General features: G+C 45.2%; 1 protein-coding gene across 1 annotated transcript; it reads right to left on the bottom strand.

The window, feature by feature from the left end:
* Positions 1 to 23,619: 23,619 nt before the first annotated feature.
* Positions 23,620 to 78,576, bottom strand: Arpin (actin related protein 2/3 complex inhibitor). The gene is made up of 10 exons (XM_051206631.1): positions 78,446 to 78,576; positions 76,022 to 76,097; positions 73,573 to 73,705; positions 72,241 to 72,447; positions 71,485 to 71,648; positions 61,286 to 61,377; positions 60,426 to 60,537; positions 54,921 to 54,992; positions 26,951 to 27,058; positions 23,620 to 25,098 (listed from the first exon to the last, which is right to left on the bottom strand). The coding sequence occupies exons 1-10, from the start codon at positions 78,535 to 78,537 to the stop codon at positions 24,970 to 24,972; spliced, it is 1,185 nt and encodes a 394-aa protein (XP_051062588.1). The 5' UTR covers positions 78,538 to 78,576; the 3' UTR covers positions 23,620 to 24,969.
* Between the last annotated feature and the right edge of the window lie 65,603 nt (positions 78,577 to 144,179).

The raw sequence follows: 144,179 nt of genomic DNA on the forward strand, positions 1-144,179 counted from the left end.
GAGGCATGTATATGCAAATAACCACACACACATATTTCTGCATTGTGAAAAACCCACCGTAATCCCCTCATCAAAGTAAAAAAACCAAAACAAAATTGCAGAACGGTGGAAAATTACATCTCATAAAACAGTGCAGGGGGGATTCCTCTGATAAATAAAGAGCTTCCATAGATCATTACAAAAAGAAAAAGCCAACCATGATTCAACTTAGAGGTAGAATATCAAAGAACATGAAGTCTCAGTTAATGGAAAGAGAAAGTCCAATTGACCCATGGAGATCTGATGAGAGGCTCAATAATTCCCCCTCCCTTGTATAAATTGTTTGACATCTATTTATTTATCATGTATGGTGTGTGTATGATATTTTATTTTGTTTTGTTTTTTCTTTCTTTCTTTCTGTGTGTGTGTGTGTGTGTGTGTGTGTGTGTGTGTGTGTGTGTGTGTGTGTGTGTGTGTTTCGAGACATGGTTTCTCTGTATTGCTTTGGAGACTGTCCTGGAACTAGCTCTGTAGACCAGGCTGGCCTCAAACTCACAGAGATCCGCCTGCCTCTGCCTCTGCTGGGACTAAAGGCGTGCGCCACCAATGCCTGGCTCTTCTACCACTTTTATGTGGGTCCCAAGAACTGAACTGGGATCACTAAGCTTATATAGATTGCACTTTTAGCCATCTTGTCCTTTCTCACTAGTTTTGTTGTTGTTTTCATTTGATTTGGTTTTGGGGTTAGGGTTTTGTTTGTTTGAGACACAAGGTCTCAAATTGCCCAGGCTGGCCTAGAATTCCTGGAACTCACTATGTAGCTAAAGGCTAGCCTTGAATTCTTAATTTTCTTGCCTCTTCCTGCCAAGTACTGTGACTCTAGGCATATGCCATCATACCTGATAAGATATTTGATAACTCTTAATAAAGTAGTTGAAAACTTTAACTACAAGTTTTGTTGTTTCTTTGTTTTTGTTCCTAGGGATGAAGTCTAGTGGTAAAATACACAGCACACAGGGTCTCAAAATCCAGAGAGGAGAAGAAGCAAGAGATGGGGGGGGGTGGGAAAGCATGGGTAGAGGTTTTTGGTTTTTGGTTTTGTTTTTTGTATGTTTGTTTTTGTTTTGTTTTTTGAGACAGGGTTTCTTTTTAGCTTTGGAGCCTATCCTGGAACTTGCTCTGTAGACCAAGCTGACACAGGTATCTGCCTGCCTCTGCCTCCCAAGTGTTGGGACTAAAGGTTGCACCACTGCTACCCAGGATGGTCTATTTTTGAACTAGGTTATATGTCCTTTGCCTGTAATCCTATCAAAGGCAGTATGATCTCTACTTCAAGGTCAGCCTGATCTACATTGGAAAATATTGTCTCAAAACATACATGAAGGAAGAAGTCACATACAGAGAAGGCTGAGTGCAGGTGGCTTATCTATTTACTGTGTTGTATTATATATAATGTGTGTGTTTGTGTGTGCGTATACACACATGTGCACATGAGTATTTTGGTCTGATTTGGATTGCTGCATCGGTGGAGAGGCTTATCTGGATGTAAAAACTTTTCAATAATCTCATTCTATAGCTCAGGCTGGCTTGCAACTATATAGCTCAGGATGACCGTGAACTCATACTGATCTTCCTGCCTCAGCATCAAGAGAGCCAGGATCACAGATTTGTGCCACTACACCCAGCCATACCATTTTAAAGGGGAAAAAGCACAGAGAGCCGTATTTTTCATATGTGTGCATGAGAGCTGGAAAGATGCAGGAGAAACTGATAACACGAGGTGTTTCCCAGGGAAAACAGTGAAGGAGACAAGAGGTTTTTCCCATTCATCCTTTTGTTTTATCTGTCAGTATGTATGTATATAAAACATTAATTTGTATGGGGTCACACAAGCGATGGTGTGTGTGTGAGGGGGGGTCAGAAGACAACTTGCAAGAATCTGTTCTCTCTTCCATCACGTGGTACCACGGGTTGAACTCGGGTAGCTGGCCTTAGCAGCAGGGGCTTTCTCCACTCAACTATCTCACCAGCCCCATCCTTGTTGAACCACATAAATGAGCACAGTTTCTACTCAAATGGAAATTAATTAAATCAAATGTTAAGGTATATAAGAAGACCAGAAGGGCAGCAATGTAGAGTTCAAGGCTTTTTTTTTTTTTTTTTTTTTTTTTTTTTTTCCTTTTGACATAGGATCTCCTGTAGTTCAGGTTGATCTCAAATTTGCTAAGTAGTCAAGAATGATCTTGAATTCCTGATCCTCCTGCCTCTATCTTCCAAATGCTGGGATTACAGGTGTGTACACACTCAGTTTACAGGGTGCTGGGGATGGAACGCAGGGTCCTGTGCATTCTAGGAAAGCAGTCTACTAACTGAGTTACATCCCCAGCTCAAATTCAAGTTATGGATGAGATTGAGAAACCAGGATGCACAACATGACAGGATTTAACATAGGCGAACCTAAATGCTCAGCAATTGAGGGTTTGAGGGTTTAGTTAAATAAAATATAGCACCTTCATTTAAAAATAATAGATCATGTATTAAAGGATTTTTTTTTTTTTGCTTTGCTATTAATTGTAGAGTGGAATGACCTTTTTAAGTTTAAGTTTTATTTTAAAAACTCAGAAACCACAAAAAGGAAAGTCTAAGTAGCTAGAAGCAAAAATTTCTCCTTTGCAAAAATCATCACAGGTGCTGGACATGGTGATGTGGCATGGGGAACTCCTGTAATCCCAATACTGTAGAGGCCGAGGCAGGAGGATTACCTTAAATTCAAGGTCCAAATAAGCTACACGGCATAAGCTGCCTCAAATGGGAGAAGCAGATCTTACTTAGTTGGTAGAATGTTTGCCTAGCAACAGGAAGGCCTGTCCTCCACCACCACCAAGTGTAATGGCACACACCTATAAAACCCAAAACTTGGAAGGTAGAGGCAGGATCAGAATTTCAAGGTCATCTTTGTCTATACAACAAGTTTGAAACTCTTCTAAGATCTCTCAGACCCCATCTCAATAAAGAAAGGAAGGAAGAAAGAAAGAAAGAAAGAAAGAAAGAAAGAAGGACTGGAGAGATGGCTCAGAGGTTAAGAGCACTGACTGTCCTTCCAAAGGTCCTGAGTTCAATTCCCAGCAACCACATGGTGGCTCACAACCATCTATAATGAGATATGGTGTCCTCTTCTGGCCGGCTGGCATACATGTAGACAGAACACTGTATACATAATAAATAAATCTTAAAAAAAAAAGGAAGGAAGGAAGAAAGAGAGAAAGAAAGGAAGGAAGAAAGAGGAAGAAAGAAAGGAAGGAAGAAAGAAAGTAGCCAGGTGGTGGTGATACACACCTTTAGTCCAAGAGGAGGCAGAGATAGGCAGATCTCTGTGAGTTCGAGACTAGACTGGTGGACAGAGTGAGTTCCATGACAGCCTCCAAAGCCACAGAGAAACCCTGTCTCGAAAAACCAAAAAAAAAAAAAAGTAGAGTATCCAGGACAGCCAGGACTGTACACAGAGAAACCCTGTCTTGAAAACCAAACATATAAAAATATACAGTAAAGAGAGAGGGGACAGGAGAGGTCGTTCAGCACTGAACATCACTAGTTGCTGTTCCAAAGAACCTGGGTTCTGTTTCCAGCACCCACACAGCTAAAGAAATCCAGTGCCTTGTTCTGGTACTGCACACATGGGGGACACAGACAAGTAAATCAGCCATACAGATGAAACAGATGACAGGTAAATTAATAAAACTTCAAAGAAAGGAAGAAAAAGAACACAAAACATCATAAAATAATGTCAAAAGGAATAGTTTGTTGGTGTGAAGGAGAGCTAGTCTCTCAGGGATGGCTGTGGAAACTCAGAGAGGGGTGTGTTCAAGTGTTCTCCAAACCCTTCTTTTTAAAGGAGTCCCAGCACTTGGGAGTCAGAGGCAGGGGAATACCTGAGTGTGAGGTCAGCCTGGTCTACAAAGCAAGTTCCAGAACAGCCAGGCTACACAGAGAAATCCTGTCTCATTAAACCAAAATTTTATTTTTAGTTATGTGACTGAGTGTTTGTCTGTGAATGTAAGTGCAGAGTGCAGGTGCCTTTAGTGGCAAGAAGAGGGCACTGGGCCCTGGAGCCGGAGTTAAAAGTGGTGTGAGCAGCCACAGACAGTGCTTGGATTGAGACTCACAGCCTCTCACAGCCTCTGCACGAGCTGGACACTCTCAACCACTGGGCCACTGCTCCAGCCCAGCAGTGCTGCTCTTTTTGTGTTTGTTTGTTTGTTTGTTTTTTCAAGACAGAGATTCCCTGTATTGCTTTGGACTTTGTCCTGGAACTCTGTAAACCGGGCTGGCCTCAAACTCATAGAGATCTACCTGCCTCTGCCTCCCGAGTGCTAAGATTAAAGGCGTGCGCCACCAACGTCCAGCTCAGCCCTGCTGTTCTTAAACAGTAAGTTTTGAAGTGCTGCGTCTCAGAGACAAATGGCATGTGACTGATGTCACACCAGGTAATATTTGCAGCTGAACCCAGGAGGTAAGCATAGAGTAGAAGCTTAGCTTGTCTGAGGCTCTGGGTTCAATCCCTAGCACCCCTGCCCCCAATAACCAACACACACGTAAACACAGCAAGGCTGATATCAACAGTGTTCAAAAGGCCTCCCAAGGTGTTTGAAAAACACACATGATTAAAAACTGGACAAAGGAATAGAGCCTAAAGTTCTCAGAAAAGGAAACGAAAAAGTCAGTGGACACAAGCTAAGACGCCCAGCCTTGATTACATTCAGGAAACTGCATCAAAAACAATGAGGTTCTCGGCCTGTGATCTTGGTAATTGTTTAGACTTAATTCCTAACACCTAGAGTTGGCCAGGGTGTGGCACATTCACACACCCCGAAGGGACTTGTCCTTGTTCCATCGACAGAAAAACTGCAAGATGCACAAAAACTTAAATGCATAGATTTTGTGACCCAGTGACCCTGTTTGGAGAATTTATGCTAAAAACATCGGGTGGGAGGAGCCAAGACAAACAGACAGGCAGGATGAGACTCATTACCAGGGTTCCTCCTTACAAATATCTCTATGACCTGCTCACTCCTACTGCTGTGACCAAAACACTTGACAAAAACAGCTCAAGGAAGGAGGGTTCCTTTCCACTCTGGGTCAGGGGATCTAATGCCCTTTTCTGACCTCCGTGGGTACCAGCATGAGTATGGGAAACAGACATGACTGCAAGCAAAACACTCACACACATAAAATAAAATATTTAGAAGTCAGTAAGTTCCAGTGTAAGTTCATGTGATATATCTTCACACACAAAAATAACATTTCCCAACTAGCATGGTAATGCAGATCTGTAATCCCAGCACTTGAGCTGGAGGCAGAGTCAGGCAGATCTCTGAATTTAAGGCCAGCCTGGTCTATATAATGAATTCCAAGACATCCAGGGCTACATAGAGAGACCTTGTCTCAAAACACCAACAAAACAAAATAATTGCTTCCTGGGGACACTAACTTGTGCCTAGCCATGAGTACCGAGAAAACAGAAATGAAACTTGGCAAAATGTCACTCCACTTCACCTCTGAGGGTTAGCTTGATGCAAGGAAGTCATTAGAGGACCCACACACTCAGAGGAATTCTTTGAAATGTAGGAACAAACATGCTAGTTTTGAAGCAATCCTCCACCACTACCCATACCGTAAAGATATTACTTTAAAAAGGAAGGACTGTGGTAAGCGCAGGGTGGAGCCTGTGCTCAACCCCCAGCATGGAAAGGGAAAGGGAGGAGAAACCCCTGGGGGAAGGAGATGATTATGTCCAGGGTAGGGCATTGCCAGTCTGAAAGGATGCCTTATGTGGGGCCCCTTAGCGCTACTTTGATCCTGGGTACCATATCCCTATGCCAATGGTAGGACTGTTGGGAGGGAGAAATCCTGGGACCCTTCAGGGTCACCAGGGCAACAACTGCAGGAATAACAACCTTGAGGTGCAGGACCCAGTGAGGTAAAAGAACCAAGTTTCACACAATTGTCACAACAGCAGGTAAGGCCCCTCACTGTGACCAGCAGATGGTCCACAGGTCAGCAGGTAGGGGACCTAAATTCCTATGACCAGATGGTCAGAGGGAGAAGGGTGTCTGGATGGATACAGCTTGGCCTGCATAGCCATCCTGTAGCCTTCTTAGTCATGGGCAACATCTTTTCCACCCCATCACTTTCTCATTGCTGCTGCAAAAGCATTGTTAGGAGAGAAGGGCTTATCTGGCTGTTTTAAGGATGAGGTCCATGAGGCAGCAGCTATGTGACATAGCTGGTTACATAGTGTCTGTGATCAGGAAGGGGAAGGGGATGCGGGCAGCGAGGAGGAAGGGGGCCGGGAGCTCACCTTCTCCTTTTTATTCAGTCCAGGACCCCAGACCAAGGGATGTTGCTGCCCACAGTTAAGGTGGTCTTCTCACTTCAGATAAACCTTTCTGGAAACACCCCACAGGCACGTCCACCATGTCACCTGACCCTATAAGATACAGAGTCTTTAAAATAGTCAGAGGAGAGTTTTGTGCCCAACACTGAGCAATGGCGCCCTGTCTCTGTCCACTGATGTCCTTTGAGGAAGCCCACTGGCAATGTGCCTCCCTTGTCTCCCTAAGGTAGACAAAGCATATGCACATGCCTCCTCCATATTTGGCGTGCTGGAACCTCCTGTTTCCCCCTCTGGTGGTTGCTCTCTGAAACCTGGGTTTGTCCCCCTCTTTCCTCCATCTTGCCTTCCTGCATTGGCATCTTCCCCCACTCTGAAACAGTGCCATCACAGAGAATCCAACACACACAAAGGCAGGAATCACTGCCTGGTGGGCAGTGAGGCTCAAGAGTTCAGAGTTGGTGACCTAGGCTTTATCCCTAGGGGTTACCAAATCCCTGATGACTTCCAAACAAGTCCAGAACAACCTGGACGGGTCAGCTCTGCACCTTGCAGAGCAGCAGGCTGGGTGATGGGAAGGGCAGGAGCTCCACAGACAGACAGCTGTGCACAGTGACGGGGGATTAGGAAGGGACAGTTTGGGAGTAGTTTCATGAGGCCTGGTGAGAGGGACAGGGAGGAAACCTGGGAATGAGGGTAGAGGCGGGCACCAGGGCATTGCTGAGCTGGGTGGACAGAGTTGGGTAAGTGCTCCCTGAGCTAGCTTTTAAAAATAATTTTTATTTTCAAGAATTTGTTATGGTTTTTATTATAAAATTAATTGAAAACACAGCTTTTGGGAGAAAGAAACAAAACAAAAAGACAGGGAGGAACATTTGAATCAAACTTTCTCCAGAGAGACAGCACGTAGAAAAGGTCTGTTGCTAGCCGCAACTGTGGAGGGGGCAGGATGGACCTGGAGTCCAGTGGCAGATGAGGAATCCCCAAGAGGATGGGGTGGGGAGCGGCCCCAGGGCAGCCAGGCAGGAAGACTGAACCCTGCATACCTTGGCAGATCCCCTGAGTATCCGACTAAAGCACTGGCTGAGGACCTCATGCAAGATCTCCATAGGGTATGAGCTTGGCTGCAACCAGTGTCTGATAGTCACAAGGTGGGAAAGTGGCTTTGCATGGTTACTTTTCATCCATAGCCTCAGGGTTCTTCCTCTGCAAAATGGGACAGTCCTAGCTGAAACCCTCAAAGTGTGACATCTCTCTGGATCTTGTCCCAAATGCAATGTCTGTCTTTGATCAGACAGACAGGGCATGTACATCCAAGACATCTGTCCCTTTTAGGAGCAGGTCAAGTGTCATTAAAGTATTCCTACAGTGACTGTCCAGGATGAAGTGTTGGCTCTCCACTTAAGGGTCACAAGATCCTCCCAAGAGCACCACAGTTTGCCAGAGGCCTGCAGATCTCTGGAGTGTCTCAAGTCCACAGTGGGTATTACTGCCTGCCTGTGTCACCTACACAGAGGCCAAATCACCATCCTAAGGCTGTGAATCTTAGCTCTATGTCATCCATCACATGTCAAGAACGAAACCCAGAAATCAAGTGACTTGCCTGAGGTCACTGAGGAGGGGCAGGATGCTGATCTCAACACCACAAAGATAATTCTAATAATCACATTTCCTGTACCCCATGCCATGTTGCCATGGACCTCACAGGTATGATTTCAGTCTCTCTTGATGCCGTAGCAGGACCAGGCTGCAAAATCCCTGGGTGGGGAAGAAGGTAACCCAGCCTCCACATTCCCACTCGTCCCCTGAAAGCTGTGTGTGTGTGTGTGTGTGTGTGTGTGTGTGTGTGTGTGTGTGTGTGTGTGTGGTTTAATGGTTTGTTGCACCCCATTTCCGATTCTTCATAATTTGTTTCTCTCTTTTTTGGCAGTTTTTCTCTGGCTTGAATTCTATGTAGCCCAGGCCAGTCTTGAACTCACAATTTACCTATGTCTGTTTGTCGAGTGCACAGATCACAGGCCAGTGCCACCACACCCAGCCCTTTATATTTTTGAACCAGAGGAGTCATATTTTCATTTTGATTTGGGCCCTGCAAGTCCTATTGCTGGTCTGAGATGAGGGCTGCTCCCTTAAACATTTAATACCCACATGAACAGCACTGAGGACAGAGAGGACAATGAGTTCCACAGAAATGAAGATCCAGGGCAAGGAAGCTCTGGATGTCACCCAGGGACCTGGAGAGAGTTTGGGGGGCAGTATTTGTAACACAGAAATCTTGGCTCTAGGATGAGAACGTTAAAAATAGATGTCTAAGCTAGGTGTGGTGGCATATACATTTAATCCCAGCACTCAGGAGCAGAGGCAGGCAGATCTCTGAGTTCAAGGCCAGTGAGTTCCACAGAGAAACCCTATCTCAAGAACAAAACAATAATAACAAAAGCAAAAAATAAACCAAAGTAACAAATTCAAGACCATCCTTTGCTATACAAGGGCAGCTTGGACTACAGGAGGCCTAGTCTCAGACAAAACAGTGGGAGTTCAGCAACCTACTTCTGAGGTATGAAAATAGGCTGAGACAGGGTCTGAGGCATTCTCCAAAGGGCCCAGTCAGCAGGGCAGAGCCCTTAGGACATGAGTGACCCAAGAAGGCTGGCAGTGACCGTGACTCTTCAAACATATTTCTTCCTAGAGGTGACAGAACCCATTCCAGGAATCCACAGCTCAGGAGTTTCCCTGAGCAGTTCCCTGGCCACCCCTCCTATAGCCCAGGGGCATCCTAGAACCTTGTCTGTCCTGAAACTGCCTCACCAGAAGGTGTCTGTGACACCCATTGCTGTGACAGCATTTCCTGAGAAAATAACTTTGGGAGGAGAGATTTATCATGTGCACAGTTTCAGAGGGCTCAGTCCATGGTGGGGTGGGGTGCTGGGCAGTTCACACCCTAGTGATTAGGAAACAGAGGCAATGCTTGAGGTGGTGGCTTTCTCCTTTTTATTCTATCAGAGCCTCTGTCCCCACACTTAGGACAAGTCTCCCCTCCTCTGCTAATCCTCTCCACACACAGAAATGTGCTTTATGAATCCCCCAGATGCTTCTTAACCCAATGGCTCTGCCTATCAAGGTTTCCCAGGGCCCTTCCTGGAGGGCCTTCCCTCCAGTCACATCCTACCCAGTCTCTCCCCCAGCTCATCTGCAGTCTTTGTTTTGGCCTGCCCAGCAGCGTGCCCAACCAGTCTTGCCTCTCTGTCCTGGCTGGCAGAGGAATCCCTGCAGCATGCCCTTTAAACATTCCCAGGGATTGGGTTCCTGGTCTTTGATGACAGATTACCACGCACGGTCAAAGTCTGTGACCTAGGGGTTAGCAGGATGAGAGGTTTCTTGTAGAGGTGTCCCAGGAACCATTTGTCTTAAGGGAAGTTCCAGTTTCTAGATCTCCAATCTCTCCCGTTGGGATTATGTGGCTTCCCTGTTTGTCCTGTAAGGACAATTGTCATTGGATTTAAGGTTCTTTTTCCAAGTAAAATTAAGAGCAGGAAGTAGACATAGCTTTTCGGTGTTGCATGTTAGCTCACTGCTCTCGGCCTTGCCCTGGGACTGTCCTAGGCCCGCTCAGCTTCCTCCCTCTCACACTGTAGCTCACCTGGAGCATAGTCCCTGCCCCTCATCGAAGTCTCCCTTGCCTTTAGCACCAGGAAGAACAAATCACCAGATGCCTTTCCTCCTGTGGAGGCCCCACCCTCCTGGAACCTGGGAGACTTGCTCCAGCCTGTCTCCCCGACATGACATGCCCTCCCACTCTACCTCAGTAGCCCGAGGCCTTTGTGGGACTCTCCCCACAGCCCACAGGCTCTCTCTCCACCTTCTCCCCACAGCCACTCTCAGGCCGCTGAGCTGCCTCTCCCTACTCAGTTTTCATGGCCACACCTCTCCAACAACCAGAGCACCCTTTCCCGTCCCCTCTTGCCATCATGAGTGTCCCACCCCTTCTTTGGGCTCTTCGGTTCCTGGATACCATCCCCCATTTCCAGTCATGGCCGGGAAAGTCCTACCCAGTGGGACCTCCAAGTGTATATTCAGATGGACCTCACTATCCTGCCTCTGAGCTAGCTGCCATTAATTCTTGTCCTTGATTGGGGGCCCTGCCACCAGCTGCAAGCTCTTGGTCTTCCTGTTTCCCAGTCAACCTTGGCTGTGCCCAGTACTGTACCAGCAAACCCAGTGCCTATCTGTTCTTAAGGGAGGCCTCAGTCGCCCTTCATGGCCTCTCACACTTCCTAGGGGTCCCCGTGCCCTCAGAACTTCTGTCCCACCTCCAGCTGGGTGGGCCTTACAGAGCCTTTCTCCACAACTATCAACCTCAACCTGCAGAGCCGCACCTGGGCCAGCCACACCCCGGGCACAGCTTCTCATGCCTCATTACCCGCCTCAGTGTGGCTACTTCCCTTTGAATCCCAGGCAGTCCTCTTCCCTGATAAAAGGGATGGCTGGTGGGCACTCTGGACTTTCATCCAGTCCCTTCCAGGGCAGGAAAGAAGACAGCCTGCTTGGCACAGAGCCTGGCACTTGACCAGATTCGAGGATAGCAGGGTTGGGACATGGTTAGCTGTGTAGGGCCTCACAAGGATGTCTTTTGGTTGCTGTGTTCCAGAGTGTCATGCTTTGCACGAGACAAGTCCCCCAGGAGCTTTTGTGATTGACCACTCAGTTCAGCTGGTGCTGCTCTTCGGGAGGCTCTGGAACTTAGGGGATGGGTGTGGGTCCTAGGTAGTGTTGGTGTGTTGTACCTGATTCCAGTTCATTCTGTTCTCTGCTCCCCTAATATAACAAGACCGGGAGCTCCACCACACTCACCTCTGGAACTGGGCATGGCTTCTCCACTGGCATAGACCTAAACTTCCAGCAATAATAAATCTTCCCTCACTTAAGTTACTTCTTTGGGGAATTTTTGTCAGAAATAAAACAGAAAAGGGACATGGAGTGCTCCTTCAGAACCTTTAGGAGGCCTGGCCCCGGAGACTGCCCCAGGTTACTGCAGAAAAGGCCCTCGTGCACTTGGCCTGGGGGCTGGGGCATGAGCTTCCCCGTGCATCCTATTCATATACACAACACTTGGCCTCCAGAACACAGGAAGTGGAGCCACAGGCCTGCTGACGGATGAAGCTCACCTCAGGACAGGGTTCGGTCCTATTGAACCCTGTGTAAATATCGGTGCCTCAGTCTCCTCACTTTAGCTAATAATAGCACTTTACCTCACAGGGTGTGGTGAGGAGTGGTATGCGGACTCAGTGCGCACTAGCCATTTAGGATGACGACAGACAGCCTCCGGCTCTGCTTGTGACTCTCAGCTCCACACTTGAGCTTTCCACACCCTCTCCCCACAGCCGCTCAGGGGACTTCGGGCCCAGGGGTCAGTGATGGCAAGGAGTGGGAGTGGCTGTAGCTTTAACGTTTGCCGATTTCCATAGTGTAGGAGATCCCACCTGATGAGGTGTCCCACAGCTGCAGGAGATGGAAGCAAGGGCCAGGGTCACCACCCTGCACAGTCCCTCTGTGCAGATCCGCAGGCCCCGCAACCCCAGGAAGCGTCAGTAAGAGGCAAGTGGGGCACAATGGTGATGGTCTATGGGCTTTTAATATTCTCTCCGAGCCAGGCGCTGGTCCCAGCACTCGGGAGGCAGAGGCAGGCGGACCTCTGTGAGTTCCAGGCCCACCTGGTCTACAGAGCAAATTCCAGGACAGGCTCCAAAGCTACACAGAGAGAAACCCTGTCTCAAAAAACAAAGCAAAACAAAAAATATTCTCATCTCCTTTTGGAAAAAAGATCTACTTTTATTTTAATTACATGCATATGTGGGGTAGGGTATGTGAGGGCAGATGTCCTCTGAGTTCAGAAGGCAATGTCATAGTCCCATGAACTGGACACATAGTTGTGCCTGCCAGAGTGGATGCTGGGAACTGAACTTAGGTCCTCTGCAAGAGCAGCATACATTCTTAACCACAGGCATTTCCCCAGCCTCTATCTTTGCCTGTTTATAGGGGCTTCTAGAATTGGAACTAGGGCCTCAAATGGGCTAATCATGTGCTCTGCCCTATACCTCAGCCCACTTTTATTATCTATCTATCTATCTATCTATCTATCTATCTATCTACCTATCTATCTATCTATCTTATCTACCTATTACTCATATGTAGCTGAGGCATACCTGTTACCAGAATGGAACCCGGGGCTTTTTGTATGCTAGGCAAGTATCTACCAGTTAAGCTGCATCTCCAAGCTCCTCCCCACCATTGCTTTTAGCAAATGTTAGTTAGCTTGTTTCTTTGAAGATGTATTTTATTTTTAATTACGTATGTATGTGTGAGCATGTGTTCTTGCAGATGAATTCAGAAGGGGTGTCAAGTCCCCTGGAACTGGAATTACAGGTGACTTAGAGCTTTCCAGCCCCTGCTTTCAATAAACTTTAGCTGTAAGCATAGCCAGTTTAATTTTTCACAATGACTGAGCTGGACAAGTAACATGTGAAATGGTGGAAATTTAACAAATGACTGCCCAAGCTCGTGCAAACTGCTCCCAGTGCCTTTCTATGGTGCTGGGTCCTCCCTTCTCAAAAAGGCCCTGGCCACTCTGGTAACTCTAGGGACCTACTATGCCCTATGAACACACACAGCAACATCTCCATGCCCCCCCCCTTCCCAGCCCATCCCACTCCTTTGGAATGCTAAGCATATGCAGAGGCTGTTTCTGGAATGCCCTCTGTCACCTGGGGACCCCAGGGCTGCCAGTCAAATTCCATTACAAAGCTGGAGCACAGGTTTGAACCCCAGCACTTGTGAGTTTAGATTTGACTCAAACAAACAGAACTCCCCCCCTAGCTGTAGGCTGAGGCTGTTAGGCCACGGTTGTATCCAACAGAGAAAACCGCTTGGATATGGGTTCAAGGCAATAGAAAATCTGTATTAGCTGTACATCGAATTCACGAGGTGTTGGGGATCCCAGTGTAGCCCCGAGCCTTTCTGAGAGTGACCTTTTAAGCACAAGAACCATGCCCTGGGTTGACACACTTCAGTTAAGAACAGTTATCTGGAAGCAGAGCTACAGAATCAAAAGGCGGGGTGAGTGCATCTAGAAACTTTCCTGTAACTGTGGACTTTGATGGATTAGGTCTTTGTTTTTGTTTTTTGGCAGTGGTACTATCTACACGCTGAGTTTTACAGCCTGAATGGCATGCCCATCATGGCGTCTGTTGAGCTAAGGTCTGGGGCCCTGCTACACAGTTACAAACAGCCCCAGTTCTTGGATTTTCTTTCTTGTTCACATTCCATGCAGTTGGCTACAGTTTTGTGCCACATCACCTGTTGTCCAGGACCCAGGTTGAAGGAACAACCCTTATCTGGGGAACAGCCCATTGCCTAGCAGAAGTGATCCTTGTTGCATCATGCTATGACCTTGAAGGTGTCTCCTGAGAACTGGCACACCTCATTTACATACACTTGTCACTAGTGAAAGCTGTCACCAAAGCAGTGGCCTATCACTGCCAAAACACTGGTTGGGGTAGGATCTGAACAGCAATAATGCTTCCTTCAGCTGCCTTACCATCCTCACGGTTACTACTTAACCTTCCTTAAGTTAAGAGAGACCACACTGTTTCTCACCAGCTGGACTACCTACATCCATCTGGGGCCATGTCCTATCCTGTACACCCACTCCATGGCGATATCTTCCCTCACCCTTCCTCGGACCCCTAGTGTAATGTAGAATGATAGTAGCACACCTTGGAGCCACTGGAGGTGGATCCCTCTCTCCTGTTTCCACTTTGCAGGACTTAAGTTACCATATGGTGGGGCATCTAGGCTTTGCTGAGCCCCATTAAGGAACAGCTTCTTGCTTCTTGCTCCTTCTTGGTCAGAAGAATCGCACCTGAGTTCTACCTACAGCCCGGGCATTCTAAGCTACCCAAAACATGACATGCTGTCATCTACTGTAAGAGTTAATCCAGCTGGGCCTGTCAATCACCCGGGCAGGACTGCATCTTCCAGGGAAGCTGGTGAAGACAGACCAGGGAGAGAAAGAACTAGTCATCCCCTTAATGAGATCATACACTGGCCCTTCCAGAAGCCCCTCCCTGGGGACAGCAGTGCAGGACTTACTTCCTGTGCCCTCCCCACAGCACTGTGGAGTCCTGACTCAGAAAGGAGTAAGCCTCCCTCCTGCAGCCCGCTTTCTTGCTTTTTCTTTCAGATATGGGACCAGAAGCTAGAGTGTGCTCTCCCTGGCACCCTGGGCTCCTTTACCCTTTTTCCAAAGCCGCACCCCAACTCCTTTCACAGCACATGTCTACCTGCTCAGCACCATCGAAAAGGTCTGGATTTTGCTTTACCTTTCCTCCTCCAGGCAGCTGCCAAGATTTACAACCTGCCTTGCCCGGTGGTTCTCTTCCAAACTCTAATAAATTCGTTCTCAAGCTTCCTTCCTAGACTGTTTTGAAATTCTTTGATTAACAAGACTAAGAACCCAAAAAGGTTAACAGTTTCTTTGTTAAGCACTAGGCACCCGGGTCCATGGCCTCGAGCAGCAGCCTCCCTTCAGCCATCCATGTTCTGCCTGGGCACTGCCGTCACCACACCCTCACGGGTCTTCCGTCGACTTCCTTCCCAGGACCCCAGATCCCCCACAACTCTCTTAGCCTCCTCTTACTCTGTTTCTGGTCTCAGGGTGCACCCTTGTCTTGTGCTCCCATACTGCCTGACTCTAAGCAGGCCCCTGTTACCTGCTGGTCACCAAGCTCATGCCTGCCTTTCCCTCAGCTTCCCTCCATACCACGATGCTTTCCCAGTCCCACCGGTTCTAGCCCTTCAGTGCACTACAAGTCTGCTTCTTGCTGTCTGTCCACACTGTCCCACTCAGCCCTGACCGGGGGCCCCATGAATGTTCTCCTAGTTGAGCTCTGAGATATTCTCCTTTCTCTTTTCATCCCATCTCCAGCATTTGGGAGGCAGGGGAGGGGGGTGGAGCAGGGGTTTGAAGCCAGCTAGGGCTGCAGGGTGAGGCCCACTGTCCTTATTGGGGACCTTAGTCTGTGCTGGCTGCTAATTGCCTGCGAAGACCAGGAGCTGAGGACTTTACCCCCAGGGTAGCAATGTGGGGGACAGGACCTGTGAGAGAGCACTGTGCACTCAGGACTGGTGTGATTGTAGAGGCAATGTCTTCCTTCTAGAGTCTGGTGGCACCTCCACCTTCGGCCCCTCCATGGGACATGTAACACAAAGGACTTCCCTGACTCCAGAAAAGGGGGGAGTGTGTTTGCTTGTTTGCATTAGACAGGGAGGGTCTGTTCTAGCGCATGGTTCAGGGGTACACTCCTTCATGGTGGGGGATTTTGGAAGAGGGCAAGGACTTGTCCTCGGTGGGACAGCTCACATCAGAGGCAGGAGGCTGCTTGCTCCTATTTCGGTGGGCCAGAAAGCTAAGAAAGGGTGTTCCAAGTTCCTGTTCTTTACAAATGACTCAGTCTGATATTCCTCTCTAGCTACACAAAGGGACTGAGGTGACCACTGAGTTCTGTCCTGCCTCTGGCTCCAGGCCTTGTGCTTTGCTCCTAGTTCAGCCTCAGGCACATCCTGGAGGGACTGGCTAAGGCCCTCAAGGGGCCCCTCAAGGGCTTCTCCGGGGAGGTCTCTCTTCCTATCCCAGAACAGAACCCTCCAGGCTCTGAGCTCAGAGCCTCTGTATTCAAGGCACCTGAGAATACAGGTGTCTTCCCCAGACTCCTGAAATGGTGTGGTGGGACAATGGCCGTAATGATGCTGAAGTCACTGGCTACCATTTCTTCAGCTCATGCCTCTTGCAGATGATTTCCCACCCACAAAGCTGTATATTTTGAGACAGGGTTTTATGCAGGCCAGGCTGGCCTCAAATTTGGAGCAATGCTCCTGGCCCAGTCTTCTGAGTGCAGTGCAATGTAGAAATCACTACCATGCCTGGTTGTTGCTCGACACCCCCCACACCAAAAGTATAGCATACCTTCAACAAAAGACACATTATTTCATTTTATGTGTATCAGTGTTTTGCCTGCATGTGTGTCCATGTGAAGGTGTCAGAAATCATGGAACTAGAGTGACAGACAGTTGTGAGCTATCATGTGGGTGCTGAGAATTGAACCTGGGTCCTCTGGTGCTCTTAACCACTGAACCATCTCTCCAGCCCCCCAAAAAGACAAATTCTAAGTGGAGAACATGCTTCAGAACATGTGCACCCATGTGAACAGGAGCAAGTGAACAGGATAGAGAGGAGAAAGAGATCTGCCCTGTAGGGGCCTCACTGTGCCTGGCTGACTCACCCTACTCTTCCTGACTTCTGGTTCCAGAGATTCATCTTTCCTGTCTTAAGGTTGAAATAAATGAAGCTTTGCCTTGGGCAAAGCTGATTCTGCCTTTCCCACGAGCCTGCCTGCCTGAGCACCTGCTTTTTGGGCTCCATGAAACAAGGTACCGTGGTTAGCTGTGGCTTGTTCCCTTGTGGATGGATACTGTGGTGTCCTAGTTCGCTTTAATTGTCAACTTGACACAGCTTAGAGTCATCTCAGATGCCAGCCTCAACTGAGAAATTACCTAGCTCTATGAACATGTTTGTTTGTTTTTTGTTTTGTTTTTGATGTGTGTGTGTCTTAGTTGCCAATTGGAAAGGGAGGGCCAGTCCACTGTGGGTGACACCATCCCTAGGCAGGTGGTCCTGGGCTGTATAAGAAAGCTAGCTAAACCAGATGGTGATGATGGGACACACCTTTAATCCCAGCACGCAAGAGGCAAAAGCATTCGGATCTCTGAGTTCAAAGCCAACCTGGTCTATAGCCAGAATTACACAGAGAAACACGGGGGGGGGGGGGGGGGGACACACGACAGCAACAGAAAAGAAATCTAGCTAATCGTGAGTCTGTGAGCAGCCGGCAGGCAAGCAGCACTCCTCCATGGTTTCTGCTTCTGATTTGCCTTAACCTCCCTCGACAACAGTCTGTGACCTAGAAGTGTAAGTCAAATAAATCCTTTCTTCTCCTAAGTTGCTTTTGGCCAGAGTATTGCCACAGCAACAGAAGAAGAAAAGAAAAAGAAAAAGAAAAAAAAAAAAAAAAAAAAAGAAGAAGAAAAAAGAAAAAGAAAAACCAAAAAACCAAAAGTAGAACACTATGCTGTGCCCCAGGCTTTGAAGAGCATGTGTAATGCTCTTGTCATTCTGCCCACATCTTCTGAACACACATGAACTAGTGTGGCCTCCCTGAGCCATGGAGTCGGCACACACACTGCAGTGGGCTCTGTCCCTGAGCCTGAGCGTGAGCACTCTGGATGAGTGCTGGATCCCACCTTCTGCAGGCATGTGATGGCCATCCCTGTTCTTCCACACTGGGCAGCCCCCACCTTGTGTGCTCTGAACAGGCCTCCCTCAACTTCCTGGCCACCAGGCTCCACCCTTCAATAAAGGGTGCCTGCTGGGATTCTGCCTCTGTCTATGGGCCTTACGTCCAGTGTTGGCAATGCTAGCATTGAGTCTCAGAGTTTCAAAACAGACAGGGCTATACAGACAGACCCTATCTCAAAAGCAAAATAAAACCCCCAAATCCCAAGACTGACTAAAATGAACAATGTCTAATGCTGTTCCTGGTTTGAGTCTTCCGTTTGTCTGTGCTGAGGAAACTAACTGAGGCCAGGGAGATGCTTTGTTCCCATTTTTCAGATGAGGAAATAAGCACACAGGTTAGGGACGCTACCCAAGTCACAGGGCTACTCAGACATATCTATGTTCTGTTTTTTTTTTTTTTTTTTTTTTTGGTCTGTTTGTTTGTTGTTTTGAGACAGGGTTCTCTGTGTAACAGTTCTGGATGTGCTGGATCTCACTTTATAGACCAGCCCGGCCTTGAACTCACAGAGATCTGCCTGCCTCTGCCTCTGCCTCAGCCTCTGGAGCACTGGAATTAAAAGTGTGCACAACCACCACCTGGCATTTTAAAGACTTTAGATGTGGTCCTTGAATTAAAAAAAGAAATAAAAAAGGAGGACATGACTGTTCCTAGGTATGATGGAGGAGGTTTATTGAAGATATGAGGGAGAGCACAGCCAGAGACAGGGACATCATGTCCACAGTGGACATGACCAGTAGACTGGGTGAGGCCTTGTGAGGACAGAGGGGAGGGGAGAAGTGGGAGCCAAGAGGACAGGAGGCAAAGAGGCCAAGGAACCAGTTTAGCCAAAATGGCTGAGCTGTGTAGGGATCAGAGACTGAGGGAGAAGCCCAGCCCCTGGGCTGGAGTTCATGGTAGAGGGCAGGATATGTCAGCCAGCATAACCTTATAATAGGTAGGGACTGAGGGAAACTAGGAGAATGTGGGCAGCAGGTCTGCTTTGATATGTTAAATAGGCACCCCAGTTAGCCATTGCCCTAGGCCTGAGACCTAACAAGTGTGTGCACGTGCGTGCGTGCATGCATGTGCGCGCGCGCGTGTGTGTGTGTGTGTGTGTATGTGCATGCATGTGTGTGTGTGTTATAGAGCCCCCCTCCATTGTGTATGCTTGTATACACCCTCATATCCTGTGTGTTTGGGGGCTCACTGAGGCCTGAAGAGGTTGTTGGATCCCCTGGAGCTAGAGTTACAGATGGTTGTGAGCTGCCTGTTTTGGGTGCTGGGAACCCAACTTGGATCCTCTGGAAGAGCAGCAAGTGCTCTAAACCACTGAACCATCTCTTAAAAACGTGCTGTGTTTACATCATTACTATTAGGCTTTCCTTTCAATTGTGTTACATTCATCACATTTAAATAGCCACCAGGTAATGTAGTAGGTCCCAGGGAAAGGCAGGCTCAAAGAGTAGAAAAACACAAATAGAGCTAGGATAAATGTCCCCCAAGGACCTGATTCAAACAGGAGGTGGATGCTACCTCAGGACCGATGTAGAGGTGGGGCTAACCAAACCTTCAATCCTTAAAGATCTGGAAAAGCTGGTTTCAAAGTTGTCAGCTCAAACACTATGCTTTGGTGTGGAAATCATTGCTGAAACAGGAAACAGGTTGCACCACAGGCCCAATGTTGCTGTCTCTGGCCTGCAGCTACCTCTGGCCAGGGAGTGTGGCTCAGACGGCCTGCAGCCAGAACCAGGTGAGAGTTGTCGAATGCCCAGTGCCCAGCACTGGAGGCTGGAGAAGGGTGGGACTGCTTTCATAGTGGGAAAATGCCCTGGCATTGTAGCGATTGATCTCATGACCCCAACTGCAAAGGTCCACTGTGGGATGACACTTGTCCCTCTTGGGCAAGAGGCAAGCTAACCAAGGAAGCCACAGGAGCAACCACAGGGCTTTCTTTGTTTCTTCCAGAACAGCAGAGACTGAGGTGCAGCCCCAGGAGCAGAGACCCATGTGTCCCCACACCCATCTGTCACCTTGAAGAGGCATCAAGGTCAGTCTACTACCCATTGTCTCTTGTCCCCCAAATCAGTGTACCTCCACTGCGATGGGGGTCTTAACTCATGAAGGTTGGTAAGTCAGATGGTGTAAAAACACACACAGAAACTCCTTTAGCTGTGGATCAAGCCAGGTCTAGGAATGTGCAGGACAATCATCTGGGCAGGCTGGGCAGAGGCAGCAAACACAGCCCCATCCATTCCACAGCTCCATGTGGATCACTGTGATGCTATAGTGAGCTACCCAGCATAGGCCATTCGGTTACATTTTCAACTGAGGCCATTTCCAAATGGTGATGGTGTTATGGGAGCAAAACCCTGTTCTAAATCGGGGAGCATCTGGACCTTGAGTCTCTCAGTCTGAGGGACTTGGGGACTCATGTTTTTGTTTTTTGTTTTTTTGTTTTTTTGTTTTTTTTTTTTTGAGACAGGGTTTCTCTGTGGTTTTGGAGCCTGTCCTGGAACCCACTCTGTAGACCAGGCTGGTCTTGAAATCACAGAAATCCTCCTGCCTCTGCCTCCCTAGTGCTGGGATCAAAGGTGTGTGCCACCACAGCCCAGCAGAACTCATGTTTGACAACTGTAACTGTAACTCCTTTTCAGTATTTTAGCTGTACTTTTCTCTCAGGAGCTTGCAAAAACTGTTCTGTGTCATGCAGAAGACAACCTCCAGCCTGCCCCCAAATGCTCCCAGGATGCCAGTCTTATGGCATAACTGGCAAAAATACAAACTCTGGTCTTGAAAAGGCCTAAAGGTTATTTATCAAAGAAAGTAGGGGAGTCCTTATATGACCCCACTCTAATTGGGCCTAAACAACTCCATACATGTCAGTCTCATGTTCACTCATTCGCCAGCAGGCACCCCCCCCCCCCCCAGGCAACTCCAACTTAACATGCCTGCATCTCAATACAGGGCCTTCCCACCCCCTCTTCTCTGTCCTATGAGTACAGGTCCAGAGAGGCTGTACAGATGAGGTTCTGCTATCCTGGGCCAGCCACTCACTACCATTCTTTACTGAACAGTTTGGACAGGGCTGGTGAGGGCAGTGGGGTTACAGCACTAGATAGGAGGCTGACCCCTGCCCTCGAGGGCTTACAGACAACTTAATGTGATACCACAGTGCCTTGAGGAATAGTAAGGCTTCGAGGGCTTACAGACAACTTAACGTGATACCACAGTGCCTTGAGGAATAGTAAGGCTGCTGTTTTCACAGTGTGTGTATGTGTGTGCACGGGCATGTGCAGAGGACTCTGCACCTCTGGAGGACAGCAGGACTGTACTGGGCTGAGGTTAGCTAAAGCTATGCCTCAGCTTTGAATGTGAAGAGGAAGGATGCTTGTTCCTTACTCCGTTAAATTGCAAACACTTGCTGTCAGGAGGGACAGTGCTCAACGGCTGGGATAGGCTAAGTCTTTTGCTGGTTTTTTAATGTGAACTGCATGGGGCCTGAGAAACGGCTCAGCAGTTAAGATCACTTGCTGCTCTTCTAGAGGACCCTAAGTTTGGTTCCCAGAACTCTCATGTCAGGCAGTTTATAACCAATTAACTCCAGCTCCAAGAGATCCAAAGCCTTCTGGTCTCTGAGGACACCTCACCTCCCATATAAAAATACTGAACTACGTGAATATATTTCCAATTTGGAAAGAACTCTGGAAAGGATTAATCATTTGCAACAAGCTTTTTCCTCAACAGCCACTTCTGCCAGAAGGTGCAGGTGAAGAACACTCCAGAGCTTCCGAGAGGCAAATAGCTCCCACAGCGAGCTGTCTCACTCTGGGTGGTCAGCACACAGACATTCAGGATGTTTGCAGAGAGCCCATACTCTTCTGGGTGGGTCTCAATACTCCATCCTGACTGTTGTAAAGGTGGGCAAAACCCTACTCTGTAGCATTACTTTCATGTACCTATCCCTGGGTCCCCTTTGAAAAGACATGGACAGATAACAGATGGCCATGCTAAGCAAAGCCTCCACAGGCTAGGCCACAGATTAAGCCAGGGACCTGGTTTGAGCCATTTCTCCTAGTTTCTTTGCTGAAGCTGAGGTCACAGAGAAAATGGCTAGGCTGGCTCTGTAGATGAGGGAGGAGGGCTGGCTCTGTAGATGAGGGAGGAGGGCTGGCTCTGTAGATGAGGGAGGAGGGCTGGTTCTGTAGTGATGAGGGAGGAGGGCTGGCTCTGAATGTGGCAGAGCATGAATACTCAAGGGCTGAGAGACTCATGATTTCCTCAAGGTAACCTATATGGGGCAATGGTCAGGCTTGGGGGAAGGTCATCTGTCCAGCACCTTGAACAGCGGGCATGTCCCTGGTGGGCAGGCACCAGTCTGGCCTCCACAGCTCCAGGTTGCCATTCAGATTGTCATGTTCCAGGGAAGCTCCAAGACAGTGACACACAGCGAGCTTCTCTCAGTTTAGGATCAAGCTTGACCCTCATCGGGCACTCACAGACAATAGGCAGTGGGAGGGTTCCAGTTTTTAACTTGTGGCAGTGAGAAAACCCAGGATCCCAAAGCAAACACAAATTCGGCCCCTGGTTGCATAACTGAGAGGGGACACTCCTCTCCAAAAAGACCAGGACTTTCTCTAACTACTCACGGGGAAAGTGCACAGAGCAATTGTGGAGGTGAGGCAGGAGGACTGAGGACTCAAAACACAAAGGGGAAAGGGAGGTAGAGCTGGATCTCAGACTACAGCTTTGTTGACAGCAGACAAACTTGCTGCAAGTCATTAACAACTAATTAATCAATCCCTCCAGCTCCACTAGAAGAATTGAGTTTTCCAATCCCAAAGCAACACTCTAAGGGGGGTGGTGCAAGCCACTGTCTGGTGCTTGCTTTTGCAATCTACAGTGCCAGGCCATAAATTTGGACAACAAAGTAGTTTCTAGCATGCAAACACCTGAAATACAAACTACCCAGGAAGCCCAGTACTTCCTGCTCAATGGTACCTTCAGCCAATAGCAAACACTTCAGAACACTGTGACCCCCAACTGGACAGTCTGGGTTGCCTCATCTCGGGCAGTTAATGGAGGGACACAGAGGACCTCCAGTTCTTAGGCTGGCTACTTTAAAAATCAAGCCTCTTCTATTAGTTTTAGAGTGGCTTAATCCCTTTGAGACTCAGTTTCCCTGTCTGTCATCTATAAAAGAGAGGGTTGTAAAACTGGGAGAAGCCATCTACAGTAGTAAGGAGAAACAAGGACTTTGGAGCCAGGCAGGGCATGTTTCAGACTTTAGCTCTGCATGACCTAGAAGCAATTTACCTGTCTCAAGTCTGCTTCATTTGGCAACAAAATGTGCTTAGGAATATCTGTGGCTGGGATGGAGAGATGGCTCCAGTTCAGAGCATTGCTGCTCTTGCTAGAACCTGAGTTAGATGCCCAGCACCCATGTTTTGGGTGGCTTCTCAACCTCCTGTAACTCCAGCTCCAGGGAATTCTACACCTTCCTCTGGCCTCGGAGGGTACACAGAACCTCCTCTGGCCTCATATACACAAAAGCACAGCACAAGTAAAACTTTTGTTTTATTTGTTGTTGTTGTTTTCCAGGCAGGGTTCCTCTACGTAACAGCTGTCCTGGAACTTGCTTTGTAGACCAGGCTGGCCTCCAACTCAGAGATCTGCCATCCTCTACCTCCCAAGTACTGGCACCACCACCACCACCCGTTAAAATAAATCTTAAAAAGATAACATGTCTGTGGCAAGGACTGTTAAAGGATCATGCTCATGTCACCCTACAACAGATGCAAAAAAACAAACAAACAAAAAACTAAAAAAAAAAAAAAAAAAAAAAAAACACTGGTTTTCTTCATATCCAGTCATTGTAAAAGGGGCAATAAAATAAAAATAAAATGCTTCAAGAGGATGGCATTAGTGATTTGGTCTCAGATCTTGTCCTCTAGCAAACTGCCCATTACTGCGGTTCCAACAGAGGACTGAAAAGATGGGAACAAGACAATGTGGGCAGCAATGGGCAAAGTGCAAGAAACCCCACTGGAAAATGAGAAAGGCTGGGTCTTGACACAAGCTTCTAGGACCTTCAGCAGCATCACAAGGCTGTGGGAAATGGACTCGGGCCCTGGCCAGCAGGAGGGAAGGTGCCCCATGAATGTGACTCAGTCCCTCACCACACCATGCCTGACATCCAGCTGACAGCATGGAAAAGAGGGCATGCTCCCAGCAGCCGTGTTAGCTCTAAATCAGTGACAAAAAGAAGACTCAGCACAGGTTAACGTTTACAGGTTTCCAAAGCTATGGGAGAACATCGTCCAAAGGAGCCCAGTGTGCTCACTGCAGGATACAGACTGGAGAATACTATGACACTATGGCTAGCATGCTACAGGCTCAGCCCACATAGCACCCAGTTCAGGCTCTCAGTTCTAGAATCTGAGACTGGGTTTCTCAGTGGGTTTCTGAGCAAGGGGAAATGATTCATCACTCACAACACAGCCTCTGAACCTTCTGCTTCCAGGAGGACAACATATTTTAAACTTGGGAAGAGTCATAACTCTGGGAAGATCCAGCCTTGATATTCTATAGACACCGGTCTCATCTGGAACAGGGTTTTGGGGTATGTGTGGGTGTGGGTGGGTGCCCTCCCTATTGGCTGGGGTAGTGACATGCACCCAAAGCATGCTTTAAATTGTGTCTAGCACATAGATGCTTGTGGCATCAAAACTGGGAACATGCCAGTGGGGAAAATGTGCTCTGCAGCAACTGCTGACCAAAAGGCTTGGTTATGCAAAGGGGTTCTAGGAGTACAGGCCCTAGCAGAGCCACCATACACCCTGCCACTCCACACACCTGTCATCTGAAAGGCTGGCCCTTCTCCCTGGTCTCTTGCCCACTGAGTGATATAGGATCTCAGAAGCCCTGGGTGCTAGGGAGGAAGTCAGATGTGTTCAGTTCCAGTGGTGGGGCCCTGGGGAGCAGGTGGCTTGTTCCACAGTCCCCAACCCCAAGGGTAGCTGTGTGTGGGAGGCTTAGTGCGCTGATGTCCACCACAGCCATGTGTATCAGAGAGCAGCAGGATGGCCAAGCAGCGTGCACCCAACTCCCTTCCCACTCTGTGAAAGTGTCCCAAGGTGCGACTCTAGGGGCTCAACAGGGTTCCGGTGGTTGCTCATCTGAAGGACCCCAGTTCAGCCCAGTCCTCCACCTTCACACAAACTGGGACAGGTTGGGAACTTTGATGTTGAGATCGCCGATGTTGATGTTCCTCGGGATCTCAGGAAGGTTCATGCTCTTCACAGCAGACACAGCCCTCGCAGGGGCTGCTGAAAGGCCGCCCTGGGGGAAGGGGAGGACAGAGTCAGTCACTTTCCCAGTGTCATCTGCTTGAATCTCAAACCAGATGAGAGAGATCTAATGAATTCCAAACAGCACACACGGGAGTTTTCATCTTCTTTTGTCCTCAAAGGTGGCCAACAAAGCCCTATTTAGATGGCTGGAGCCTTTGTTCCCATCTCACTACATGGTCTGCAAAGAGGGCTGTGTCTTGTGCAGTTTTGTAGCTGCAGCATCTAACAGTGCTCATGGCCCATGGTAGATGCTCAATAAACGGTTGCTGAGGAACTCTGATACGGTTTATCCAAGTCTTAAGCATTGAGGATACTCCATTTATAGAGCAAAACAAAACAAAACCCTTTCCTCGAGAGTCCACCATACACACCTTTAATTCCAGGACCTGGGAGGCAGAGGCAGAGGCGGGCGGATCTCTGTGAGTTCCAGGACAGCCAGAACTGTTACACAGAGAAATCCTGTTTCAAAAAATAAAACAAAACAAAGTCCACCTTACAGGAAAATTCTTTAAAGGAAACAGAACATCAGATTTAGGACAACTTAGCTGAGCTGGGAAAGGACTGGCTTGGAGTGTCATGTGGCAGCAAGCTGGAATGCACTGACAGGGACTGGGAAAGCTGCAGCAGCCGCCCCCTCCACCAGGCTCACCCTGGGAGCAGAGAGGAAGGAGTGACAAAGACTTCAGAAACTCATCGTCCCTAACCCACAGCTCTCAGGACACCCATTCCCTCTCCACCCTCCCCCTGCATGGTTGTCTCTGTGGTTTCCAGACCTGACTCACTCACTATGCCTGGAAGCACTCACTTCCCAGCCGACACTCCTCGGGAAACTCTAGCAGCCAGAGCTGTGGCTAGAAAAGCTTCTCCAACAGGATCAGCAGTCCTCACGGGAAGAAATCCTGGTTTATAAGGCAGGCTCCATTACACAAAACAAAGAAACCCTCAAAGACAGATAGAGATGTCACTGTTCCACTATTTCTGCAGCTATGAATGGTATGCCTCTAGTCCTGCTCACTGTAGGGCTGAGGAAGGTTAAGACCACAGTGGGACAGGCCCGGCTTCACCATGAGCTCCTCCCCTCCATCAAGCCTGTTGCCACATGAAGATAGAATGGGTATGGTATTTTTGTTGTTGTTGTTTTTCAAGACAGGTTTTCTCTCTGTGTAGCTCTGGCTATGCAGACCGGGCTGGCCTTTGAACTCAGAGATTTGCCTGCCTCTGCCTTTGCCTCCCCAGTGCTGGGACTAAAAGTGTGCACTATCACCTCCCGGCTGGGTATGGTATTTTCAAATCAAATTATTGTATTTTTTGTAGAAGCCTCACGGAAAATAAGGAATCTTGAATTGAATTCCTAGCATGAGATATGGTTTCTGAGAGAACAGATACATACAAATGTGTGCTATCACCATATTCTAGAAGCTGTTTGCTCTTTCTGCCACCTGCCTATCCTTTAAGCCTGGCATCTCAAGTTGCCCTACCTGTTTAATGTTTATACTAGCCTTCAAGTTAGTGTAGACAAATCAATAAAGACAGTGAGAACCACCTCCTAAGGACCCAGAGAAACATAAGGCCCACAAACCATAGAAGCACACACAGCACACACAAGCCACATGAGCCCGCATAGCATCCACACGCTCATATAATATACACAAACCTATATAGTACACACAAGTTCACATAAGCCCACACAGTATACACACATCCACACAGCACACACAAGCTCATATAAGCCCACAGAGCATACACAAGCTACACATGCTACACAAGCTACACAAGCCCATGTTCCTCCTCTGCTCAGTGCTCTCTGCACAGCCAGGGCATGAGTACAACTTCTTCCTTACCTCTGACTTCTCCAACCTGTTCTGAGCTTCAATTTGAGCCACGATTTCATTCATGTTTGTTTCCAGCACCATCCCACCCATCACCACCTCCTGAAGGATGTAGTGCACCTAAAAGAGAGGCAACAAGAAGACTCAGCACAGCACAGTGGCTCCTTTGGTGGCGGCAGCAGAGGGGCCAGACAGGCCACATTCGGATCCATGCTGGTGGCCAGGTCAGAGGGGCAGCAGAAGTCGGCTCACCAGAATGCAAGGCACTGAGATGGGCAAATCTCACAAGGCCCTGAGGGCTTTGGCTCCAGAATGTCTCTTGTTACTGCCATGCCTTTACATGCTAGATGCCAGAGAAAATGGCAGCAGCAAAAATGCATTATCTTGTGGAAATATCGACTGAACATTTTTATCTGGGGATTACTACGAAGATGATTTCCTCTTAATATGTTTAATTTAAGTTATGATTTTATACAGTGATAGTGTTAGTTTAAATAGGATTTTTAACAAATGTAGTAAGGGATGACAGAGGTTAGTTTAGTGGGAACATTAATATAGGTAAAAGTAGGATATGGTGTTGCCCCCATCCCTGATAAGGCAGAGGCTACAGAAGATAGAAAACAAGAAAAAGAAAGGATCATGCAGCTAAGTCTTGAGAGTTTTACTTGAGGGTTTATATAGACTGCGGCTTAGGTTAATGATTAAGGAAAACAGTTGAGTCCCAGGAGTTAGCTCAACTTCTTTGTGGGTTTGGTGCATCATAGGTAAAAGGAAGATTTAAACAATTGACTTCATGTAACTAAAAACCAAAGAATTAGATGGTTAGTTAAGATAATTAGACATGATTCTAATATAAAAAGTAAAACAAATAACCCGTTTTTCTGGCAATTATAAAAACCTATGTAAACAGTTATGGACTCCTGATCTATAAGAAGTCTAAAAGATAAGTTAATTGTATGTGAATTCTTGGGGAAATTTTTTTCACTGTAATATGTAAAATGTTTAAATTATGTAAGGGAGATAGATGGGAAATGTGTTTTTTTACTTGTATTCATTATAATCATTCACTTAAAAATAGACTGTAAACATAATTGTGATTTTTACAGTGCTGAAAGGTTTTGCTGGGGTAGATAGGTTGTAAGGGAAAAAAATAAAGACAACAAGAAGGGAAACACCAGGGTAGAAGAACAGAACAGAAAAGGAATAGAGTAGAACAAGCAACAGAAAGAATAATAAAACGAAGAGCTATGCTTTGGCCCTCAGAGAAGTCCTCATGTGTCTGTTTATCTGTCCAGTAGTTTGCCTGCTCTGCATCTCCTCTTCAGACCTGCTGAAGGCTTGCCATTCACCAGCACCCTAGGTGAGATCCTGACACGTTGGAGGGAGGGAGGGAGGGAGTGTGTGTGTGTGTGTGTGTGTGTGTGTGTGTGTGTGTGTGTGTGTGTGTGTACACATGTGGGTCTTTTTCACCAGCCCCAGAGAGTTAAGTTTTACTCTCTCAGATAGAAAAGTCAATCGTGTGATCAGTCCCTGACTCCATGGCTCCCTTCAATCCCTGAGCTATTGAAGCGTGGTCCTTATGGCAGCAGATCCATAACTCAGCCACCTCACTAGTAAGACCACAAGGTGTCTCTATGGCTTTGGGGTCTTTTATTATCAATGGCGAGGGGTGGGGGTGGGGATGGGGGTTGGTATCCTCGAAACAATGAGGTGGTAGCAGAGGCTGCACTCAGGTCGTGTTTAAATTTTAGCCCTGCTGTTGTTAGAGCTAAGTGGTCTTTGGCAAATTCTATTCTCAAAGCTTCAGCTTCCTTCCAAAACTACAGGAGTAAATATCTGGGTAAGATAACTAGATGGAAAACTAGACATAAAATGCCTTGGCTGGTGCCTGTTATATACTGGGTTCTATACAAGAAGAGATGCTTTCCTAACACCCAATTGACTGTCATCATACTGTCTGGCATTAAGTAGGTCCAGCTTTGAGACCAAATCCCGCTCAGTGGTTCTCTAAGCAAAGTTAAATTTTGATGTACAGCTGGAGCAGAGGCGATCCAACCACTACACAGGATGACAGGAGAGTTGCCAGAGAAAGTCCTGGGTGGATGAAGGCAGATATGTTCGATGGGGCCTACAGGGTGGTACTTCACATTCCTTTGTGATACTGAGGCTTGAACCTAGGGCCTTGTGCAAATGTTTTTCCCAGTCCCCCCTTCAACTTTAACATTAATGTTTGACTCATGTATCTCAGACTGACCTTGAACTTGCTATGTAGACCTTGAACTTCTGATCTTCCTGGTGCTATCTCCCAAGCAGTAGGATTACAGGTATGTGCCACCATAACTGGTATACAGCCATGGGAACACAACCCACAGCTATGTGCATGCTAGATAAGCATAGTTGACCAATATCCCTAGGGCTTATCTTTTTGAGAAATATTCTTGTTAAATGGCTTAGGACAGCCCTATACTCAAAATCCTCCTGTCTCATTTTTCAACTGGCTGGGATTATAGGCCGGTCCCACCAGATCCAACCTGGCACTTCAAATTCCAAACCAAATCATAACAAGACTTGTAATTATTTTTTGTCAAAGCAGGAATGTAGGAAGTACTACCTTCTGTTGTCAAGAAAGTGTAGAACTTTTGGAGGCCCCACAGGAGGCCAGAAAAGGCCCTGAGAAAAGCAATTTAGCTACAGGATGGAACTGCAGCTTTGTATAAGAAATTTATATAAATTATATAAGAAGTTTATATAAGAGGGAGACTAAAGACAAGGCTAAGAAGGTAACTTGGATTTGAAGCAAGGTATCTTAGCCTTGAGATGATGTGTATGTGTGTGTGTGGGTGGGTAGGTAGGTAGGCTGGCATCCAGAAAACTGGAGCGATCCTCTCATCTCTACCCTCCAGTGCTGGGGTTGCAGGTCATGTGACCTGAACTCATGTCCTCATGTCTGCATGTTTGCACAGTAAGTGCTGTTGCCAACTGAGCAATCTCTCCAGCCCCTGAGACAATCTTTTGTTGAGCTTTCCTGGGTACTATAGCATGTTTCTGGTGTCTCATGCGCTGCAGCTCCCCTCCAGCTAGGATGTCCTCAGACATTTCTAAAAATCTCCCATGGGACAGAGTCATAGTTTAGATCACTGACCTCCAGTCCAGTCTCAAGTGTCAACTTATTCTTTGATACCAAGAAGTTGAAAAAAAAATCTGCATGCTTTCATGCATTTGATACAAGAAGTTCCCTGTGTCCAGAAAGAAGGCACTAACACATGTAACTGGGATTTGTCCTTTTGTAACATAATGGAGGAACCCTTTAAATGTAACCATTTATTCCGTTTTTTTGTTTGTTTTTGTTTTTTTGAGACAGGGTTTCTCTGTGTAGCTTTGGAGGCCGTCCTGGAACTCGCTCTGCCTCTGCCTCTGCCTCTGCCTCTGCCTCTGCCTCTGCCTCTGCCTCTGCCTCTGCCTCTGCCTCTGCCTCTGCCTCTGCCTCTGCCTCTGCCTCTGCCTCCCGAGTGCTGGGATTAAAGGAGTGTGCCACCGACACCTGGCTTTATTAAGTTTTAATAACCACTTCTCTGCTTTCTCCCTCTCTTTCCTAAATTCTATACAATATACATTACCCATATTATACACTAATATATATCTACATGAAAATAAAATTTAATAGTAAAAATTTCATATTTAAGCAACTTATAACATGTTAAGCAAGACTGGTTTTCATACTATTCCTTGGGGGAACTCCATTGCTTATACTTCCCTATCAAATAGTCCACTGGGTGTATTAACTGTGTGGGAGTTCCTCAAAAAGCAAAAATAGAACTACTGTATGACTCAACAACTCAATTTCTGGGTATATACCAAAGGGGGGGGGGGAGGAACAACTAAAAGCGGAGACTCAAGAAACATTTATACACCCATGCTCATATCTGCAATAGTCACAGTGGGCAAAAAAATAGAAGCAAACCAAGTGGCCACTCTCAAATGATGGATAAACAAAATGTGGAATTCCATAGGACAGACTAGTATTCTGCTTTAAAAAGGGAGGGAATTCTGATACATGCATACATCCATGCAACATGGGTAAACCCTGAAGGCACTGTGTTAAGTAAACTAAATCAGACACAGACACACACACACACACACACACACACCATACTACAAGATGGGTGCAGTGGTGCACACCTTTAATTCCAGCACTCAGGAGGCAGAGGCAGGTGGGTTTTAGAATTCAAGGCTAGCTTGGTCTACAGAGCGAGTTTCAGGACAGTCAGAGCTACAGAGGAACCCTTCCTCAAAAAACCAAACCTAAACAAAACAAAACAAAACAAAAACAAACAACAACAACAAAAAAAACCCAAGCAAACAAAACAAACAAAAAGACATACTATATAGACACAGAAAGCAGAATGGTGGGGTTGGGAGCAGGGCAGGTGGGTTTCGTGTGGCAGTGTACACAGAGGTGGATAAAGGTCTCTGAAGATGGATAGTAGTAATGGCTGAACACTGATGTAACAGACTCGATGGTTCTGACTTGCAAAATTAACAGTGGTAAAGGCTGGTAAACCTTAAACCTTAAAAAAGAGAGACCTGGGGCTGGAGAGATGGCTCAGTAGTTAAGAGCACTGGCTGCTCTTCCAGAGAACCCAGGTTCAGTTCCCAGCAACCACATGCAGCTCACAACTGTCTGTAACTCCAGCTCCAGGGGATCTGACACCTTCACACCAGCGCACATAAAGTAAACATTAAACAAATTATTTACAAAAGAGAGAGAGAGAGAGAGAGACCTGTTTTAGAGTACTCTTAGTGCTTCCTTCTTTTTATTTAGCCCACCTCTTCTTCACTGGTACAAAGCAATACTTTTGTTGAATATCAACCATGTGCCAAGTGCTTCATAGAACTTACTTTAATTTTACAATACTTGTCTGAGTTAATTATGATGGTTAGTTTTGAATGTCAACTTGCCACAACTTAGAAGTGCCTGGGAAGAGAGTCTGTCTTTATTGGATTGGTCTATGAGCATGTCTGTGGTGGACCGTAGATTGTCCTCTATGGGCAGCACCCACAGTCTAGGCAGTGGCCCTGAACTACACTGGACAGGAGGAAGGTAGATGAGAGCAAGCGGGCAACCTGGGTGGACTTGTTCTCTCTGCTCTTGACTGTGAATGTGACTGATGTACCAGGTGCTTGAGCTCCTGCCACTGTGACTCCATTGTGTGACACTGAAACCATAAGTCAAATAACCCTTTTCCTCTCCTAGGCTACTTCTTGCCAGGATGTTTTACCACAGTAACAGAAATGAAGCTAGAATAGCTCCATCATTTCATATTTGAGAAGATGCAGATGGAGGTCTGCAGCACCAGCAGCCAACGGTTCCAGAACCAGGTATTGAATGCGGGTTGGGCTGACTCCAGCCTGTATCTGTCACCACATTCACTCATGACCCCAATGTACATGACATCACCTAAGGCTTGCTGTTGGTGTGACAGCCCCAGTAGGAACTCTTCAATGCTTCACCCCAAACCCCAGAACAATGTACACTCGGAGCAACATGCTAAATGGGTAAAAGGCCTTCTCCTATCTGAGCAGCTTATTCCCTGGACTTAGAAGACAGATGTGGCTGTGCAGGCTTTATGGACAAGGTACAGCAAAAGGCCTAATTTATAACGTGATGGGGATCAGAAAATAAAACAAAAGTTTAGAACTTCTAATTTGAACATCATAAAGATAGAATTCTCAAAATCCATTCAAGTGTTTTAAATACAAAAAGGAGAAATGTAATTGCAAACCCATCTTCAACAAAATTGGGAGAAAACACAAATTCTAGCCCCTCCCCCCCAAAAGTCACAAAGATATCAAGAGCAGGGATGGCAGGCAAGGCTCCCTTAGCTTCCTAGAAGGAAAAGAAGAAAAGATGTGACAAAGGGGGGGGGGGGAGCTAGTGAGCTCAGAAAGGCCTGCAAAAATACACTTCCTGGAGGCAAAGCACTCCCCTCCCCCCAGACACCAAACTAATTTTTTTGCTGGGAGGGCAGAAACCTTCTTGGGCCTAGAGTTGGGGCCACATCAATCAATCAATCAATCAATCAATCAATCAATAAGATACACAAGTCCACTGTATGTGCCTCACAGATGTGGTCCCCGTGGTAGCAGAGAAGAACGTCCTTGCACTGGGGAAATTCATGGATGCCTAGCTTTATTAGCTGCCTAGAAATAAGGGTAAATGAACTCAAAGAACTCTCTAACTTGGGGACAATTCAAAGCCGAGCTTGGAATTCCTAACAATAGCTAGCACCTGAAAAGCAAACCCACTCAAAAATGACTATAAAAAGCCACCTACTCAGGAGCTAAATAAAGACATAATGAAGAAAATTAGGAAACAAGAAAACCAAAATACTAGAAATTTGATGCTAGGGAGCAGCCAAAATTACAACAAAGCACTCTGAAAAATATCAGAGAAGAAAAGCGAGGGCAGATGAGATAGCTCAGTGGTATAACACTTGCCTAGCAGGCACCAGGCCCTAGATTTGATCCCCAGTACTGCAAAGCAGGAATGCAGGAGATTATGGCAGAGCAGGGTGATAAGAAGATGGGAAAATGTTTCATAGTAGAAATCAGGGGCAAAGTAGAAGGAAAAAGAAATGACAGGACTCACAGTAAAAACAGAAGACACAAAACTAGAGACAGAACTAAAAGCAACAAAGGACAAAAGAGAAGAAATAAGAGAAAAGTGAATGAAACAAAAGGAAGCGAGGGGTTGAGATGCAAACTGGGAGAGTCCTCCAGTGGCATGCATGTAATCCTCGGTCCCATCCCCAGCACTACACATCCAGGTGTGATGGTTCACACTATAATTCCAGCATTTGGGAGATAGAAGCAGGAGGATCAGAAGTTCAAGGTCAACCTCAGCTATAGGGAGTTTGAAGCCAGTCTCCAAAACAAAAACAAAATCAACGGTTAGTGCTAACAGGAAACAGTAATATTCTCAGGGACACAATGTACAACTCAAGGATTTAATGCCCAATTTATCATTCTTGAGTTTTCCTTGAAGAATCTAGAATACATGTGATAATCAAGAAGTGATTCAGAAATACTATGACATACAGAAAAGATCAGTCGTGAGTGGGAAGACAAAGACTAAAAAGGTCAGCATCAGGGTTCCAGGTTTCAACAATGAAAACAAGCAATGAAGGGGAGGCAGAGGCAGATGAACTCTGTGAGTTCAAGGTCAGCCTGGTCTACAAAAGAGTTCCAGGACAGCCAGGGCTGTTACACAGAGAAACCCTGTCTCGAAAAAACAAAACAAAACAGACAAACAAAAAAGAAAAAATAAAACAAGCAATGACCAGGAAGAAAAGTAGGGAAGAGAGACCCAGTGATCACCTGAACTTAAAAGCTGATAATCCGAAGACAGCATGTTCAAACTCTCAAATTTCCTAGTAAGAATTTTTTACTGATTTTCCCCCCACAAAGTCAAACAAACCTGCTATCATTTGCTATAAATAAATCTCTGAGAGCCACCAGTTAAGGCCAAGAAGATCTCTTTCACATTATTAGTTCTAGGCCACCAGTTTATAAAACTCACCCAGAAGGCATCATCTATTACGTCGTTGCTCTAAAAGAGAAGTTTCCAGGTAGGTGACGGTAATCCTGGCACCCAGAGTAGGAGTCAGGAAGATCATGAGTCCTAGAGACCAGCCTAGGCCTCAAAAGCCAAAATTCACTGGTGTGCTGTTCATCAGGAGTGGGAGAATAAGGGAGGATAATGAAAGGTGGAAATGATCAAAGTATATTGCAAATATGTATCAAATTGTGAAATAAGGCACTCCTTACATCCCCCCCGCAAAAGGGGAAATTCCAACACCTATGGTATGACAGTAAGTAGATAATCTTTCTTGATTTCTTTGTTTTATTTTTGAAATACGGTCTCTATGTAGACCTAGGTGTCCTAGAACTCTCTATAAAAACCAGACTAGCCTTGAACTCAAGAGATCCACCTATGGCTGCCTCCTAAGTGCTGGAATTAAAGCCACTATCGCCCGGCTCAGTTTAATTTTTACACAATGATTCTCTGTTCTCACTTTTTGGCTTGCTGTAAATATCTGATTACATTCTGTAATTATAATATTCATGAAAACATCACAAGCACTCTTTGCTTGGCACATGGCTCTGTGGATGTAAGTAAGCAAATGATGAGCGAACAGCAGCTCATGGTAACCCTGCAAGCCAGTCAGGAATTCTGCATAAAAGGCAGTAAAACTTATCGGACTGGATAAAGAGTGAGCTGAGATAGCTGGAGGCTGCCAAACAAAGGTGTGGAAAGCATGCGGCCAAGAAATGAAACTGAACCCCAGCACCTGCGGCACTAAAGGCATGGTCAGAGCACAAAGGGTTCTGTTAGAGGGCGCCAGCAGAAATCTAGGTGAATACCGGAGAACCCTGAGAGTTAAAATACTGCCCCATGGAAGGAGGGTGAGGAAAGGAGGGCTGACACCCAAGGCATGTAGGCGACACTCCAAATAATGGGACTACTGAGTCTGCTGTGAGAAGCTACACCCACACAGCCTCATCAACATGACTGCCCAAACATAAGCTAAACAAGAAAGACACCAATGAGGGCTGAAGAAATGGCTCAGTGGTTATGAGCACTGGTTATTCTTCCAGAGGTCCTGAGTTCAATTCCCAGCAACCACATGGTGGCTCACAACCATCTGTAATGAGATCTGGTACCCACTTCCAGCCTGCAGGCACATTTACAGACAGAACATTGTACTCAATCCCAGCACTTGGGGGCAGAGGCAGGTGGATCTCTGTGCGGGAAGAGCACACTGATTGGTTGTCCAGTGCCCAATGGTCAGCCCTGAAAACATGAATGCAAGTAACATTATACAGACTGAGCAGGTTATATTTACATATATGTATATTCCAGTATATATATATATATATATATATATATATATATGTATATATATATATATATATATATATGCATATAATAATACTTAATGAAAGAAGAGGCCATGAATTTGAAGAGAAAAGCAGAGGCAAAGGTTAAGAGCTTGACACCTAGCTGAACAGTGTGTACTGAACAAACACAAACTATTCTATTAGCTATTCTATTAGCTATTATTCTATTAGCTATTCTATTAGTTCAATAACACAAACTATTCTATTAGCTATTCTATTAGCTCAATAACCATCTATCATAATGACACTGGCAAATGTAATTGCTTACTGGAATTTAAATAAATGCTATTTGATTCCCAAGTTCTTGACCAATTCGATGGTACTCTGACCTAGAAATAATCACAAGAAGGGGAAGAGTTTATCTGAACATAAAGGTTTAAGACAGCTCCAAGGTTCCAACAGAACAATCTGATATAAAAAGGAGGTGAGAGATGCATCTGAAGTCTTAGGAGTCTGCAGAGTGAGGTAGCAGCTGGGGTTTCCTGAGATTGATTTGCACAAATCAATGATGTAAAAAAAATGGTGTTTACAGTTCTGTACCACTTAAAAATTTTCCCCCAATAACCAAAAGTAGGAGTGATTTCAGCTAAATGCCAATGCTACCTATACTGACCTGTTTTATCATGTCTCTGTTCTGTCCACCATCCTAACTAGCACTCAGATATCTGCATCCCTTCAGTTTTTCCTTTCTAAAAAGCCTCTACATGCTTCTCTTGGAGCACCCACCTCTACATCTGGATGAACTGAACATCCAATATTTTCTTTTTCTATTTTTGCTGTCAGGTTTTAATTTATTTATTTATTTATTTGTTGGTCTTTTAAGGAGACAAGGTTTTTCTGTGTAGACATGGCCATCCTGGAACTTGCTCTGGAGATCCGCCTGCCTCTGCCTGGGATTAAAGGTGTGTGCTACCACTACTCAGCCCAATATTTTCTTACAGGAATACTATCTAGTGTATGCTGAGGGTACCAACAGTGCTTAGGGATAATGCCGGGCCTTCAAAGGTTCTATGGCCATATAAAACTTGACTGGCAGCTGTACTATAGATATACACAGAAGAAAAATAAGACTGGAAGGCATCAGAAATGTTGAATGACTTGAGAGTTGCAGAGTGTTTCACAGAGCATGTGCTCAGCATGCTCAAGGGTCCGCACTGATCCTCAGCACAAAAGAAAGAGGACTGTCCAACCTTCTGTGATTGCCCGACAGAAAGAAAGCACTCTCTCAAATGGGAGCTAGGGTTTGTAGAGCTGACCATTGCTGAGATTTGCTAATTCCCACACCTCGATGCCTTAAAGTCATTCTTCATGGTGATCCTGCTAAGTACTGCTATAAAAATTAGAAACATTCTTCCAGGTTTGGGGTTCTGACTACCTAGGGTTGGGGCACCTAAGTCAAGGAAGTGAAGGACCTCTGCTGGTAGAGTCAAGATCTTCTCTGTGACCTGAATGGGTGTCTACTGAGATACTTAAGTCAGTGTACTGTTGTGTTGTTCTTTGCATGTCTCTTGTATACCTTGATCCTTTGAGGTTCTGTGTTAAATCTCCTGTGGGTGTCCTGAGCAACATGCTTATGAGGTGTTGGCTCATAATTGCTGGTGTAATGAAAGAAAGATTCCACCTCTGTACTAAAGTCGGGATTTCAAGACATAGCTTGTTGATCTGGCATATTCTCCAAATTTGGCTCTCTGAAACTGTACTTTAGATAAAACAGATTAAAACAAGCCTGCTAGCTTCTCAAGAAGACCATCATGAATACAATTGGAAGGCCACTAATGCTACTTCAAAGATACAGAAACCAGGCTTTGGAATTGCTGAGGGTGGAGACAAGGCAGTTTCAATAGCCCTTCCCAAGTACACAGCGTGCCAAGACTTTCAAGAGTCCCATCCCTGGTTACATTTCTCAATCGAGTCAAAGAGCATTCTGCCCTTAACCCTCTATCAACAGTCACTGCCATTGGAAGCAGAATACCTGGGAGGTGGAAGGGAGAAAGCAAAGTACTGAAGTCAGGCTTATCCTCTAGGGACCCAGTCTCTAAACTTTAACTTGGCATGCCCTAAAAGCTGAAGTCTCATACCTTCTCCAATGCACGCAGAAAGAAAAGCTCAAGAAGTCAGCTTCAATCCCTAATGCCACCCACATTGTGGTGCCTCAGAACACCCCCATAGCACTGACTCCACAATACAATGCAACTCTCAGTAGAGATGGCAAGACCCCCATCCTGGAGGCTTCTTGGGCAGGGAGGGCAGACACCATTGTCTGGAACACTATCAGACACTAATAGCCACACTATACCCTTAGCTTACTGACAGGCACAGAAACCTCTAGACTGGAATAATTCCTTACAGGACAAAATCTTAGAAAAGACAGGAGTGCACACCCTCCTGCCTGACCATAAGACAGAATCAATAAAATTCTAACCAAATATAAAAGAACATGGTCACTCTGCTTATGTTGGAAAACCAGGGCATCAACTTCACAACACCCATGCTTTAAAAAGGAATTCCTAATCACTTACAAACTAAACTTACAAGTTCACTACATAAAAAGACAAGTATAGATAACACTTCTATCCCCTCTTGGCTTAGACTGCTTCAGTAATTTCTATGAAAGGTCTTCAGAGAATAAGCAGGAAGAGAGTCTTGGGGAGGGAAAGGGTCTGCTAGAGGGACTGTTCTGAGAGAACCAGGGGGAGTGGTCTCAGTACAGACTAAATCACCTTGGCTTAGGGTCAGTTTCTAGTTCTCATATTTTCTGTATTAGGAAGAAACAGAAAGCAAAGAAGGCACAAACATACCCTAGAGCCCCGGAAGCATAGCTCTTTCTCTCTGACTACTCTCAATCTGAAGCTGAGTGTTTCACCAGCATCTCAAGACATACAGAGCACTGCTGTTCTCAGGGCCTGTGAATTGCCCTATGTCTCTGTGCCAAAAAGAGTGATACTCAGATCTGACCACCGTTCATGGCTTACACCCTGGCTCTTCTCAGATGGTTTCTTCAGTGGTAGTGACTGCTGATATAGAGTTAGAGGCAGACTTTTCTTTGACATGACTGAGAAGTGAACCAGGGATGAAGGTCCTGGCATGCTGTGTCCTTGGGAAGAGCTTGTCTCCACTCTCAACATGGGGATTTCCCCAATGCACACCATGGAGGGCACAGAGAGGAACCAGGAATACTTGGTCCAGTGAGGACTAGGGAGATAAAACAATGCAGAACTAATTTATTTTATTTTATGTGCATTGGTGTGAGAGTGTTGGGTCTCTTGGAGCTGGAGTTATAGGTAGTTATGAGCTGCCATATGCGTGCTAGAAATTGAATGTAGGTCATCTGGAAGAGCAGCCAGTGCTCTTAACCACTGAGCCATCTCTCCAGCCCTGAGAGCTAACTTCTGAAGATATATTACAAAGTCCAATGACTCTAAACTAGCATGTTTTATTTAGCACCCCCACCCTCATCCCAATTAAGATCAATTGATGCATTACACTATAATGTTGAGATGCCTTTAGAAACTCAGATAAACAACTGTTTGGTCCTAAGCACCCAGCCTAAGCACGAAGGTGATGTGTTATGCTCAAAACATCCACTCAGTTTCACTATATTTTCAAATATGTTTAACATCACATAATGTTAAGAGCTGGGAGGAAGAGCGATAAGATGTGGACCATGTCCTCAAGTGCTTGGAATCAAGAAAGATAAAACGTGTACAGAATTAACTATAATAAAAAGAAGATTGCGATAAGAACCATGACCCATAGAGAATGCTATGTCAGCTCAGGGAGGGGGGCCTGAAACCAAGTGTCCTTGCCAAGGAGGGGTGGGGTGGCAAATCACCTAGTAACTGGATTTTCTTCATGTTCTAGGAATTCTGTAATGAAAGGATCACCACTCACTGGCTTCATGATTTATGCTCTTTGAGTACTTATATATGAATTAGCAAACTATGTTCATGCTCCTTATTTCTTCCTTTCTTAAAAAAAAAAAAAAAAAAAAAAAAAAACCAACTTTGAGCTAGGGTTCTCTAGATTTTTGTTTTGTTTTGTTTTTTTTAGGTCAGGATATCAGATAAAGGACCTTGCGTATAATAGCAAATGCTCTACCTCTGAGCCTCACCCCTGATTTATCTCTTTAAAAATGTCTTGTAGGGCTAAGAAGATGGCTTAGTGATTAAGAGTGCTTACTGGATTCTGAATCCCTGTACTGACATGACAATCAAGGCACACATAATACACAGACACACAGCCACACACTCAATGCACATACTTTATGTGGATATACACGCACATAAATAAATAAATCTTTAATTTTTTAAAAGCTGGAGCTGGAGCTCAATGGTAGAGTGCTTGCCTAGCATGTGTGAGCTCTTCAACTCCATCCCTCAATCCCTAGGACAGAAGAAAACAAAGGAAGTGAGGAAGAACGGGAGGCAGGAAGAGAGACTAGCATGCTTAAGTCAGGTGTAGTGGTGCACACCTGTGATACGAGGAGTACTTGGGAGGATGAGGTAAAAGGAATGCTGAAAGTTCAAGGCCAGCCTGGGAAAAAAGAAAGGCAAAAGTTCTAACAGGACTTTTTCTTTCTAGTCTATCATTTCATTTCCCCTCATCTACCTGCTTGCATTACTGGCCTCAAATGTCACATGGTATTAAGCATAGTAGACAATCCAGACCATGTCTTCTTCCTTTTTATATTAAGTTATTTATTTCTATTTTATGTGCATTGGTATTTTACCAGCCCCAGACCTTGTCTTCTTTATTTTTATGCTGCCCCTAGACAAGCGTGGGCTAACAGTCCTTCTTTCCCTATATTTAGGGTACTAAAGCAAGAGCCAACACTATATCTAGGTAGTATGACACGGATACAAGTGTAGGCTCAGAAGCAAATGCCAGGCTGCAAATTCTGACTCTGCTACTTATTACCTGAGTGACCTTGGAGAGGATGTACTCCTCTCTAAGCCCATTTCTTCACTCATAAATGGGAAGACCCAGAATCTTAGACCTTAGACCTGTCTGGCCTAAGGATAAAAAGGATGATGCACTATTTACATGACACACCTGGTCACGATGGCTGACACAGCAAATACCAAATGGAGGCTGGTTAGTTATTTAGTGGCTGTCCTCAAAACCGTCTTGATCAGCTCTTCCTCTACACCAGAATCCAATTTTCATCTCCTTCATCTCAGAGAAGAGAGGCACTCAGTACTGTCCCCAAGCTGCCTAACAGAATTAACTGTCAGAAACTAACTATAAGAGAACTGTCTGCTCTCAAGCAGAGCTAACTGTCAACACTTCTCCACTGCATGAGCTACACTACATACATCAGTTTCTTTTCCCTGCCCTACCTGTGTCCTTTGGAGAAACGGCAATGGGAAAGCCTTGTCCTCTACCCTTGGATTCTAGCACCCTTCCCATCAGAATTAAGACAGTACAGTCAGGTAATGAAGCACTTTTCATTTGGCCATCACAGAGATCCCAAATGCTGGACCACAAAGCTGTCTTCAGGAAGTGTCCTCCATCCCCATAGTTCCTGTTCCTTCTAAAGCATTGCCAGAAAAGCCCAGGGTTTTGATCAACTGTTAGCCTTTTCCATGCCAGGACACTGACATACAAGGCAATAATATCCCTGAAGATAAGACACACAGACAGTTCAGTGTCACTGAGCACAGGGCTGACAGCAAGAAATGACAAGAGGTGATGCTGGGTAAGAAGGTAGGAGAGACGATGACAGCGATGGCATGTGATTACTGAGGGGCTTCGGATTTACCTTTTGGGTAGTCAGTAGTCCCTAAGTATTTTCTACACTCAGGAAAACTCACTTGCTTAATCACTCAGGTCATTTAACATTAAGGTTTCCAGAAAAATGGAGGGAAAGGAGAGGAAAGAAAGCAGTATACCTGTCTTCTTGCAAGAGTCCCAGTCACTTAGATGGGCGCAGACAGTTGACACTTTTAGGAAGAGGAGTTTAGACAGAGTTAAGGGCATAGAGTGGAAGCAGAGGGCTCACAGGAAGGATGTAAAAAGAAGGCAAATTCAGCACCAATGGAGCTGAGAATTACTAAGTCCAATCCCCAATAAGTAAAGGAGTGAAGTACTGTACTTACCAGATCCATAACCATACCGGCTTCATGTGTGACCAAAAAGGGAAATGTTACAAATTCAACTATGACATAACTCAGATTATAAGACAAATCCCAATTTGAGATGGTAAATCATAACTATTCCCTAAAATTGTGAACTACAGAATTGATGAGGCCTGTCAAAGCACTCACCGGGCCCATGAAAGGTCCTGTGCTCTATTCCCCAGCAAAGAGAGAGAGAGAGAGAGAGAGAGAGAGAGAGAGAGAGAGAGAGAGAGAGAGAGAGAGAGAGAGAGGAGATGCCCCACACGGATGAAATATGGCATTCTGCTTTATAACTGAGGAAAACTGAAGCAACAAAGTACTCTTTCAGATGGCTGTCTGAGCTTCAGAGTAAGAATCTGGTGAAGCTGGAGGCCCACAGAGACTCTTCCTACAGGAAACATAGGGTCCTACTGAGCCCATCCAGTTAACTCTGACTTCAAGGTTTTGATGACACACAGGTCATAACATAGGCACAGTCTAATCAGAATCTGGGGTTTGGGGTTTTTTTCTTTCACTCTCTCCTTTTCACAGGGTTTCTGTGTAGCCCTGGCTTGTCCTAGAACTCTCTGTAGACCAGGCTGGCCTTGAATCGATGGAGATCTGCCTGCCTCTGCCTCCTGACTGCTGGGAGAAAAGGCATGCACAACCACTGCCCAGCAGAATTTGGTTTTTAAAAGCTGTCCACTAGGTAGGTGTAGTGGTTGTCTTTTACTCTAGGGTCAGCTGTAAAGACATGGAGACAGGGTTCTATAATGCCACCCTCAGCAGCTTGAGGAATTCACTTAATCTCTTAAGGACCTGGACTCAGTTCAAAATGGGATTTGTGAGCCAGGCGTTGGTGGCACATGCCTTTAGTCCTAGCACTTGGGAGGCAGAGGCAAGCAGATATCTGTGAGTTAGAGACCAGCCTGATCTACAAGAGTTAGTTCCAGGACAGGCTCCAAAACCACAGAGAAACCTTGTCTTGAAAAAACTAATCCCATTTTGTGGCTTCAATCTTGAAAACAAGCTGTACAGTGAGCAAATGTAAATGTACTATGCTGTTTTCAACTGGCATGGAACTACTTTCAGACTCAACATGTGTCCTGAAGTACACACTGGACCATTCCCTTTACTGGGTGCACAATGGCGTGGCTCCCAGAGGCTGGGAAGTTAGTCATAATTTCTAGGCTACAGAAGGGATACTCTGTAGACAATTGATCATTTTGCCTGGCTTCACACTCAGACTTTGCCTTTTAGCAGCAGAGTGTGACTTAACTGTTTACTATGGTAGACAGTAAAGGAGAGGGGGAAGGGGAAGGAGAAGGGAGAGAGTGAGGAATGGAAGGAGGGAGACACAGGCACAGACAGACAGACAGACAATCAGACACACACACACACACACACACACAAACATCAGACATTATGTATATACAGTGATATCCTTTAAAGTTAGTCTCTACATTTATCCAGCTTCTTTTTGCAGAGGCCATAACCCTCACCAGTTTCTTCTGTAACCATGACTTACAATGATCCCCATCCTCTCCCTACATCTCCTACCCCTCACCTTATTCCTTCCTACTTTCTCACTTTGGTCCAGCCATAAAATTATTTGCCTGCTTTTTATTTAGGCATCAAGTTCCTTTTACATGTTGGGATGCTCTACTCCAGAGTCACATATATCTCTTCTCTTCTCTTCTCTTCCTTCTGTTCAAATGCTATCTTATCAGACACTTTCTTCAACTACCCCATATAAAATATCAGGGCAGTCCACCTAATCCTTACCTTTCTGTATTGTGCCCTCTCTCTACAGTCATCACTAGTTAAGATATACTGCATTTTATCTCCCCCATCATAGACAGGAATACTTTCTTAATTCTCTAGCTCTAGAACAGTAGGTAAATGAATTTCACAGTAATTGCAAAGTCACTATGTGCCAATGTGTAACTGGAAATATGTGAACAAGACAGTCTGATCACTGCTTTCACAATACTATCCAGCGGAGGAAATGAGGTGAATAAGGAGTTGCTATGTTCTAAGCACTTTATATATATATAATTCTCACAGCCAGTATCAAGGACAATGGCAAGAGCCACAGAGTTCCTAGGTGACAGAGCTAGGATTCATGTCCAGCCACGCAGGCTTGAGTCTGTTCTTAACCATATCAATAGCAGAAACATACTGTGCCAGCTGCAGCTGTTGGGGGAACCACACAGGCAGCCTGCTTCAGTCTGTAAGTGGGAGGAGTCAGCAGAGGCTTTGTGGAGACCTTGAGAAGTCAGGACATTTGGTCTGGAGCTGCACAGAGCTGGATGGAGGCTGTTTTGGACATGGTGAGTATGCAGTGCAGTGAGCTTGAGTGGTAACTGAGGACTCCCTCTCAGAAGGTTAAGTAAATTATGGGACTCGAGATTGCCTGAGAGTATCTGGCAGAAAAGATAAGAGGACCCATTTAAAAGGTAAAAAGCAGGCAGTGGAGCACGCCTTTAATGCCAGCACTTGGGAGGCAGAGGAGGATAGATCTCTGTGAGTTCGAGGCCAGCCTGGTCTACAAAGCTACACAGAGAAACCCTGTCTTGAAAAATCAAAAGACTATAAATAAATAAATAAATAAATAAATAAATAAATAAATGGTTAAAAGCCAGCCAGGTTAATCCCAGCACTCAGGAAGCGGAGACAGGAGGCCAGCCTATCTTACATACACCTTATCTCAAAAAACAAGAACAAAAAAAGTAAAAAGCCCAAAAAGGACTTGGGCAATGGTGGTGCACACCTTTAATCCCAGCACTTGGGAGGCAGAGGCAAGTGGATCTCTGAGTTCAAGGCCAGCTTGGTCTACAGAGTGAGCTCCAGGACAGCTAGGGCTACACAGAGAAACCCTGTCTAGAAAAACAAAAGAAAACACCCAGAAAGCTAAAGAAAATTACCAGAAAGGCAGAAAAAGTCCAGGTCAGTGTGTCCTGGAAGCTGAGAACAAAGAGTCCTTTAAGGCACAGAGGACAAAGCTTCACGGTCTCATCACTGTCCATATCTCCAAACATTCCAACTAGTCTGAGCACACACTCTCACTCCAACCCAACCTCCCTACCCTCCTGCCCTCCAGTCAGCACCCCATCCTCTGGTTAGGAAGTACTGCTCCCTACCAGAAGGCCCTTGTAAAGTGGCCCAGGGCACCACTGCCTATTAGCAAAAGGGGTCAAGGACACTAAGACTAGTGATTAAAATACAGTCTCAAAATGTCTCCAGCTCTTGGTGCAGCTGGAGTGTGTGCAAAGCTTCCCACTGCCACCAGAGCCTGAGCCTTTGTGTAGCCTAAGCTGGATTCAAACTTGCAACCCTCTCCTGCCTGTCTTTTGAATGCTGGGATCACAGGCACCACCACCATGCTCAGCTTGTTCCTACTCTTTTGTTTCTAGTTCTGAAAGAAAACTAAGAGAAATACACATTTCCACACACATAATAGTCATATTTTAAAGTTCTTGAATTCTGTGCAGAAGAACATACATTTAGTAAGTTTCAGGTACTTTTAACCTAAGCCCCAGCTTCCTCATCTGCTATTGAAGACTATCACCACACCTATGGAAGATAAAGAGAAATGAAGTCTATAGCATAATCTCTGGAACTGGGCCCCTGCTCATCAACACAAATTTCCTTCTGACTCCCTCTCGTTCAGTGACTTCAGACAGTCTCACAGTTCACCTCAAATTGTGGGAATCTTCTCACCAGCCCTTTGACCCAAGGCAAGTCACTCCCAGAGGGAGTGGCCAGGGTCACTATACTCATGAAGGGCGCTGCCGATTATGCTTCCCTATGTAGAACCCCTGACTTTCAGCTAACAGCTGAGGTAGGTTGCCATCTGTCCTGCCCACAGCATTTCAGAGCCTAGCCTCAGAAACAGGTATATCTTCAACATCTCAATCTTTTCTGTACTTATGGTCAATATTTCTAAGTGTTTACAACAGGGTACTATATTATTCCACACAAATCATGTACATGACTTTTGGTTGTGTGAACTCCAATATAGCTAGTATGTGTGTTTGATGAAAGTGGTGGTACTGTACAAAAAGCAGTGCACAGTGGGCACCCTCATAGCAATAGTGCCAAGTTAACTGAGACTGGTATGAAGTTCCCACAAGTGAAGCCTACTCTAGGACCAAGCAGTGGCTTTGGGTAACTCATCCTTCCAGCTGAACCACAGACTTCTAGAGGGTAGAGAATTAGTGTAAAAGGCAAACTTGTCTTTATTTTCATATCTCTGTGTCTCTATACTTAGGAATTCTTTTAGTAAATGCTTGATAAACCCTTTTTATCTGAAAATCAGGAGAAAAAAGAAGACAAGACAGACAGACAATGAAAAATTAAACTTCCCAACTGCTCTCTGTAGGCACTAGTTCTTCCCTAAGTTCAGAAGTCCCGGAAAGGCAGCTAGTCTGCACAAAGCCTTCTTAAGGAAGAGGTATCTGCTTCTTGGAATCCGTTACTGGGTTTTAATTCTTTGGGGGAGGGGGTGGTTCAAGACGAGATTTCTCGATAGCTTTAGAGGCAGTCCTGGAACTCTCTCTGTAGATCAGGCCGGTCTCAAACTCACAGAGATCCACCTGCCTCTGCCTCCCAAGTGCTGGGATTAAAGGCGTGCACCACCACTGCCTGACTGTACTTTAGTTTTTAAAGTAACCTTAAATTCATGTAGGAAGCATGTATGATATAAATATCAAATATACTGTTTGCACTTCAGGACAGCTACTGTGTAAGATGACTCTTCCTGAGAGTCAACCATGTTTCCTTCCTACAAAAACACTGTTCTAGTTTTACAGTACACGGTACAAAGTGTTAGTGAATTAAATGTCATCTTTATCCCTAAAAGAACAAATGAAAATGGTGGTCTGTTGGGCATGATGAAACAAAACACAATTCAGTATCAGTCAAGACTGGAGGACCTGCATGCTGTGACACACCTGTCACCCTAGCACTTGCAAATAGAGGCAGGAGGATCTAGAGTTCAAAGTCATCCCTGACTACATAAAACGTTGGAGGCCAGCCTGGGCCACATGAGACCTTGTTTCAAAAAAAATCAAACCAAATCATTGATAGTCATTAATGATATAAAAACAGCTAGGTTCTCCTCCCTTTTGGCACAAGGTAAGACTGTGTTTCCCTAGCCCTTTGAGTATGAGTATGACTTATAACTTATACTAATGATTAATAGTAGGTATGTCACTGTAAGAGTCAACACACAGGTAGTCTTCTATCATCCTAGACCTCCAAATGACAGAGTACAGCACAGTCTCAAGAAATGAGCCTACTATATAAGCTACTGAGATTTTTGGAGTGATATATTACCAAGTTTCTGTTGAGTCACATGAACAGCAAGTATAGCAAAGGGTTCTTAGCTAATGATTAAGAAAGCCCTGCTTGTTTCAGAGGAGGCTCAGCCCCTGCTGTAACAGAGAAAGGCATCATCAGTTCCAGCTTTTGAGGGTGCTACAAATCAGCAACCATCATGATGCTGTGTGATTTATTTCAACTGCTACTTAGTAAGAGATAGCACTGGCAATTAACTGCTCTGAGTTGGTCTGCTTGGTTATTTTTAGGATGGAGTTTCACCTCTATAGGTCAGGCTGGCTTGGAACTCACAGTGAGTTCCTACCTTAGCTGCCTTACTTCGTTCTCCTTAGCTACCCAAGTGCTGGTATTACAGGTGTGCCACAACACCCAATTCCTTTTAAGGACAGTGGCAAACTCTGAACTTTCTTTTATTTTGTTTTTCAAGAAAGGGTTTCTCTGTGTAGCCCTGGTAGTCCTGGAACTCGCTCTGTAGACCAGGCTGGCCTCAAACTCACAGAGATCTTCCTGCCTCTGCCTCCTGATTGTTGGGATTAAAGTCCTGGCCTGGCCATCTTTTCTTATCTGGATGTGCCTGAGGGAGAAGAGGGAAGCCAATGCCAGCCTGGTGTCTCATTGTATCCCTATCCCTATCCCTTCTCTGCTGGTGTGTCAAGAATGGGGATTTTTGTTTAAATAATGAGGAAATGCATTTATTATCTCATCTCTAGAAGTCAGCTAGTTCCAGGATAGCTAGGATAACACCAAGAAACCCTGTCTCAAAAAAATGAAAGAAATAAGGAAGGAAGGAAGGAAGGAAGGGAGGAAGGGAGAGAAAGAAGGGAGGGAGAGAGGAAGGGAGGGAGGAAGGAAAGATAACCAGAGACAGTCAAGTGTTAGAGATGGCCCAGTGTGCCAGTTAGCTCCTATGGTAAGAACTTAATCTCAAATGCTACGTCTAAAACCCCTTCTTCAGTAAACTTACACCAAAGCAGGTATCCTTCCCTCTTCCTTTTGTTTCAAGAGAGCAGCAAGCAAGGCAGAATACCTGCTTCAAAGTTACTAAGATGTAAAATGTGCTGCATGAGGCCAAGTTCTTGCTTGAACTGTTCCCAGAAGGGCCATTTGACAATTATAACCCATTATCACAGTTTATGAGCCTGTCACCTTAGATTCCAGAAGTTCAATCACAAACACTCAGTATTTTCCCACTTCCGCTATCTACTTGGCAGTTTTCCTGGGTTCAACCCCCCAGCAGCACACCTGTCAACCCTATTGAGAGAGGACAGACACAGCCATCTAGTCCTTGGACGAGGCCACTGAACTGCTGAGTCTGATGACTCAATTGGATTCCAACCCTTCTTTGCGGTTGAGACGTTGCAGATGAGAACGCTACATCACCCGCTCAGTTTTCACAAAACGAACTCCATTACAACAATGCCAATATTAAACACTGAGATGTGTTTAGGGAGTCAAGGACCTCTGCAAAGATATGATCCTGATGTGTCTAAAGAGCGGATAGTGACCTCACAGACCACAGAACTGGACCCTGTTGAGTCATGTAGAAAATCTGAAGCCAGTATGCGCTACATGAGATCCTATTACCAGTCAACAGTAGGACATCAAAACAAGACCATCAAGACCGATTTGAGAAGTACCTTCAAGAGTGGTAATTTGCCTGCATGGTGGCACATGCCTTTAATCCTAGTACTGGAGAGGCAGAGGCAGAGAGTTAGAGGCCAGCCTGGTCTACACAGCTGTTTCAGGTCAGTCTGGGCTACACAGTGAGAACCTGTCTCAAAAAAAAAAAAAAAAAAAGTGGTAGTTTAAGTGTGAAAAAGGTATGAAATATAGCTGAATTTATGAAAGAAGGAAGAGAACAGAAAAAGAAAAGAAAAAAAAACAAAAACCCAACTAAGGTACCAACAGAAGATCAGTACTGCCCAGCTAAAGAGCCCATAGCACTAGATACTACAGAAGCATTAAGAAGGTGATGGTCAGAGCTGGAGAGATGGGTCAGTTAAAGAGTATCCAGGTTCAATTCCCAGCACTCACATGGCAGCTCACAACTGTCTGTAACACCAATCCCAGGGAATCTCGAACCCTCACACAGATATATCTGCAGGCAAAACACCAATACACATAAAAGTAAATAAATCTTTAAAAGAAGGAGGAGTGGGTGGTGGTGGTCAAGAAATGGTTATAGGATCTGGAAATCAGGAAATCACCTAGGAACGGGGAAGCAGGCATGTGTGAAAACAAAGTTATGGGGCTCTAGAAAGGGGACTCGATTAAGTAAAAATGAAAGACGGGTGGGGGGTTGGAGAGATGGCTCAGTGTTTAGGAGCACTGGCTGCTCTTCCAGGGAACCTGAGTTCAATTTCCAGCACCCACATGGTGGCTCATATCTGTCTGTAACTCCAGTTCCAGGGGACCTGGCATCTTTATACCAAGGCACATAAAATAAAGTTACATAAATTATTTAGGGCAGGTGATGGTGGCACACGCCTTTAATACCAGCACTTAGAAGGCAGAGGCAGGTGGATCTCTGTGAGTTTGAGGCTAGTTTGGTCTACAAAGCAAGTTCCAAGACAGCCAGGACTGTTACACAGAGAAACTCTGTCTCGAAAAACCAAAAAATACATAAAAATAAAAAAAATTATCAAAAAAATGAAATATGTTCAGTTCAGCCTCAGCTAATACAATAAACCACGGCTAGCCTAAGCTACATGAGACTCTCAAAACAAACAAAAGATCGGAAAACACCAAGATTGGAAAAATTTTAAAATATTAGAAATGTAGTCATATGTAGTCTACACAGGTTAGCTGCTCTAAGCCCGTGAGTGTAATGTGAAGCTAACAGGACCAGCTGATGCAGACATGCAAAATCTATGACCAGGAGCTTCCTGCCTCAGAAGGGAAGAGTCTTCAGTTAAGGATGGGATTCAGTGATACTCATGCCATGTTTTATTTTGTTTTTCAAGACAGGGTCTCTTTGTGGCTTTGGAGGCTGCCCTGAAACTAACTCTTGCCATTTTGTGATAGGTATTTTGCCTACATAAATTAAACAAAACAGATGACTATTAATATATACCTGAGATGGCAAATGTTTTGTGAGAGTGAATATAATAAGCCAGAAATGTAACAAATGGGAAGTCACTTGCTGGGAAAAGACCCTCAGACATTCTAAGGAAGGATTCAGACTCCTTCCATCATTGATTTCCACAACTCCAATAGATAAGAGTGGTCATTTTCCAGTGCCAACCAACATCTAAAAATAAACAGTTGTATAAACAGTAAAAGAAATCTGCTGCTGCAACAAGATGCTTTATGGAACTTACATGAAGATAAGACATACGAGAAAGGGCAGTATTTTTATGGCCACTTACTTCCTTCTAAAAGCCATACGCAATAAAGCAGAGCTGGGATCACTGTACTGACTGAACAGATATTCTCACATGTTTACAACAGCATTAGATGAGGCAAAAGGTCACCCAGGAGATAGAGAAAAATGGCTTCTGATGACTCTTGACATCCTTTCACTGTTAGAAAGCCAGCCACTAGGAAGAACTGGGAAGAAACCTCCTTAACCTGATGAAGAATTTTTACAAAAGACTCAGCAAATTCTTCTGAAACTAGCAACAAGACCTGATGCCATTATCCCATTTCTAGCCAACACAACACTAGAGATCCTGGGGAGCACAGAAGGTCAGAGAAAACATGAAATGTAAAAGCACTGAAAGAAAAGAACAGAATGTCTGACATGTAAGAGAATTCATAAAAAGTTTAACACAAGCACTGGTCTTGGTATCAAAATATAAAATGAATAAAGTAAATTCTATATAGCAACAATACATTGAAAGTTAATAATCGAGGGGGCTGGAGAGATGGCTCAGAGGTTAAGAGCACTGGCCGCTCCTCCAGAGGTCTTGGGTTCACAACCATCTATAATGAGATCTGGTGCCCTCTTCATGCATATGTGCAGGCAGAAAACATTGTCCACATAATAAATAAATATTTTCAGAAAAAAGAAAATTAATGTTCCAAACACCATATACATAAAAATTGAATAAATTTTAACAAAATGCAAAATGCTAATTAACAGATCTAGACTTTTTTTTTTCTTTTTAAGACAGAGTTTCGCATTGATGGCATATGCCTTTAATCCCAGCACTCGGGAGGCAAAGGCAGGCGGATCTCTGTGAGTTCCAGGCCAGCCTGGTCCACAGAGTGAGTTCCAGGACAGCCTCCAAAACAACAGAGAAACCCTGTCTCGAAAAATCAAAAAAGAAAAAAGGATTGTTTCTCTGTGTAGCCCTGGCTGTCCTAAAACTCACTCTATAGTCCAAGCTGGCCTGGAACTCACAAAGATCTGCCTGCCTCTGCCTCCTGAGTGCTAGGATTAAGGTGAGGGCCACCACCACTTGGCTTTAATTGGCACAGCTAAAGAAATGGAAATATAAGAGCTGGGTGTGGTAGTTCATGTCTGTAATCCTAGACTTGAGAGATCGAGGCAGGAGGATCATCATGGGTTTGAGGCCACCTACATAATAAACTATGGAAGTTCACCAACAGCATATCTCAAACACTTTCCCCAAAGAAGTGAAAAGATATATTATGGATGTAGTTTTATTGTAAAAATATAAATTACCTTCAAATATTTAATGAATTTCATTCAAGTTAAAAAGCTTTAAAATTTTTAAATTATACAAACCACACTTAAAGGGCAAGCCTCATTCATACCCAGAAGTATTTGGTTTTAAAACATGAACTCAATGGTATTCTTGGAGCTTATTTGGGCATTTTTCACCTTACTGGCCTTTTGCTCATATGTTATGATTCCTGATTTTGTGTTTTTATGTTTTGTGGTGGGGGGTTTCTTTTTGTGGCATGTTTGTTTTCTGAGAGAGAAAGAAGGGGTGGCGTTGGAAGGGTGGGGGAGATAGAGATGATCTTGGAGTAGGTGAGGGAAGGGAACTGATTGAGATACATTGTATGAAGAACTGTGCATATAGAGGTGCTACTCACAGAAGAGTAGAAAATTCACAATGGAACGAAGTCAGACACTAAGGCTTGCTGTGATTCTGAACTGCCTTAGAAGACAGCTGAGATGAAGCAGCTGAACAAGGGACTCCACCTTCTCCCATGCTCTACCTTTCACTAGACCACTGGCTCTCCCAAGAGGCCCATTCCACAGGTTCCCAAGGCAGGTAGTCTTCCCTTGGGCCCACTCTGTTGCTCATCACTGACACTCCCGACTAACCTCCAAACAAGGATGAAATGACTGAGATCATCTTATAGAAGCCAGACTGCTCCCCTAAAGCAGACCCTAGGAACCTCACAGAACCCTAACTGGGACAAGATAAACCATACCAGAACTTGACCAGGATTGCTTTATTATGTCTACCTCTTGCCCCTTGGGCATTCTCCTATTTAAAACCTGGTACAGTCAACAGACAAGAAAAAGCAGAGAAGCCACTGGGAATAGCCAGGAAGTGTGCTGCATGGTAATACTAGCAGTGAGTCTAAAAACTCTTTCTGTCATGATAATAATAGACTAATAAAAATTATGCTATAACAATGGGCAGTTTTATCGAAATAAGGGAGGTTGGAGAGATGGCTCAGTAGTGAAGACACTGACTGCTCTTCTAGAGGACCCAGGTTTGATTCCCAACACCCACATGATGGGACATAAGCATCTTGTAACTACAGTTCCAAGAGATCCAATGCCCTTTTCTGATCTCCATGGGCACTGAACACGTGGTATACAAACAAGCATGCAGGTAAAATACCCACACACATAAAAATTAGTAAATAATAAATCAATGAATATGTTGTTGTTGTTGTTGTTTATCACAACTCCTTCCCAAAGCCATGGATCACTGAAAGGTCGCTGGATGGATTTGCCAATGAATATCACTGAGGACAGCATGTTCCTCCTGTGAGTTGTCTCCTGTTTAACTTGGCAAATGAGGACACAGGCCTCATCATATAGTTATGCTAACACAACAAATCCGAGAGCACTACTTGGGTCCATTTCAATTCTGTCCAAGTATGCTTTCCTAAGAGCGTTTTACATCTGATCTCAAATGATGTAACAAATGCATTAGGTTTTGGTTTTGATTTTTAAAGATTTTCATTTCATGTGCATGAGTGCTTGGGCTGTATGTACATATATGTACCACATGCATGCCTAGCACCTGCAGAAACCAGAATAGGCATAAGATCTCCTGACCAGAGTCACAGACAACTGGTTATGAGCTACCATGTGGGTATGGGAACCAAGCCTGGATCTTCTGCAAGAGCAGCATGCACTCCCAACCTCCAAAGCCCTACAGCCCCCCAGATACAAATTTTACTACATCAGAGTTTCTGAGCTCTCACCAAAGCTATACTGTTACTAGCTTATGTCTAGGAAACTCATTTCATAACCAACATAAAAATTTCAGTTTTGTAGGTATAGCCACTTACTCTGGTATTATAACTAAAATAAACTAAGAAGTCACCTGTGTGCTGGAACTACTAATAGATCTTAGCAAAACAACAACAACAAACCCAAATACACTGGGCCTGGACAGACAGCTCAGCAGTTAAGAGCACTGGCTGCTCTTCAAAGGATCTGAGTTCAATTCCTAGCACCCACATGGCATCTTATAACCCTCTGTAACTCCAGTCTCATAGGATCCAATGTCATATTCTTATCTCTGGGGTTATCAGGTACACACTTATTGCATAAACATATATGTAGACAAACACCACCTTAAAAAACCTTAAAAAACAAAAACAAAACAAAACTCTCAAAACTATTTAACATCTTTGTTTTGTATGTTTGTTTGTTTTTCGAGACAGGGTTTCTCTGTGTAGCCTTGGCTACCCTGGAACTCACTCTGTAGACCAGACTGGTCTTGAACCCACCAAAATCCGCCTGCCTCTGTCTCCCGAATGCTGGGATTAAAGGCATGTGCTACCATCACCTTCACCTGACAAAAAAATCATGTTTGTTGGAAGCCAGGCATAGTGGCACATGCCTTCAATTCAAGCAGAGGCAGGTGGATGTGAGTTCTAGACCAGCCAGGTCTACAGATTAAATTCTAGGACAGCCAGGGCTACACAGAGAAACCCTGTCTCAAAACAAAATAAGCAAACAAACAAAGAGGCAGATGGATAAAAACATGTTTGTTTAATCTATTTTAAGGTGGGGGTGGGGGGACACATGCCATGGAGCATGTGTGGAGGTTGGAGGATAATGTGCACTAGTCAATTTTCTCCTTTTACCATATGGATTCCGAGGATCTAACTCGGGTCATCAAAGCTTGCAAGCAAATACCTTTTCCCACTGAGCCATCTCAATGGCCCCTCAGAACTATAAAACTTACTAAATAAAACAGGTTTAGGTTGGATGTATGGCTTGGTCGTAGACTACCTGGTTAGCATATGGGAGGCCCTGGACTCAACCTCCAGTCCTGCAAAATTATTTGACCAATTAATTAAGACAGATTCTAGAACTAGGTCAGAGCAAGAGAACAAGAAAGAGAACAGGAAGGCTAGACATGCCCTAAACTCACAGTTTTGCAGGAGTTCTGTTCTGGGAGAGGACATACCTTATCCATATGGAAGATCAAATCCAATTCACATACATTTTCAAAACACTTATCCAGAGTCTCCACAAAAACCTAAGAAATAAGAAGAAACAGATGAAAAAAAGAGAACTACTACCACTGTCTTATAGATGTCATGTGAAATAAAAGGGGCAAACCTGGGATACACCTTAGTCCCACTGATGCAGAAGCTTAGGCAGGAAGATCACTTGAGACCAGAGTTTGAGAGCTGCCAGGGCTAGAGCTGAGTCCTCAAGGTCATTAAAAAGACTGAAACTCCCCCCAACAGGAACACACAGAATCAAACTCAGGTTACTTTGCTTTGGTAGCAAGTACCTTTATCTGCTGAACCTTCTTGATCGCCCTGTTCATAAGTTTTTGTTTTCTCTTTCAGAGAAGGACCTCATTTTAACCTTTATTATCAGCAATGGCATGGATATTCAATGCTGCATAAAAATGGGTCTCAGTCAGAACAGGCACATCAGGCATACCCTTGCACTGTGGCACAAGATGCTGGTGGCTGGGGGAGACTCACAATGAGCTGATTTCTCTGTCTCTTATGTTTGGATCTTAGTTAGGGTTTTTATGGCTATAATAAAACACCATGAACAAAAGCAAACTTGGGAAAGAAAGGGTCTATATCAGTTTGTACATCAAAGTCCACCACTAAGGAGAGTTAGTACAGAAACCCATGCTGCACAGGAACATGGAGACAGGAGCTGATGCAGAGGCCATCTACCAGTGCTGCTTATTGGTTTGCTCTCCATGGCTTGCTTGGCTCACTTTCATAAACCACCCATGGCAGTACTGGCCACAATGAGCTGGGCCCTCCCAGCTATCATCAATCAAGAAAATGCCCAACAGGCTTGTGTACAGGCCAGTTTAGTAGGGATATCTTCTCACTTGAGGCTCCCTCTTCCCAGATGATGCTAGCTTGTGTCAAACTGACATAAAATGAGCCAGTTGACCCCTTGCCAACCGGACACACAAACATATGACTGTTAAGCCATAACTGTCCAGCTGGGCAGTGCTGGTGCACACCTTTAATCCCAGAACTTGGGAGACAGAGGCAGGCAGATCTCTGTGAGTTCAAGGCCAGCCTGGTCTACAGAGTGAGTTCCAGAACAGGCTCCAAAGCTACAGAGAAACCCTGTCTTGAAAAGCAAAACAAAACAAAAAAGTCTCAACTGTTCCAATTATTCACTCACTCACTCACTCACTCACTCACTCACTCACTCACTCACTCACTCATTCATTTTGGTTTGTTTTTTTTTTTTTGAGACAGGATTTCTCTGTGTGACAGTCTTAGCTGTCCTAGAACTCACTCTGCAAACGAGGCTGGCCTAGAGCTCAGAAATCCACCTGCCTTGTCTTCTGAATTCTGAGATTAAAGGCGTGCACCACCACTGACCAGCTACTGTTCCTTTCTTATCTGTCCATTCCTAAAATCTCATACTATTGATAGCATAATATAAAATTTTCAAACTTTAAAAAAACATATTAATGTGTAGTGTGTGTGTGTGTCTGTTGTATATGTCTAAGGAGACCAGAAAGGTGTCAGCTCCCTGAAGCTGGAGATCAGGAAGTTGTGAGCTGATGTGGTTACTTAGATCCTCTGTAAAAACAACATGCATTCTTAACCACTGAGCCATTTCTCCAGTCCCCAAAGCCCTACAGTCTTAAAAATTCAACCACTTTAAAAGTTCAGTCTCTTTAAAAAAATGCAGTCTTCTTCAAAGTCCAAAACATTGGGTCTTCTAAAACATCCAAAACTTCTCTGAAATTTCAAAGTCTCTCTAAAAGTCCAGTCTCTTAACTGTGGACTACTATAAAAAAAAAAAAAAAAAGTAACATTCATGCCTTCAAAACCAGGACCATCTAGATGACTCTTAAGGCTCTTAGCATGAGATGCAGGCACAGCCCCCTCTGGATCACAGCTTCTGTATGCCAACCCAAAGGAACCACTTCTCAAAAGATTTCACCTCAACAATGTTGGTCTCTTCTAACTACCACTAATTTCCCAGCTCCAGATAAACATCAACAATTGTCCTAGCAAAGCAAAGGTTTCACTTCAATGGTGCTGGTCTCTTGTTAATAATGGCAATTCTTCATCCCCAGCTGACCAGAAACACAAATTGTTAATTCAAAACATCATATAAATGGCCTGATTGTCTTTACTTCCCTCAGAAACCTCACAAACCAGGTCTCTATCACTGCATTTCTCTCAGCATTCTTATCTTCTAAGCTCCCAGAGAACAAGCCACTGAATTATGAGCACTCGATGACTTTTCTAGTCCAAAGTTCAAATGCCAGCACAATCCTCCTCAAGACACATGATCAGGTCCATCACAGCAATACCCCACAAACAGTACCAACTTCTGCCTTAGTTAGCAAAGTGTTATTCCATCGAGAGCTCAACTTCTATTTTCCTTGATGATGTTGATAGCAAGATACAATAGGCAGAAGTGTTTGACATCCTGACCCAGGTCTGATAACTGGTACATGGTTTCTATTAGAAACCAAACACTGGAAAATAACTGGCCATTAAGTATTAATACTCTAAGACCTAGCAACTGTATTCCTCAGGTGTATATCTTACAGAATTGTAAGCACATGTAATTCCAAATCGAGACACAGTCATTTCACTGTTTATAAACTCTTTTTGCCTTAACAATATTTTAAGAACAGCAGTTACGGGCTGGGGAGATGGCTCAGTGGTTGTTCTTGCAGACATGGTACTTGTTGCTCTTGCAGAAAATCTGGGTTCAATTCCCAGCACCCACATGGTGGCTCCCAACCATCCATAACTACAAGTCCAGGGATCTAATGTACTCTTCTGACCTCAGGAGGCACCAGGCATGCACATGATACACAGAATACATGCAAGCAAAACACTGATATACATACAAATGAAATACATAAATCTAAAATAATTAAAAAGAAGAAGAATACTGTGATACAAAGAAAAGCATAGAACTAGCTAGCAAGATGGCTGGCTCACTGTAAAGGCGATGGCTGACAAGCCTGACAATTTGAGTTCACTCCTCACAGAGTAGAAGGAGAGAACTGATTCCCACAAGATAGCTGAGACCTTGTGCTAGCTAGTTTCATGTCAATAAGACACAAGCTAGGCACCACACCAGCCTATGGGTAAGCCTGTGGAGCGTTTTCTTTATGGAAGACCCCAGTTCACTCACTGTGGGTGGTACTACCCCTGGGGTATTGATCTTGGGTTATATAAAAAGGCAGACCAAGCAAGCCAATTAGCAGCAAGTACTCTTTGGTGGTCTCCACATCAACTCCTGACTCTAGGTTCCCTGCCCGGCTTCAGTCTCTGCCCTGACTTCCCTCAGTGATGGAGTGTGGTATGGAATTGTTAGCTTAATAAACCATTTCCTCATAAACTGCTTTTGGTCACAGTCTTTTATCACAGCCATAGAAACCCTAATAAGACAGACCTCTAAACCGGCACCATGGTACTCACATTCCCCTATACACCTCTCTCTCTCTCTCTCTCTCTCTCTCTCTCTCTCTCTCTCTCTTTCTCACACACACACACACACACACACACACACACACCCCTAATTAATTAAAATATACACATTTATAACACAATGGGTTTTTTAAAAAAAATAATTTGGTATTTTAAGCTGATGGAGAATTGAGCTATTGCTAGCTTTACTCACTTAGTGGCCAGTACTAAGTGTTGAAACATAACATGCTTAGTACTTTCTTTTCCTGAGTTTCCCTTTCCTAGCTCTTGAAGGCTTCCTGGTGGAACTGGACTTGCTTTCACATCTGGTCCAAATTTCACCTTTAAGACTGCCGTTGTCTTTACCTGACCTCTCAACAAGGGAAAGCTATATTTACTCCAAATATGACTTTATGTTTTTCTTTTATGATTTTGCAACTTTTATTTGTTTTTGTTGTTTCTTTAGACAGACTCTCACTAAGTAATGCTGACTAGCTGGAACGCACTATATAGACCAGGTGGGGCCCTGAACTTGGCAGTGATCCTCCTGCCTGTTTCCCAGAGTGCTGGGATGACAGGAATGCACTACCTCAGCTGGTCCAACTCTGTACTTTTATTGGAATCTGTATCAGGTACTCCATTAAGTTCATTTGCAAACATCAACCTTAATCACCACCTAATATTTCCTTTAACTATTCCAATTTTATCTGATTTTGCAGAAACAGGAAATTCAATGCTTTTCAACCTCAAACTTAGGAGTATGAATTTCATGTGGAGGCCAGAGGGCAACCTCCTCAAGTATTGGTCCTCAGTTTCCAACTTGTTTGAGCTGGGGTTTCTAGTTGTTTACCCTTTCTATGCCAGACTAGCCGGTGCATGATTTTCTTGTATCTTATCCACCTCCCACCCCCCAATCCTGGTAGAAGCTGAGATTTCCAGCAATATCAGTTCTATTGTTTTTTTTTCTATCAAATTCCAATAAAATTGTCCCATGTAGTTTCATTCTTAGTCTATTTTAAAACTCTTTCATCCTTAAGACTAAGAGTTCACAAAAGGCAGCCTGTAACATTTCTGTCTCAGCCTCTGGAGTAGCCGTGACTATAGTACCACCATGCTCAGCTTTCTACTTTTCTCATTTTGTTTTCTAAAAAATACTTTGTTTTCACATGTGCCTTTAGACATCTTCTTTAAGATAACACTGGCTCTTTGCAACTAAAACTGACTATGAAGGTAACTAGGGAGAGAAGACACTATGCCTGCACCATGTCTTCGCTCTAAGCTACTATTACAAGTAAAAATTAAAAGTATAGACACAGGATTGGGGAGATGATCCCCTCGTCCCCTCGGTAACTTCTTGCTGCACATACACAAGGACCTGAGTTGGGTCTCCCAGATCCCAAACAAAAAGCCCAGGGCAGCAAATCCTAGCATTTGGGAGGCAAAGATAAGATGGTGCCTAGGGCTTGCTAGCTGAATCTTTGGTGCACGCCTTTAATCCCAGCACTGTAGGGAGGCAGAGGCAGGAAGATCTCTGTGGGTTTGAGGCTAGCCTGGTCTACAGGACAATCTCCAAAACAATACTGAAGAACCCTGTCTCAAAAAACTAAATAAATAAATAAGCAAATAAGGTGGAAAACTACTGAGGAAGGCACCAGATGTCAACCTCTGGCCTCCATAAGCACCTTCACAAACACAAGTGCATGTGTCTTGTACCCAGAAAGTAGAAATATTTAAATGTAGTTTGCTTTCAGAGATGAGATGAAAGGTAATTCAAAATATTGAGAAATGGGGATGGGTGGGGGGTGGGGGGGTGGGGGGTGGTGGGGGGTAGTGCAAGGGCTGGGTAGAAACCACTGTCCACAGCTGACTCCTGGAGGGTTGATCAGGTGCTTTCCGAAAGCACCACCTGGTGGACATCTGGCAACCCTTACCAACGCCAATGAGGAGACTGAAAAAAGAATCCAAACCCAGGTTGGTTACTCAAAACCCTTGTGTGAACTCTAAAGTTGCTACCATTATTTGATGACTACACATACCTGGATGAGGTCCAAGATCCCAAGTTCACTCTCTGAGGAATCCACACAAAAGACAAAGTAGAGGGTGGCATAGTGCCGGTAAATCAGTTTGTAGTCAGCGCCTCCAATGAGACTGTGGAAGACAGTAGGGAACAGTTGAGAGCCAAATCTTCAGTAAACATCAGAGAACCGATGCACCAAAGAATGGAACTGGGTCTAGCAAAGAGGAAGACTGAGTTCTCAGAGCAGGCACTTCCCACATGAATGACAGCTAATTTTGGAAGAGGAACTTAAAGCCTCTTGACTTCACCCTTTACCTTTCTCTTTACCTATCCTGCCAGTGACCCAAACATCTGAGTAATGGCTTGGGGCTGGAACCATACCTCAGGGGTTAAGAGCACCGACTGCTATTTCTGAGTACCCAGGTTCAATCCCCAACACCCACATGGAAGCTGACAATGTCCATTACTCCTGTTCCAAAGGTTCTGACAACCACACATAGATGTACATAAAATAAAAATAAAAAGAAAGAAATTCAGAGTGATGGCTGAAGACCAGTAATGCAAGTGTTTCCCAAAAAGAACCAGAAGTCTCCCTGAGCAGCTCATGCTAAGAACAGGTAATATGGGTCTGGTGTAGTGGTGCACACCTTTAATCCCAGCTCTCGGGAGGTAGAAGTAGGCAGACCTCTGAGTTCAGGGCTATTTTGAACTATACTGAGAAACCCAATCTTAACAACCCACATCAGAGAAAATAGAACAGGGTATGCTGTCTCAGGTAGCCACTGACCCCTGAGTGTACCAGAAGAAACAAGAAGCAATAAAGGCCACCCAACATGAATCTGGGGACTTGGGATTGGCAACCTGAAGCTGATGGTTTACCTTCCACCTTCTAAGAAGTTACAGATGTTGTCATCTCGCTTCAGGACCAAATGGAAAGTCTCTCGAACAATCTGCTGTTGAATTTCTTCTGGCTATAGAAAAACAAAAAGTCAGATCAGGGGACAAGTGAGCAAAAGTGTGCCCATCAATGTGGACAATTATGTAAAGGAGGGTTCTGCCTAGCAACAATTGGAAAAGATCACATATAAGCACATGAAGAGCAGAGAAGGACTATGGGAAAGACAAGGCTATAGGGATTATGGGTATTTACCTAGGTATCTCAGCTGCAAGCCATTGCTATTTTACAGACAAGCTGCGATTCACACAAGGATTCAGAATCCATAAACTTAGTGAGATCCTCAAGTTCTGTTTTGTTTGCTTCATTTGTCTTTTGAAACAGGGTTTCTTTGTGAATCCTTGGCTGTCCTGCAACTTGCTCCATAGACCAGGCTGGCTTCAAACTCATAGTCACTGCCTCCCAAGTGATAGGATTAAAGGTGCATGCACATCACCACTGCCTAGCTTTTTTTTTTTTTTTTTTTAACTGAAAAAAAAAATCTATACTGGGTAATTAACAAATCTCAAAGTTCCAGCACCATGTGAAGGTCAAGATGTAATCATGTACATGTCTCAAAGATAAATTGACCATTTTTTAATTGTAATATCAGTACTATATATAAGATGTTTTGCTCATCAACAATTAGGAAAAATAGAAAATGCTGTATTTACAGATCAGAATCATGAGCAATTAAACAAAAGTACAAATAAGCTTTTTTCATTAATAGTCACTTGTAATCTTGGAAAACCTCAGCTATGATGTGAATGAAATCACTTGATAAACCACATTTGATTTCCACTTATGAATTTTATCATGCAATATTTTTTAAGAAGTCATGCAGGGCTGGGTGTTGGTGGCCCTGTCTCAAACAAACAAAATAAAACAAAACAAAAAAGTCAGCAGGACTATCACTGAATTGGAGGACAGCCTGTTTTTTTGTTTTTGTTTTTTTTTTTTTGTTTTGTTTTTTTGGTTTTTTTTTTTTTTTTTTTTTTTTTTTTTTTTGATTGTATGTTTGTTTTGAGATGGGGAGGGGAGAGGGGAGGTCCCTGTATTGTTGTTTGGAGCCTGTCCTGGAACTAGCTCTGTACACCAGCTGGCCTGGAACTCACAGACATCCACCTGCCTCTGCCTCCTGAGTGCTGGGACTAAAGGCGTGTGCCTCCAATGCCCAGCAACAGCCTGGTTTATATGAATTCCAGGCCAGCCTGAACTGTATTGTGACTCCCTATCTCAACAAAACAAAACAGAGGTAAGAGTGGGGAGAGGAGAAAGGAAGCCCATTGTGGTAGAGAATGTTTGTAATCCCAGCATTAAGTAGGCGAAGGCAGGAGGACATGAGACCCTGTATAAGGGGCAAGGGGAGTGGTAGTGCTTTAATATCAGCAAGAGGCAGGTGGATCTCTGTGAGTTCAAGGCCAGTCTGGCCTACAGAGTAAACTCCAGGTCATGAAGGGATACAGTGAGACCCTGTCTCAAAACAAACTAAAAGGATAACGGAGAAACCAGACAGAAACTAGGTAGTTAAGAACTCAGAAGAGGGACCAGCAGTGGTGGCGCACACCTTTAATCCCAGCACTGGGGAGGCAGAGGCAGGCAGATCTCTGTGCGTTCAATGCCAGCCTGGTCTACAGAGTTCCGGGTGTTTAAATGCAGGTTCTACTTTAATATGCCAGGGCTAGGGCCTGAGACTGTAGTTCTAACAAGCTCCCACAGGACACCAGTGCTTCAAGTCTTGGGGGACCACACTCTAGGTGGGGCACAACAGAAGTAAATGGTCAGTTTGACTCTTCCATAAGTCGGGAAAACACATTTTAAAAAATGAATCTCTTTCTTTCTACACCACTGCACTTAGCTTTAAGATGGCCATTATTTAAAAGCTATTAAGTATGGGGGGGGCGGGACAACACACACACACACAAAAAACGGGAACTAATCTCTGATGAAATGGCTTGTTCAGTGTGGGCTCTAAAGGCTCTCAGTACCTACTGAATGCATGGATGCAAACTTGATAATCACTGGCCCACAAATTGGAACGAATCAATCACTATCTTCCTGGTTTCCATGTGAACATAAGCAGCTCCCATTTGCCAGGATGCTGTCAAAGATTAACTCTGTGTGCTTAAACGCACAATGCACACTAAACATCAGCACTGTTTTAGAATAACAAAAACATCATTTCAACTGAAGTCCCTCATCCAACCATAGGTGGGAGTGGCAAAAATGGGGATGCGGTGGTGACATGAAACAATGAGGCCAACTATTCCTAGTTCAACAAAAAGACAAACTACACACTGCTTATGTGCCCCAGTTATTTCAGCAACCCTTCTTATCGTTTAGTACACTGCAATTTTCAAGGGACTTTCACTCAAGAGGTTCTGAAACAATTCTATGATCTTCAAAGATATACAAATAGCCAATAAGCATAAGAAAAGACAGGTGCTCAACATCCTTAGTCACTATGGCAACAGACATCAAAACCTTTTAAAAGGAGATTCATTTTCATCCACTAAAATGCCTTTAATTAAAGACAACATGGCTAGGATTATATAGCTCAGTGGTAGAAAATTGCCTAGAATGAGGGAGGCCCTGAATTCACTCCCTAGTTCAAAAAACAAAAACAAACAAGACACACAGACACTGGAGGAGATATGAAGAAGTTGGAATACTGATAAATTGTTGATAGTAGTGTGAAAGGGTACAACCACTTGGAAAACACTGGCAATTTCTTAAAATGTTTACCATTGGGGCTCAGCCTTTAACTGAGCAGGTGACTGCTCTTCTAGAGGGGCTAGGTTCTATTCCCAGCAACCATATGGCAGCTCACAACTGTGTAACTTCAATTTTACGGGACCCAACACCCTCAGAGACATACATGTAGGCAAAACACCAATGCACATAAAATAAAAATAAACTACTTAAAAATGCTTACCAGTTATCATATGACCTAATGATTCTGCCATTAAAGTGAAGAGAAATGAAGCTATAGCCACACTAAACTCAACACATGAATGGTCACAGTAGTATTATTCATAAAAGCCAGATATAACAAATAATGGAAAATAAAACTATGGGATGAAATAGCAGAGCATGAAGGTACGCCTGTAGCTTTGGGATGTGGAAGGCTGTGGTAAAGGATCTTTTCTTCTCTTTTGGTGACTGGTTGTTTGGATTTTGTTTTTGTTGCTTATAATGTCTTCACTATGTACCCAAGATTGGCCTTGAGCTCACAATCCTGCCTCGGTTTCCCTAGTACTATGATTATAGACCTGTGCCACCAAACCCAGCTGAACAGAGGGATCTCCAGTTCCAGGCCAACATGAGCTACATAATGAGATCCTGCTTCAAAATAAAGAACACATATATACACATGCTACAATACAGGTGAAACCTGAGGAAGTCTTTGTATGTAAAAGATTTAAAAAGAACCATACATTAACATTATTATGATTCCCTTTAGATTAAAAAAAAAAAAGTTCAAAACCTTAAAGACAAAGTAAGTGCTTGCTTAGGGCCAGGGAGTTGACTGCAAACAGGGAGGAGTTTAAGAGAGATAAAAATGTGATATAGTAAGTAATTGTATAGTCATTTATATCTTAGTAATTCAGAAAATAGGAGAAACAAATGCACACATAAGTCGAACTTACATTAAGTGCTCTTTTTTTTTTAAATGGAATTTGAAAATCTTATTTAAGAAAGCAAATTATTTTTTCATTTATGATGAAAAAAGGAATAAAAATCCGAGACATTTCTCAGTTTGCCAACCCACACAAAAGTGGGAAAAGTGGGGTGAAGCCTGAATGGTCTCTGATTCCATTCCCTTTCGGGTTTAACCATTCTCTCAGTTATGTATTTTGAAACCTAGCCACGAATGAAATGTTGGGGGGACATGAGGCAAATAACGAAGTTTGTGTTTTCAAAAATGAAATGTTTCTAGAAAATGAACATTGCTGAGCCATCCCGTGACAGCATTTGTTTAGTTATTGGTTTCTTGAGATATGGTTTGGTGTAGCTCAAGCTGGCTTTAAACTAGCTGTCTGCTCTTAGGATAACTTTGAGGTCCTCATCCTCACGCCTCCATCTCGAGTTCTGAGCTTATAGGTGTACACCACTACATCTGACAGCCTGTAATATATATACCTCATTAACCCCCAACTTTAAAAGAGACTTTCTGTAACCTTCAGGGTAAACGGGAGCTCAACCCTAATAAGTCTCAGCCAACGCTGAAGCAAATAATTCCAGGAAAGGACTTCTCCCCACCTTGAGAAAACAGAAACTTAAAAAAAAGCTTAAAGACAGTAGTTTTGTCGCCCAAGATCTCAATGAGCTACACTGTGTACCATGTCTGGCCTAAGACCCAAGGGAAAGTGTCACAAAGCACAGAAAAACCGGGATCCAGGGAGGGTAGAGAAGATCACAGGGATGGTGGGTCATGCACGGTGCCGGAGCCCGAGGTGTGGGCGAGCGCTGCTTCGAGCGGAGGGGAGGGGAATGGACGCGGGTGCGTGATGGGCCGGGCCGCACTCACAAAACGCTGGTAGAAGCGGACCAGCCGCGGCTTCCCATGGTTGTTGAAAACCAGAATCGCCTGAATCATCTTTGCTGGTCCCGCTTTTCTCGGCACCAGCAGCTAGAAGAAAGCTCCCACTTCCGCCACAACACGGGCACTTCCGGTTGGTACCCTGCTGAAAACTGTCCCCGGAAACTTAGCCGTGGTGCCCCGAGGTCCGAGCACCGAGGGTCCGGCCGCTCTGGCGCCCTGGAAAGGCTCGCCTGGGGAACACGGGTGTGGAAGCTGAAGAGCAAGGTCGCCTTGGCCAGCTTGATTATCAATCCGAACCTGGCTAGGACTGGGCCCCTCACTCTGGTTCCATAGCGGAGCCAACCGAGTCGGCAACGCGAATCCAGGGCGGCCAATTTTTCCAGCCGCTGCACCAGTTTGAGGGACCAGGAGGGAGCTTGTGTGGCTTCTTCTCCGTCCTAACCCTGGGCCAGCAAAAACTGGGCTTTTATTTTTCAGTATTATAATGCTGCAGTGAATTAGGCAAAAGTTTAATCGTGCAGATGGTCAGTCTCTCCTTTAGATGGCAAAAGTTGAAATCACAAGGGATCTTTCACACAATCCCATTCAAAAGGGTTGGTCTCGAACTGGTAACACCTTTTGTTTTCTTCTTATTTATTTATGTTTTTGTTTTGTTTGAAACAGGCTCACACTATGTAGCCCTGGCTGGCCTCGAATTCAGAGATTCGCATGCCCCTGCCTCCGAAGTGCTTTCACCACATGTATCCTGCTCAGGGGTGGGGGTGGGGGTGTAAGTAAAAATTCAAATGGCAGTTGCCCTAAGTGTGACAAAATGATTCAAATGTTGGACAGGAATATCAAAGACAATTCTAAACAGAGTGACAAGAGAGAACTAGCTTTACCAACTAGGATGTTTTGAAGTATGTCAATTTATATGTTTATTGGGGAGAAGACTTGTGCAACCTGTAATGGAGTCTGAGAACAACTTAGGGAGTCCAGTTCGCTCATGCTGTGTGGGTCCAAGGATCTAAAGTAGTCATCAGATTTGACTGTCTTTACCTGCTGAGCCACCTCGCAAACTCCAAATCATAATTATAGAGTTAAAGGGAGATATATTGAACCATAACACAATAATCTATAGTAAAATAATTTCTTTTTTCAAGACAGGGTTTCTCTGTGTAGCTTTAGGGCCTGTCCTGGAACTAACTCTGTAGACCAGGCTGGCCTCTGCCTCTCGAGTGCTAGGATTAAAGGAGTGCACCACCACTGCCCAGCTATAGTAAAGTAATTTTAAAGATTTATTTTAAACATGTGTGTGCATGTGTCCATATGAGCACATGCGTTCAAGTACCCTCAGAGGCCAGAAGAGGGCACCTTGGAGCTGGAGTTACAGGAAGTTTAGCCGGGAGCCACCTGATAGGAGTGCTGGGAGCAACTCCAGTCCTTTGGAAGATGAGTAGTCTTAACCATCTTTCCAGCCCTTGGCATAAAATAATTTTAGTATGTGGTGTAGGGGGCATCAGAGTTTGACTGTGGAGCAATTCCAGTCCAACAATTCTCTAACCTCTACATAGTTGCTATAGCACATGTGCACCTATGGTCACACAACACAATAATAACAAAAAGTGTATAATGATGATAAAGCTAAGGATGTAGCACAGGTCTAGAGTGCTTACAGCTATAATATATATACATATATTATATAGCTCCAGCACTATTAAAGGCTGGTATGACAGCACATGCCTGTAATACTTGGGAGGCAGAGACAGGAGGGAGAGAAGGAAGTTTTTAACTCAGTTTCTCTAACCACTAAACCTGAAATCTGTTGTTGTTATTGTTTACTTATGTGGAGGGGTAGATGCCCTTGTGCTACAGTGTGAATGAGTGTGGAAACCAGCAAACGACAGCTGGAGTTGGTCTCTCTATCATCATCTAAGCTCTGGGCATCAAACTTGGCTTCAGGCGTGGTGGCAGTCACTTTTACCCACTGAGCCATCTTGTTCCTTTTTTGTTGTTCGTTTGCTTGTGTGGTTTTTGGCTTTGGTTTTATGAAGTGGGGTCTCAATCTGTAACCCAGGCTAGCCTCAAACTATTGGGAGCCTTTCTATCTTTCTGCCTCCCAAGGACTGGAATTATGGGCATGAGCCACCACACCTGTCTTTGAAGTTCTGTTCTTATCTACAGAACACTTTGTTTCCTTTCCCCGGGACTCTAATTTCAGCCTAGCCTCAGGCTGGGCCCCTGTAAACACTTCCCATCACCAGTCTGACTCCTTCCTCTCCTTTGGGGCCTGATTCTGTTCCCTAAACACCTCTGGACATGAGCCCTTTCCTCCCCTTTGTCTCTGCTGCAGAGCAAACAGAGCTGACCTTACTATCAGCAGCAGATTCCAGCAGAAGCTCACTGCCCCCATCTCTTCTCTGCCAACTGAGCTTCAGAACAGATGAATTGGCCCTCACCTCTCCACGGGATCACTAGCGTTTAGGACATTAAGGACAAAGTCCTGTAAGCTTTAGTAAGCATGAAATTGCCATGCCCTATATCTAGCCTCATCGCAAGCACACCTCCCATGCTATGCTACTCTCTGAACTCCAGCTACAATGGCCTTTCCTTCCTTAAAGTCTAAGATCCAGAGCCCTTTGCCTCAGGACATCAACAGCCTGCTCCAGGGGTTTCCACAGAGCTTTGGGCAGGAAGATGTCCCAGTGCCCCCAGGTACCCTATTCATAACCATATATCCAAAATATAGCTATACTTTAGATATTTGCCCTTATATCCAAAAACTTTTTGTATCCAAGGAAGCAGAGACAATGGAAGCGACAACAGCTTTGCCTCTGGAAGCTCTGGACTCAAATCCTGGAGCCTTCACTTAGGAACTGGGAGAGTTGTATAATCTCCCTGAACCCCTCTTCCTTCTCTATAGCTTGCATGTGGGAAGCAAAAGAGTCCAGTAATCTAAAATATGGACTTTGATGCCAGCATTCAGAAGGCAGAGACAAGCAGAAAGAAGTCTGTGAGTTCAAAGCCAGCCTGGTCTACACAATGAATTTGAGGGCTACATAATGAAACCCTGTTTTAAAAAAAAAACAAAAACAAAAAATGGGTGGGGGGGGGAATGTGGACTTTGGGACTGGGGAGTGTAGCTCAGTTGGTAGAGTGCTCACCTAGTATGCACCAAGCCCAGAGTGTGAGCTCCAGCACCACATAAAATAGGCATGGGGATGTGTGCTTATAACCCAGAACTGGGGAGGTAAAGGCAGGAGGAGCAGAAGGTCAAGGTCATCAGCCTGAAATGTATGAGATCTCCCTCAAAAAAAGAAAGAAAGAAAGAAAGAAAGAAAGAAAGAAAGAAAGAAAGAAATGTAGGTTTTGAAACTGACTGCCCAGGTTTAAATCCCTTTCTCTGGCAATACATACTATTCATTAAGCCTCAAAGCTTCAGTTTATGTACCAAAAAAGAAGGGGATATCAACATGTATACATCATAGGAGTGTTGTGATAGAATACTCCAAGTACTTCATATAAGTACTAGCATAGGAAAAACGCAGTATTTTCAGTACCGGTCATGGTCACAGAAAGCATGTGGCATTGCATTTGTCATGTGAAGGAGACTCATTAATTCTTGCCTGGTACCCCTTCTTCCCAGGATCAAGCAAGATACATACACTTGCCATGACTACATAGAATTAAACTCAGGACATGTAGACTTCCACTCCAAATTTTCTCACAGATCTGAGCAGGGACATACTACCCAATAAGGCAGTGTTTATGACCAAAGACTGAAGGCTCTCTTCTAGGAGGGTGGCTCAGCTGGAAGACCATTAACACCAGACAAGAACCCAGTCGTGTTGAAAAATTTTTTCTTGAAGTTTCATTCATAAACATTTTCCAGCAACAGAAATAGTGGTTCTAAAAATGTAGTCCAGGACTGTGGGTATAGGCTGTGGCAGATCACTTGCCTAGTAAGCATGAAGCAATAGGCTTGATTATCAGCACCATTTTAAAAAAATTAAAAATAAATAAACATTTAAAAGTTGGCCTAGTGAAAGGAGTCAAGATCCGTGGACCAGCCAGACACAGCTGGAAAGGCTGCTGGCCTTCCAGAGAACAGCACTGTCCAATAGAGCAGCCAGGTGGGTCTGTGCTGGATGCTTTTATGTCAACTTGACACAAGCTAGCATCATCTGAAAGGAGGGAACCTTCATTGAGAAAATGTCTTTACAAAATCTAGCTATAAGGCTTTTTCTTAATTATGACTGATGGGAAAGTCCAGCTCATTGTGGGTGGTGTCACCCCTGTGCCAGTGGTCCTGAGTTCTATAAGAAAGTAGACTGAGCAAGCCATAAAGAGCAAGCTAGAAGCAGCACCCCTCCATGGCCTCTACATCAGCTCCTGCCTCCAGGTTCCTGCCTTCACTGCTTTTGATGATGAACTGTTGTATGAAACTGTGAGTGAAATAAACCCTTTCCTCCCCACGTTGCTTTTGGTCATGGTGCTTCATCAGAGTGGTAAAAACCCTAAGACAAGAAACCCCATGGAGACACGGAGCAGAACAGAAAAAAGAAGTGGTGCCTTGGGTGTGGTGTGGGGAAGAACAGACCAAGGAGGATTAGATCAGGAGAGCAGAGGCACAAGAAGTCTAACACAGGATAGAAAGGAAAGAAAGGCGAAAACAGCAAGAATGGGAGGAGCCCACCCACTCCCCCCAGAGCCCCTTTGTCTCACACAGGGACATTTCTTAATTGTGCATCAGGACTAAGTACCTTGGGGAACTCAATCCAGTACATGTACACCACCTAGGGAAAGGAACACTGGAGAGAGGTCAGGAGAGCTAATCTTGCATCCAAAGAGGGACACACACATACAAAAGCCACAGCCTGGAGACCTGTGAATCTTGAGGTCTTGGATTTGACCTCAGCAGAGTGTGTTAAATGGTATTTGTCTTGACAGACTGCTCTCTCCAGGGTGGAAGTCATATGGCTTCTTCTCAACGATACCATCTCAGATGCTGGTTGTGGGAGGAGGTACCTCAGTCATCCTGGAAACACAAAGTGGTCAAGTCAAGGGGTGTGAGTAGAGCATATTTCATAAAAGTTTCCTGGCAATCTTCAGACAGGCCTGATCCTGCAGGATCCACAGGATCCTCAGCTACTGCGTAGCCTCACATCAGAGCAGATTCCAGAGCCCACCCAGCAAATCCACCATCTGTCAGTTTTACTGACACAAAAGGTAACCCAGACCCTCCACATGCCCTTCCCTGACCTTGGTTGGCCAAAGTCGTCCTTGCCCTCTCTGAGGTGAATACCTAATTTTTCTGTGACTTCTTTGTTCAAAATGTTCTATTAGGAGGCTTTTGATATCAGTTCAGATGAAACACACTCCAGATAAACAACTACATATAAACTAGGGTGTTAACGAAATAGGGTAGCAAGGAAACACTAGTAAAACTAGATTAGTATTCAGTCACTTTTCAGGTTTTGGAGTCCTGACTAAGGAGGAAAAAACATTTGGTTGCTCAAAGACCTTCCCATGACTAATGTACCACTTCAGGAGAAATACAAAACTCCTACCAAGAGACACAATACCAGGTCCAGGTCCACAGCTGTCCTCTTGACCTACCCATTCCTCATCCTCTGCTCCATCTCCTTGTTCTCGAGTCTCCACTGTGGCCCTCTCTGAAGACTTTTGGGCCATGATGTTGTCTGTCCAGGATGCCCCTGTCTTTCCATCACCAGCAAAATTACACTTGGTCACTGTCCCCAGCTCCAGTTTGGCTAAGGAATCTGAAAGGACAAATGTTGAATGGCCTTTCTTCTTGCAGTGGACTAGCTGGGCTAAGGCAATCCATTCTGGAGGAGTCTGGGTTGGCTCTGTTTTCTGGTGTGGCTACTAGGGTTCTTGGTGGGACTCCCAAAGCACTAGAAAGCAAGGGCCAGCCATAGGAAACAAGGAATTGGATGGTATCCTGGGATATGGTGTGTCCAGGCTAATGGCCCCATGGCACTTGGCCACAGACTTAGGAGTAAAGCTCAATCACAGGTCAGGTCCCTCTGGAAGGCCAGACTTGTCCTTCTCCCATAGCTCTAAGCAACAGAGATGAGGAACCTCTGAAGGGAGGCCAGGAGCCTCCACAGCAGTGGTTCTCAACCTATGGGTCTCAATCCTTTTGGGGACTGCACATCAGTTATCCTCCATATCCAATATTTACATTATAATTATTCATAACAGCAAAATTATAGTTATGAAGTAGCAACTAAATAATTTTATGGTTGGGGGTCACCACAACATGAGGAACTGCCATTAAAGGGTCATGGCCTTAGGAAGGTTGAGAACCACTGCCCTACAGGAACAGGCAAAATGAATCACACTCCTCACCTATAAAGGGGCCATCACCCCGAGTTTTTAACCGCACTCCAGTTCCCAGCTCAAGTTCCATTGCCTCCATCTCTGACTCAGGCATCCAGAATGCCACTGTCTGGTCTGGGGTGAGGCTCTCTGTCAGCTTCAGCAACTCCGGCTTGTTTACTAGGCCCTTCAGCCCCTCTGGTGTGAGCCTGTCAGTGTCCCCCTTGGCTTCCGTCTCTGTAGAACATATGATGCCGAAGTGTTAGTGAGCCTGGAGAGGAAACATTTGTTCACCAAGGGCATCCCTCCTGCCAGGGCTCATCACACAATTCCACAGCAGAGGTTGTATACCACCTGGATGCTGAAGCCAGGCTACCTGGAGCAAATCTGGATTCTATGGAAATCTGGACAAGTGAGCTTTCTCTTTGTCCCTGAGAACAGGGATGAATATGGTACCGATCTGACAGCACTGACATGGAGTACAGATGATGGGAAAAAAAGCAAGTAGAGCGTTTAGCACAGTGTCTGGCCCGGAGCCAGCCCTCAGCAAGGGTCTGTGGCTTTGTTATTTCCATCTCAGAGATGAGAAAAACCAAGACAGAGAGGAGGCAGCATTCAAACACTCACAGTACAATTCTGCCTTCCAACTGACACTCTGTGACCAGGCAGGGTTCCTTCAGGTTCTAGAACCAGCAGCCAGCTTGTGGTCCCCACACCCTCTACCAGCCTACTCCAGGATGGCTGTGGCAGAGCTCAGCAATTCAGCAAGGAATCTAAGTCCTAACCCTGCAGGTAGTGGGCTCACAGGGCAGTGGCTGTCTGTAAGGTGCAGAAGGCAAGCATGGTTACCCCTAGCCCCCAGCACAGTGTCTCCACGGCTTGTCCAACAGTTCTGCTGCCCGCACTTTCCTGCTGTGTGAGTCTAATCAAACCCTTCTCCTTTGAAGTCACGTTGTCCAGCATTTTGTCACAGCAAGAAAAGTCATTAATACTAAAAGTAACAAATACAAGGAGACCGAGAGCCAACAGCGAACATCTGGATAGGAGGTCAGAGACTGCTGGGGCCTGGCCTGGTCTCCACACACAATGATAGAGCCCAAAGCCAAGCCTGTGGAAAATCCTGCCAGACTTCAGGAAATGGAAGCAGTTGGGAATACCAGCCTGGCTCCTGGAACACCGAGGAGTTCTCTGAGTCAGTTGGGGGCAGGAAGGAATCCCACAGGGGGATGCTCAAGCTGGAAACAGCACCAAAGCCTCTTGTACTGAGAAGCCACTTCCTGGGGCGGGGAAGCGCAAGGGTCGCAGGAGACAAGCAGGGACACAGTCTAAACCTCTTGGGGAGGGAGCACCCAGGATACCTACTGTAAGATGACATGAGGAAGCCTGTGTTCACCTTCCTGGTGGCACTGAAGTTGGGCTCGATTTCATTTCCCTTGGGGTCAAACTTTCGTCGGTGGATACAACTGGGCCGGATATACAGGACATAGTAGCGCTCCTGGGGTGTGGCAAAGAAGGCGTGAGGAGACTCCCTCACTCCCCACCCCAGTCTGAGCACACGCGCCCAGGCTTTCCTTGCAGCCTCTGCCCACCTCACCCTCTACCATCCTACACTACTCCTACACTCACTAGAGTGCCTGTCCACATTATCTGCCACACAAGCCATGCAGGGCAACACAAGGCCTCCAAGGCTTCCATACAACCAATTGCCAAAAGCCATAACCCAAGTACAGGGTCCCCAAATGCCACAAGGCAGGAGGGATGCTGCCAACATGCCACAGGAAGGACACTGAGGACCTAAGGGATAGGCAGCCACTCTGCTGCTCCCAGACACAGTACTGGGGCAAATCACCCCACCCTTCCCATGCCTCAGTTTCCCCTGTCATGTAGGAACAGCATGATGCTGCCTTTCAGGGACATTACAGGGAACCAGTGACATCATGAGGAGGAGGCGCTTGCAAAGAAAGAAATGCGCTGAGAAGTCACTGACCAGGAGCTCCCATCAGAACAGGCCCAGGAACGTGCCAGACAGGGGGAAGCAGCTGGCACTTTGGGGACAACCATGAAAGGTGAATTCGAAAAGAGCAGAGTAACCTGCAGTTGTGGAGCCAGGGTGTTAGAAGAGCACTAAAGCCTAAGCTAAGCCTAAGACAGTCCTGAGAATGTCAAGTGCTTGTCTGGCATATTCCAAACCCTGCATTTGAACTCCAGTACTGCATAAACCTGGCATGGTGTCACACACCTGTGATCCCAGCACTGCGAAGGAAAAGACAGGAAGATCAGAAATTCAAAGTCATCCTCTTCCATACAATTAATCAAGATGAGCCTGGATTATTTTTTGGATAAGACCTTATCAAAAAAAAAAAAAAAAAAAGCCTGAGCCAGGCAAGAGGCCATGTGTACATCTGCTGAGAGATGTGGACCATTGAGAGCCCTTTGGCAGCCCAGGCAGGCCAGAACGCAGCTGAGGTGGGTTTTAGATAGGCCTCGAACTGCCATTGGAAATTTTGATCTTCTTTGGTAAATAAGAAGGAATCCTGAAAGGTTTGGGGGCAGCAACAATCCTCCAGAGATGTCTTTCTGGGGTAAACTGAGGGCCACCAGATCATGGGAAATCAGGCACAAAGATTTAAGAGGAAGAGCTAAGGGCCCCGTGAAGGGTGGCTATGGAAAGAGGAGGAGGATGGGGATGATGGTTGGGTAGGAACTAGGCTGCGTGGGCACTGCCCACCTAAGGAGGAGGAACGGAGAGAAGAGGAGACAGGGGCTTGAAGGTTAGTGGCTGGCGGGGCTACAGCCCTGTGTATCATCAGGGGTAAGGACAGGAGAGGCACATTCGGGAAAGGTCTGCACAAACATGGGCCAGCTGAGGCAGGCCCTTCCCACATGGGAGCAACTCTCCTGGGCAGGTGGGTGGGGGGCTCCAGACCGGTGTGCCCACCTCCTGACCTGCAAGTTAAGGAGCAGAGTGAGGGGCATGAAAACAGTGAGCCAGTAGCAGAGACTGCTCTCATGGGGTAGTATATGTAATACAAAAAGCATAGACTGAAGCCGAGCACAGGCAGGTGGATCTCTGAGTTTGAGGCTAGTGTGGTCTACAGGACAGCCAGGGCTATAGAGAAACCCTACCTCAAAAAAAAAAAAAAAAAAAAAAAAGGCTGAGAATAGAACCTGGCCTCCACCCACCTTGAGAAGACCTACACGGATGTTAACCTGAGGTTTTGAGACCAAGGATCAAGGACCAAGGAGACAGTGTTCTCAGCACATCCAGAAGAGGCTATCTGAAGGGAAGGCAGACGTGCAAAACTAATGCTCAGAAAGGAGAAATGAGCTAGGATGACCCTAGGAGTGGTCACATGAACACCTGGGATGTGTGGGTTGTGAGCCATTGTGGTTGCTGGGAATTGAACTCAGGACCTCTGGAAGAACAGCTAGCGTTCTTAACCACTGAGCCATCTCTCCAGCCCTGACGTGTGGGTTGTGAACACAACCTGAGGAGCCTGTGAAGCAAAGATAGAAGGCCATCCATACAAGAGCTGCAGCCAGATGTCAGTCAGCGTCTAGACTATCTTCAAATGAGTGTGAGTTTGGAACCTGGTCTGTTCTTTCAGTTGTAGCAGAGGACTACAAACTATGCAGCCCTCCCTGTCTGCTACCCGAAAGGGCCCTAAAAGTCCTCTTTCTACTGGGCCTGCTTGGCTGTGGCAGTATGTTCTATGAGCCCCTCAGGATTGACCTGGGTCCCATGTCTTCACCCAGCACAATGAGATGTTATGTGGGTGAAGGAAGAGTACCACCCAGGAAGCAGCCTCACCTTCCTGGCATGGGCATCCAAGATGCTGTGCCGAGATACATCCACCAGCTCTCCCTCCAGTAAGACGCCATTTCCCCTGGGGGTGAGAAGGAAGGAAGGCGGGTTCTGTCAGTCCTCTGGAAGCCACACTAGGGTTTAGTGGCCTGGGTGAGAATCTGCACTGAGACAGAAACAAGTCTCACCCAGACTCCATTCACCTGTCTTTGAGGGGGCCTGGTGTGAAGCAGCCGCTCTCTGCTCCCCTATCCCTGCAAAGAACCTTCCCAAGCTGTGCCCCCCACACACACACACAGTGAGAATTACTGTGACCAGTATTGTGATCAGACTGTCAAGATTCTTATCCACAAATGAGAACACAGCTGCCTCACTGTGCCCCTCTGCTGCTGGCCTAAGAGCTTGAATGCAAAGTAAATACTAAGTACCTGTTAAATGGAAAGCATCTTTAGAGCTGGGCTTGATGGCACACGCCTGGAATCCCTACACTTGGGAAGGAAGGTTGCTGAAAGTTGAAGCTCAGCCTGAGCTATACTGTGAGTTCAGATCAGGCCTTGAATACATAGCAAAAAGCTACAAATAGATATTCTATGTTTTATATTTACACACAATTGGGAACAAATGTCAATGCCACATAAATCATTTTCCCTTTCTTTTTTTAAAGATTTATATATTATGTGTACAGTGTTCCTCCTGCATGTATGCCTGCAGGCCAGGAGAGGGCACCCTCTCATTATAGATGGTTTGTGAGCCACCATGTGGGCGCTGGGAATTGAATCAGGACCTCTAGAAGAGTAGCCAGGGCTCTTAACCTCTGAGCCCTCTCTCCAGCCCCCCCCCCCTTTTTTTTAAAGACAGGGTTTCCCCATGTATCCCTAGCTGTCCTGGAATGTTGTATGTAAACCAAGCTGCTTTGAACTCACAGAGATCAACCTGCCTCTGCCTTCCAAGTGCTGGGATTAAGGTTGTGAGTCACCATGCCCGGGTATCTTGCTGTTGTTGTTGGTGGTGGGGTTATGTGTTAAGTATGTGTGTCTGTGTGAGTGTAAGCATGTGTGTACTGGTGCCTCTGGAGTTCAGAAGAGGGAGTCAAATCCCCCAGAGCTGGACTTACAGGCAGTTTTGAGCCCCCTGGCACCAGTGCTGGAAAGTGAACTTGAATCTAGTGAGACATTTCCCCTATTTTAAAGAATTTTCCTTTTATCCCAGCCTGATCTACAAGAGCTAGTTCCAGAACAGGCTCCAAAAGCCACAGAGAAACCCTGTCTGGGGGAGGGGGTGACAACTTGAGAACTTTCATGTTCCTGTTCCCATTCATTCCTACATGACCATCATCAACCCAGGGAAATGGTTATTGTCACCATACAGCTAGAAAATTGGAGACTCAGAAGGTTGGGGGATTATCCCAAGATCACAGGGTACCACGCAGAGTGACCAGAGCTGCCCCTTTGCCACTTTCCAGAGGATAGCATTCACAAAAGCAGAACCTGGGACCCGGGGCTGTCTTTGGAAGCATCAGTGTGAGGACTGGGTGGGTCTAAGCAGATAGTGGGAGACCTTTGGGCCCAGACTCCTTGCCTTATACATTTTCTCCTCTCAAATTCTTTCTAAAAACATCTGACAAAGGCAGCATATACTGAAGGCATTTAGCAGGATGATTTCACATAGACACACATTGTGTAATGATTCACACAATCAAATTTATGCACACATTAGATCCTCAGAACGGCTTCACTGAAAACCTTACGAGTTGGACTCTAGATTCCACTTCCTAGACGACACGATATTTGGCTTTCTGGGACTAGCTTCTAACACATAGTATAATTCGGTATTTCTGACTGAAAATGGAATTGCCCATCCTGCTTATTACCCTGGACTCGGCCTGTACCTCCGGATGCTCCCACCCTCCCTCTGTTTTTCCTACCACACCAAGCACTGACCACCTATGCTGCATCATGACAAATTACTAGAGTTCAGATCCTGGGGTGGGAACCAAAGCACCGCCTCTGGAGTTCCACTTAGGAGCATGGAGTCTCTCCAGTGGATAGGAGTGTAGGCAGCGGGAATTTCAAGAATATATCTGTCTTCCCAGTGTGTGTTGATGTGGGGGTCAGGGACACTGGGAAGAGCTGCCTGGAAACCAGATGTGGCCAGTTTTTTTTTTTTTTTTTTTTTTTTTTTGTTTTTGTTTTTGTTTTTTCTCTCCCTCTCCCCCTCTCTCTCCCTCACCTCCAACACCCCCTCCGCCCCAGATCAATCTCTTTGAGCAGGAATCAGATTCTGAGTTCGACAGGCCCAGGTCTCAAGGATGCTCCCAGGCTACTCCTGGCTAGTAGTGTGGGGAAGCACAGCCCACCCCCGGCCAGCAGCCAAGAGGACAGAGGACAGCCCAACCCTGGCCAGTAGCCGGGCGGACGGAGCACAGCCTACCCTTGGTGGGCGGCGGGGTCCCAGGTCCCCGGCAGTCGCACGCTCTGCACAGCCTTGTTGCGGAGGACGCTGTCGTGGTAGATGCGGCTCATGTTCCCCACGCCGAGGCCCAGCAGCTCCAGGAAGCAGCGGGAGCGCGGGACAGGGCGGCACAGGAGCTGGGAGGTCGCTGCAGCAAAGGCTTTCCCAGCCCGCAAATCCCGGAACCTTGCTGCTTGCCGGGGCGTTCCCAGGCTGGGCTTAAAGGCGCCGAGCCGCATTCCTGACCTCCGGACTGTGTGCTGTAGCACCGGGCTTTCTGATTGACTACTGTCCTTCATGTCCTTGTAGTCTAAGAAAGATCGAGAGTTCGAGAACCAACTGTACAGAGACCCTGTCTCAAAATTCATCGGTATACAAAGCGACAGTTGAGGCTCAGGAATTGTAGATCTTTCTTGGAATCGATTCTAGGAAGGGAGAAAAGGGAATAGCCTGGAGGAACCACAGAGTGGTCTGCATAGAGCTGCCCTTTCGGCCCTTCCGGTGGTCCTACCTAAGGGAGTTCCAGGGATGCGTGAAGGAGTGCGAATGGGAGTCAGATCTGCTGCAAAGGAAACGTGAAATCTTTGCCCTGTGAGCACGGCAAGTTCCTCAACCTTTCTGAGCCCTCACTTCTTCCTGGGCAAAATGAAAGTATCTGATGGTTTGTAAAGATGGAACTCATCTGTTCCTAGTCCTTCCCTCCCACGCCTCACAGATTGTGATCGATCGTTTCTCCAGTCTCAGGGTGCCCTCTGCTCAAGGGTGTCTGCAAGCCTTTTATTCTAAGCTTGCACCCAGGGGTCTCCTCTGACCTGGAAATCATTGGGAGGCAGGCTTGTCTTATTGACTCCTTTGGGCCAAACCCTGGCGCAGGTGGCCGCATTCTGGGATGCCAGGTGTGCCCCTGCCGGGAGAACAATGGAGAAGTGGCCTGGCTGATTCCCAGATGATGGCACTGGAAGAAGCACTCTCTTCCACACTGTATGACCACACAGAGGTCTCAGCCACTTTGTGTGTGTGTGTGTCTGTCTGTCTGTGTCTGTGTGTGAGAGAGACAGACAGACAGAGATGTCAACAAAATTTTTTAGTAAAAATAATTTTTAAGAAGAAAAAGTTTTACTTTTTGAGATTATGATTGCATTTCTCTCTTCCTTTTCTTCCCTTCAAACCCTGCTATATAACCTTCTTTGTTCTCTTTCAAATTCATGACCTGTTTTTTCATTAATTATTCTTGTATGTATATAAGTGTATATACATATACATTCCTAAATATGACCTGCTCAGTATGTCATAATATTACTCTTATGTATATTTTCAGGACTGACTGACTGGTTTTGGAGAACCAGTTGGTGATCTCTTTCCTGGACTCACACTCCCAGCATGTCTCACTTCCTGTAGTTCTTTGTTGTAGGGTTGAGGTCTCGGGCTTTTCCTCATCCACTTTGGTTTGCCTGTTGGTGTGGTCCATGTTCAGCACATGTTTACGCAGTCATGTTAGTGAGAATTAATGGGTATATATAAGTTCTAACATTACTATGTGACACAATCTTACAACAAGCTCCCTGACCTTTTGGATCTTATAGTTTTCCTGCCCCTCTCCCTCAGTGTTCCCAGAGCCTTACATACAGGAGCGTTTTGTAGCTGTGTCAGCTGGAACTGGGCTCCACAACTCTCTATTTTGATTGGCTATGTTTTTCTGTCATGGTCTCCATCTGTTGCAAAGAGAAGTTCCCTTGATGAACAGTGAAGTCTTCTGTTATCAATTAAATACAGCCAGCGAGGGTCCAGCTTGGAGCAGGAAGAAACCAGCCACTTTGTTTTTAAGGGGCCCTTTCTTCTTTAACAATATATAAAAATTTTAATAGCTTCTTTTGTTGTTGTTTTCTGAGGCAGGGTTTCTCTGTGTGGTTCTGGCTGTCCTGGATTTGTAAACCAGGCTGGCCTCAAACTCACAGAGATCCCTCCACCTCTGCCTCCGAGTTCTGGGATTAAAGGTGTGTGCCACCACTGCCAGGCCATCTTTTTTTCTCTTTTTTCTTTTTTCCTTTTTTTTTTAAACATCATTTTATATATTCCAAGCTGGCCTTGAACTCACTATGTAGCCCAGGATGACTTCAAACACCATTCTCCCTACAATGTCTGCCAATTTCTAGGACCACAGGTGTGAGCCACCACCACACCTGGATTATTTGGTCCTGGGGGGTTCAATTCAGGACTTCATGCACATTAAGCCAACGGTCTTCCCAACTGAGCCACATTATGTAGGTGAGGCTGGCTTTGAAACTGTAGTGACACTCTTGTCTCAGCCTTCTAAGTCTGGAATCAGGCATGTGCCACCATGCCCTACTCACCTTCTGGCTGTTAGCTATTCTGAGAATGACATTTCCTCTTCTTTCTCTACTCCACCCCCAAGCTTCAGCATTGATAATATATGCTAGCCTGGGCTACAGTGTGAGACCCTACTTTAAGAAACAACAGGAACTGAAGAGATGGCTTAGTGGTTAAGAGCACTGGCTGGTCATCCAGAGCTCCCAGGATTGATTCCCAGCACCCATATGGACGCTCACAACTGTCTCTAATTTCAATTCCAGGGGATCTGACACCCTCTTCTGGCCTCTATGGGTACCAGGCATGCATAAGATGCACAGGCATATATATATATATATATAGGCAAACACTTATACAAATAAAAATAAATAAATATTTTTTCTATTTATTTATTTTATGCATATGAGTGCTTGATCTGTGTGCACACCTTTGCACCAGAAGAGGGAATCAGATCCTATGTGAGTCACCATATGGTTGCCAGGAATTGAACTCAGGACCTCTGGAAGAACAGACAGTGCTCTTAACCTCTGAGCCATCTCTCTAGCCCATAAATCTTTTTTTAAGAAAAGAAAAGAAAAGATCCAGAAGATAGTATGTAGAGATTTCTTCCCATCAGCAGGTGGGTAAGATTGTAAATGAAAGATTTGTTTATCATTAACTCTAGTCAAAAATCGAATTCTCTCAGGAATAGTTTTTTTTTTTTCCTAAAGCAATGCATGTGATTACAAACACACCAATCTCTCCCCCATCCCCTGAAGAAAATAGACTTTGTCACGATCCCTGTTTGGAGCCAAACAGTAAAACACACAGGAGCACATTCATGCATCAGGTCACAACTTAGCATATCTGACACATCTCATACTGACGAAAGTCTGGTGGTTCCAGAAGAAATAGCATGCTAAATTGCCACCAATGCAGTGAAATAGCCTGGAGAAAACACACATGCAAACCACGGAGGAAAACAAAGGAAGCACTCGGGAGAGAGCGCGTACATAACATGAAATAAGATGCCAGAAGGAGGGCCAGACCCATCCATCAACAGCCCATCAATAAATGCAAATGGAGGGAGCCTGCTTGGGAAAGGAAATCTATGCTATGCCTTCGGATCAGGCATCGCATCATGGCACTTCGATGTCTCTCAGCCTCTCATTCCTCCAGGCCCATCCTATTCTCCATAGTGACCAACTGACTTCAGCTTACGGCATTGCATCCCACTGTTCCCTTGAGATGGTTCTTCCAAGACAGTCCCTGGAAAGGAAACTCTCAGAAGATGATTGTAAAACTGGATTATTCTTGTTCTGATGGTATCAGGGACACTATTCCTAATGGTGAATGGGTGGTGATAACCCTCAGCATGAAGTGGCATCACAATGTCTAAGGCTTCGGCAGTGTGGTGGTCTGAATGAAAACGACCCCCATTAAACTCACAGGGAGTAGCATTTTTGAAAGGATTAGGACATGTGGCCTTGTTGGAGTAGGTGTGGCCTTTTTGGAAGAAGTGTGTCGCTGGGAGTGGGTCTTGAGGTTTCAGAAGCTCTTCCTGCTGCCTATGGATCCAGATGTAGAACCCTCAGCTACCATGTCTGCCTGTGTGCCACCATGCTCCCACCATGACGATGATGAGCTGTAAACCAGCCCCAATTAAATGCTTTCTTTTATAAGAGTGTCATGGTCATGATGTCTCTTCACAGCCACACGACAGTGACTAAGACAGGCAGGAGGATTTGTTGAGCCCAGGAGCTTAAGGTGAGCCTGGGCAATAAGATGAGACCCTCTACTGTGTGGCTTTTTCCTGCAGAGACACCAAGGTCAGACCAATTGCACTCAAGCCTGACTTAATGAATCAGTGGGGTTAGCGGAATTATACACAGGAGTGTGGGTGACAGGTTACTTATAGGAGCATGGATTACTCAAAATAACTACATCTCTGGAAAACCCACTCCAGCATGGGTGACACTGTGCCCCTGGGGTGGCCTGCCCAGCTGGCAGTCAGCTCCACCAGAGAATCTCTTCTCCCTTAGCAATTTCTTACACTTAGAGAAGCTTGCAAAGGAGCCTTGGAAACCTGTAACTTTACCGACTTCCTGAGCCTTGTAAATTTTATTAGCTTCTTGAGTGTTAGAAGCCTTGCTCCAGAGGGAATGTTTGAATTTAGAGGAAATTGCTTCACAATATTGTCTCTAAAATAATAACAACAACTAAAGGTCAAGTGTGCTACCCCACCCCTGTAACCCCAGTATTTAGGAGACTGAGGCAGGAGGACTGCCCTGAGCTCAAGATCAGTCTGTAATAATGGTGAGTGTCATGCCTACCAGGGATACATCTTAAAACAAAAAGAAAAGAAAACGTGTTAAGGTTTTCACCTGCTCATCGGTGCCAGGCTCAGGTGGAAGGTAAAATTGGGCTGGGAAACAGGTACCGTGCCATTTGATTGGCAGAGGACAATAATCATTAGAAGAAATGGCAAAGTAAGTCATCTTTTTCTTTTGTTTTGTTTTCTGAGTTGAGGTCTCTTGAGTAGCCCATGCTGGTTTCAAACGAAGTGTAGCTGGAGATGACCATGAACTTTTGAAGCTTGCACCCCGAAGTTCTGAAATTTAGGCCCACACTCCCGGTTTGTGTGATACTGAGGATGAAACCCAGGGCCTGGCACATGCTGTACCAACCTGAACTTCATCTGCAGCCCAGAAGCTAGCATATATTATCAATGCTGAAGCTTGGGGGTGGAGTAGAGAAAGAAGAGGAAATGTCATTCTCAGAATAGCTAACAGCCAATGCTGGGTGACTGGGAGACTTGATGAGAGTTGGGTGAGCATCCAGTCATCAGGGCCACAAAGCTCCTGAGGGAGCAGCCTTGCTGGATCACTTGAGAGTGTGTTGAAGGGTGGGCCATGGGCTGGGAGCACTGGGTGGCCAAGCCCCAAATCCTTGTGCATGAAGCCTTCAGTGTAAACTTTCAGAGCCACTTTGATGCTGTCCTGAGAAAATGACTAGGAAACTACAGCAGAGGATGCTACAGTAAGATCTGAGGTGTCTCCCATACCTTCCTTGCTCAGGAAGGTTCAGAGGACACAAGATAGGTCCAATATCTTTGAGATACCCTTTGAGACTTGTGAGAGTATTTGCTGTCATGGAATGAGACATCTGAGCCAGGATGCCAAGCTCTGGTAGAGCCCTTATTTGCTAGGGTAGGTAGATGGAATTACTGATAGTGGCTGTAAGGATACTGTAAGCAGTTAGGTACACTGGCAAGCTTTATGATCTTAGCAGAGTGAAGATGGATGGACTGGATGTTAGACTTGGTGTGTGTGTGTGTGTGTGTGTGTGTGTGTGTGTGTGTGTGTGTTTAAATCTACTGTTTAACATGGTAGCACACATTGGCAATCTCAGCACTCAGGAGATGAGGCAGAAGTAAGACCAGCTCTTACTATATAGGAGGTTTAATGGTAACCTACAAGGCTACAGAGTGGGACCGTATTTCAAAAACAAGGCCAAAATGGCCATGACTCAGTGAATAAAAGTTCTTGCCACTAAACCTGATCCATCTGAGTTCAATTCCTGGAACTCACGAAGTGGATGAATAGAGAAAGAAAAACTATCTAAAATAGTCCTTTTACCACTGTGCATATACATGGGCACACACACACACATACACACACACACACACATACACACACACACACACACACACACACACACACACTTAATCCCAGCCCTTCCTTTGGGGGCAGAGGCAGGAAGATTTCTATGAGTTTGAGGCCAACCTGGTCTACATAGCCAGGGATACACAGCGAGACTCTGTTTTTGTTTTACACAGAGCCATGCAAGTATACTCATGTATACTCCTATGACCCCAACCCTTGGAAGGCAAAGGCAAAAGGATAAAGAGTTAAAAGTCATCCTCAGCTACATAGTAAGTTCAAAGCCAGCCTGGGACACATGAGTACCACACATCAAAAATATCAAAACAAACAAAATCTTTATAGCCAAGGGAGTAAAAGACTGATGGCATTAAAACAAGAAGTTATGGGTGGGGCTGGCAGACAGCTAAGCAGTTAACACCTTGCTACTCTTCTAGAAGACCAGAGTTCAGTTCTCAGCACCCATGTAAGGCAGTTCACAACTGTCTGTAACTCTGGCTCCAAAGGATCTGATACCCACTGTGGCCTCTGATGGTGCCTGCACACATATGGCCTTCACTCACACTCACAGACACATATACATACACATAAGTAAAACAATTCTTTAAAAATACTTTAATTATTAGCTGTGTGTATGTGTGTGCATTGTGAGTGGGTATGTGCATATGTGTGCAGGGCCAGCAGAGGCCAGAAAAGGATGTCAGATCCTGGGGAACTGGAGTGACAGCTTGTGAGATGCCTGATGTGGGTGCTGGGAACCAACCCCTGGTCTACAAGAACAGTACATACTCCTAACCACAGAGCATCTCTCCAGACCCAGCTTTGTTTTAAAGCTCTTTGTGAATGTCCAGAGCAAGTAAGTTTTCATACAGAATCCATTGTCTGGAGCAGAGGCTGGGGCAGGCACCTGTAAGGGCCACCATCCTGTGTAACACACAACAGGTTATACTAGTCTTGTGTCTAAGGTATCAATGGCCGCTTGACCTGACGACTGTGCTCTGAGGTAAAGGGAAAACTCAGGATTTTAAAAGACCACCAAGGGCAGGTCTCATCAAATGCTGTTACAGGAGATCCGCTATGGCAGCCATCAAGACAGCCATACCACAGAGGGCTGTAGAAGCCAAGCAGCAAATGGAGTTTGACCTAATTTTTCATCATTTATCCCAAATGAGTATTGGACAATGGGTTCCCTTAAAGAAAAAAATTTAAAAGAACTATAAAATTTTTAGAAGAAAGCACATGTGCTATGGGTGGGAGGTCTAATAAACATGGAATGGCTTTCCTGAACAACAACAAATGATTGTGTGTGTGTGTGTGTGTATGTGAGAGTGTGTGTGTGTGTGTGTGAGAGAGAGAGTCTGTGTGTGTACATGTGCAGGTTCGTGCAAACATATTCAGAGGCCAGAAGAGGGCATCAGATTCCCTGGAGAAGGATTTACAGGTGCTCTGAGCCACCAGACATGGGTGTTGTGAACCAAACTCTAGTCCTCTGCAAGAGCAATATGCGCTTAACCACAGAACCTTCTCTCCAGCACCCACCTCTGAAAAAACTTAAGTTCTGGGGGGTTTTGTTGGTTAGTTGGTTAGGTGGGTGGGTGAGTCTTTTTGAGACAAAGTTTCTAGCCACACACTGGCCTCAAACTCTGGACAGTTGAGGATAACCTTGAACTTGTGGTCCTCTATCTCCCAAAGTACAGGTAGGTATATGCTGCCACCCTTGCTTTATAGAGTACTGGATAGTAAGCCCAGACCTTCAGGCATGACAGGCAAGAGCTCTACCACTGAGCCAGATCCTTAGTCCTTTTCCTTTTGTTTGTTTACTTTGATTAGACAAGGTCCTGCTTTTTCTGGTTGGTTTGATAGTCACTGTGTAGTATAGGCTGATGTTGAATTTGTAGCAAACCTTCTGGCTCAACTTCCCAAGAACTGGCATTATACATGCTTGCTTAATGTGTGCAGTGTGTGTGTGTGTGTGTGTGTGTGTGTGTGTGTGTGTGTGTGTGTGTGTGTGTGAGCATGCCTGCACACTGTTGTATACTCTTATGCATATCCTTGTGTAGGTAGCCAGATGACATCAAGTGTTCTGCTCTATCGTTTCTCTGCCTTATTCCCTTGAGACAGTCTCTCACTAAACCTGGAGCAATTGGTGCCCAGCAAGTGAGCCCTGGTCATCACACACACACACACACACACACACACACACACACACACACATCCATACCCAGCTTTTTACATGGGTGCTTTGGATTTGGACTTGGGCCCTCCTGTTTGCACAGTAAGTGCTGTTATCTAATGAGCTATCTGTCTACTCCAAGTTTGTGCATCTATAACTATGAATAAAGTTGAATATCTTTCTTTCATAGACAAGGCCCCAGGTATTATTCCTGATTGTCTTCAGGTTCACTATGTAGCTGAAGGTGACCTTAAATTTCTGATGTTTCTGTTTCTACTTTGAAAGTGCTGGGGTTACAGACCTGTACATAAAGCCTGGTGTATGAGATACTGAGGATTGAACCTAGGACTTCACATACGCTTAAGGAGTACTCTGTCAACCCAGCTACATTCCAAGTTGTCATTTTTATTTCCTTTTTAAGACAGGATCTCACTGTGTACCCCGGGCTAGCCTGGAACTCGCTATGTAGACCAGGCTGGCCTTGAACTTTCAGAGACTCACCTACCTCTGCTTCCCAAACTCTGAGATTAATGTATGCCACCACACCCAGAGCTTCTCCCTCTTTTCTGGTTTTTTTTTTTTTTTTTTTTATGACAAGACCTCTTTATAAAGTCCAAATTGCCCTTGAACTTGGGGTCCTTCTGTTTCAGCCTGCTGAATATTGGGATAACAGTTGTTCACTGCACCCAGTTAGACTGAGCATCTCTCTCTCTCTTTTTTTCTAGGCGTAATTCATGTTTTGAATTGATCTGACTTTTCGAAGGGATATTCAGTAATGTTTGTTAAAATGTAAACACATATGCCATTTGACTCAGCAAGCCTTCCATTTCCAGGGACAGAAATAGTCATGTAGGAGATCATATGTGTGTGAGCATTGTTAGAAATAGCAAAATGCTAAATACAACCTTGGTGCCCATCCACCAGAGACTGGCTAAACGTATCACAAAACAAAGAAAAGAGATCCGGGCCTTGTGACACATGCATGCAGTCTCAGTACCACACAGGCTAGGGAAGAAGGACAACTGGGAGGTCAGTGCCAGCCCCAGCCACACAGTGAGTTCCAGGCAAGCCCAGGCTATTTAGACCTGAAACAAAAGAAAAGGCTGGGCCTGTTGGTGCATGCCTGTAATCCTAGCAACTGGGAAGCTGAGGCAGGAAGAGCACATGTTCAAAGCCAGCCTGGGCTACAAAGTGCGTTTCAGTCCCTGCCGAGCTACACTTTGTGACCCTGTGTCAAGGAGCTGGAGAGATGGCCCAGTAGCTAAGAACAGAGGAACCTAGTTTCAATTCACACCACCCACATGGCAGCTCACGACCATCTCAAAGTCCATTTCTAGGGCATCCAGTGCCCTTTGTGGGCATGCATCCAGTCCCTTACACATAAAATAAAATAACAATAAAAAGATCCTGTATCAAAAATGAAAGTAAGAAGAGAAGAGAGGACAGGAAAGAGGAGGAACTAAGGAGGGCAAAGAGAGGAGAAATACTTAATCCAATTAAAAGAATGACACAGATACACATGTGGTATATGTATGAGTATGTATTCACACTAGTAAAGTATTTCATATGTTAAATGAAAACAGAAAAAAAAAGAAGAAGACAGTGGACCCAGGGTTCACTCATCATTCAGTTACTGGTGTGGGGGCTACCAGCTCTGTCAGGAGCTGTCCTGGATTCTGGGGGTACAGAGGTGACCCAAACAGGTCAGACTCACACAATGATAAAACTGAGAGCCCAGTACAGGAGATGGCAACATTGAGGTTCATCTATTTGGCAGTGGACAGTGTTCCTGAGAATGACCTTGAAGTTGTCCTTTGGCCTCCACACGCATGCATACCGTGTACCTGTTCACATACACAAACATGCATGTATTTGTTTAGAGTGTGATTGTTTGCATACTTCTCCTTCTGCAAAGAGAAGTACTAGAGATGGTGGCTGCCCCAGGGGGAACTTGGGCTTCAGGGCAGGAAGAAGACTTGTATTTCATAGAATAGGTTTTTTTATGCTGTTTGATATTTTTGCCATGTGCGTGAATTCCTTTTTCAATTAAAAACTAGTTAATTTTTTAAACTATGAAAACATTTTAATTCACCATCTCAGTTATAATTAGAGCAATGTAAATTAAAACATCAGAGAAATCGAATTTTTTGGAAGGATTTAAAAACTCATAGAGCTCATGGTTGATGAAGATGTGGGGGGAAACGAACTCTATACCATGCATATTTTATTCATGGGAATGAGCAGTGGTAAAGCTAGCTGAAGGATCATTTGCCTGTTTTGATATCAAAGACTTTTTTTTTAATATTCTTGCTTCAATCATTTCATTCCTATGAATTTCCCCATAGGAGAAATCACAGACGCAGATCACTAGCCTTGCTGGCAAGTGCCTTTCTTTGCCATCTTGACAGTTCATTTGTAGGCTTTTATTCTGACCCACACAGCAGCACCACACTGATTTCTGTTATTCAGTGTGATACTCCAATAGCCAAAACGTAAGTTCCCTGTATTTGTCCATTTGATCCTGAGGTTTCTCCCTGCACTTGCTTTTCCAAGTGCATCTATTCTCGACTAATCAGAGCCCTTAGACTGACAATTGGGACCTTTGGGGACCTAGGAAGTCACATGTTGGTTCCCTACTGCTTAGAGTAAAGGGGAGGGAACAGTAGCTTGTTAACCATTTGAAGCAAGGATCCCTAAAGGTGTTCCCATGATTGTCAGGTCCACTTAGTACATTTAGTAGTGTGCCTTTCCACTCAGTGATTCCTGCGCTCACCCAGTGTAGGCGATTTCCCAAGACACCTAAAAAATAATCTCTGCTTCCAGAAGAGTTAAACTTCCTACCTGCTCGGTGCAGTTCAGTCAAGGGCATCTGTGGTTCCTTCCAGGGGTGCCTCAGCTGCCTAACTCCTTAAGCACAAATCCCTGAAGACCCCTGAAAACTGTCCTCATTGTGCATCTTACTGTGAGGGAACCCCTTCCACAGAGCAGTGGTAGGAAAGGGTGAGACCAGTGTGAAACCTGGGCATGGCTCAGGAGCCTTCCACCTGTCTCCCTGCTCTGCCATGGGCTAGCTATTGTCTTCTTGGGCATGGTCACACAAGGGTTGTATTTAAATCTTTGCCTCTGTACCTCCTAGCGAGGCAGAGAGGTGATCTCTGAGGTTTAGAATGTCAGAAACAGGTTTTCTGGGAACTGCCTGTATGGATGTTGACCTCATTGACATGTTCATAAACAGTGGCTACTGAACTGTCCTGGCTCACACATGGAACAGATAAATATCAGGAAGCAGGGAGGGGGAAACACCAAATTTTAAAAGAATGAAAAGCATCCATGCACATACTCCATTCAAAATAATGGTTGTTTATGGTTGATTGCTTTTCTAGAATCTACTTTTAATATATAAATGGAACCATCTAATGGAACCATTTCTACTTATTGTACAATTGAAATGTACTTCTAAATTTAAACAGTTTTTACTCTAAAGTTCCATTCTATAGCCAGGTGTGGTGTCATGTACCTTTAATCTCAGCACTCATGAGGCAGAGGCAGGCAGATCTCTGTGAGTTCAAGACTAACCTAGTCTACAAAGTGAGTTCCAGGACAGTCAGAGAACTAACTAAATAAAAAACTAAATAAGTACAATTCATTCCATTTAAAAATTGTAATTGATTTTAAATTATTTTCATTTTAATTTTTATTATTTTTTGGGGGGGGTGTGTGTTCACACGTACATGATAACACACAGTGTAAATGTTGAAGTACAGCTTGAGATGTCTGTTCTTTCTTTTTACCACGTGGATTCTGGGAATTGAACTTGAACTCAGGTTACCAGGTGTGGCTCTAAGTGTTCCATTCACTGAGACTTTTGCCAGCCAAAACAAGGTGTGGTGTGTGTGTGTGTGTGTGTGTGAGAGAGAGAGAGAGAGAGAGAGAGAGAGAGAGAGAGCTGTAAGGTGGATTTTCTTATTTTAAAATAAAAAAAAAAATAGCTGTTGAGTGATAGTACATGTCTATAATGCCAGCATTTGGGAGGTGGAGACAGGCCAATCAGGAATTCAGGATCATCCCTGGCAGTAAATGCAAAGCCAGCCTAGGCTACATGCAACTGTTTCAAAAAGTAAAATTAGAAATTAAATTAACTGGGGTTCAAGAGATCAGCAGTAAAGAGGGTTTGCTGCTATTCCATAGGCATGTAACTTCTGAGATTCCAGGGGGCGGGGTGGTGAGTTTGCTCAGGGATCCAAGGAAACATCAACAACCGCTCCATCTCTGCCAACTCCAGAGTTTCAGAATGGTCTGCAGGTAAGATCTTCCTCCATCTGCCAAAGTCTGCCTTCAAGAGAATACCCCAGAGAGAGACAGGGCGGGCGTTCTTGGAGGCAGTCTCCTCCAGCGGATGCGGATGCGAGTAGGAAGAAACCCAGCTTCCTCTCCACGGAGGCATTGCTTCCTGACTCACCCTCTGGCTTCCAGCTTGCATCTCCCCACTTTTCCCAACCCACTTCTCCCACACGGACCATCTTCTCCACCCAAGGGATGACTCCCTGAACCAGACTTCTACCCTGCACTGGGTGGCTGAACTGCTACAGTGTGGTGATCTCTCAGGACCAGCAGACATGTTGCAAGCCTAATGCCCTGCTTCATCATTCTGTTGTGGACATTGGCGCCGGGTTTGCTTTTTCCTGCTCCCATCACTTCTCACCTCACCCAAGCCGCTCCCATCATCTCTCAGCTGTGCTCCTATTTTAAGTCTGCCTAAGAATGAAAACCAAGCTGCCAATGAAGCCATGAACAATGCGTTCTTATTTAGGGTTTTGGTTTAAAATTACTGAAAGGCTCTTTTTTAGACTTACTTAAGTACATATTTTTATCGTACATCACTCTTGCACATAGGTAGAAAGGGAATTGAATTGGCAGTTATTACTAAAACTCCCTTATAGAACAGGCTGGTGCGGGGGCTAATTTATTTCTGAATCCCTTTTCAACTTAGAGTTGGTCATGACCGCTGTTCCTCCACATTGTGAGTGCCTGTGCACCCCAACCTCTTTACCCAAAGCTGCACCACTGCTTCCAGAATTTTCTTCCAATTTGTTGATACATGTTCTGCAGGTTATTATACTGCACACCTCATAACCTATACAAACTGTGTTGAGTTTATTGGTACTGTCTGTGTATCTATGTGTGTGTGTCTTGTGTGTCTGTGTGACGATGTGTGTGTGAAGGTCAGAGGACAACTTTCAGGAATCAGTTCTCACCTTCCACCAAGGGCTCTGGGTTCTGGAGCTTGAACTCAGAGCATCAGGCTTGCACAAGAACCAATACCTGATGAGCCATCTCATTCCCCAATCGACTATTTTTTAAAATGTAATGGAAGGCATTGATAGAATGTGTCCAGACCCAGTTTGCCTGTGTACAGACTATAGCTACCAACCATAGCTGCTCTCTAACCAGCAGCTGGAGTTGGCAGTATTGACTGTAGGACAAATGCCAGCTCCAGAGAAATGTACATCCTGGAAACGATGAATTTGATTGAGTGTTGAAACAGATTTCTCCTTCACAAGCCTCCATTGCTGCCTCTAGGAGGGGGTACTTCAAGTCACCTTGAGAGGTCATGTGCTTGGAAAGACTAATACTTTCTGAGATATAAATCTTACTACATTGCTATAGCTTAGGAAAAGACATTTTTGTAAATTTCTCCTTAATCTATTTTTATTTTGATGTGTCTGTGTGAGTGTATGCCATGACTGTGTAGGGACACACAGGGACCTCCTGGATCTCCTGGAACTGCACTTATAGGCAGCTATGAGCCGCTGGACATGGAGGCTGGTAACCAAATTTAGGTCCTCGGAAGAGCAGGCAGTGTCCTTAGCAAATGAGCCACCTCTCTAACCTCTGGTGTGCTGGTCTCAGTGCAAATGACCCTCTATAGACTTACAGAGAGTGGCACTGTTAGGAGGTGTGGCCTAGATGGAGGAGGTATGTTACTAGGGGTGGGCTTTGAGGTTTCAGATGCTCAAGCCAAACCCAGTATCACTCTCTCTTCCTGCTTCCTGTCAATACAGTTGTTAAATTTTTGGCTTCCTCTCCAGCACCATGTCTGCCTATGTGTCACCATGCTTCCAGCCATGATGACAATGGACTAAACCTCTGAAGTGTAAGCCGGCCCAGATTAAATGCTTTCCTTCATAAGAGTTACCATGGTCCCTAGGAGATAGTGGTGCATGCCTTTAATCCCAGCATTCAGGAGGCAGAGGTAGGTGGATCTCTGTGACTTTGAGGCCAGTCTGGTCTACAGAGTGAGTTCCAGGACAGCCTCCAAAGCTACAGATAAACCCTGCATTGAAACAAACAAAAGAATGAACAAAAGAAAGTTGCCAGGGTCATAGTGTCTATTCATAGCAATAGAAACCCTAAGTCACCTAGAAAAGTTTTTGTTTTATGTTTATTCTTCTTTTAAATGCTAAAAGGTGGGGCTTGGGGCCATAACCATGGCAGAGAGATGCTACAAGGCTCAAATAATAATACCAATCTTTAACAAAACAAATTCAGGGTCTCAAGTATCCCAGGCTGGCCTAGTACTCTCTGAGGATGGCCTTGAACCTCCGACACACTTTACTCCTTCAGTGTGCTGGGATTATAGGTGAACACCACAAAATCTAGTTTGCCTAGGTGCTGAAGTTTAAACCCAGGGCTTCATGTGAGCTAGGCTAGTCTTGTTCTCCTGCCACAGCCTGCCAAGTGCTGGGATTACAGGTGTGCACTACTATATCTGCCTGAAAAGGAATATTTGAACATGAAACTTTACCTATAATTCTGCTATTTCTCTAGGAGAATCCTAAAGGAAGGCTTAGGTTTAAAACTGAGGCTGACTATGTTTCTCATGGACACCAATTATAGTTATTGAAGTAGATATGAGGTAGGTGTGAATGTGTGCTTGTGTGCATGCACAAATATCCTGAAAGACTGAAAAATAGTCTTCAAAAACAAAATAAAACAAACAAAGAAACAAAAACCAAAGCCACACAACACCACCAGATGCCCCTCTGAGTCAGGAGCAGAGGCTAGACGGAAGGCAGAACCTGGAGTAGACCATATGCAAGAGCAGACTGCCCTTGTCCCGACGTGCTCCTCTGGGTCTCTAAGCCTAGAGACTGAAGGACTGGGGGAACTTAGAAAGGACAGTGGAGAGGCTATGGAGGGGACAGGAGGCTAACCCTCTGCTCTCCTACCCTGCCTTGTCTCCTGTCGGGAGCAGTAATGAACACACCAGAGCTCAGAAGGCAGGGTGTTGCTGTAGAAGACCACCAACCTGCAGGAGCTAAAAGATGGAAGTTGTTGGTTGCTTTGACTGGCCCAGAATATCGTGTCCTACCTCCACCATAATACACATGGCAAGCAATATTCACACAATGGTCATGTTAACACATTTAGCAAGTAATAAATTTGACCAAGAGCAGCTCAATTAGAAAAGATTGAGTAGGATCATATCAAAAGATGTCTGGGGATAGGTGGCCTCTGTGTTTTGTTGGGGCTATTCAGAGGACAGGTTAGAAAACCTTTTCTCTCTGCTGTCCCGAAGCTAGAGCTAGCTCACGGTCTGTCACCTCATTTGGCTGGCAGGAGTCTTGTTTTGATATTTTTTACCCCTGCAGTACTGAGGACAGAACCTAGGACTTCGTGCACCCTGGCAGACACTCCATCCCTGACCTACAACCCCAGCTCTCTTGTGTCCTGTTAGGAAACAAGAAATGAGAAATAACTAGGGAGGAAGAGGCAGACGGACCTCTGCAAACTTGAGGCCAGCTTGGCCTTCACAGGGAGTTCCAGGACAGCCAGGGTTGTGCAGGGTAACCATTGGCCTGCTGACAGACTCTTGTATGAAAGCTCACCAGAACATTCAGCTACAAGACAATCACATCCAGGAGACAAAGCATATAGAGGAAGACAACCACCTGAAAGCAATGACACCAGACTCTGCTTGCAAAGGGAGCAACACGATGTTATTAGGTTGATTCTGTGTAACACCCTGAGATGAACAAATTCAGAAATTAAAACTAGGTCTGGGAAAGACAGCTCAAGTGGTAAGGTGCTTGCTGTAGAAGCATGAAGACCTGAGTTAGGGTCCTCAGCACACACATAAAAAAAGTTTGGTCTCAAAGAATAAGATGGAGAGGCCAACAAGATAGCTCTGCTGGTAAAGGTACTTGTCACCAAGCCCAGTGACCTGAGTTCAAAATCTAGGATCCATATGATGGAAGGGGACCTCTGTAAGTTGTCCTGACATCTTCAGGTGTGTCATGGCACACAAGCACCCTCACACTCTCACACACACACAATGTAAAGAGAAGATCAGTGGAAGAATATGCCCCACAGCAACTTTTGCCTACACGTATACCCATGAGCATATACAAGCACATTTTTTAAATTAATTAATTTAAAACAACTAGGGGGCCAGGTGTGGGGATTCACTCCTTTAATCCCAGCACTCGGAAGGCAGAGACAAGCCTATCTCCGAGTTCAAGGCCTGTCTGGTCCACAGATTGAGTTCCAGAACAGTCATTACTACAAAGAGAAATTCTGTGTCGAAAAACCAAAACCAAATAAACTAAAACAACTAACTAGGGATCAGTATATAATTCATTTAGTACTGTGATTGCTTAACATGCACAAACCACTAGCATTTGTGAATAGAGGTAGAAGAATCAGAAGTTTATAGTCATCAGGCTGAGCAATGTGAAACCCTTGTTTAAAAAAAGGGGGTGGGGAGATCCCACCCTTGCAGAAACCTGGAGGACATTATCCTAAGTGAAATGAATCAGTCTTAATGCTGCATGAGCCCACTTATGAACAGTAAAAGTGTCTAACTCAAAGAAACACAGAGTAAAATAGTGTTTACAAGGGACTGGAGTGGTCAGGTGTAGGGATGGACTGGGAAGGTGGTGGCCACAAGATACAGAATATCAGTGAGGGCTGGGCGTTTGTGGCACACGCCTTTGATTTCAGCATTCAGGAGGCAGAGGCAAGCAGAGCTCTGTGAGTCCAGACCAGGCAGAGCTAGTTCCAAGACAGCCTCCAAAGCCACAGAGAAACCCTGTCTTGAAAGTTGAAAGTGTGTGTGTGTGTGTGAGAGAGAGAGAGAGAGAGACAGAGGAAGGAATTTGGGAGATGGAGAGAGCAACATGGTGACTATGTTTATAACCAAGTGGAAACTGCTGAGGTCCCAGTGTTCTCACACAAACACATGTTAATTAGCTTGATTTAGCCACTCAGAGATACAAACATATGTCTAAACATCAGGCTGATCACCATAAATATATACAATTTTTACTTGTCAATTATGAAAAGAAAGAAGAAAAACAAATAAGTGATCTATATTTAATTACTATGTGGTAATATTTCATACCAAAAATAGGAATCGGGACTAGGGCAACAGCTCAGTGGTTGAAGGCTCCTGCGACTAAGCCTGAAAACCTGAGTATGGTACCTGAACCCAACCTAGGAGGAAGGAGAGAACTGGACACCTGCAATGGCGCCACCACTGTGGTGTGTGTGTGTGTGTGTGTGTGTGTGTGTGTGTGTGTGTGCCTCCTCTTCAGGCAGGGAGAGGCAAGCAGCTCTCAGAAAGCTGACACCATAAGCATGCCATGGCATGCCTGTATGTGTGTGCACAGACAAATAAACATAAAAAAATTAAATAGAAGTCTTTAAAAAAGGAAAAGCAGCCAGGCAGTGGTGGCACAGACCTTTAATCCCAGCACTCGGGAGGCAGAGGCAGGTGGATCTCTGTGAGTTCCAGGCCAGCCTGGTCTACAGAGTGAGTTCCAGGACAGTAGAAGCTACACAGAGAAACCCTGTCTCAAAAAACAAAAAACAAGACAAAACAAAACAAAAAAAGGGGGGGGAGGAAGAAAAAACAGAGTGCCTAAAAAGGGACCAGTATTGACTTTAGCCTTTTGCTGATTTGTTAGGTTTAATTTGATTTGGTTTGGTTGTTGAAACAAGGTCTCAAGTTCCCTATGTACCTCAGGATAACCTTGGTTGAATCCCTGTCTTTCTGCCTCACTTCCAGAGTGCCAGGATTACAGGCATGCATCACACCCAGGTACTAACACCAGCTTTGACTGCCTCCTCCCGTACTGGGTGTCATCCTGGGTACCTTCTGCATGCTGGGCAAGCACACCACTGAACTACGTCTCTAGCTATTTTTTTTTTCAACATGGGATACTACTAGATGGTAATGGTGAAATTCTGGGGTACAAGAACTTTATAAGCCCAGAATTTTATCCCCATCTCTATTGTCAACTGGGAGGACCGTTGGGTGCTGAGCTGTCTTACCACTTGTGACAGTTACTCTGGATTTTAACCTAATGAGATCTGTAATCATCTGGGAGATGGGTCTGGGGCAGGTCTGTAAGGGATTTCCTGAAGTAGGTTCAGAGATGGGAAGATCTGCCCACTGTAGGCTGGGAATCCTGCACTGTATGAGGACAAAGTGAAATGAACACAAACATTCATGATTACCCGCCTTCTGCTGTGGAGGCAGTGTGGCCGCCCAGCCACTTTGAACGCCTGCCGTTTTGACTTCAATGCCACGAAGGGCTGTGCCTTCAAACTGTGAGCCAAGATAAGTCCTTTCTGCCTTAGGTGGCTTTTGTCAGAGTAGTTTATTACAACAACTGGAAAAGTAACTAAGACACCACCCAAGAGCCACAGGGAAGTTTCTGGAGTGTATGGCTGGGAAAAATAACCACCCCAGGGATCCTTGTCTCTTGGTGCTCACAGCCTCTGACACTCAGCCCGTGAGTATAAGTCAAACCTGTGATCTGATGCTAGAATTCTAGAAAAACTCCTCGCTCCCATTTTCTAGCGGATTTTCTCCTTTGTGTGTCCAGAGGGAGCCAGTTCATACGATGTGAGTGGGCCATGAAGAGACCCACAAGGCAAAGACCCAAAGCAGGCAAGTTCCTGCGCCCGTGCATGTGTGCCACAGCTTATGGCTGTCAGACATCTGGACCTGATTGCCTTTCCCTCTTTGGGATTCCCCCAACTGAAGGTAACTACCACCCTCAGTTTCATGCTCATCATTCATCCCTTTACTTTGAACAACAACAACAAAGCAGTTTCAGCAAGTTTACCAGTGCCTGGACAGCATGCTCTTTTCTTCTACTTGGTTTAGAATCTTATAAACAGAGTACTTTGAATGAAGTTACTTTTCTTGGTTGTGTGATGAAAACCTGACCTAGAGCAGCTCGGTAGGGCGGGTTTACTGGCTGCCAAGGCCCCCAGCAGGGGTGGTTTTCCAAGATTTGGTTTCTCTGTGGCTTTGGAGCCTGTCTTGGAACTCGCTCTGTACACCAGGCTGGCCCCGAACTCAGAGATCCGCCTGCCTCTGCCTCCGGAGTGCTGGGACTAAAGGTGTGCGCCACCACCCAGCTCCATTTCTTAAAACTTTTAGTTGGCACAGGTAACTATGATGCCCACCATTCCTGTACCTGTGCTTCCTTCTCTCTTTCTGTTTTGTTTCGGATCTTCATCTGTTGGTTTACTTGTTTGTTACATGTGGCTGTGCATTCCGGCCTCTGTCCTGCCAGAGTGGGAATGTGGAGGTCAGAGGACCACTTGTGAGAGTCAGTTTTCTCCTTCCACCTCCTGCGTCCGGGCAGCTGAACTCGGGTTGTCAGGTGTGGTGGCAGGTGCCTTCCCCTGCGGAGCCATCTTGCCAGCCCTTTGTTGGCATTTTAAAAATTCAATATAAATTTTACTTCATGTGTGTTTTGCCTGCATGTACATGTGTGCTCCACGTTCATGTTTGGTGTCCTCAGAGGGCACAGAGGCCATCAGCAGCTCTGGATCTGGAGTTGCAGAAGGTCATGAACCACCATGTGGGTGTTGGGAATTGAACTTGAGGCCTCTGCAAGGCAAGTGCTCCCAACCTCTGGGCCATCTCTCTAGTTCCCTGTGTGTTTATTTTGAGACAGGGTATCCTGTTACCTAGAGTGGTGTCAAACTGTCTTTGTAGCCTAGGATGACTTTGAACTTCTGACTCTCCATCCCTACCACCCAAGTACAGGGATTACAGGCCTGTGCCTCCCTGTCAGGCAGGCCTGGTTACAGCATTGTTTCCACCAGGAGAACTTAGGATACCCTTCTTTAGGGTCAGCTGACTAGCACCTGAATTCCTCTTTGCAAGTAAAATATGGTGTGCACAGGACCCAGCACACAGATGTGCGTCTTCAGGTGGATGTCATTACAACTTTCTTTCTTTTTAATTTTGGTTTTTCAAGACAGGTTTTCTCTGTATTACTTTGGAGGCTGTCCTGGAACTAGGTAGACCAGGCTGGCCTCAAACTCACAGAGATCTGCCTGCCTCTGCCTCCCAAGTGCTGGAATTAAAGGCTTGTGCCACCAATGCCTAGTTTAACTTTCATTTTTTTAAAAAAATTACTATAAGAAAACATAGTCAAAGAGGAAAAGTAATCAATGAAGCTCCTGAAATTGAGGTTGGAAATGAGAGAAAAAACAATCAGAGATAAATTCACCAGAATTAAACAGAGATGGCAGATTTCAGTTGGACACAGGCCATGGAAGCCAAAGAAAACTGTCACTGACGGAATAGTGGGGAATTTTTGTTAAGAGATGGGGTTTAGTCAGGCGTGAAGGCACATGCCTATAATCTCAGCCCTTGGGAAGTGGAGGCAGGAGGGTCATTTCAGGGCCATCTCTGCTACATTTGAGTCTGAGGTTTGAGGCCAGTCTGGGATATATAAGACCTTGTCTGATAAAAGCAGACAAAAAACAGAGACAGAGAAAGAGACAAAGACAGAAAGATACAGAGTGGGAGACTGCCATGTCTGAGACTGATTCATTGTGTAGTCTAGGGTGGTTTTTGTTTTGTTTTGTTTTGTTGAAACAGAGTTTCTCTGTATTGTTTTGGAGGCTATCCTGAAACTTGCTCTGTAGACCAGGCTGGCCTTGACTCACAGAGATCCCCTGCCTCTCCCTCCCAAGTGCTGGGATCAAAGGTGTATGCCACCAATGCCCTGCCTAGGATGGTTTTAAACCTGTAGTCTCAAGTGATCCCCCTGCCTCAGCTTCCCAAGTAGCTGGAATTGTAGGCAAATTTGGCCTTGTCTGATAAAAGTGCAATAAAAGAATATCGGCAGCAGAGGCTAGGGAAATGCCTTAGTGGCTAGCACTTGCCACTGTTACAGAGGACCTGGACTCATCTCTATACACTCACATCTAGCGGCTCATAACTGCCTGTAACTCCAGTTTCAGGGGATCTAGTGCCATCATCTGGCCTCCTTGAGTAACTGCACACACATAGTGTACATGCAGATAAACACATACACATAAATACATTTTTTGAGACAAGGTCTCTCTTCATAGCCCTGGCTGTCCTGGAACTCACTCTGTAGACCAGGCTGGCCTCAAACTCACAAAGATACACCTTTCTCTGCCTCCTGAGTGCTGGAATTAAAGGTGCCACACCTGGTAACACACACACACACACACACACACACACAATTCTTTTTAAAGTTTTGCCATGGGAAATTTTGGATCCCCTGAAACTGGAGTTACAAACTGTGTGAGCTGCCATGTGGGTGTTGGGAAGTGAACTCAGGTCCTCTGAAAGAACAGCCAGTACTCTTGACCCTGAGTCATCTCTCCTGCCCCCCAACACTTTTTTTTTTTTAATTAAAGCTTTAAAAAGAGTGAAAGGAAGGAAGGAAGGAAGGAAGAGAGAAATAGAGAGGACGGAAGGAAGGGAGGGAGGGAGGGAGGCAGGGAGGGAGGGAGATCAGCACCAGGTGGTGGTGGTGGCCCACACCTTTAATCCCAGCACTCAGGAGGCAGCTGCAGGTGAATCTCAGAGCTTGAGGTCAGCCTGGTCTACAGAGCAAGTGCCAGGTCAGCCAGAGCTACACAGAGACACCCTGTCTCCAAAAACAAAAACACCAAAGCCATGCTTTACCTCCTCAACTTCCCAGCGGAAAAGAGAGAAGCACCTGTCTCCTCCCACCTTATTTTCCTCACTCCACCCAGCCATGTCACTTCCTGTCTGTCTATACAGACCTCCAGGCCTCTATGGCTAACTGGTGGCTAACCCTTCCCTCTGATCTTCAGGCAAGCTTTGTGAGTGTATAACAAAATACCACCACAGGAGCATACTGGTCCCCACAGGGTAGCTGAAATGACCATCTCCCCAAAACAAGGAAGCAAGGGACAACCCCTGGCTCCTCATACACATGCTTAGGTTCACGTATGTGCATACATACACATACAGTCAAAATAAAGCAGAACAGACTGCCTGCCGATCTGCAGCCTACACACAAAGAGCAGAGTGAGCTGAAGGGACAAAGATTGAGTCCCTGTCAATCCTTCAGTGCAGTAATGGACACAAAGAGAACAGAGCCTTGTTTTCCAATGATTGACAAGAAAGGATTTTAAGACCTAGAATTTTACACCCAGTTGGACTTTCATTCAAATATGAGACCATGACTTAAAAAAAAAGATCCCATCCTGCAAAGAAAACCCGAGAAGGCTTGCCACACGAAGATTCATACTAGAGGTAGTTTTCAATAAAGTACTTAAATAGTAGGAGAGAAAAATCTGGTTAATTCCAGAAGTAAAATAAGTTAAAATGATCACTTTTATCTTTTTAAAAGTCTAAGGTGAGGACTGGAATTGTAGGTCAATGACAGAGCAATTTCCTAGCAAGAGGTTTCTGGATTTGACTCCCAGCACCACACATACACACACACACACACACACACACACACACACACACACACACACACACACACACACCCCTAAAAGAAAAAGCCTTTTTTTGGGGGGGGGGAGACAGGATTTCTCTGTGTAACTTTGGAGCCTGTCCTGGCACTTGCCTATAGACCAGGCTGGCCTCAGACTCACAGAGATCCACTGCCTCTGCCTCCAGAGTGCTGGGATCAAAGGTGTGCGCCACCAATGCCTGGCAAGAAAGTCTTAAGGACAAACATTCTCATATCAATATGATGTGGCTATTCCTTGTTTCAAAAGTTTATTCTATTTGTGTGTCTATCTGTTTCTGTGCCCACATCTGTGAGTTTGCAGAGGCCAGAAAAGAGCAACAGATCCCTCAGAGCTGGGGCCACAGGCATTTGGGGGACATGGGCTCTGCAATGTGAACTACAGTCCTCATGAATGACCAGTAAGCACTCGCCCCTGAGCCTCTCTCTACATCTCGCCGGCCCTGTTAGTTCTTTTTGGTTTTTTCTAGACAGGGTTTCTCTGTGTAGCTCTGGCTGTCCTGGAAGTCACTCTGTAGACTAGGCTGGCCTTGAATTCAGAGATCTGTTATAGAATAATCTTTTTGTATATTGTGGATATGTATCATTCTGATTCATTTAATAAAAAGCTGAACGACCATTAGAAGGCAGGATTTCCCTATAGACAGGATGCTGGGAAGAAGGTGAAGATGCCAGGAAAGCCAAAAGGCAGAAAGTTAATTAATAGAAATGGGTTAAAGAACTAGTTAGAAACAAGCTGAAAGCCGGGCGTTGGTGGCACACACCTTTGATCCCAGCACTCAGGAGACAGAGGTAGGTGGATCTCTGAGAGTTTGAGGCCAGCCTGGTCTACAGAGCTAGTTCCAGGACAGGCTCCAAAGCAATACAGAGAAACCCTGTCTCAGAAAACAAAAAGAAAGAAAACAAAAACAAGCCTAAGCTATTGGCTGAGCTTTCATAACTAATAATAAGTCTCCTTGTCATTATTGGGGAGCAGATGCTCCCAACAAAAAAAAATTGGACAACAAAGATCCACTCTGCCCCTCCTCCTGCTGGGATTAAAGGCTTGCAATACCAACAGGCAGGTCACTTTCTTCTTAAAGGAAAGTTACACACAAGGTTTTGTTGATGATTTTGTCTTGAAACATAGTCTTGCAACTTAGCCCTGGAAGAGAAGGAGGAGGAGAAAGAGGGAAGGGAAGAAAAGAAAGATTTAAATAAGGAAATAACTGCCAGGTATTAAGTGTATACCTATAGTCCCAGCTATTTAGGAGGCTGAGGCAGAAGGCTTATTTGAGTTCAGAAATTTGAGGCCAGCCTTGGCAACAAGTAAAAGACTGTCTCAATGGGAAAAGAAATAAAAAGAGTACTTCCAATTACATTAATAACAAATGAATTTAAAAGACCTTAAGTTCTCCTTCAAAAGGAGGAGAGTGGGTGGGTCTAGAGAAACAGCTCAGTGGGTAAGCGCATAAGGGTCTGAATTCAAATTCCCAGCACCCACATAGGAAGCCGAACATGACTGCGGATGGTTGTAACCCAGGGTTTCTGGACACAGGTGAATTGTAGGAGCTTGATGGCCATCATCTTAGCTAAAACATAAAGCTTCTGGTCCCTGTGAGAGTCCCCGTCACAAGGGAATGAGATGAAGAATAACAGAGGATGACTTGTGCTCTCCTGTGGACCCTGCCTGTGTTCACCCCCCACACATAAACCCCTAGTGTCCTCCTGTGGCCTCTGTGTGTATAAACCTTCCCTCCCCCCTCCCCACCACAACTGTTAAAGCAAAGCCCCAAAAGATGGTGAGTTAGGGCAGGTGAGGTAGCACTAATTGTAGCTCCAAAGAGATAGTGAGTTGGGCCTGCAGGGTGCTCAATAGGGGAACACTGCTTAGCATGCATGTGCCTCCCAATCAGTCCCCAGCACACACACAAAAATACACTGAAGTGCACATTGGATTTCTAAAAGTCCCAACTATATGCTTTTTTATATACAATCTACATAAACTATAAGGATGCTTGGATGTTGGACTAAAAAAGGATGGAACCACAGCTGGAGAGACAGCTTGGTAGTTAAGAGCACTGGCAGCTCTTCAGAGGATCCAGGTTGGATTCCCAGCACCAAGACCACAGCAGCTCACTGGCTTCAATTCAAGGGAATCTATTGCCCTCTTCTGGCCTCTGTGGACACTGCATGCATGTGGTGTGCAGACACACAAGCAGGCAAAGTGCTTTCACAGTAAAAAAAAGAGTTTAAGAGAGAGAAAGAGTGAAGAGAATGAAGCCAGGCTTATTTCACATGCCTTTATCCCCAACACTTTGTTGACAGAGGCAGGCAAACATGGTAAAAGTCTTATCAAGCATGGTAGCACAGGCCTGTAATCCCAGCCCTGGGACATAGAGGCAGGGAGGTCTGGAGTTTAAGGATGTCTCTGGCTACATAGCAAGTTAAGTTAGAAGGCAGTCTGGACTGCATGGACTCAAAACACCCAAAAATAAAAAAATAAAAAATAAATAAATAAATAAATAAAAGAAATGTAAAGGTATGTAATCATATTCTTATTAGATACAATGGTCTTTTAGCCACAGAACATTGTTACAAACGAGCAAACTCGCTCTATTATGATGAATGACATCATTCTCCAAGAAGTGGTAGCAATTTTAAACTTGTGTGCACCTAATAAAGTATATGAAGCAAAAAATTGATAGAGCCACGAGGAGCAGTGCCTAATGTATCATCAGAGTGGGGGATTTTATCGAATTGCCCCTAACTGAGTCAAACAGCAGAAAAGCTGCAAAACAGATCTGGACAACAACATTAGCAAGTTTGGCCTGATGAATAGAGAGCTCGGCAGCCAGCAGTGGGAGGAACAATTGTTTTCCTCACTCACACATGAAACACTAACAAAAATTAAGGAAACTACAACCCATTTTCAATGCATGGAGACTAAATGTTTCATTCTGCCTGAACAAAAGGTAGCAAAGTTCAAATTTAATTACAAAAATAAAAATTTTAAATCCTTCCCAAATAGTGATTTCTAGAGGTTGGGAAGGGGTGGAGGGGTAGGCATAGGGAAGCTGGGCTTGACTGGTTCATGCCAACATGTACTGACACATCACAGCCAACCTCATTAATGCGTGCAATTAATATACAGTGAGCAAAACCAGGGAGTTAAATATCTACACCGGAGGAAACTAAAACAGACTGCAAAACAAACGACTCATGGGTTATCTTTGTTTGTTTTCTGTTGCTGTGGTGAACACAACTTGTGGGGCAAAAGCAACTTGGGGAGGAAAGGATTTATTTCACCTGCAGCTTCCAGTCCATCAGGAAGGGCAACCAAGGCAAGAATTGAGGCCACACTCCATGGAGGAATGTGGCTTACTGACTTGCTTCTGGCTTCTCTGTTTACTTTCTTATACATCCGGAGCCACTAGCCCTGGGACAGCACTGCCCACGCTGGGCTGGGCCCTTCGTCATCAGTCAAGAAAACATCCACAGGCTTGTCTTCAAACCAATCTGATAGGGACAGTTTCTCAACTGAGGTTTTGTCTTCTCAGATGAACCTAGCTTGTATCAAGTTGGCAAAAAGCCAATCAACACTGGATTAAAGAAGTCCTTAATGGAGCTGGGTGTGATGGTTCACGCCCAGCATTTGAAAGACAAAGGCAAGAGGAACTATGTGAGTTCAAGGCTAGCCTTGTCTATATAGTGAGGGCCAGGCCAACTAGTATTACATAGTGAGATCCTGTCTCAAAAAAGAAAAAGCCTTATGCAGCTAGTTCCTGAAGTCAAAACACTCAGGCAGAAGTAGGTGGCTAATACTGTTAGCTTCTATCTCAGAAAACTAAGGAAAGGGACAAAGCAGAAAGAACTAGAAGTAGTGACATGAGTTTGGTGATGTCCCTGGCTAGAAAGTCAAGGTACAGAAATTATTAATTAAAAATAATAAGCTGAAATTTAAAATAACATTTTAATAATATTTTCCAGAAATATTCAGTGCTAAAACGGGGATGGGTGATGCGGGGTGAGAGTGGAGGGCGGCAGGTTTGGGCAGCCGCTGGGGTGAGAAGCAAGTGCACAGGAGGGGCAGAGCCTACCGTGAGACATCAGAGCACAAGCAGGGCGCAGCCCAGGTGGAGGATGCTGAAGGAGGCAGTACAAAGCCTAGCATAGGGGACTCACACAAGGGTTTCCTCCAGGGAGGTGAGCATTCTTGCAGCGACTAAGTCCAAAAAGGATGAGAGACACTCAGGAAGAGATGGCAGAGGTGAACCGGCATCCTCACATCCAAGGAGATTCACTAATAAGATAAGGAATGCTACGTGTATCACTGTCTGAGGACGGAGTCTCAAATATGAAACGGAAAGCTCATGGGGTTGGGTTGGAATGTAAGGAATCATGTGACTCATGACTTTCCGTTTACACAGAGAAATACATGTAGTCATACATTTATATCCCCAGTTTTGTTCACTGAGAAGTCCGGGGGGGGGGCAAAACAACACCCAAAGTTAAACATACACAGGGTCAGATGTGCAGAGCAGCAGAGAGCTGATAGAGCTAGAAGAGGGACAGGTGTCATAGTGCGCCCAGAGCCCGGCCACGCCCGCCCCAGGGAAGGAAGGGACTGCTGGACACCAAGGGCATTCTTTGAAAAGTCATCACAAAATACACTCTTAAAACTGTGAGACTTGCCAGGCAGTGGTGACAAACACCTTTAACTCCGGTCGGTACTCTGAAGGCAGAGACAGACGGATCTCTGTGAGTTTGACACTAGCCTGGTCTTCAGAGCAAGTTCCAGGACAGCCAAGGCTGTTGCACAAAGAAACCCTGTCTTGAAAACCCATAAATGAAAAGTAAAAGCCATGAGACAGGCAGTCTGAGGATCATGTTTCTTTGAAAGAAACTGAATGTGTATTCAAAACAAAACCTAAGGCTATAGCTTAGTTAGTAGTAAAAGCAAAGCTATGGGTCCTATCCCCACCCCACCCCCAGTAACAGTGGCTCTAGCCTATAACCTCAGGGAAATGGGGGGGGGGGGGAAGGAAGGTCAGTGTTTTTCAAAGGAAAAAAAATTGCTTTTGTTTTTAAGACAAGGTTGGTCTGTGGTGCACTGGCTGTTCTGGAACTCGATCCGTAGACCAGGCTGGCCCCAAACTCGGGTCCTGTCTCTACCTCACCAGTGCGGGGATTAAAGTGGTACACCACCACACCCAGCTTTAAAGAAGATTTTAACTGGGTGTGATAACACACACCTGTGATCCCAGACACTTGGGACATCGTATGGCACATTTGAAGCCAATCTAGGTTACAAGTCTAAAACCAGCCTAAACACCAGGCAGAGGTGGTGCACACCTTTAATCCCAGCATTCTGGAGGCAGAAGCAGGTGGAGCTCTGTGAGTTCTAAGCCAGCCTGAGAATATTGTGTTAAAAACAAGCAAACAAAAAGTTTGAAAATCAACTTCTAAGTCATTGGAGGAAAAAGAGCAAATTAAACTCAAAGTAAGTAAAGGAAGTAAGAGAAGGGATCGATGGGATAGGAAACAGACAGGCATTAGAGAAGAATCATTGCACCTGAAAGCTGCTTCTCTGGCAAGATCGATGGCATTGATAACCTCCAGATAGGCTGATCAAGAAAAGCGAAAGGAAGATGCAAATTATCAATACATGTTGATGGGAGTTGGCTTTCCTCATGGGCTAAACACTCATAACTCCAGAGTTAAAGCCACACAAACCAGGCTTCTCTAAAGGCCCAGTGCCTACCCCAGCCCTTCCACCCAGTCTCCTGTGACCCTACCTGACACTTGGTTACTTGTGCCTTCTCCTTCCAGTGTTAGCATTAGAACAGCATAAACAGGGCCGATGAGCTCTTGCCACACACTCTGGTGTCCTGAGTTCGATCCTGGAAGCCCACATAAAGGTAGAAGGAGAGAACTGACTCCAAAGTTGTCCTCTGGCCTCCACATGCATGACCTCCGAATCACATGCTCACACATGTGTGTACACATACACATGCAAGCACATGCATGCATGCATACACATTTAATAATAATAAGTCCATTTTTAAGCAGAAAATGAGTAGGGAGTGTATTTGCACTGTTGATTGCTGGGCTGATATGTCTCCCACACAGGACTGTCTGTTAGGAAAGGCGTAAGATTCTTGTGAGGTAGTTGTGGGTCTTGGTGAAGCAGGCCTGTACTGTTAGCACTTGGCAGGAGACTTGCCAAGAGCTGTAGGCCAGCCTGAGACACATCATTAGACCCTGCCTCAAAAACAAAAACAAAGAACATACACGCTGAGATTTCTATGATACCTCAAATATAATCAATATATTCAAATAAATGCTTCTTACTCTGGTTCAAAAATAGATCAGGGAATACAGCTATGATCAATAAATATCACAGAGAATTCCTAAAGGGCCCTGATTCAAAAGAAGAGGCTATACAAATTAGCTTTCCAGTCTATTCCTTGGAATCCTGTTTTCAATCCCAAAGAGCTGCTTGATGGAGACTGTTTATCATGTAGCCAGCATAGTTGGTGACCAAAGGACAAGTGCATCTTCACCCGATGGAGGACTCGTCAGAGAGAGAGTCTGTCTACTTCTATGACCCCCTTGGATTCAGCAGCTTTTCCTAGGGTGGTACCCCCTGACAACAGATCCAAGAAAACAATGCTACCCAAGTAGAGCTTGGGAACCAATGAGTCTTCGGGGGTCACTTATAGGAGACAGATGGATCAAGCAACTGCATTACTGACAAGCCCACCTGGCAAGAGTGAGGACTGATACCAACTGCATCCCTGGATCACTCTGCACAACTTGCATTTGCTCCACCTGAGTCTCCCTCCCAGAATGTGTACACACACACACTCACACACACACACACACACATATACACACCACCCATACACACACACACACACACACACACACACACACACACGGTCACACACACACACAGTAGGTGCAGTTTTTCATCAGGACCACTGGCCAGCTCCTTAATAACCACACAGAAACTAAATAATTACAAATGCTCAGCTGATAGCTCAGGCTTGTTACTTACTAGCTCTTACATCTTAAAGGAACCCATATTTCTTATCTAAGTTCTACCACATGGTTCATGGCTTGTTAGCTCGTTTTCTACATGTCCTGCTCCTCTGTGTCTGGGTCACACTCCTCAGACCCTGCCCTTCTTCTTCCCCATGTCCTCCTAGTCTGACTCTCCTGCCCAGTCTCTTCCTGCCCAGCTATAGGCCAGCCAGCTATTTATTAACCAATGAGAGCAATACATATTTACAGTGTACAAAGGTTGTTTCGCAGCAACACACTGCCTGAAACCAAGTAACTCTCGGAGATTTCTATGACTTGTGCGTTCCATCAGCTCCTGAGTCTGACAGGCCTGTCCTTCCTCTGGGAAGGAAGGCTCCAATTCACAGAGAATACCTACACTAAATTGTTTACTAGAAAAGTTTTTATTAAAACTATGGTTATGGACTGGGAGTGGAGCATATTCTTAGTATGCTCAAAGCTCCAAGTTCAATCCCCAGCACCACACTTAAATATACCATAGCTGTTTGTTTTATCTTCACAGAGTGTAATAGCTGGAATGATGTTTCTTCTAATGCTGTGAAGAGACACCATGACCATGGCAACTGCTCCTTTTGGTTTTTCAAGACATGGTTTCTCTGTGTAATCCAGACTGCACTGGAACTCCCACTATAGACCAGGCTGGCCTTGAACTCACAGACCCACCTGTCTCTGCCTCCCAAGTGCTGGGCATGGTGACTCATAAAAGAAAGCATTTACTTGGAGGCTCACTTACAGTTTCATAGGGTTAATCCATGATCACCATGTTGGGGCGGTGGCTCCGGCATCAAGGGGTAAGCAATGGTGCTGGAGCCACAGAACAGAGCTGAGAACTTGACATCCTGATCCATAGGCAGCAGGCAGAGCTGGGCCTCAGTGGACTTGTTTGTTTTTCTGAGACAAGATTTCTCTACATAGCCCAGGCCTTCATGGAACTTACCACATAGACCAGGCTGGTAAGGAATTCAGAGATCCACCTGCCTCTGCCTCCTGAGTGCCGGGATTAAGGATGTGTACCACCACTGCCCGTCCTGTTGTGGACTTTTGAAACCTCAAAACCCACTGCCGGTGACAAACTTCTTCCAACAAGGCCACATCTCCTAACCCTTCCCAAACAGTTCACCAACTGGGAAGTAAGCATGCAAACATGAGCCTCTTTTGGGGAGGGGGGACATTCTCATTCAAGTCACTCCAACTGGTAACACAAAGGTAAATACATTTTAATTATTTGATTTCATTGTTGCCCTCAGTAGCCATGTGGTGGCTTCTGTATCTAGTGACAGGCATTTATAATGATTCTGGATTCTGCTGTGGTTTATGTAAGCACTCACATGGCTTGATCCAGTTGCTTGAATTTCTTTCCAATTAAAGGTAATAGTGCTGTACAAATAACTTACACTTGATGGAGGATTGCAGCCACTAGACCTTGTCTTTTTGATGTATTTAATTATTAATGTGAGAAGAAATCTCCTAGGGCCAGAAGGATGGCTCAGTGGGTACAAGCCCTCTCCACAAAAGCCTGATGATCTGAGTTCAATCCCTCAAACCCACATAGAAGTGGGAGAAGACGCCTAGCATGGTGGCACACACCTTTAGTCCCAGCACTCAGGAGGCAGAGGCAGATGGATCTCTCAGTTCCAGCCCAGCCTGGTCTACAAAGCGAGTTCCAGGACAGCCAGGGCTACACAGAGAAATTCTGTCTCAAAAAACAAAGTTGGAAGAAAATAACTAACTCTACAAGTTATCCTCTGACTCCACATGAGCTAGCACACACACACACACACACACACACACACACACACACACACACCACCACCACCACCATCATCATAACAATAATAAATAATTTTAGATATAAAAAGGGGGGCTGCAGGGATGGCTCATAGAAATCTCCGAGAGTTACTGGTGTGCAGAGTAAATTCAAGGACAGATAAAAGTTACACAGAGACTGGAGAGAGCAGAGGTCCGGGCCCACTCTCCGGTAAGATGAGACCACATGGAAATACTTAGATTAATAGAATGGGTTAATAATTAAGACAGAACTAGCCAATAAGAAACAAGTAACTGGCCAACAGCATTAAATAAAATACAGAGTCTCTGTGTGATATTTGGGGCTGGTGCCACAGTGAGACCAGGCTGGCAGAAAACCTAATCATAACAGTTAAGAGCACTGGCCGCTCTTCCAGAAGACCCAGGTTTGGTCCAGCACCCACATGGCAGCTCACAACTGTCTGTAACTCCTGGTCCAGGGGACCCAACACTTTGTTCCCTCTAGGCACATGATATAAATATACTCATACAGGCTCACACATAAATATACAAATCAATTTTCATCAGTCTATGGCCTCCACAATACACTTTCACAGATGTAAATGTGTCTGTCTGTCTGTCTGTGTGTGCACCGTGTATGTACAGGTGCACTAGAAGGGTGTCAGGTTCTCTGGAACTAGAGTTACTAGGTATGGAACCTGGGAACCAAACCTAGATCCTTTGTAAAAACAGCAAGCATTCTTACCTACTGACCCATATCTCTATCTCCCCATCTTTTCTAGTTAAGAGTCTTTTTTTTTTTTCTTTTTTCTTTTTTTTACTTTTAAAACTATATAGGGAGGCAGAGGCAGCTAGATCTCAGATCTCAGTAAGTTTGAGGCCAGCCTGGTCTACAAAATGAGTTCCAGGACAGCCAGGACTATTACACAGAGAAACCCTGTCTGTAAAAAAGCAGATACAAAACCAAAACTGTGGTGTGTGTGTGTGTGTTTGTGTGTGTGTGCATGCGTGTGTGGTTTTTCAAGACAGAGTTTCTCTATGTAGCTCCGGCTATCCTGGCCTTGAACTCACAAAGATCCACCTGCCTCTGCCTCCTGAGTACTGGGATTAAAGGCATGAACCACCACCACCTGGCAAAACAACAATTTGTTTTAAAGTAAATAGGTTCTCATTCCCTCCCTCTACTCAGTTGATGCTAAGCATCAATCATCTTAACATCTTTATTTTTTTCCTCCTGATTTTGCCTTTGCTTCTAGGAGTAAACATGGACAACTATTTCTTGATTTCTCAGCTTAGGACCTGATCATATGATTTCCCACTGTAAGCAATTAGAATAGCTGCAAACAAAGTACTCCAGAGTATTCCTGCTGCCGTCTCTCCCCACCCTTAACTGAATCCTATAGTCAGGCTCACTCTCTGGAGAGGTATTCCCTTGATGCATATAGTTCATGCAGAGTTCCATGATTTTGTTTATTTTCTGGGAAGAGCTTTTTTCCTCCAAATTAATTCCTGCTTTATTTTTAAATTCACTTAGTTTCTATGCCCTCATCATTAACGCCCAACTCCCAAACTTCCTAAATACTTCAAAGATGTCAGGTAGTGAATCGTTTTGTTTTTATTTTAATTATTTGTTTTTATGCTTTGTTTTGCTTCATTTTTCCCTTAGTTTTCAGAGTTGGGATTTCGTGTATCCCAGACCTCCACTGTTCATTTGCTCAAATGTAGGAATAATGGGTGTACACCACCACACGTAGCTTCTGCTTATTTTTCTAGATTTGTAAATTTGTACTTGTATGTGTATCGGTGTTCTGCCTGCACATATGTCTGCACCACTTGTGCCCTCAGAGGCCAGAAGAGGGCACTCGATCCCCTGAAACAGGAGTTACAGTCAGTCGTGAGCTGCCATGTGAGTTGCTGGGAATTGAACCTTGGTCCTCTGGAAGAGCAGCCACTGCTCTTAACTGTTGAGCCATCTCTCTAGCTCCTCTTCAGCCATTTTAAAAGTAAATTTTGGCAGGGCCTAGTGATTCACAGGTCTCTCACCCCAGCCCCCTTCAGTGTTGTTGTTGCTGGTGGTGGCGGTGGTGGTAGTGGTTTTGAAACAGGGTCTCACTATGTAGCCCTGGCTGACCTGGAACTCCCAGAGATGTATTTGCCTTTACCTCCATGGTTCTGGGATTAAAGATGTGTGTCACAAATTGGTGACATCAAACTAAAGTTCATTCCTGCAATCCCAGAACTTGGAAGGCTGAGACAGATTTGGCATGCATTCCAGGGTCTTCAGAATGAGAACCCAGTTCAAAACAAAACAAACAATTGTTAACATCATCCTGGAGTCCATCCTCATTCAATCTCCGCCTATTCCTGCCTCCTCTGGCTCCATCTCCTTTGCTTAGGAGACCGGAGGGGGAGGGGCTTTTCCACAGTCTCTGTTGCCATGGGACCTGCCAGGTCTTCTGGAAGACCCATAGAGAGCTTGCCTAGTTACAAAAGAAGCTGGCAGAGGTCATCTCAGGATACGTTCTGCCCCTCCAACTAGGTGCTACTGCCTCCATTTTTACTGATAGAAAATTCAGGCCCAGATGGGGGGAACAACCTACAGTGTAGATGGGTTTTCAGAGTCCATATATGAAAGAAGACTATTAATCTAAGTATTTCCACTTGGTCTTGGCTTCCCAGAGAGAGGATCCAAACCTCTGCTCTCTTGGTCCTACATGTTGACTCTCTACTACATCTCCCAGAATCCTCCTTGTCTCCTAGCCCTGCTTATCTTGCCTTCCTATTTGCCAACACTGCTTTATTCATTAACCAATAAGAGAAACATATTTACAGAATGACATCTCCCATCAGCCATGCTTGTTCTCTTGAGTCTGGTTTATCCTGTGGTATGATTATCCCCAGTTCCATCCATTCTCTGTGGCTGAGTAGTGCTCCATTGTGTATATACACAACATTACCCCACTACTCAGAAAGCCTGGCAGAAGGATCAAGAGTTGATGGGGATGGCTCAATGGATAGATTTACTTTCTACTCAAAAGCATGAGGACCTAAGTTCAGATCTTAGCACACACGTAATAATCTGGGGGTGAACCTGTGCACACCTGTAACCCCAACGCTTAGGAGAATGGAGACAGAAGGATCACTTGGACTCAGTGACTATGAGCCTAGCTGAAAATCACAAGTTCCAGGTTCAGGGAGAGACCCTGCCTGAAAGGAATAAGGCAGAGAGTGATAAAGGAGGACATTCCAAAAGCACACAGGCACGAGCACACACAAACACATACATGCAAGCATCCCACACATGAATACTTGCAAAACTAATCTCTAAGGAAGAGAGAAAGAATTCTTAGATAGTTGAACTCCACAAGGCCATATCTGCTTCTTGTGTGATATGACAATTTGGGGGACTGGAGTATAATGGAATGGAAGCTACTGAACTTGCATCTGAGTGAGCAATTAGACACACAACAATATATCATATTAGAAGTTATGCACTATACAGGAAAATAAGTGGGGGACAGTGGTGCTAGAGGGAACAGAGTTTCACCGGGTGACATTTCTAAAGAGACGATTAGTGCATGAACCTAGACTAAACAATGGTGTGAGTCACCAGACATCAGGTGGGAAACAGAAGGAATCAATAAAGACTTTGGGTGTTTGGTCCAGAATTAAAAGCAAGAAGAGTTAGAAAGCATAGATGCTCAGCACCTTTAAGACATCTTCTCAGATAATTGTCACAATGGTATAAATCTGACTGACAACAGGCAATGATGCAGCAGCAGCAGTGAGCTATAAATAAAGAAGGAGGTAAGTTGGATGAGTGTCCCAGCTCTCATGGGGCAAGAGCTCAGCAAGGGTTCCAGGCATACATGAGCTGCATGCTGAGATCTTATCTCTTAAAAGCAGGAAAAATGGCATGGGCGCTCACACCTCTAACTCAGAAGGAAGAGACAAAAAGATTGCCAAGGCTTTAGGGCCAGCTTGGTCTACATAATGTGTTCCAGGACAGTTTGGACTACAGAATAGTGAGACTGACGCAAAAACAAAACCAGGGGCTGGAGAAACAGCTCAGTGGTTGAGAGCACGTGTCGCAGCCAGGCATTAGTGATGAACACCTTTAATCCCATCACTCAGGAGGCAGAGGCAGGAGGATCTCTGTGAGTTCGAGGCCAGCCTGGTCTACAGAGCCAGTTCCAGGACAGGCTCCAAAACAACGCAGAGAAACCCTGTCTTGAAAAAAAAATTAGTCTCAAGCGCTGGGACTAAAGGCGTGCGCCACCAACGCCTGGCTTAATTCTATTTTTTTCTTAAGTGCAGAAGATAGATCCCAGTGCCCCACCCATACCCAGGAAGAGGCCCACCATTGCCTGCACCCCAGCCCAGTGCCCTGCACAAGAGCTCAGAAAGAGCCAGGAGGAGGCAGGACCCTAGCCAACAATCCCTACCGCCTATGTTACACAAGATACATTTCTCTCATTTACCTCAAGAGGCTGTTTCTTTGGTAGTCATGGATTCAAGAGATGGACAGAAAGGCAGTCGTGGTTTAGACCTGAATGCTCCCTAAAGGCTCTGCGTGGAAAGCTTGGTCCCCTGCCTGTGACGTGCCTTTATGGAAGGAAGGAAGATCTGGGGGACAGGTCCTTCGGGGCATACTGAGGCCCACCTCTGACCTTCCTCTGTCATTGCTTGGTGAGCAGGACGCAAGCATTTCCCTCTGCCACACATCCTCAGTGAGAGATTACCTCACTGTGGCGCTCAGGCAACAGGATCACATGACCGTGACCATGACCATGGGTTGATCCCTGTGTAGCTGTGAGCTAAAATAAATTTTGTTCATTGCAGAGAGAGGGAATGGCCAGATTTTGGTTTGGTTGGTTTGGTTTGGTTTGGTTTTCGTGACATGGTTTCTCTGTTGTCTGAAACACTGGAGAACATCTGTCTTGCCAAGGAAAACTAGGGCCCAACCCCACCCCCCAAACCTTTTTTGCGGGAACTGGTCTCTCATAACAGAAGCTGTCCTCAAACTTGATCTAGTAGAGGCTGACCTTGAACTTCTGCTCCCCTTGCTTCCTCTTCTCTACAGGTATGCTCCACCACACCCACACCACACTCCAGTCAACCTGGACTATATGAAGCCCTGACTCAAAAAATAAACAAATAAAAATAAATAAATAAATGCCCTTAACAAAACAAAAAGTTCAACAGCCCTGCCACCCAAGGTGCCATAGCCACGCCTTGTCTCAAAGGCGTAAACAAAGCTGTGTGCGCAACAGTCAGGAGCACTCCTACCTTACGGAGGATCCAGGTTCAGTTCCCAGCACCCACATCAGGTAGCTCACAAACCCCTTAATTCTAGTTCCACAGAATCCAATCCCCTCTTGTGGCCTCAGGGGCTACCAAGCATGCACTGGAGTACAACCAGATGTGCAGGCCAAACATACGCACACTAAATAAATAAAAAAATAAACAAACAAATAAATCTGCAAACAAATATGGAAGCAACAACAAAAAATCTGGGTGGAGAAGCAGAGGCTCAGGAGGCCAAGGCCAGCCTGGGCTACATGATCCCCTTCCTTAATACAGAGAATAAATCCATTAATTTTAATGTGAGTTTTAAGAGTGTTTAGATATTCAGATCACCCAGTGATTCTCAGTACAATATCAATTCCATAATTTTAAAAGTATAGACCAAAAATAGAAGTTCATATCGTTTTAAGAATTAATATGTATTAACCAAAACACGGACGGCAGATCAGAAGCAGGGCTGCACTAAGTACACTAGAGGGGGTGCCCACATAAACAAGAACAGAAGAATAAAACAGGCGAGAAATCAGGGATGGGGGTGATTGATCGGTGGAGCACAAGGCCTTGGCTCTGATCCCAGCACCAAAACAATAAATAAATGAAATCTACTTCACACAGACCAACTGAGGAAGTAAGGCTCCATCTTGTGCAGCTGAGGTAAACCAACAGACAAGCAAATAAATAGAACAAGAGTGCTGGGCGCATAATAATCTCCTTCCAGATAGCTGTGATCCTAGTACTTTAGAGACTAAAGTGAGAGGATAGAGAGTTCGAGGCCAGCCCAAGCTACAGAGCAGCAAACAGACCCCATCTCAAACAAACACAAAACCCTGTGCTGTCACCAGGAATTTGAGCACAGGTCCTATTTCTGTTACCACATGCTGTTGTCAAGGGTCACCAGGTAGGATTCAGATTCCAGAATTAGTACACTGTTCCAGTTTCCCTGATATACTAAGAACCAGTACAATAATAACAGACAAGTGGCCCGGGTAGGTAGCCCTCACCCTTAATCCCAGTACTTGAGAGGCAGAAGCAAGTGGAACTCTGTGAGTCCTAAGTCAGCCTGTTCTACATGGGAAGTTCTACAACAGTTAGGGATGTACAGTTGGACCCTGTCTAAAAAAGACAAGTAATCAATGTCCCAGATCCCAAGCAGAAGGAAGTGAAGCTACAAGGTCTATGTAAAGAGTTCAAGGTCTAAATAAAGAGTTCTAAACCAGCCAGGGGTACAGAGAAAGCTGGTATCCTAATTCTGGCTGTCCAGGAACTTGATCCATAAACCAGGCTGGCCTTGAACTCAGAGATCCACCTGCTTCTGCCTACCAAGTGCTGGGACTAAAGGTGTGCACCACCACCACCTGGCCTTAATTAATTGCTTTTCTATTGCTTAATTAATTGCTTTTCTATTGTCCAGGGCAGGTTATAGAAGAAAGTTTATTAGGCTCACAGTTTCAGAGGGTTAAAGTCTACAACCATCATGGTGGGGAGCTTGGGAGCAGCAGGCAGGTGTAGCGTTAGAGCAGCAGCTAAAAGCGCACTTCTTGATCCACAGGCACAGAGCAGAGAGAGAGAGAGCAAACCGGAAATGAAGTGGGTTTTTGAAACCTCAGATCCTACCCCCAGTAACACACTTCCTGCAACAAGGCCACACCCCCTAATTCTTCCTAAATAGTCCACCGACTGGGAGCAAGCATTTAAATATGTAAGCCTACAGGGGCCACTCTCATTCAAACCACACAGCCAGCAAGCACATGAAAAGATGCACAATGCCATTAGCTAGCACAAAGATGGAGGTCAAAACCAGTATGGATAGTTATATCAAAAGACAAACAAAGAAATATTGGCAAGAATCTTGAGATGGAGGCCAGTCATAGTAGCACTTGCCTTTATTCCCAGTATTCTGGCACAGAGGCAGGCAGATCTGTGTTCCAGGCCAACCTGATCTATAGAGTGAATTCTAGTACAGCCAGGGATACATAGATAAATACTGTCTAGAAAAAAAAAAAAAACAAAGCAAGAAGAGCTGGAGAAATGGCTCAGTGGTTAAGAGCACTGACTGCTCCTCCAGAGGTCCTGAGTTCAATACCTAGCAACCACATGGTGGCTCACAACCATATGTAATGAAATCTGGTGCTCTCTTGGTGTGCAAGTGCACATGCAGGCAGAACACTGTATACACAATAAATACATAAACCCTTTAAGAAAAAAAAAGAGAGAAAAGAGCCAGAAATAAAATTTAAATTGCATTTAATTGTGCATAGTGGCACACATCTTTGATCCCAGCGCTTGGGAAGCAGAGGCAGGAGGATCTCTGTGAGTCCAAGGTGAGCCAGAATGGCCAGACCCTGTCTTGAAAGAAGAGAAGAGAGAGAACTCAGCACACAAAGGCACCAAGCCTGATGATGTGATTCAATCCCCAGAACCCACATGGCCATAAGAGAACACTGACTCCTGCAAGTTGTCCTATGCTCTTCACACACACATACACACACACACATACCACATATGCATATATATATATATATACACATACACACACACACACACATATACATATATATATACATATATATATATATACATCACTTGCACATACCACACACACCACATACACACTACATACATAGTGACTCATGCATGCTCCTTAACTAAATAAACAAGTAAAGTAATAACAAAATGTTTTAATAATCTGGAGAAAGTGGGACGCTCATACAATGCTGTCCAGAATATATGACAGTGCAGCCACACCGGGGAGCTGCCAGTCCCTCTAAAGCTTAAACATTTAGTTACGATATCACTTAGAAATTCCACTCTGAGGTAGATACCTAAGAGATGTGCAAACATATCCCTACATGCACAGTTGTATGTATGTGTTTATGACAGCATTATTGTTTTACTTTAAGTGTATGGGTATTTTGTCTGCATGTGTGTCTGTGTACCATGTGTGTGCTGTGCCTTCAGAGACCAGCAGAGGGCATTGAATCCCCTGAGACTGGAGTTACAAACAGTTGTGAGCAACCAAGTGAGTGCTGGGGATTGAATCCTGAAGCTCTAGAAGAGCAGCCAATGAACTTAACTGCTGAGCCATCACTCCAACCCCTAGCAGCATTATTCTTAATAGCCAAAAACTAGAACAATTTCCTATCTATCTTATGACAAGTGGATAAGCAAGCTGACATATACATAACCTGTAATGGTATTTGACAACATAAAGAAATAAAATTTACACTGGGACATGGATTAACTTTGAGATCTTGCTAAATGAAAGAAGTTGGTCAGATGAGACTAAGTTATCTAATCCCCTCTCTGTGGTGGTTTGAAAGAAAATGGCCCCCAAAGGGAATGGCACTATCAGGAGGTGTGGCCTTGCTGGAGGAAGTGTGTCACTGTGGGGGCGGGCTTGTGGTCTCTCTTTCTCAAGCTTCCCTTGGTGTGACAGTCAGGCAACTTCCTGTTGCCTCTGAGTGAAGAAGCTCCAGCTCCAGCACCGTGTCTGCCTGCATGCCGCCATGCCCCCACCATGATGGTAATTAGCACCTTTGGCCACACGACTCGAGTTTAGAGTTACGGATAGAAGAGTTATGGAATAAAACCACTAAGGCCAGGCATGTGTCAGGGGAGTCCCTGAATTGAGGCCTAATAGAGAAAGTATTGTGTGAAGCTGTGAAGTTGAAACTTTGATTGCCTTGGAGAACCCAAGATGTTAGAGATGCGAGAGTTGTGGGATTCCTGCTGAGGAGACTGCTAACAGGGAATGGAACCAGCCCACGAGAAAAGTGTGCTGCAGTCAGCAGAGCTGAACACAGTTGGAGACCTGAAGAGTGCTTGGCATCAGACATGGAGCTGCGGAGCTTGGACTTTGCCCAGCTGGTTAATGGTCTTGCTTTTGTCCAGTATTTCCTTGCTATGCTCCCTTCCCTGAATTTTGAAATGGTAATGTATACTCCGTGCCATTATCCATTGGAAGTAAGTTATCTGCTTTTTTATTTTGAGTTTTACAGGAGGATTACAATTAGGAGATTGCCATATATCTCAGAGGAGACTTTGAAACAAGTTTGAGTCTGTTATAGACTATGAGGACTTTAGACTTTGGACTGAATGCATTTTTTTTGCACTGTAATATGGCTATAACCCTTTGGGGTGCAGAGATAGGAATATGGTGGTTTGAAGGAAAATGGCCCCCAAAGGGGGTGGCACTATCAGGAGGTGTGACCTTGTTGGAGAAAGTGTGTCACTGTGGGGGCGGGCTTGTGTTCTCTTTGCTCAAGCTTCCTTCAGTGCAACAATCAGTTGACTTCCTGTTGCCTGAGTCAAGATGTAGCACTCACTCCCACACCACATCTTCCTGCATGACACCATCCACCATGCTCCCTGCCATGATGATAATGCACTGAACCTCTGAAACTATAAGCAAGCCCCCCCCCATTAAATGTTTTCTTTATAAGAGTTGCTGTGGTCATGGTGTCTTTTCACAGCAATAAAAACCCAAACTAAGACATTCTCTATACACAATGTCTAGAACAGGCAAATCTATAGAGACAGGAAGTCAATTAGTGGTTGCCTAAGAACAGGAATGATGGGCGAACTGGGGAGTGACAGCTAATGGATGTGGGGTCATTTTCGGAGTGATAAAATGTTCTAAACTTGAAGCAGTGATGAGTACAGGACTGTGGATATACTAAAAGCCACTGAATTGCACACTTTTAAATGGGCGAGCTATTTGGCATGAAGCTATAGACACCATTTTTTTTTCTTAAACAAACAAAGGCAAACCATACAGTAGAAGATATTTATGTCATCTATAATCAAAATAGAACTCATATTCAGAGAACACAAAAAACTTCAAAAGTCAATAAGAGATATAGACAACACAATAGGAGACAAACAGCAAAGAACTTGAAAATAGAAAAACACCTAAATGTCCATAAGATATGAAGAATACTGAACATCTGTAGACATGGAGGAAATGTGTCCTAAAACTACACTTAGATGCTACTACTGTCTTAGACTTGTTCACTAACTGAACACTGCTAACTAGAGAAGCTGTAAAATAAAGGTTCGTGACACGTGCCTTTAATCCCAGCAGTGGGGAGGCAGAAACAGAAAAATCACTACGAGTTCAAGGCCAGCCTGGTCTACATAGTGAGTTCCAGAGGCTCCAGTGTCTTATTCTGGCCTCCACAGGCACCAGACATGCAAGTGTTGGACGGATGTCCACACAGCAGAGAGGTCCACACAAATAAAAAATAGTGAAAAAACCTATGTGTGTCTGTGCTGTGTACCACCTGTGTGCCTGGTGTCCACAGAGGCCAGAAGACCCCGAGTCATAGACTTTCTTGAGCCTCTGCCTAGATCCTCTATAGGAGCAGTCAGTGCTCGTGACCGCTGAGCCGTCTCTCCAGCCCCCACACCCAGAATTTACATAACGTTTTGACATGCCTAGAATTCATACACCACTGGTGGGATGTTAAAACCATTTTGGGAAAATATTTTGGTATCTATGATAGCTGAACACATGCAAAACCTGCGTGTCTCTTCCTCTCCTGGACACAAGACCCACAGAGACATGCCCCCTTGGACACTGTTAGGTTTGAATCTGGGTTGTTACTGTTTGAGTTGTAGCTTTTGCCTTTTGTGTGACATGTTGCCCAGGCTGGCATCAGACTTCCCACATAGCTGAAAATGGTCTTGAACTCTTGATGCTCCTGCCGCCACCTCCTTTTGCAGGCATGGGCCATTACACTGAGCTGTGCAAATTACCTTTCGTAATAATTTGAGACAGAGTCTCATGTATCCCCCTGCCTGGTTTTATGAGGTGCTTGGGGGTGAACCAAGGGTTTTATGTACTATAAGCAGTCTACCATCTTGGCTCCATTTCAGCCCTAACCAGTACTTTCTGTGGACATGTGGGTGTGTTCAGCTTGGAGTTGCCATGGGTAACATCACTTGACCTCTTCTCCTATTAAGTGTATGTTTGTTGTTATGCATCATTCTAAGAGCAACACCTTCAGAAACAGCTTAAGGGAGAATTTTTTTTAAATTCTATCTCATTTTACATTTCTTAAAATTATTTTTATTTCATGTGCATTGATGTTTTGTCTGTACCTGTGTCTCTGTGAAGGCATCAGATCCCCTGGAACTTGAGTCACAGACAGTTGTGAGCTGCCATGTGGTTGCTCTGGAAGAGCAGCCAGTGCTCTGAACTGCTGAGCCATCTCTTCGGCCCTAGTTTTATCTTGACTCAGAAATTCAGAGAGATTTCTGTCCATCATAGTAGACACTCAAGGTTGTTCAAACAGCTTCTTCTTTGTCTCCATGGGAGAGTTCACATCATGGGGGAACGAGGCAGCTTGAGAGCTAGACTGCAGCCTAGGTTGGCCTATAACCTTGAAGGGCCCGCCCCTGATGACCCACTCCCACCAGCAAGGCCACACCCCTTGAAGGAACCACTTAGAGGCTCTCCTGACCAACAAAACAGCAAACCAGGAGGAACAAGTCTTTCATATACGAACCTGTGGGAGACATTCAAACTGAAATGCACTTGGAGGATGGGGAGATGAGGACAGGATTTCATAGGCGTCCTCGACATCACAGTGAATTTTGAGGCCAGCTTAGGCTACATGAGACACTGTCTCAAAAGAGTCAGAAATAAAAATACAATTTACCAGTTGTGGTGTAGCTCTTGATACAGCCCCTGCTACTCACAGCAAGTAGGGTTCTCATAAGTAAAAGTCTGGGAGAAAGAAGCCTGCCACAAAAGACCAAATATTCCACCTGTACACAAGTTTGTAATCTTACCACTCAGAAAGGCAAAGGGCGGGAGAGATGGCTCAGCTGATAAGCACTGGCTGCTCTTCTAGAGGATCGGGGTTCAATCCCCAGTACCCACATGGCAGCCCACAACTGTCTGTAAACAGTTCCTGGGGATCTGACAACTTCACACCAATGTACATAAATAACATTAAATTAAAAAAAAATTTTTTTTAAAGTGTGAGGCCAGAGGAGGACTGAGAGTTTGAGGCCAACCTGGGTTACTGGCAACAATGGTTTTTATTTGGTTTTGTTGTTATAGTTTTGGTTCTGTTGTTTGTTTGAGACAGGATTTCTCTATGTAGCCCTAGCTGTCCTGGAACTTGCTCTGTAGATCAGGCTGGCCTGCAACTCAGAGATTTTCCTGCCTCTGCCTCCCCCAGTGCAGGGATTAGAGGTGTGTACCATCACCTCGGGAATCTGGCAACGATGTTTTAAAAAACTAACTTAAAAGGAAGAAAGGTGAGAGGAGAAGAGAGAAAAAAAAGGAAATCTAGAGAAAATACTGTGCCTACAGTCACAGCACTTTCAAGGTGTTGGAAGCCCCTCCTTAGCTGTATGAAACTTTGTCTGGAACAAATGAGACCTGGAAGGATGGCTTAGCAGTTAAGAGCACCTGCCTCTCTTATGGCCAGTGTCGAATGGCTGCCCACAGCCATGTACAACTCCAGTTCCAGGCATCTGACTGTTGACTGAGTTTCTGTTCTGCCTGGTCCCACAGCCACTTGGCCCCAAATAAACACACAGAGGCTTGTATTATTTATAAACTGTTTGTTCAGTGGCTTAGCCTTCTTACTGGCTAGCTCTCTCTTAATTATTAACACATAACTATTAAACTGAGTACTTCCATGTAGTCTTATCTTACCAGAGAGTGCTCCAGCATTTATTCCTTAAGCGACTATATGTCTCCCACATGACCTCTCTCTGCATCCTCTCCCAAACATTCTCCTCATCTCGTTGCCCTATCCATCCTCCCTGCCTGGCTACTGGCCAATCAGTGTTTTTTACATCAACCAATAAGAGAAACATATGTACAGAAGGACATTTCCCATCATCTGATGTCTTCTCTAGCCTCCATGGGCACTGAGCATGCAAGTGGTACACAAGGATAAACACAGGAAAAACACCAGTATACCTAAAAATGTTTTAAAAGAATGAAAAGCAAACTAACAAGCACAAAGAGACAATACCAAACTACTGTTTAAAAAATAAAAGCTTGGCTAGGCAGTGGTGATGCATGCCTTTGATCCCAGCTCTGTGAGTCTGAAGCTACAGAGTGAGTTCCAGGACAACCAGGCCTATTACAAATAAAAACACTGTCTTGAAAAACCAAGTAAATAAATAAATAAATAAAAATAAAAGCTGGGGGATCAGGGGAATGGAAGGAGAGGAGGGAGAACAAACTGCAATCAGGGTATAAAATACATAAATTAGTTCAATTTAAAGATAAATAAATAAAAGCTTAGCCAGGAGTTGGTGGCACACACCTTTAATTCTACCACTTATGAGGAAGAGGCAGGCTGATCTCTGAGTTCCAGGCCAGCCTGATCTATAGAGCAAGTTCTGGGACATCCAAGCTACACAGAGAAACTCTGACTTGAAAAACCAAAATATTAAAGTAAAAATAAAGGCTTATATAGTAAAACTCCAAAAGAAAAACAAGAAAGTTATCTCTATAGTGGAAGGGGTAGTCACGCATGTGCACATATGATGGTGTAGGGGTCAAATATGAATTATCCGTATCATTTTTTAATAAATTGTGGAGGCAAACATGCTGGTTGATGTCTTTCTCTATGTAGATTAATATAGATATAAGAATACATCTTGTATTTTATCACTTAAAAGCCTCAAGAAGGACCTACAGCTCAGTGGAAGACACGACACTTGCCTAGCATACATAATGCCCAGAGCTCCATTTCCAGCCCTGCAAAAGTAACAGTAACAATAAAGACTATATATACACATATATACATATATATGTATATATATATATATAGAGAGAGAGAGAGAGGGAGAGAGAGAGAGAGAGAAAACTATTGATTGACAAGGAGAAGTGCACTTAAAGTATCATGAAATGAAAAAAAAGTTTGCCAAAGTACACCTGTGGTGTGGTTTTGATTTTGCTTTATGAATACATATTTACTATGCACCTTTATATAAAGTAGAGTCTGGAGTGATGTACACCACAGTGAAATGGTAGTTATCTCTGGGATGCAATCACAAGCGTTTTGTGCTTGGTTTTGTGTGTGGCTGTGTGTTTTCTGATCTTTCTGTAATAAGTCTTTATTGCTTTTCTAATAAGAAATAAAGTCATTTTGTGGTATTGACCGGGGAATAAACCAACAGATCGATAAAACAGAATAGAAAAAACTGAGAAAAAGATTCAATAGGTATAAGAATTTGATGTGTGATAAAGGTGGGATTTTTGAATCAATGGGGAAAAGATGGGGAGTTCGATGCATTTCATTGGCTCTGCCACCTAACAAACTAGGAGATGGAGCTGAGCCCTACCTCATACCAGATGCTAAATAAACACAAACAAAAATTTACAGCTTTACTTTCTAAAGTACAAACGTGAGTGTTTGGGGGTGGGAAGATCAGGAGTAAACAGTTCCATAATCTTGGCACAGAGTCCTTGCTAAGCCTATTCCAAAATGGCAAGGACAAAGGGAAAGGCTGACAGCCTTGAGGATAGGACTATAAACATGCTGTGTACCCAGACATCTGTTCATATGTAAACAGTAAGGTTCACAATACTATGTAGGGGCAAATTAAATAGGAACTGCAGAATGCCTAAGTGCTCGAGAAAAAACTAAAATGTCACTAGAGAATAGGAAGGCTTCTGAGATGATGAGTTAAGTAGGGGCGATGGGACATGCTCGATGCAGCTTTGTTTAGATTTAAAAGACAGAGCAACCTGGCATAGTGGTACAAGTCTGTAATTCCAAAAGGAGGGCTGGTGCAAATTCCAGGCCGGCCTCATCTAATAGTGAGTCCTAGGCCAGGCAGGTCCCGTCTTGTCAATAGATAGATGGATGGATGGATGGATGGATGGATGGATGGATGGATAGATAGATAGATAGATAGATAGATAGATAGATAGATAGATAGATAAACACAGGCAAAGGTGGTGGCACTCTTCTGTAACTCCAGTCTGTGGAAGGTAGAGACAGGAGAGTCAGGAGTTTAAGGTCAGCCTTGGCTACTCAGCAAGTTCAAGGCTAGCCTGGGAAATAGAGAAAGACCCTGCCTCAACAAATAAAACAAAAGCCAGCCCTTGTAATTTCAATACCCAGGAGGCTGGGAAAATGATAATCATAAGTTCAAGGCCTGCCTAGGTAACTTACTGAGGCTCTCCTCAAAATAAAAAGGGCTAAGGACATGGCTTAGTGGTAGAGGCCTTGCCTACCATACTACACCCCGAGTCCCATCCCTAATACTTTGGACTTTTTTTCTAAATAATAGACACAGAAAGACAGAAGAGTGTTTTTTAAAAATTTATCTTGGTGTGTGTGTGTATGGTGTGTTTATGTGTGTGGTATGTGGTGTGTTTATGTGTGGGGTGTGTGTGTGTGTGTGGTGTTTATGTGTGTGTGTGTGTGGTGTTAATGTGTGGTGTGTTTATGTGTGGGGTGTGTTTATGTGTGGGGTGTGTTTGTGTGTGTGTGTGGTGTGTTTATGTGTGGGGGGGTGCCTGCATTAGGTGCCAGTGGAGGCCAGAAGAAAGTGTTGGATCCTTTGGAGCTGGAGTTACAGGCTTTGTGAGCTGCCTAATGTGGGTTCTAGGAACTGAACTCAGGTTCCTAGAACAAGCAGTAAGAGTTCTTAATTATTGAATTATCTTCCTAGATCCCAAAGCCCTAAATGTTAATGAGGAGATCAGAGGTTCTCAACCTTCGTAATGCTGCCACCCCTTAATACAGTTCCTCGTGTTGTGGTGATCCCAACCATAAAATTATTTTCCTTGCTACTTCATAACTGTAATTTTGCTACTGTTATCAATCATAATGTAAATATCTAATATGCAACCCCTATGAAAGGGTCATTTGACAACCCTCTCCCCACAGGTTCAGAACCACTGGAGTAGATTCATCTTCCTGGTTCAGGACAATCTGCTAGTAAAACGCACATTCCTAGCTGCAGTTAGAGTCTAAGCTCCCCTCTCCCACTCCCAAGGGGAGGATCGAGAGGAAGTTTATGCTCTGTTTAGTTACCCACCCACCCACCCACCTCCCCACCCACCCCGCCTCTTCCTGTTGGGAAATTTAAGTACTTTTCCCTTACAGCTCTCTTCCTCTCCACCCAGCTGTAGAACTCCTGTACTCTCAAGGTTGATCAAACAAAGTTGTTCTCATAACTTTCCGGTGTGCAGTGCCCGTGCCTTGACCCCAGGTGTGGGTGGTGCATGATTTCCTTCTATGCTCATCCCATCCCCTGGCTTGGGTTTATAAGCCCATTACTCTCTGTAATAAAGGGCAGCAGATTCCTCTTCACTTCTTGTGGTTGTCTGTTAAGTTTTTCGATCCCGACATCCTCTGCCAAGTTCGGTACTCTGACCACGCACGTGCAGCATCTTCCCTCTCTGGAGGTCCTGAATTTAGAAGCCCCCAGGATGCTTTCTGGCAAGTGAGGACATCACCTCTGTTATCCCACCTGGATCTCCTGATCATCTGCTAGGTCCCTTCCATAGGGCTGGCCAGACTTCTGACAGAGCCACTGTCTGGCTCCAGACCAGGCTCCAACCCAATATCCTGAGTCAGACAGTGGCAGTCAGAGGCTCACGTGCCCACGGTGTCATTGCCTCAGGGAATGTCTACTCATCGTTTAACACCAGAAGACACGACCGCAATATGGAGAAATTAATGGCCCCATGACCGTGAATGCTCGGTTGTGATGATGTGGACTTTGAAACCAGGACCCCAGAGCCTCCATGGATAAAAGAGAATGGTCTCTGGAAAGTTGATCTCTGACCTCCACACACATGCCATGGTACATCCCTGCCTCCCAGCCCAATGCCTGTATACATATATGTTAAAATAAAATAAAATGAAACTAAAAGCTAGGCCTGGTGGGTCATGATTGTAATACCAGCTCTTGGGGGCGAAGGGGCTTAGACAAATGGGTTGCTGCAAGTTTCAGTCAACCTGGGCTATAGTGTGTGTAATAGACTAGTCAGGGCTACGTAGAAAGACCTCGAGGGTTTCATTTTATTTTTACATTTATGTGTACCATGCTGAAAGATGCTCACTGTGGGTCTGGTCTGATATGATTACCATGGGAGGCCTGAGTGAAGCTAGGCTTGGTTTGTATATTCCCATGATTCCAGCACCAGGCAGATGACACAGGAGGACCCCAAGTATGAAGCTAGCCAGGGGTGAGGTCCTGTGTGATGGGTGACATTGACTGTCAACTTGACAGGATTAAAAATCACCATGGAAACAAAGCCTTGGACATGTCAATAAGGGAGTCTCTAGAATGAGTTAACTGAGTTGAGAATCCCCACCCTAAATGTGGGTGGCACTACTCCCTGGCTGGGGGTCCTCAAAAGAGAGAGAGAAAAAAATGAAAATCAGAAGGCTTAGAAGGAAAAAAGATGAAGCCATTTAGAAAGGAAAACTTGGAACAATCTGAACTAGAATGATATGGTCTACTAAAATAATACAAACTAAGATACTAAAAGTCAACAGTCTGTTAATGATTGTCAGCTTGATGGAGTCACCTAGGAAACATGCCTCTGGACCTGTATGCACAGATTTTCTTTGAGGCTGGAAAACCATCCTAAATATGGGTGGCATCATTCCCTCTCCATGCCACACTTTCTGTGGTGACTTAATGAAGACAAAAAAGTCAGCTGTTTCCTGGCTGGATGTGATGTGACCTGTTGCTTTAAACGCCTGCCACCACGCCTCCCCTGCCATGGTGTGGTGTCCAAACGTGTGATCCTCCTGCCTCCTCCACCACCTAGATATTGGGACTAGGGAGTACAGACCATATACCGCTGTGCCCATCAGTGTTTGTGAGTCACCCCGTGTGGACTCTGGGAATTGATCATCTGGAAGGATAGCAGAGCTCTTAAGCACTGAGCCACCTTTCAGCTGTTCTTGCAATGTTTCTGATAATGAACAATGCCAGACAGGGATGAGGTGCTCCCCACATGGTAGCTGGCCTGAAGTACAATCCTCCCAGATGCAGGAATCTCTTTGGTGAGGACAACGATGACCTCAGAATACTGCCTGCTGAGTCAGAGACTCCCTAGAACTGTCACCCAATGCCCCGGCACGCCTCAAGCTGCTTCACCCACCAGGCACTGTGCCAGAATGCTAAGCTAAGCAAAATATTGGCAACCTAAAAAGTAGACGACAGGAACAGAAGTAGATTAACTCCATAGGAAGTAGAGGCAGGAGGACTGCAAGTTCAAGGCCTGCCTGTGCTACTGGGTGAGTTCAAGTCTAGCCTGGGCAATTTAGTGAGACCCTGTCCCAAAATAACTTGTAAAAAGAGGGCTGAGAATGTAGTTTAGCAGTAGGTCATTCACCTAGCACACCTAGCCCTGAGTTCAAGCCCCAATAACAAAAAGATTGACTCCCAAGATGGACGCATAATCTGTATTCCTCTAGAGCCAGAACTTGGGAGGTGGAAGAGGAAAGCCACAAGTATGAAGCCAACGGGACTACAGATGGAACTATCTCTCAAAAAGAAAACAAAAACAAAAACAAAAAGGCCAAAAACAAAAGTTTGACTCCAAAAATAGTTTTTAATTAAAATGATTAATCACAATTAATATATAGTCAGCTATTTAATGTAATGTGTGTTGTTCCAGACCAATCTGGCCCACATAGTGAGCTCAAGGCCAAGCTAAGCTAATGTGAGATCTTGTCTCAAAACAACAAATGGGACTGGGGGTCCAGTTAAATTGGTAGAGTTGCCCAGCATACATGAAGTCCTGGGTTCGGTTCTCGGAATATCATAAACTGGGCATACGGCCCATGTCAGCAATCGGAGTATTAGGGAGCTTGAGGCAGAAGGATTAGAAATTCAAGGTCATCCTCTGCTACAAACTGAGTTTGAGGTCAGCCTAGGCTACATGATACTGTGTCTAAAAAAAAAAGAAAAGAAAAGAAAAAAGAAACTCTTTTGGGGTTGGGTATTAGGAGATGCTTCAATGTGGATGCAGACCCATTTTAATGTTTAATAAGACCTGGAACTGAGCTCATGCCTCTGGCCCTCCAAAATATAAATATGCAGAGGCCTGATGGGCTAGAGTTGTCTTTTTTTCTTTGTTTGTTTTTTTGAGACAGGGTTTCTCTGTTTAGCTTTGGAGCCTGTCCTGGAACTCACTCTGTAGACCAGGCTGGCCTTGAACTCACAGAGATCCTCCTGCCTCTGCCTTCTGAGTGCTGGGATTAAACACATGTGCCACCACTGTCTGGCTGGATAGAGCTGTGTCTTAATTGCAGTTTTTTATTGCTGTGAAGAGACACCATGACCATGGCAACTCTTATAAAGAAACATTTAGTTGGGGTGGCATCTTACAGTTTCAGAGGTTTAGTCCTTTACCATCATGGCGGGGGCATAGCGGCATGCAGGCAGACACGGTGCTAGAGCTGAGAGTCCTACTTCTTCACTGAGAGGCAACAGGAAGTTGCCTGACTGTCACACCAAGGGAAGCTTGAGAAAGAGAGACCACAAGCCCGCCCCCACAGTGACACACTTCCTCCAGCAAGGCCACACCTCCTGATAGTGCCATTCCCTTTGGGGGCCATTTTCTTTCACACCACCACATTGGAGTTGGAGGAGTAGACTTCTGAGCTGCCTGACATAGGTGCAGAGACCTGAACTCAGGCTCTCTGCAAAGGCAGTGTAAACACAGAGCCATGTGTCCAGCCCTTCTTTTGTTATTTTATTTATGTGCCCATGTGTAACTGGGTAGTAGTGTGTGCTGGTTGGTGCCTGAGGAAACTATAAGATGGCATTTGATCTCTTGGAGCTGGAGATACATTTGTCTGGGAACTGCCCGATGTAGGTGTTAGGAGTTGAACTTGGGTTCTCCGCAGAAGTAAGTGCTCTTTAGCACTGAGCCATCTCTCCAGCTCCTCAACTCTTTTTATATTTGTTTGTTTTTGTTTCTTATGGACACAGGGTCTAGATGTGCCTCCCTAGCTGCCTCTGAACTTGTAGTGGTCCTCCTGCCTCAGCCTCCCAAGTGCTGGGATTGTATGTGTGAGCCACCACACAGCAATATTTTTTGAGACCGTATATCAATGTCACCCAGGCTGGCTTTGAACTCACTCTGTAGATCTTGACCTTGTGATCCTCCCACCTCAGCTGCCTATGTAGCTGGAATTATTACACAGCACACGAATTCTCAAATGCTGGAGTATCTGGATCATCGGGGAGACTGGCTGAGAGCAGCTTCTCCAGATCCCAAATGTAAACCCTCTGGGAGAGCTGGAGCAAACAAAGGCTCAGCTAGGAAGTGTTTGCTGCACACGAGCCTGGGGAGGGTCTTCGTGAGCTTCGGTCCCAACACCATGGATAAAGCTAGGCCACAGCAGCCTTCACCTGCAATTTCAGCTCTGAGGAGGTCCATAGGAGAACTCCTAGGACTTGCTTTCCAACCAGCCTAGCCAATTAGTGGTCTCCAAGTGCAATGAGAGACCCTGTCTCAGAAAACAATGTGAAGGGTAATAGAGGAAGACACCATGTTGACCTCTGGCCTCCACAGGCACAGGCACAGGCCCTTACCTTCACACTCACCCACACCAACAGGTGCTCACCCCACATTCAAACATGTACAGCACACACACACACACACACACACACCTCTGAAAGAGGGCAAACAGATATGTATTTTGAGACCAGGAATGGTGAAGTGTGTCTATAAACCCCAGCACACCAGGGCCTATGCAGCCAGATCTACCTACCAAGTCTGAGGCCAGCTGGGATGAACCACAAGGAGAGGGCAGAGAGTCAGAGAGGGAAGGAGGGAGCCATGGAGGGAAAAGAGAAGGGGGCAGAGAGAGAGATTGAATCCCAGCCACTCAGAAGGCTCAGGCACAAATATCTCAAATTCAAGTCAGCCTGGGCTAAACTAGAAAAGCCTATTACACACACATGCACACACGCTCACGCGCGCACGCACATACACACACACACACACACACACTTTTTCAAATAAATGAAGGACTGAAGAGATGGCTCAGCTGTTAAGAGCACTGGCTGCTTTTTCAGAGGATCCAGTTGGATTCCCAGTACCCACATAACAGCTCACAAGCATCTCCAGTCCCAGGGGATCTACACCCTGTTCTGGCCTGCATGGTCATTGCATGCATGTAGTATACAGACAGATGCAGACAAAACACCTGTACACATAAAACTAAATGCAGGAAATGTTTAAAGTGCATTCAAAGCTTAACTTTATATTTTGTTTAAAGTACTTCAAGAACACCTATGAAACTATTAACACTAGGTGTCTCTACAGAAGAAAAATGGGGGCTGGGAGTCAGAAATGGACTTTTAAAATTCTGAACCATGTGAATGTATTACCTTTTAATAGATAGTATAAATTTTTTAGAGGAAAGAAATAGAACAACCAGACAGAAGATCAATGAGGAAATATGGGATTTTATCAGCACTGTGGACCAACTGAATATATATATATATATTTCCCAGGACAGCAGAATATGCATTCTTCCCAAGAGCATCTAGAATGTTCTCCAGAATAGACCCCCCACAATGAAACTATAGAAAGTGCCTGTTTCAGTAACGTGTGGAAAATCAGAGACCAACATCAGAAGGGAAACAAAAGCCCACCAACTGGGGGAAGTAAACAACAGAATTTTAAAGAAAAATACGTTCAAGACTATGGGCATGTGCACTCAGATGCCCTTCCCCTGCCTCTGAAACCCATCCAGTGCAGGTGCTAGAAACTGAACTCCGCTCCTCTCCAAGAACAGTACATCTGCTTACGCACTGAGCCATCTCTCCAGCCCCTAACCAACAAACTCTTAACCGAGGGGTGAAAGAAATCACAAGGAAAAATTTAAAATATCTTGTGACAAATAGAAACAAAACACAACAAAACTTACAAAATGAAAGAAATGGGTAGCTGTAAATACCTACATTATTAAAGAAACCGGCTGCAAAGTAGACTCAGCAGTCAAGAGAACTGCTCTACCCTGATTCAGTTCTCAGCACCCACAGGCCGGCTCACAACCTTCTATAACTCCAGTTCCAGGGACTCTGATGCCCTCTTCTGGCCTCCACGGATATCAAGCATTCACGTGGTACACAGACAAACATGCAGACAAAATATCCATACACATAAATTTTAATGCAATTTAACTTTCTAACTTTCAAAACAAGAAACGGCTGTGGTGACCCATATCTGTAAACCCACCAGTTCGTGAGACTTGAAGGTGGGGATCAGGAGTTCCAGCTCATCCTCTGCTACATAATCAAATTCAAGGCCAGCAGAAGGAAACACTGTCTCACACGAGGTGTGTAAACAGTGTGTGGTCACCTGCATTCTCCTTGGAGCAGCAGCACTCTACGTTTTCCGGGGAAGAGGACAAGGAAGGCTATTTGCAGCAGCTAGAATAGACACACACCCCCATTCACCCCGCACCCCCGTGCAGCTTGTAGCAAGCTTGGGCAGAGAGGGCAGGCTTTGATACCAGGCAGACTGCCATGTGAGGTCTTCAGGAAGTCATGGCAGTTGAGCAGAATCCATGACTCCAGGGGTGTTTCCCTGCAGTATGTGAGGAAGGACTGGCTGGGCCTCAGCCTAGTAAGCAAGATGGGTAACAAATACAAGAACCGCTCAGTGGTCAAAGGAAATTAGCTCCCGAAGTCCATGCCCCTTCTCCTCCCAGCATCCCCACAGCTCCAGGCCTCTCCTCTGAATGACTCACACCCTGAGGCAGCAGGTCTCTGCCATCTGCGCTGCACTGCTCTGGCTGAGTGAGACCAGCTGGGATAGGGCTGCTTCTCCCAATGAGTGATTGGCATGCAGGCCTTGCCTGGCGATGGGGGAGCAGGACCTCTGGTCCCTGTGAGCACCCTCTGCTGGAGACTTCTAGCTTGGCTAAATCCACAGGCTCTGGGCACCAGGCCCAATGGGTTTTCATTTTTCATTAGAGCAGTGGGATGTCTTTCAGAAGTCTCCACGATATTAATTACAGTCTGTTGTGTATCAGCCTACGGCTTCACAAAGGCCAGGACTCATGTTCCTAAAGGCCTCTGAGACCTGAGACACCCCTCACCCCCAAGGATTGATTTCTCAAGGATTCTGAGCTCCTCTACTTTCTGATGTTTGAGAGAGCTTGGCCCTGGAGCTGCAGAAGCTCCATGCTAGGAGAATTCTGCAGAACAGAGAATTCTAGAAATAGGATCTAGAAGTTCGACACCGATGGTCAGGACACTACATTTCAATTCCAGAAAAGGGAGACAGATCCCATTGCTGATCAGTCATAGGAGAGCCTCAGCCTCCCACGGAACATCTGGAGATGGAGGCAGTTTTTCAAACTCTTTTTAAACAGCAAATCCCTAGAACATTGGCATGGACATAGTGCTACTGGATGGGGGGTGGAGTCCTGGGGTTCCAGCTGCAAACCTAGCTATCTCCCTTCCAACTACCCATGCAAGTCAATCCATTGCCATCCTAAGTCAGAGAAATACTAAGGCTGGGGACATAACACAGTCGTAGAGGGAAGGGGGGAGGAAAAAAGTTTGGAGGAGGGAGCTAAGTAAAGAAACAATATTTTAATTTTACTATTATTATTATTTATTAGTATGTGTATGTGTTTGCATGCACAACAGGCTGAGAAGGCAGAGACAGGGCCTTGCTGGCCAGCTAGTCTATCTACATAGAGAGCTACAAGTCCAGTAAGACATACTGTCACACACACACATACACATACACAAAAAGGTGGATGGCTGTGTGATGGTGGCACACACCTTTAATTCCAGCACTTGGGAAGCAGAGGCAGGTGGATCTCTGTAAGTTCAAGACCATCCTGGTCTACAAGAGTGAATTCTAGGACAGGCTTCAAAGCTACACAGAGAAATCCTGTCTTGGAAAACAAACAAACAAAAAACAAGGTGGATGGATTGATTAGGTATAGGTGATTTAGGCCTTTAACCTCATCACTCAGAGGCAAAAGCAGACTCTGTGAGTTCAAAGCCATCCTGGTCTGCTTATTTAGTTCCAGACCAAATAGGAATTCATAGCAAGACCTTGTCAATAATAATGATGATGATGATGATGGAGAGTCACTCAGGAAGACACCCAAGTGGACCTCTGGCCTACACACACTGATACACACACTTGCATATGAACAAATACACACACACACACACATACACAAAGTATTTAATATCTCCTATGAAATAGCAGCACCCAAAACTTTGAATGTGAAGGCTCTATAGGCACCTTTTAAAGTGTTTCCACAATGCACATTTCATTTAGTCCCCATGTCCAGCTCATAAAAGAGACGAGTGTTCAGGAGGGGAATACGGGAGAGTTTAGACAGAGAAAAGGAAAGGAAAAATGATATACTCTCAAAAAGTTAAAGAAATAATTTTCAAAAGAGATATATGAATATGACTGGATTTTACAAAAGTGTTTGGAACTCAGAGGAGCTGGGACTTGTCCCAGTTCACACAAGTAAGAAGACACCTGCCATAGTCTCAGTGCGGGGAGACTTCAGGTGGGATGGGGCCTGATAGATGGTAAGGGCTCCACCACATGAATAGACGAATGCTGGGCTCTAGGATAGGGCTGGGTCTCTTGAGAGAGAGACTTAGCTCCTTCAAGCCTAGAATTTCTGAGGACAGGGTAAAGCACAAGCCTGACAACCTGAGTTCAGTCCCTGGAACTTAAAGGTTTTTCATTTTGTTTTTTGTAAGCTGGATGTGTGGGCATGCATCTGTAATCGAAACACTCCTAAGGTGAGATGGGGAGTTGTGAATACAAAAAGAGGGACCGTGTCTCAGAAACAAGATGGCACGGCCAACTGAAGAAAGCTCACTTCCAAAAGTTGTCCTCTGACTCCCACGTGTGCTATGACTGCCAGGTAGCCATGAGTGCATGCATGCTCGAGTGCTCACACACACACACACACACACACACACACACACACATTAATTAATTAGTTAGTTAATTAATTAGTTAATTAAGAATAAGATGGGCCAGGAGGTGGTGACACACACCTTTTGTTCCAACACTCGGGAGGCAGAGCTAAGTGGATCTCTGTGAGTTTGTGGCCAGCCTGGGCTACAGAGCTAGTTCCAGGACAGCCAAGGCTACACAGAGAAACCCTGTCTTGAACCCTCCTCCCTGAAAAAAAGAAGAATAAAGAGCTAGCCAATCAAGGTGATGCACACCTTTAATCCCAACACTCAAGTGGCAGAGGAGGCACGTCTCTGTGAGTTCAAGGCCAGCCTGGTTTACATAGCAAGTTCCAGGCCAGCCAGGGCTACACAGTAAGGCCCTGTGAAGAAGAGGAGGGGAGAGCTAGCCCTCACTGAGCTCTGGCTTCTTGTTATGCCATGCAATCTCTCCCTCCCATTAGTGCTCCTGCCATGGTGCTGCTTATCTCTGGTATCATCCATCATGTCATGACAGTCTTGCTACTTGCCTGGAACTCTCTTTATAAACCAGACTAGGTTGAAACTTAGAACAACCCTCCTCTCTGTCCCTCTAAGTCCCTGGGATTACAGAGATGCCCTACCACATGTGGCAGACCTCTTTTCTTTACAACGTACCCAGCCTTCAGTATTTTATTGTGCTAATACAAAATAATTAGGAAAATGTTCTGACTAAAACTAAAAGGAAGTGCTGGCTCGAACCCAGCTCTTTGCAAGCCAGTGCCAGAGATTTTTGATTGGATCCCACGGCTCCCAGAGAACAGCAGAGTCAAGGCAAGGCCACTCTGTGGTCATTCTTCCTCCATAGACTGCTAATTTCCCAGGGTCTTTTCTTCCTCTTTGCTGTCTCTTCTTCCTCTTCTCTCACCCTGAGTAAAATCCCCATCTAAGCAGCACACTTCATGCACATACAGGAGCAGCTTCCCTCCTGTTAACCTAACTGTGCACTGTCCCTCACGTAGCCAGCCCAGGGTCATATGTGAGGTGTTCTCAGCACTTACTGCACTTCCAGCAAGGTGGCAGACAGCGGCCTCTGTGAGTCCCTTGCACCACATACAAATCCCAGAGGTGGGTTTCCACCTGCCCATGACAGGTCCCTCAGCAAAGGTTCCGAAGTTTGCTCATGGCTTCCTACACAGAATGATTGCTTTCTGGCTAACTTTTCCAACCAATTCACTGAAAGAGAAGGCTGTTCATTTTCTTTACATGAACCTTTGTTTCATTGTGTGTATTAGCTAATTTTTTGGTTTTTGTTTGTTTGTTTTGTTTTGACACAGGGTTTCTCTGTGTAGCCCTTGCTGTCCTGGAACTTACTTACTTTGTAGTCCAGGCTAACCATGAACTCACAGAGATCCAACTGCCTCTGCCTCTTGAGCGCTGGGATTAAAGGTTTGGCTACCACACCCATCATGTTGGTGAATTTTTTTTTTTTGCCAAAGGGCAAAGGCATGTCTCAGGAACTGCTATGAGCTTACATCTTAAGCCATGAGCAGTAAATAGAGAGCACTGGCTCCAAATGGCATGAGTCTTTTGAATATCAAAGCCTACTCCCAGTAAAATACCTCTTCCAACAAGGCCACACCTCCTAATCCTTCCCAAACAGTCCAACAAAGAAGAGGGTGTCAGAAACTGGAGTCATAAGTGGTTGAGAGCCACCATGTGAGTGTTGGAAGCCAAACCTGGACTGGTGGCCCTGGGTACTGTAAGAAAGCAGGTTGATGGTCTACAGAGCGAGTTCCAGGACAGCCTCCAAAAGCAATACACAGAGAAACCCTGTCTCAAAGAAAGAAAGGAAGAAAGAAAGAAAGGAAGGAAGGAAGGAAGGAAGGAAGGAAGGAAGGAAGGAAGGAAGAAAGCAGGCAGGCACACCTTCAATCTCAGCACCTGGGAAGCTGAGCCAGGTGGATCTCTGTGGATTCAAGGATAGCCTTGTCTACAGAGTGAGCTCCACAACAAGCTCCAAAGCTATAAATCCTGTCTTGAAAAAAAAGAGGGGGGAAGAAAGAAGAAAGAAGAGAAAAGAAAGCAAGCAGACTGAGAAAGCCAGAAAGAGCAAGCCAGTAAGCAGCGCTCCTCCATGGCTTCTGTTTCTATCCCTGCCTCCAGGTCCCCGCCCTGACTTCCTTGGATGATGGATGGACTACAAGCTGTAAGCTGAAATAAACCCTTTCCTCCTCACCTTGCTTTTGGTCATGGTGTTTTATCCCAGCAATGGGAACCCTAAGACAGCCATTCAGTCCCCACCATGTGCTTTATGAGATAGGTCATGCTTCCCATCCCCATTTGACAGGGGAGAACACTGAGGCTCAGGAGACCTAGGAGCTTACCACCAGCAAATGAAGATGGGACCAAGATCTAGCGGATCCCTGGGTCCAGCCTTTAACCCCACCTTGCCAGCCAGGCTCACTGCTCCTTGGAGGCAGAGTAGAGTCCATAGACCTGACATGCTTGCTTGGCTTCCCAGACTCCGTGGTTCAGCCTAGACAGGCTCTGCTTCCCTATAGAAGAGCTGTCTGGGTTTCAGGATGGAAGCCAGTTGACAGCCAGAGTGTCTGCTAGAACCCTAGGAACATATGTGACACGTCTATTTGGAAGCACAGAGGAGGCTAGAGCTCAGATTATTTCAAAACAGTTCCTTCCTCTCTGGCGAGATGTGTGCGCAGCACTCATCTTCCAAAGAGGGGGAAACAGCATAAAATCAATATTGGGGACCCACACTGAGTTGGCTGGGGGAATCCCACATATAGAGCATGTGGATGTTAGAAACAGAAAACTGTGGAGGGATCTTTTGGTTACAAGCAACAAAAAGCCCAACCCAAATTAGTTAAGGCAAAAATTACATTGAATGACAGAGAAGAAAACCCAGGAGCTGGCCTATCTTCAGGCGCAGCTTGATCAAGAGGTCAAGAAAGCTTCAGGTCCCATCTTCCCGGGTATCCTGTCCTGTTCCTGGGCTTCACCTTCTCTCTCAAAGCAAGATGGCTGCCGTGTTAGGTAATAGTTCATCCCAGGGGCCAAAGCACAGCGACTCCAAGGGGGGGTGGCTTGTTTGGGCTCACAGGTTCAGAGGGTTCCATCCATGATTGCTTGGGCACAGCACCATTATGGCGTGAGCCTGTGGTAGAAGAACTTTTTACCTCATGATAGACAGGAAGCAGAGACAGTACTGGGAAGGAGCCAGGATATCCTTCCACCCCCACCCAAGGAATGGTCCACTTCCTCCAGGTAGAGTACTCTTCAGTTTCCTGGCAAGCTAGTGACCAAGCAGTCAACGTGCAAGCCCAAAGGGGTATTTCATATTCAAGCCTCACCTCCTCTAAGGAAAAGGGAACTGAAAGGAAGGTCTGCCCAGGACACACCAAGATCAAATTCTCAGCACAAAGCAGATTTATTTGCCCCAGAGGAAAAGGGGCAGGGAGCAGGAGACAAAGACAGGACATAGAAAAAAGAGGAAGAAGGAAAAAGGAACAAGGAGAGGGGAGGGACATTTGTCCCTGGGGGACGGCCTCTGGATTTAGAGGAGACAGACTTGGCTCATAGGCAGGTGGCAGTTTACAAAGGGAAAGAGGAAACCCTGTGTTAGGAGTTGCTCAGTTTGATCGGGCATGTTAATTAAGGCAGTCAAAAGGAGGTTTTTGATTGCTGGACTTCAATACTTTGATAGCTGGACTTTGGTGGCCAGCCTCAGGAGGAGGAAGTAGCCAAATAAGGGAACAGACCTTGGTGACTACTTTAGGAATGCAATCTAACAGCCTTAGCAAGGCAGAGGGGATGGGGGAGAAGGGCAAAGGGCGACATGTTTGTTTGCCATGCTCCGGCCTGCTAGAGCCCTTCAGGAAATGTGTTTCCAATAAGTTAACTGTGTTTCACTGGCTCTGGGTGGCTCAATATGGACCAGGAAAATGTGATATTAGACACATGCATGCACATTCAATCCTGCGCTTGGGAAGTGGTAGAAGTCTGGGCTACATGAGATAATGTCTTTAAAAAGAAGAAAAGGAAGGAGGGGGAGAGGAGGAGGAAGAGGAAGAAGCAGAGAAGGAAAAGGAAGAGAAGAGAAAAAGGAAAAGGCAAATGAGCTCCTTTGACCTGCTGGGGGTCTGGTACCCGTGGGTGAGCCAACAGCACCGACCTCACAGACGTGGGTGGAATAAGAGGGAATGTTCTCAGACAGTAGTGAGATACATTACAAGAAGCAGGATCAGCCAGGCTTGGTGATGTAGGCCTATAACTCTGGCTGTCTGAGAGCCTGAGGCAGGAGGATCACAAGTTAAAGGCCTGCCTGAACAGAGGGAGTTCAAGTCTCGTCTGGCCAATTTATCAAGATCCTATCTCAAAATAAAGAGTGAAAAGAGAGCTGCAGGTGTAGGTCTGAGGCGGAAAGCTTGCCCAGCACACGTGGGGCCTTGGATTCCATTCTCTCTCACATTCCTCCCTGTAACACATACATGCCCAAAACAGCAGGATGGCTGGGGCATCCATCGGGTGGGAAAGGAGGAAAGCAAGAATCAGAGGGAAAAGGGGGGGGGGGAAGACACAAAGAAAAGGTAGAGGAAAGCAGATAAACAGTTGAGAATCCATTTGGGATTAAAAGCAAAGTGACAAATAGCTTCAGGGAGGAATATGTTCAAAAGTTCATTTATTATATGCTTGTATGTCAGTACCTTTTTATGTACGTGTGTGTGGGGGGGGGGGTTCATTGTAAATATCCCAGGCTAGCCTAAAGAAATATTTATTATTTCATCTGTAATGTAGTAGTAAAGATACAAGATATTTGCAATGAAAAATAGAAATCAAAATGTATACGGTCAGATGACACACCAGAAAGCTACTGGGTGGGAAAGCCTGTCTGTATTTGTTTGGAGTGCTGGGGCTTGAGAGAAAGAAAGCTTAATTAATGAGCATGGGCTGGCAGATGGAGGCTCTGGCAGGGACCGGAGGGGGCTTCTGAGCATTTCCAAGGTCTCTGGGTTTGGCAGCGGGGCTCTCTGCTATGCAGAATTTCCTTTCCTATGTTGTGGTTTTGCTTTCTCTAGACAGAGATGAATCCAGGACATTCCTCGTATCTCCTTACAGGTGCAAAAGGAAGACATGACTCTTTGCAATGGTACCATGACTCCTGTCATTGTGCCTTACAAATGGGATCTATGGAAGGGCAGGGAGAGCAGGAGGCTGTCCCTCCTGAGCCAAGAGTGGTTTAAGAGGTGGCAGAGGAGGTCAAGGAGAGATTCATAAATCATGAATTGGGAGGATGTACAAGACTTCTTCTTCCGGGAAATGGCCTGTGTCTGCCTTGGGAAATAAAGCTGTGACCTCTCCTGCTGGAAAAGACACGCAAATTCATGCACCTACTTCTCAGTTCCTCCTCCAGCAGTCCTTTTAGGAAGATGGGACTGCTGTGGTTTGGATTTGTGTGTTTATGGAAGCTCAGCCTGGTCCCTAACTCTTGATCCTTTTGCTTCAGCCTCCCAAGTACGCGGCTCATATGTTAGAGGCTTGATTGCACTAGGCACTGTACCACATTCCTATGCTACCAGCACCTGGGAGTTAGTTAGAGGCAGGAGGATCAGGAGTCCCAGGCTATCTTGAACTATGTGGTGAGTCTGTAGCCGGCCTGGGCAACAGAATGAGTTCTAGGCTAACCTAGACTGCACATTAAGACCATTAAAAAGGAAGCTGGAGAGATGGCTCAGAAGATAAATTATTTTAGAAAATAAATACATATTTTAGAAAATAAATACATAAAAGCTGGATGGCAGTGGCATATGCCTTTAATTCCAGCACTCAGGAGGCAGAGTTCTGAGTTCAAGGTCAACCTAGTTCTACAGAGTGAATTCTAGGACAATCAGGGAGGGCTACATACAGACACCTTGTGTCAAAAAATAAAATAAAACAAAAAGAGTTCAAGACAAGTTTGGGCAAAACTGTGGGTTGCAGGTTAACCCAAGCTGCAAAGTAAAACTTTTATTTTTATTTATTTATTTACTTATTTTGGTTTTTCAAGACAGAGTTTCTCTGTATTGTTTTGGAGCCTATCCTGGAACTTGCTAAGTAGACCAGGCAGGCCTGGAACTCACAAAGATTCTCCTGCCTCTGCCTCCTGAATGCTGGGATTAAAGGTCTTTACAACCACAGCCTGGTGTAAAACTCTGTCTAAAAAGGGGGGAGGGGGAGCTGGAGGCGGGGTGCACTTGGGAGGCAGAGGAGTTTGAGGCCAGGTAGGTCTACTATCTCGAGTGTCCCATGTGCCAGGGCTACTAGTGAGATCCTGTTTCCAGCAGACCAAACATGATAGCTCACACCTTTAAACCCACTGCTTGGGAGGCAAAGGCAAGTGTATCTCTGTGAGTTCAAAGCCAGTCTGGAGAGTTCCAGGCCAACAAAGTGAGACCCAATTGCAAAACAAAACAAAGAAACAGAAAACCCAAGAAACAAAGGCTGGCAGGGTGTGGCACTCACGCCAGTACTTCCCATACTCCAGAGGCAAAGCAGAGGGGACTGATAAAAATGAGGCCAGCCAGATCTACATAGCCAGTTCAGGCCAGTTTGAACTACAGAGTAAGACCCTGACTCAAAAACAAAAAATCAAATCACCCCAAAAAAGAGGGGTCGGAGGTATTAATTCAACAGTAGAGTACTTGCCCACCATGTTTAAGGCCCTGGGTAGTTGCCCAGCACTTTAAAAGAGAAAAAAGGTGGGGAAGGGCGGCTTTAATCTAGAAAAAGGTTGTTTTATACTTGCTCTTGGCCAAAGTGTGTGTGTGTGTGTGTGTGTGTGTGTGTGTGTGTGTGTGTGCTCACCTGCATGTGCACCTGTGTATGACAGAGGTTGACTTTGAATATCTTTTCTTCCTCTATCATTCTCCACCATTTTTTGTTTGTTTGTTTTTAAACCCAGTCTCTTACTGAAGCTGGAGCTTGGAAGTTTTGGATAACCCTAGAAACCCATCCTTACCCCAATCTCCAGTCCTGAAGTTATGGGCCAGCACAATCTTGTCCAGCATTTACATGGGCGCCGAGGATCGGAAGCAGAGCCTTATGCTTGCACAGCAGACATTGTACTCACTGAGTCCTGAGGGAAGGTTTGCAAGAGCACAGGTCTCAGGCTCAGGTGGTAAATCAGTTAGCAGAATGTTTGCCTATCATGCACAGTCCCCACACTTATAATCCCAACACTTGGGTGATGGAGACAGAAGGATCAGGAATTCAAGGCCAGCCTGGACTACTTGAAACTATGAAAAATAAAGAAACCTAGTGGCCTGAGGAGGTCAGGGCACATAGCTAAAGCCCTTCCAGTCTGTTAGAGGGGAGGGAGAAGATGTGGACAGGGCTGAAAGAAAAGCGAGCACTACTTGGGCTGTAGATTCATGGGGGAAACACTAATTAGTCCTGGATGGATGCTTAAGGGCATGGAGGTGGAGGGGAGGGAGTGTCAGATTTTCAGTTGATTCCTGATGGACATTGGTACTATTGGATGAAGCCCAATGTGAGGCCGCTGGCAGGATGTTTTACACAAGTGACTCATCATGGGAGTGTACAGGTGGAGTGGGCCAGCAGCCATGAGCCAAACAACACAAATCCCAGCAGCACAAAGTCAGCTCCCATCCCATAGCAAGCCCTGTGTGGTGCCTAACCCTAACTGCATTGGTGCTTAAGGGACATGTTCCTTTTTGTTTGTTTATTTTGTTTTTTGTTTGTTTGTTTGTTTGTTTTTTGAGGCAAAGTTTCTCTATATTGCTTTGGAGCCTGTCCTGGAACTCACTCTGTAGACCAGGCTGGTATCAAACTCAAAGATTCACCTGCCTCTGCCTCCCGAGTGCTGGGACTAAAGGTGTGCGCCACCACCACCTAGCTGAGGGATATGTTCTTAACAGACCTTTAGAGAGAGAAGCAGAATTCAGAGAGGTCCTAGGATTTCCAGATAGTAAGATGAATCTGGGGTTTAAGTTCCAGTTGTCTGAAAACTTGCGAGCTAAGCCTTCTGCAGTCTGTTTGCTCTGTGTGAGCAAACAGTAGGGATCTGTCAGCCTGAGAGAAGGTGCCAGTCTTCAGGGGTTCCCCTGCACTACCTTCTCGTCAGGCTGGCGAGGTGGCTCAGCAGGCAGAGGTATTTGCTGCTGAGCCTCACAACCTCACTTAGATCCCTGGGACCCACGAAGTGGAGAGATTCAACTCCTGAAGGTTTGCCTCACACCTTGTGGCGCTTGTGTGCCCTGGTGTACACACACACACTATAGATTTTAAAAACTTCCGTTTGTCAGCCAGGCGCTGTAGTGAACACCTATAATCCCAGCACTCCAAAGATTGATGATCTGTAGTTTCAGGCTAGCCAATGCTAAGTATTGGGTTTGAAGCCAATTTGAGATATATGAGATGAATGAATGAATGAATGAATGAATGAATGAACGAACGAACGAACGAACGAACGAACGAACGAACGAAAGAGCGACTACCTAAGTAAATAAATCCTACTAGTCATCTGCCTTACCCACCTTCCCTTCATTTCTTCTGTGATTTCAAGGAAGCTACAAAGTCATTCTCTTCCTGGGAGAGACACGTGTGTGGGGTCCTGGGCGAGGAAACCTCAGTTTTGCCTGCACCACCAGTGAACTCCTGCCTGTTACAGAAAGGCCAGCGAAGTGAGTGGTGGTGACAAGACAACCAACCACAGTGGCCTC

Source organism: Phodopus roborovskii, unplaced genomic scaffold, assembly GCF_943737965.1.
Source record: "Phodopus roborovskii unplaced genomic scaffold, PHOROB, whole genome shotgun sequence".
In the NCBI taxonomy this organism is placed as follows: Eukaryota; Metazoa; Chordata; class Mammalia; order Rodentia; family Cricetidae; genus Phodopus; species Phodopus roborovskii.

Coding starts and splice junctions, on each gene's coding strand:
- Arpin (XM_051206631.1), bottom strand. CDS start 78,537: ATGAGCCGCATCTACCACGACAGCGTCCTCCGCAACAAGGCTGTGCAG. Junction 76,098..78,445: donor GACCCCGCCGCCCACCAAGG/GTAGGCTGTGCT, acceptor TCTCACCCCCAG/GGGAAATGGCGTCTTACTGG. Junction 25,099..26,950: donor ACAGGTTGGAGAAGTCAGAG/GTAAGGAAGAAG, acceptor CCCTTCCCCCAG/GGCGGCCTTTCAGCAGCCCC.